This window comes from Phocoena phocoena, chromosome 6, assembly GCF_963924675.1.
Source record: "Phocoena phocoena chromosome 6, mPhoPho1.1, whole genome shotgun sequence".
Classification (NCBI taxonomy): domain Eukaryota; kingdom Metazoa; phylum Chordata; class Mammalia; order Artiodactyla; family Phocoenidae; genus Phocoena; species Phocoena phocoena.
The window spans coordinates 109005167-109144013 of NC_089224.1; the positions used below are offsets into that span (position 1 = coordinate 109005167).

The 138847-nt window shown below is 55.5% G+C and overlaps 5 protein-coding genes across 6 annotated transcripts; 2 read left to right on the plus strand and 3 right to left on the minus strand.

Annotated features, from left to right (window-relative positions):
* Positions 1-22726: 22726 nt before the first annotated feature.
* C6H9orf50 (chromosome 6 C9orf50 homolog) lies at positions 22727-30120 on the minus strand. Its single transcript, XM_065879961.1, is given in 12 exon segments — positions 22727-22771; positions 23455-23509; positions 24377-24463; positions 24617-24782; positions 25118-25136; positions 26298-26436; positions 29031-29165; positions 29269-29350; positions 29603-29633; positions 29635-29764; positions 29766-29840; positions 29921-30120. Coding segments are annotated over 12 exon segments (1164 nt in total).
* A 9126-nt stretch (positions 30121-39246) lies between these two features.
* On the plus strand, positions 39247-41751 carry NTMT1 (N-terminal Xaa-Pro-Lys N-methyltransferase 1). Its single transcript, XM_065879315.1, has 3 exons — positions 39247-39459; positions 40273-40525; positions 41364-41751. The coding sequence occupies exons 1-3, from the start codon at positions 39298-39300 to the stop codon at positions 41618-41620; spliced, it is 672 nt and encodes a 223-aa protein (XP_065735387.1). The 5' UTR covers positions 39247-39297; the 3' UTR covers positions 41621-41751.
* A 1158-nt stretch (positions 41752-42909) lies between these two features.
* On the minus strand, positions 42910-47806 carry ASB6 (ankyrin repeat and SOCS box containing 6). 2 transcript variants are annotated; one of them, XM_065879130.1, is made up of 6 exons: positions 47557-47806; positions 46334-46515; positions 45194-45300; positions 44985-45093; positions 44175-44261; positions 42910-44071 (listed from the first exon to the last, which is right to left on the minus strand). In XM_065879130.1, the coding sequence occupies exons 1-6, from the start codon at positions 47667-47669 to the stop codon at positions 43404-43406; spliced, it is 1266 nt and encodes a 421-aa protein (XP_065735202.1). In that variant the 5' UTR covers positions 47670-47806; the 3' UTR covers positions 42910-43403. The 2 variants fall into 2 exon arrangements, with proteins under 2 accessions (XP_065735202.1, XP_065735203.1); XM_065879131.1 differs by lacking the exon at positions 44175-44261 and having other exon boundaries at positions 43404-44071; positions 47557-47669.
* Positions 47807-65414: 17608 nt separating this feature from the next.
* On the plus strand, positions 65415-114500 carry PRRX2 (paired related homeobox 2). Its single transcript, XM_065879674.1, has 4 exons — positions 65415-65706; positions 112153-112340; positions 113190-113368; positions 114365-114500. The coding sequence occupies exons 1-4, from the start codon at positions 65415-65417 to the stop codon at positions 114498-114500; spliced, it is 795 nt and encodes a 264-aa protein (XP_065735746.1).
* A 12122-nt stretch (positions 114501-126622) lies between these two features.
* PTGES (prostaglandin E synthase) lies at positions 126623-137231 on the minus strand. Its single transcript, XM_065879432.1, has 3 exons — positions 137103-137231; positions 133645-133727; positions 126623-126986 (listed from the first exon to the last, which is right to left on the minus strand). Exons 1-3 carry the CDS (start codon positions 137229-137231, stop codon positions 126737-126739), a joined length of 462 nt encoding a protein of 153 aa, XP_065735504.1. The 3' UTR covers positions 126623-126736.
* Positions 137232-138847: the final 1616 nt, after the last annotated feature.

A 138847-nucleotide genomic window follows, 5' to 3' on the forward strand; every position in this document is an offset into this window, starting at 1 on the left:
GTCGTCGGTGCGCAGGGCTGTAGATGGGTGTGCGCAAGTGCGTGCCCCATAAATGGCGGTGGTCATTAGAGAGTGGACGAAATCTTCACTCACTCACTGAGCACCTACTGTGCGCCAGGTACTGTTCTGGGCTGGAGGACAGAGCAGTGATGAAGCAGACAAAAGTCCCTGCCCTCGTGGAACTGACCTTCTAACGAGGGCATGAACGATAAACATGTAAGTGAAGTAACTAGTGAGAAGACGAGAAAAGCCATGGAGAAAAGTAAACTAGGGCGTGTGGCATAGGGTGTGAGGAGGGGTTGCAAGGGCAGTGCAGCCCCCCAGGACCAACTGAGCAGGGCTTCATTGCCAGAGGCCCCTTTGCAAAGCTCCCAGCCTGCTGTCTGCTCAAGGTCAGGGAAAGCTGCAGACTTGGCATTCTCTGAGAAGGGTGGGCAGGAGGAAGGAGAGCAGAGCGGGGAGAAGGTGAGATAGGAGGGTGTCTAGAGAGAAGGGGGGTGTACAGACAGAGGGAGAAGGGAGGACAGGGCTCCAATGGCCAGGAAGCCTGGAAGGTCAAGGTCAGACGGGACTCAGGTAGCCAGCCGCCCCAGCTGGGCCACGGAGGCTCAGAGAGGGGCAGAGGCCTACCCAAGGCCACAGTACATGTGGGGGTCAGAGGTGGGCTCCTGGGTCTTGGCTCCAGACCCTGCAGAAGGGTGAGAAGGGCCAGAGAAGAAGAGAGAAGAGAGGAGAGACTCACGAGGGTAGGGAGGGGTGCGGGCAGCCCAGAGGCTGGGTCAGAGGGGGGCTGGGAGCTTCCTTGGAGCAACATGGGTTGTATTAGGACATCTTCGGGAGGACTGGGAATGACTCGGAATGACTCAGGGAACCCAATCTGCTGACCAGACTCCCTCCGCCCCACCTCCCCTCCAAACCAGTTACCCAAATCTGACAGAGGAGTCCTAAGGCTTCTGCATGATGGTGAGTGAGCCAGGCAGGGGGCGGGGCCCTTGGCTTCTGGGGTGGTGGGCTGTTCTGGGGCTGAACAAACCTCAGGACATTCCCCTGCCTCAGTTTCCTCATCTCGAAAATGGAGTTAGTGGTGAAGTTCTAAGGTTCTGTCTGTCTCCTTCCCTCCGGATTCCTGGCACACCCAGCCCCATCACGGGGTTGAGAGCAGTGACTCGGCAGAAATGAAAGCTCGAGACTGCTAGCAACCGAATGAGGTTAGCAGGGGAGGGAAGGGCTGGACTGGGTGGCTGGGATTTGGAACAAACGGAGCTAGGCCACACCCACCTGTTTGTCCATCCATCCACCCAGTCATTCAGTCATTCAACACACAGTAAGCACCTACTATGTGCGGGGCAGTATGGAGGGGAGTGGGCATAAGGTCCTGCCTCTCCCATCCTCTCCCTCCCCCCATGACCCCCACGCTTTCTCTCGAGGAGTGGTCGAAGGAGCATTGGACTGGGAGTCAATGTAGGACTGATGTCCCCTGGGTGCCCCTCTGTGCCTCGGCTGGACTAACAACAGCCACGTCAAGGGTCTGGCTCCCAGCATCATGTCAGTACCTCAGTTCCCCTAAGGCCAGACGAGGGATCGGAGACCAGGACCCACCCAGGGTCCCGTGGCCAGGAGGCTGTGCTTGACCCAGTGCCCTGTCCGCCTGTCCCGAGCCTGGGAGGAACGATTGCCTATCAGGAAGGATTTGAGGATCCCAGGCAGAAACCAGGCTACAGCGTTCAGAGTCCCCTTGTCCTGTCTCTCAACTGGTGGCTTTGTCCGCCAGTCATCTCAGAAAGGGCCTGTGTGGGTCAGCCTAGTAGCTGCCCCTTTGCCCACACCCAATGGTGGCTGATGCCCTGGGAGGCCATCCAGGGCAACTTCAGCCTCCACAGTGAGACCAAGCCTCCCTTTTCAGAGAGATGTATATTCAGTCCGTCCCATCTCTCAGAGCACCATGGCAGATGACATCCAAGGCCTTACAGAATTCTTGATCTGGAGACATGGGATCCCGTCCCCCTGGGCCTTGGACCAAGGGCCCTACTTTATGGCAAGGAAAGAGCACAGTGGGTGTGCGAGCACGGTAGCCACTGGTCTGACCCTGGAGCAATGGGCCTGGCAGAACGCTGGGGCAGCCAGCCCGTGCGACACCCTGTGTCCAGAACCCACAGCTAATCAATGGTGCTGTGACCCCAAAAACTAGGACACACTGTCCAGGAACAAGCTGTGGAAATGGGATTGTGCCCGCCTCCATCACTCCAGTGCCTCACTTGTAGATTTGTACTTCTCCTCCCTGCAGCCTGAGATTTTGTCAGAGAAGAGGTACCGGTTCCCTGGGACTGGGTGGGGGTGGGGGGGGAGAGCTGGAGGGAGGGAACAGGAAGTGGAGGGAGGGAACAGGAAGTGGAGGGAGGGCTCCACCCGGCACAGAATGGGTCCCGCTGAACTCAAAGCTGTGACTGCCATCTGACCACTTTGGAGGCCTCACGCCAGGGACCAGCAGGCCGAGAAAGGAGTTACTGTTCAGGGGTGGGTCATCTACCCCAGATCCAGCTGCGGGGGCAATAGTTTGCTTCAGTAACAGGCTTGTGTCAAGTCTTTGCAGGGACTGTGGATGGCCAGCTCCTTTAAGGGGACTCTAATGGGCCGGGCCCAGTGCAGGGCAGGGGCAGAGCTGAGTCCTGCAATGGGTGGACTGTATTGAATACCTTTCCTGCGCTACTTCCAACGTCTTGGCTTTGCCTCTTCATCCAGGCCCAGTGGCGGTGAATAAACAGCCCCTGCAGGGTCTGGCCAGACAACTGCAGGCCAACAGTGCCTCACCCTGAGCTGCATCTCTCTTCCTGCCCTGGGAGTTCACTGATGCCCCATATGGGATGTCCCTCTCCCCATCAGGAACCCGCTCAGAGATCAGCTGTAACACCATTCAGGCCAACCCTTGATCCGAGGGAGACGGAGCTATGGGGTGCCTCCCCCTTTCTTCCCCAGGCAGATGGTCCCAAGATGCATTTCATAAGGAATCCCGGACAACCCTGGGGGCCTGGGCACCCAGGTTGCTTTAATGGTGAACTCAGGAATGCACATTTGTATTGGTTCTCTTTCCTCTCCTGTTTCCCTCTCCCCTCTCCCCATCCCTCACTCTTTCCCCTGCAACTGTACTCCCAAACAAACTACTCGTACCTCAGCCTTTATTTTAGCCTGCTTTCAGGAAGCCCAGACCAAACAAGTGTTATGGGCAGAATTATGTCCCTAACCCCTCCCCGCCGAATTAGTAGGTTGAAGTCCTAACTCCCAGTACCTTAGATGTGACTATATTTGGACACAGGGTCTTTAAAGAGGTAATTAAGTTAAAATGAGGTCATCAGGATGGGCCCTAATCCAATATGACTGGTGTCCTTCTAAGAAGAGGAGGTTGGGACACAGACACGCACAGAGGAAGGATCACATGGAGACACAGCAAGAAGATGGCCGTCTACAAGCCAAGGAGGGAGAAGAAACCAGCTCTGCCTATACCTTGGTCATGGGTTTCCAGCCTCCAGGCTGGAAGAAAATAAATTTCTGTTGTTTAAGCCATCCGGTCTGTGGCACTTTGTTATGTCAGCCCTGGGAAACCAATACACAGGTATATTCTATTATCGTCCCATCTTACAACCAAAGAAACAGAGGCTTTGAGAGGCAAAGGACTCGCCCAGGGTCACACAGCTGGTGAGTAGCAGAGCCCAAATGCAAACAGGGGTCTTTGGGCGGCAGAGTGCAAGCCCTCCACGCTAGGGATACTAGGAACCCAGCAAGTCTTCAAACCCGCCCTGGCCCAGTCTCCCCTCCCACGTCTGGGAAGCCCCTCCCTCTATCCAGACCCACCCCTCCTTCTCCAGCCTTGACTGTATTGGCCTTGGGAAGCTCCCTCCAGCTCCCCGCCTCTGGGCCTCTGGCTCTGCTGTTGCTGCAGCGCTAAGCTTTGCCAGCTCATTCCCTCCTGCCTCTCCTCTGAAGTCTGTTCTCCAGCAGCGTTACACACACACACACACACACACACACACACACTCACGGGCGCTCTGAGCTCACCTAAGCACTCAGGCTCTTTCTACCACCTTCCCTCATGCCTGCTGCAGACCAGCCACAGAGTGGCTTTGGGGGTGCCCCCTGAAGACCACACCTGCCTTACTCCCTGTGTCCCAGTTCTGCAGTGAGCACCCTCCTGTCCTAGCTGGGCACTGTGCACAGAGCACCTCACTAACTCCTACCCCCTGCAGCAGGGACTACTATTGTCTCCATTTTCTATATGAGGAACTGAGGCCCAGAGAGGGATAGGGCTCTGCCTAACGGTGCACAGCAATGAGAGGTGGGGCTGGGATTCATCCCAAGTCTCAGGACCGAGCTCTCTCCAGCAGAGGCCAAACTCAAAGAATGGGATTAATTCCAAAATGTGTGGCTACGACATGGGACTTTCCCTGAGAGCAGGTTATGATGCAGGGCAGAGGGCAGGGACTGGGCATGTGCGCCTGGAGGTCATGCCCCTCCCTGCCACTGCCCTGATCCTCCCCCTGTGGGTGTTCCACTCCCCCAAGGACAAGCATGAACCTCCACCCTGCCCACACTCATTATCATGGGGCCGCCTGACGCTCGGCCGTGAGGGTGCTATGCAGAGACCCTCAGAGACTCCCCCTCGGGGGGTGGCGGGGGATGCTGGCAGTGGCCAACCGTTATCAAGCACCTCCTGTGTGCCAGGCTCTTAGCTGTGTTGTAGCAATGGAAGGGAGAGGCCGACCAGGGCTGACCTCCAAGAGCACGTGGTCTAGTGGGGAAAACACACACAACGAACTTTCTGATCAGAACAGATGCTGGGAGAGAAAGGCAGTCAGTAATGGGGTGGTTTGACCCAGTCTCAGGAGAGGTTAGGGAGGGCTTCCCAGAGTGTGGGGCCCTAGAGTGGAGATCTGAAGACTGAGTGGCAGTCACCTAGCTAAAGAGGGAGGGAACGGCATGGCAGCTTGAGGGAACAGCATGTGTTGTTCAAAGGACCTGTGCAGGGAGGGCCGCAGGGAGGGCCACGGGGAGAAGGGGCAGAGAGAAGCCCTGTGGAGTGGAGCTGGTGGAGGCTTCAGATGAGGCTGGAAAAACTCCCAAGGGCTGGGACATGTGGGGCCCTGTGAGCACGTTAGACTCTTGTCTTTCTCTGGCAGACATCTGTGTTTTGAGACCCCTGCACCAGCTCTCCATGATGGAGAATGGGGTCAAGGCAGGTCGGCAGTGTGTCCAGGGGAGGGGGCCTGGGGATGTGTTAGCTGGCATGAATATTAAAAAAAAAAAAAAAAAAAAAAAGACGCAAAACTCAGCACAATAATATCCAGTCCTCACCTGAAATTGACACCACATTTTAAATTAACTAAACCCCGATAAAAATGAAAAACAAAATCCAGTCCTGATTTCAAGCTGGGAGGGACCTCAGAGATTCTTAGTTTGTGGACACACAGTTTTACACACGAGGATACTGAGGCCTGGAGAGAGGAAGTGCTTTAAATCCACATGAGTCTGCTGGTTCATTCATTTAACATACATTTTTTGAGCAACTGCTCGGTGCCAGACACTGTGCAAGAGGCTGGGGACAAAAGTAAGAGCAAGACAGAGCCCTCTTACGGTCCCGGGGTGCGCTGACGCCAAATCTGCGCGGTTCTCAGGGCAGGATGGCTACTGGGGAAGAGGTGGGGTGATGACGATATTGACAAAGTTATACTCACGAGGGCTTCCCTGGTGGCGCAGTGGTCGAGAGTCCGCCTGCCGATGCAGGGGACGCGGGTTCGTGCCCCGGTCCAGGAAGATCCCACATGCCGCGGAGCGGCTGGGCCCGTGGGCCATGGCCGCTGAGCCTGCGCGTCCGGAGCCTGTTGGGGAGAGGCCACAACAGTGAGAGGCCCGCGTACCGCAAAAAAAAAAAAAAAATTATACTCACAAGCATTCTCCATCCCCAGACACTGTGTCAAACCTTCTGTAAACATGATCTCATTAATTGCTACAACACTGCAAGGGAGTGCTGTGGTGCCATTTTACAGATGACAGGATTAAAAGTCAGAGAGGTGGCATGACCTGCCTCACCCACGGATGAGGGAGGGACCAGGCAGGCTGTCTGGGCTAAGGGGCCACCGCACCCCAGCTTGCCCCCCTCCTGGCCTGATCAGGTCCTCCGCAGGACCCAGGACCCAGGACCCAGGACCCCGGCCAGAGCTGGGGGGATGCGGGGGGGGCGGCTGCCTGGAGAAGTAGTGCCTGGCTTGGTGTCCCCTGCGGACACTGGGAGGTCTCTGCCCCTTCCCCCATTCAGTGGAGGAGCCCAGGCTGGGGGATGGAGGTCATGGGGAGGTCAGGGAGGAAGGAAGGAGCAGAACGTGTCAGCTGCTGAAGGCTGCAGGCATCCTCCTTCCTTCTCCCACTCTCTCCTCCCCCTCCGACAGTAAAGCAGCCTCCCTGAGTCCACGGTCTGTGCAGGGGAGAGGGGACCGGAGTGGGGAGTGGAGCGCTCTGGCCTCCCCCTGCTCCAGCCGCCCTCCAGGGCACAGTCTTGACTCCACCACTGTCCCCCATCACTACCTGCAGGAACATACGGACTGCATACCCCTCCAGCATCGAGCAAGCACACACGTGCACACGAGTGTGATCGCAGCCTCCTCGCTCATGTACCCACACCTGTGCATTCACTCGTTCATTCATTCATTCCACAAAGTTCTGAGCACCTGCTCTGGGCTAGACCCCATGCTGGGTGCTGGTGACAGGGGAGAACAAGGCAGTCTAGGTTTCTGCCCTCAGAACAGGACCTCAGAAGGAGGAAGGATGCTCACAAGCGATTATCCTACCCTGTGGTTAGTGCTGAGACCAGGGGAGCACATGGGAGGGAGTTGCTGTGAGGTCAAAGGGTAATCATCCCAGTGGGGGTAGCAGTCAGGGAAGGCTACCTGGAGGAGGTAACCTTTCCAAGACCCAAAGACTGAGTAGGAGCTAGTCAGTGAGGAGGAAAAGGGAAAAGTGTTCCAGACAGAGGGAATAGCATGGGCGAAGGCCTGGACTCCCACAGGAACGTGACCCACCTAAGGAACGGAGTGGAAGCAGGCGGGGCTGGATCTTAGGGTGCGAGCTGGGCCGTTGGGGAGGTGGAGAGGTTGCAGGTGCTAGACGGTGCTGGGTCCTGGAGGCCATGGTGAAGAGGTGAACTTCTCCCTGGGCCAACAGCGGGCTGTGAGCCGGGCAGTGACAGGTCAAAGGTGAATTTCAGAATACTCATCCAGACTGCATATGTACCTGCACACAGGTCCTGGCACACGCAGACCTGCACGTGCACACCTGTCCACAAGCACCTGTACACACATGCCTGCCCACCCGGACACACGCAGGGATACACCTGTGTGCCTGGCCCTGTGCTGAGCTCTTCACACACGTGGCATCCAGTTGGGCCCTACAGCTAAGTCCTACCAATTGTCTGCATTTTACCGAAGAGAAAACTGAGGCTCGGAGAGGTGGGGGAACCTGTCCAGAGACTCAGGTGACAGCTCAGCACAGCGGAGAAGCAGCGCCCGGGCTCCGGTCTCCAGGCTAAGCTTGTGACCCCTGGGCCCTGAGGCCTCCTGGTGAAGGGAGGCAGCGGCCGACAGCAGCCCAGAGGGGCGCCACAGCTCTGCTTCGGAAGCACATTCTCCTGTTTCTCCTACTCACCTCTCAGGCTCCCCAGCAGCCCCAGGCTCGGCAGTCAAACGGGCTAGTTTTGTTTCCTGGAGGAAATACAGATGGAAAGTCCCAGACAAGGACTCCTCTGTGACCCCATGACCTCAGAAAGCTCCCACCTCTGCCCCTTAATCATTTGCATCACTGCATATTACTTCTTTTCTTTCTGGAACAGCAGGACTGGCTAAGACCTGGGAGAAGAGCTGGTGCAACACCCCCGTATGGGTTTAGTGGCTTAACCCAAATGTATTCTCTTATGGTCTGGGGGTCAGAAGCCCAAAGTCCAGATGTCAGTAGGGCTGTGTTCCTTCTGTGGGTCTAGGGGAGAATTTTGCTTTTTCCAGCTTCTAGAGGCTGCCCACTTTCCTTGGCTGTGGCCCCATCCTCCTTCAAAGCCAGCAGCACAGCACCTTCCAATCTCTCTGACTCTGAGCTTCTTGCCTCTCGTGATTACCATGGGCCCACCCGCCTAGCCTGACTGTAAGCCCCTGGAGGGCTCGGCAGTGCTTCTCCCACGTCCTCCTCCCCCAGCCTTTACACACTGCCCGGGATAGGCACGGGGCCCACCACTGCTGCCTAGAAGACAGGGAGCGCCTTCCAGGCTTCCTGGGAAGCAGTCAAGATGCTCCTGAGGTCTTCGGCTCTTTGGCTCCAAACTTGAGGCCTGCCTCTCCCTTGCCAGAGGTAAGAGCTGGCCAAGGAGGAGTTGAAGTTTGAGCCGCTGGGGACCCGTAAGTCCTGTATGAATTCCCCTAGGCCTGATTGGCATCTCCCAGTTTGGGGAAACAATGCCAGCAGCCAGTGAGCTGGGCCCCACCAGGCTCTGGACCTCTCCCGGGGGCAAAGGGGAGGGGGGGCTCCAGGACCTGGAACCAAGGGCACTCCAGGGAGCTTGGAGCAGGGAGTCCTTACTCTGCCATGTCCCTGGTGGGCCACCCATGGGGAGTCTCACCCCCTTTCTGAGCCCCACGGGCCCATTGGGAAGATGGAGATAATCGTGGAGCCCTCTTCCTGGGTTGTGTGGGGATTCAGGGCAACTGGTTGAGCATGTACTGCGTATTAAGAACAGTTCAAACCTGCAAAGTAGGCAGGGACCCTGGCTTACCACGAAAACAGCTATGTCTCCACCTGGATCCTGGAGAGAAGGTGACACACAGCGGAGCTGCTGCCCTCCTGCGCTCAGCTGACCTCTGCCGTGAGCCAGAAGGAAGAGCTTTGCGGAATCTGGCAGGAGGCCCAGCAGATGGGCGACTGGTGTCCAGGTGGGGCTGGGTGGAGAGACAACGGGGCTCTCTGGTCGTCTGGGCCTCTCTCCCTGAGGGATGGAGCCTCAAGGCTGGAGACTGGCCTTTCCAGGCCTCCTCTCTCTGCACCACACCCAGATGGATTAAGTAGGAAGATGTCCCCAGGAAGAGCTCCTTGGCAAGACACCCCACGGGGAGGCAGCCACCACCCAAGGGAGGCGTTGGAGAAACGCTGGTGAGACAACATCCCCAGGCTCCTACCCACCCCCAGGCTCACCTGCGTGCTCCCCCAGAATCAGGACACCCCAGGAGCCAGAAGCTGGGGCAGGGCCACCCCAGCGTCCACACTGCCCTGGAAAGATCTTTTCACACTGATCCAGTCCCAGTTTGTGAAGGAGGCCAGGGGCTGCCTCCACGTCGCCCCTCCCCCTTGGCTCTCTGGAACCCTCCATCACAGCTGCCCTGCCCCTCCGTCCCCTCCAAGTGGTAAACCCCCCTGCCCTGTCCAGGAGCTGGCCTCGCTGAGCCCCCTTGCATCAGGCCAGGCTCAGTCCTGGAGGCCACAGCCCAGACCCTGAGCCAGCCCAAGGGGGGATCCCACACTGAGGGGGTGCCCAGTGCATTTATGGGGCACATGGAGATGAGCAAATTCAGTCAGGTCAGTAGTTCATTGTGCAGCTATTTATCAGGCGCTGCAGAGAAGCAGAGACATACCAGCTCTAGAGCTAGAAGGCCCTAGGTTCGCAGCCCAGCTCCACCACTTACCAGCCAGGTGGCCTTGGGCAGGTGATTTGACTAATGCTGTTCCTCAGTTTCCCTACCTTGAGGGTTATTGTGAGGATTAAATGAACGACTGCAAAGTAACGTAATAAATACACGTCAGCTGGTATTATTATCATTATTATTATTGCTATAAGCCAGGAGATGAGAACTGTTGACACAGGCTGCTAGGTCTCTTTTCTCTTCAACCATAAGAATAGCACTCCTGGGCTTCGCTGGTGGCGCAGTGGTTAAGAATCCGCCTGCCAATGCAGGGGACACGGGTTCGAGCCCTGGTCCGGGAAGATCCCACATGCCACGGAGCAATTAAGCCCGTGCGCCACAACTACTGAGCCTGCGCTCTAGAGCCCGCAAGCCACAACTACTGAGCCCGCGTGCCGCAACTACTGAAGCCCACGCGCCTAGAGCCCATGCTCCGCAACAAGAGAAGCCACCGCAATGAGAAGCCCACGCACCACAACGAAGAGTAGCCCCCGCTCGATGCAACTAGAGAAAGCCCGTGCGCAGCAATGAAGACCCAACGCAGCCAAAAATAAAATAAATTAAAAAAACAAACAAACAAAAAACCGAATAGCACCCCTCATTCTTAGCTAGACATAGAACTGCCTGGCCTAGAGACTACATTTCCCACCTTCCCTTGCAGCTAGATGTGGCCATGTGACCAAGTTCTGACCAATGGGATGTTGGCAGAAGTGCTGGGGCTCACTCCCTTGGAGCCTCCTTAAAGGACAGGGGGGACACCTTCTCCCTTTTTTCTCTTTTCTGGGATTAGATTGTGAGCATGGAAGCTGAAGCTGGAGCAGCCATTGTGCACCGCGAGGCTGCAGCTGTGTGTCGAGGACGGCAGGGCAACAAGACAGTAGGAGCCCGGGTCCCCAGTGGCCATGGACTCTCATACCAGCCCTGACTGCTTGTATTTATTTCAGCAAAGAATAGAAACTTTTCTTGCTTAAACCACTACTATTTGAAGTCTGCCCTGTGTGAAGCACAACCAAATCCTTTTTTTTTTTTTTTTTTTTTTTTGCGGTACGCGGGCCTCTCACTGTTGTGGCCTCTCCCGTTGCAGAGCACAGGCTCCGGACGCGCAGGCTCAGCGGCCATGGCTCACGGGCCCAGCCGCTCCGCGGCATGTGGGATCTTCCCGTACCGGGGCACGAACCCGTGTCCCCTGCATCGGCAGGCGGACTCTCAACTACTGTGCCACCAGGGAAGCCCACAACCAAATCCTTTTTAACACAGAGGTGCAGCAGTGAGGAAGACATACAGTCCCTGCCTCGTGGGGACTTCAGTTGACTTGAGACTTGTGGCGGATCCATAACCATGTAAACAAAGAAGGAAATAATTGCAGTTGTGACAAGAGCTGTGAAGGAAATGAAACGAGGGAATGGAGAACAGCATGGGGGGTGGAAGAGGCACTGACTGACTCGGAGGACAGTCCACGGAGGGCCTCGGGAGGAGGGAACAGCTGAGCTGAGATCTGAGGTGGGAGGAGAGGAGAGGTAAAGGGATGAAGATGGACCCCACCCTTCGAGGAGCACAAGCCTGGGGTGGAGTCTGGTGGTCCTGGGCCCCTAGACTGGTCCTGCCTCTTCCCAGCTGTGGCACCCAGGCGAGCTATTTCTCTCTCTGAGTCAAAGCGTTCAGCAAGTACCTGACACATAGTAGGGGTCCAATGAAAGATGGCCGTTTTAGAACACATGGTTGAACCGTGCATGAAATCATAGAGGGGACAGAGGCAGAGGGTGGAGGTGTGTTCTGGAAGTCTTCACAGTAGAGGGAACATTTAGATTGAGTCCTGAGGGGGGACTTCCCTGGTGGTCCAGTGGTAAAGAATCCATCTTCCAATGCAGGGGACTCGGGTTCGATCCTTGGTTGGGGAACTAAGACCCCATATGCCGCAGGGCAACTAAGCCCACACGCCACAACTACTGAGCTTGTGCGCCACAGCTACTGAACTTGCACCTGTCAACCAGACAGCCCGCAGGCCTCAACCAGAGAGCCCGCAGGCCGCAAACTAAAGAGCCCACACGCCACAGTACGAAGAGCCCACGTGCCTAGGGGAAGAAAAAGTCTTCTAGGAGCGTGGATCACACGCCCTTTCTACTTGCCATGCACTTTGGAGCCAGCCCCACCCATCATACCTCCTCAGAGCCTAGCTTCTGGTTTCTCCATTGGCCAGTCCATTCTAGGTGGGGTCTGAAATACAGGCTGGGATTGTCTTCTAACCCCAATTTAATCCCTCCTGCTTCTTTTGGTCACACCCATTGCGTTCCCTCAACCGGGCAGTGAGGACCTTCTGGGCTGGATTCTGTGGGTTCCCAGGTCCGGCAAGGCCCTGCTGAACCAGGACCCTGCCCAGACCCCTTGCTGTCCCCTGGCCTCTGCCACACCTCCCTGCTCTTCCCTCCTGCCGTGAGTCCCCTCTCTCACACTCACAAAATCCAGCCCACCCACCCACTCTGCCTTCTGCCATTGCCACCACTTACTCTCACCTGCCCTGGCCTTTGCTTTCAATTCATCCTTGCCACTTCCTGCAGGAAGCCTTCCTGATGTCTGGAGTAGAGCCTTTTCTCTGAACCGTCTGTAGTTCTACCATCATAGCCTGTATTTGTGGATCTATTTGATTCGCGTCTGTTCCCCCCACTAAATGATGAATCGATCCTGTCCACAGAGGCATGACAGCACTTAGCACAGGGCTGGCACAGAGTAAGTGCTCAGCAAACACTCATTAAAGGGAGGAAGTAGGAGAATTAGTCCAAACTTCCAGGAAAGATGAGAAAACAGGCTGAGAGGCTTGGCCCAGGCGGGAGTCAGGTCTCCTGCCCCCGGAGTGAGCCCTCCATTCTCTCTCCCTTCTCCCCGCTGCCAGCTTAACCCAGGAGACAGCAGACGGTGGGATGGGGGTGGGAGGAGCGGGAGGGGTGGGGGGAGCTGCAGACAGAATACCCAGTCCCCTGGGGAGGCAGAAAGCTGGAGCTGGAGGGGAGGCTGAAGCTCGCATCTGGTTTGGCCCACCTAGGCCTCACATCCACCTCTACACCCCGCCTAACCCCGCCCCCCCCCCGCCCCGGGGAAGCACCGAGGGCCCTTCCAGACCTGCCCTTGGATTTGTGTGTACATACGGCCAGTTATATGGTGCCGTGCAGCATCTAAACAGCAGTTCCTGAGACGGAACACCGAAACCTGGCTTGAGGCTTGCAGCCAGTTTGTTCCTGTATTTAGTATATGAAAGCCCCGGCCCCACTCCACAAAAGGATGGTGCCTGGACCCAGGAGGCCTTGGTTGAATGGACTCTTAGGTTTGAATCTAGCCTGAGGGGCTCCCTCTCTTTCCTGAGGCCTAGCACTGCCAGCTCTGTCCCCCAAGCTCTGGGACCTGACCCTTTTGTGGGCCTCAGTGTCCCCATCTGCAACTTGGAACCAGAACTCTGTCCCCAGCCTGCCACTCTGGGGCGCTGGGACAGGCGCGGGAAGTCAGCTGGGCGGGCAGAGGAGAGGGTTCAAGGAGGCATCATGGGACACTGGAGCAGGGAGTCAGGAGGCTGGGGCTTTCTGGAAGCTGTCCGTGGTTGAGCCCCTCTGCAGTGAGGGCAAGGCCCGGGCTGGAGGTGGGGAGAAAGGCCACACAGCTTTGTAATTGGAGGATACGGTGTACCGGGAACCTGGCATTCTCTCAGCGCCCTCCACCTGCCCCCACCAGACGGGCTGCCCCTAAGACTTATTATTATGGCTGCTGTTACTGAAAGATTCCTTTTCCCTGTTTCCCAAGTGCGAACCCACAGCTGATCAGGATGTGGAGGGGGGGCGGTTACCAGAGCGTGGGCTGCCGCGGGGGGCGCTGCGGCAGCGGACCGGGAGGAGGGCACCTGGCAGGGCTGGGGAGCGGTTCCGAGGAAGGCTCACAAGAAGAGATAAAGCCCCAACCCAAGAGCTGACACTGAGGCCTGGAAGGAAAAGGTGGGAAGGACTTTTCAGGCAGGAGGAACAGCATACGCTAGGGCCCGAGATAGGGCAATATCTGGGAACCACAGTTATTGTCTGGCCCAGGGGCTTAGTGGGAGCATCACGACGGGTGGCGCTGGCATGGTACCCGCCGGCGGGGCCTTGAACGCCGAGGACAACCCTCTTCTTAGCTCCATGGGCGGGGCTTGGACGTTCCACACCCTCTCTCCCGCCTCATCCCCTCCCCCGGGAGGTCCGGGAAGGCTGGACCCACCGCTGCCCTTTCAAGTCGGCCTCCCGGAGGCTCCAAGCTGGCCGGACGCTGGGGCCGCTGCGACTCCGCCGACATCAAAGCCCGCCGCCCCGGCCTGATCCGGTGGCGGGAGTGGCGGGCGAGCCGGGAGGGAGGCAGGTTTGGGCGGATTCCCCTTTCATCCCGCGGCTTGGCCGGCGCGCCCTCCGCGAGGCCCTGCACGTCCCTGCAGGGCATGTCCCTACAGGGCTTGGCACTCAGGGAAGGTAGGGGCTGCGGGGGCCGCGAGGCTGCACTGCTGGGCCCAGCGGGGACAGAGCCTCCATCCTGGTCGGGCTGTGTGACCTCGGGCCTGTCGCTGCCTTCTCTGTGCTTCGGCTTCCACAGTTACCCTCCTCCCTGCCCAGGAAGCCCTAGCACCGGGAAGATTCTGGGCAGATTCCCTAATGTCTGGATTACTGAGATCCGAGCAGGGAGCTAGGGCTCACCTTGGTCAGCAGCCACCCTAAGAGGCAGCTATACTTATCATCCCCCATTTTACAGATGGGAAAACCTTGGCATTAGGAGGTCACACAGCCGGCTAAGTAGCAGAGCTGGGTATTGACCTGGGTTTGCTTGTTTGTTTGTTGTGTGGTTTTGTTTTTTTCTCCAGAGACTTGAAGCTTAGCTGCTGCCTCCGGGATGAGAAGGGCAGGGCTCCCCAGAGCCCAGGCAGGGAACCGTCTCAGTCAACACGAGAACCCCAGCTGGAGGTACTGTTATTATGCCCATTATATAGCTAAGGGACTGAGGCACAGAGGAGTGAAGGGTGGGCCTCAGTCTCACGGGAAATGACCAAGTCAAAATTTGAACCCATACTGAGCCGCGGTACCTGATTTGATAGCTTTGGCCACAGACAGCAGTGGTGTCACCACCACCATCCCCCACCTCGCGGGTCAAACAATACAGTTACAGAGCCTGGAAGTGCTTCTCTGTGCAGGGTCTTATCTGCCAAGAGAGGGCGGTTTTAATGGGCCTCCCCAGGATGTCAGGTGCACTCAGTCTGGGGGGATGGGATGGGTGCCCGGGTATCGGGCAGATGCCACCCCAACCCAGAGATTTAGAATTCCTCCCTGGAAAATCAGATAATCAAGGAAGTCACATGCTGTGAAATGAGTGTGATCCTTGCCAGAAACTCACAGGGAGCACCAGAGAATCATCACACAGCACCTTACAGGCAGGGAAACTGAGGCGCAGGGCACAGCAGGGAGCCCCCTCGCCCAGCATTTATTGAGGGCCTCCTGTGTGGTAGGGTCTGGGCTGGGGACCTGTTCAGTCCCTGTGCTCCTAGAACTCCGTGTCCGCTGAGAGTGGCCCTCTGTGCACCAGTCATGTAACCATTGCTCGGTTCTGATCCAGGAGGGCTTCCCTGAGGAGGAGACATCTAAGCTGAGGCCTGATGTTTAACAGAAGTCAGTGAAGCTAGTGGGAAGAGCATGTCAGGCCGAGGGGAAAGCATGTGCAAAGGCCCTGGGGGCGTGAAGGGGTCTGGCCTGCTGCAGAAGAGGGGAGAAGCCACGGAGAAGGCGGAGGGGCAGGACCTCGCGGCTTGGAAAAGCCTGCGTGGGCCAGGTCAGTGCCTGGTGGCAGGATAAGAGGCAAGGTGGGGGGAGGGGAGAGTGAAGGCCGGCAACCACGTCGGTGACACCCCAGGACTTCAGGTCTCCTTGGGAGATCCCTGGCTGGGAGCAGGATTGAGGTGGGAGCTGTCTCCAGCCCTGTCCTAAACCCAACACTGTTGAGCTACTAAAAGAAGAAGGAAGGAGATCAAAAGGGAAAATTCACAAGTTCGATTTACCCGCGACTCTATTAAACCACCAAAAGCTGTTGGAAAATAGTATTAGGGTCTTAACTCCACAAACGGTGAAAATCCCAGCCTCGAAGGCCCGTGGAGGCCCGGCCCTGTCCACCCTGCACTGGGGCAGGAGGGAGGGGCCAACTGGATTGGGCAGCCTGGCCTGGTCTGAGGGCTCAGCCCACATGCAAACTGGGTAGACCTGGTGGCTCCCCAGGACGGGGTCTGGGCTTCTCACAAGTGTGGGTAGAGCTGTTTCCACCCTGGTCTTTGCCTTGTTTGTGGAGGGGGGAGGGGGGCTATGGGGGAGGGAGGGAGGATGGAATAGGGAGGGAGACAGTAGCAAGGGAAGGAGGGAAGAGGGGCGAGGGAGGGAGAGGAGGAGACCGCCTCGTGCTGGGTGGCAGTCTTCCAGGGGTGTCTGCACTGTGGGACACCCACTTTGGTTCCTTCCCTCAAAATAATATCAGATCCCGGGATGGTGGAGCCCGGACGCTGGCCCTGAGCCTGGGGAATCTCCAGGTGGGTCTCATCTGATCCTCACAAGGACTGGACCCCAGTCGTGAAGCTTGACCAGACTCCCAAGCCTGGGTGCTTGACCTGGGGCTCCCCACGCAGACTCTCCCTGGGGCTAACCCACAGGTGTACTGAGGCACTGTGTGTGTGTGTGTGTGTGTGTGTACCCTCACGCACACGTGTGTGTACCTGCACACACATGTGTATATGTTAGGTTAGGTTAAGAGTTCAGACTGGCTGGACTGGCTGGGCTTAGATCCTGGCGTAGCCCCTTACCAGCTGTGTGACGTTGGGTGAGCGACCCTCAGTCATGGGGCGTATGTGAGTTAATCTGAGAAACCCTGCGGTACAGCCGTTGAAACAGAGTAACTGCTCAATTTTGGCTATTACGATTATTATTCTTTATTATTCCAAAAAGGCTGACTGTGGGATTCCTTTAGGAACACGTTCTAAACTGGAGGGAGGGGGGTCTGTGGATGGGCCTCAGTAAGTCCTAGAAGCTTCTAGAACTGACTGCAAAGCTTCGTGCGTGGGTACATTTTTCTGGACAGATAAGGTCCTTAGCTTTCGTCAGAAGGTTTCATGACCCCTCCCCCCAAAGTTGCGCCTTCCTTCGCCAGCGTCGATGGCACCCCCAGTGCTTGGAGGGCCCAACTTCTGGGGCTGCCTGTTGCCTGGGGTGGCTCGGCAGGGCAGGCGGGTGTCGGGCTGTCCTGCTGACCCACCACTGGCACCCACACTTGGGAGGCCGTGTGTGCCCAGGGATAATGAGCCCCCAACTCAAGGGGAATTATTTTTTAAGGTTGAGACAACGCAGCGCGTTGTATCTAAACCAGCTCCTTTCTCCGGGATGGGGGAGGCTCGAAAACAGATTTCAAAGGCGAGCTTTGAATAAACAAAACACAATAAAAATAACCCTTAGAACCCAAATGCTGAACGGCAGCCCCAGGCATATTCAACCAGCTGATGCCAGCCCTCTCGACAGGCACCTGCCAGGAGCCTCCATGCATCTGGGGCCTAGGGGACAGGCACCCACACCTGCCCCCCCATCCCCCCCCCCCGCCAGCAGGCCACCTGGCTCAGCCCCACCCTCCAGGCCTTGCTGGGACTCCCGCCAGCTCCATCCTGGTGGCTCTGTCAGGCTGGAAGGGTCCTTTGCCCAATTTTCACCTGCTGAAGTCAGGGGCCTCCCCATCTGGCATCAGGGAAGTTGTGAGTATATGGCAAGGGGCAGTGCCCCTCCCCCGCCGGGAAATGTGAACCTGCTCCTGGGAGGTAGTGCAGCTTTGCAGGTTCCAACCTTGGTTCAGCTGTGTGACCCCAAGACGGTGGCCACACCTCTCTGAGCCTCATGTAGAAATGCAGATCATCACAGTACCTCCTTCACGGGATGGAGCTTTGGCTCCCTCCACGGTAGTCCTTGAAATTAGGACAGGAGAGAGGCTGTCAGGGAGGCCTGGGCATATATGAGCGTGTGGAAGGACCATGAGTCTCAGTACGCCAAGGCCAGGAGCCACGCCTGGGCCACCAGAACACCCACACTTGCTGTGACACTCTGGGTCTCAGTTTCTCCATCTCTACAATTCAAAGACCTTGAAAGAGCCTTCTCCGATTTCCCAGTTAGGCTGATGAGTGGGAACACTAAGGGCAGAAAGTGTGTGCAACACAAAAATACACGGGCGCAAGCACTTCCTTGCATGACGCACACTAACTCAGGAAGGTGCCCAGGAAACGTTGTTACCTAGTGGGAGGGACCAGGGCCTCGTGGGGGATGGCTGAGCAGGGCTTTCTTCTCTCTGGTTTCTGGCCTCTGCCTACCGATGCCGGGCATGCGTTGTTTAGTCGATACAGACATACAGGGGTATTTTCAAAGTCCCTTTGGAGATTTACTGGTCCTGACCTCCTGCTTGATGCTGACCCAGCTCCCAGGGAGCCGCCCTGAGGGAGCTGGGGACCCATGAAAGGATTTGGGGTCAGGACAAAGCCTGCTCCTAAGCCCATGTGTTACTGCCACCTCCAGCAAACCTCGTGGGCCCTCCTGCCAGCCCTCCCTGTAGCCCCAGCCCCGCATTCACCACAGTGTAATGTCTGTGTCCAGGACCAGCTATACAGTTTGCAAGGGCCCAGGGCAAAGTGAAAATGTAGGGCTCCTTGCTCAAAATTAATTAAGAATCTCAAGATGACGGCTTGAAACTCAGTGGAGGGTCCTTTTAGGCAAGCCCCTGTGTGGCTGACTGCAGGGGTCACAGACTGTGAGCCCAGCCCCATCTGTACCTGCCTGGCCACCGCGATGTGGGCTCCCTGAGGCAGGAGTGTGTCTGTCTTGTTCACAGAGCCTGGTACACAGTAGATACCCAATAAATGTGTTCTGTGAATGAATACGGGAGAAGGAACCAAACTGAGGCGTGGGCAGAGTTTACCATTGATAGGCAGCCTGTGTATGTTGGCTACAGTCCTGCCCTCCTGGGCCTTTCCCTCTGGGCCAGAGGAAATCTGGGGCTAGTTTTCTGGAGGAGGAAACCCTCACCTCAGAGGAGGCAGCTGCCCTGGGCTCCCCTGCACACCTGCCTGTACATCCCTCATCACAGCACTTCTCACTGACGTCTCATCTGGAGCTCAGCTGTGTGACCCTGAGAAAGTGACTTAACCTCTCTGTGACCCGGTTTTTTCATCAGTAATATGGAGCTAAGGGTGTGCCTACTTCACAGAGCTGCGCCCTCCTTCATGGATCAGTAAGCTCTGAAGCATGGCGGTCTTTGGAGCGATGTCTGTACAAGGACCTGCTCGATAGCCTTTGTCACTGTGCCTCTGTGATCCCCGGTGAACTCTGAGCTCCGTGAGGGCAGGGCCCAGGTCTGTCTTGCTCACGTGGACTCTTGGTTAACATGATGGAATGGCTGTGGGCTGTCAGCAGTTACTCGGGAGCCATCCTGGGGACGCATCGTGCCCTGGAGAATGCACACTAGGGATCCGGGCTGCCTGGGCCAGCAGGTTCCTGGAAGAAGATTCTTTGGGGTTTGCTGTGCCCTGCAGCTGGGGGAGCTGGAAGCCAGCCCAGAGCCCAGATGGGGGCTCCCTGCGAGCTTGCGGGTGTCACTGCAATCCCCAGGGCTGCCAGGTGCAGACAATAAATCCGGAAACCCTGGCGGGTGAGTCATTAAGGGTCCCCAAGGCCTCATGATGGGAGATGGCAGATGAGCTGCCCCTGGCTCTTTGGGTCCAAGTGCCGCCATTCAAGAGGGTTCCAGAACCCAGCGCTGGGTCCAATCTCTGCTGCTGGCTCGGACTCCACCCAGCGTCCGAAGCTGGCTCCGATGGGCCCAAACGGCTCAGTGAACATCACCAGTGTCACCCCCTTTCCTGAGGCTGTTTACAGGGGAATGTTGAGGCTTGTGGAGGTGTCAGCACGCACTGTCTCCATGGAGGGGTTTGATGGGCCCCCGCAGGAGCCCCTGGAAGCTGCAGACCATCTGTCACTTAAGGCATATTTGGGAGGGAAGGACAACAGGACCCCAAAAGGCAGAAATGTCAGGGAAAGGGAGGACATGGCAGGGCAGGGGGTCGCGGGGAGTTAGGATAAATGGCACAGACAAAGGCAGTAGGAATGAGCTGTGCGCAGCCCCACATGGCCGGGGCAGAGTGGGCGTGTGTATGTGTGCCTGTCTTGGCTAGGGGAACTCCGGCCCTTCCTCCTGCGTCATCAACAGCCCTCCTGGGCCCCTTGCCCTACCCTGACCCGTGGTAAGAATCGTGGCACCAGCCTCGCTGTAGGGCCTGCAGCAATCACCTCCCTTCCCGCGCTCTTGGTCTGCTGTCTGGTTCTGACCATGCCTCCATCTCGCTGTCGTCAAAAGGCCCAGGTGTCCACCCCGTGCCCCAAACTGTGGGTTTGGTCCCCCCTCTGTGCCCCCAAAGCCCGGGCCTCCCCTCACAGCACTTGTCACTGTGTCCTGCAATCGCCCATTCGAGTCCGTGTCCCCCACCAGACTGTAGCGTCCTGAGGGCAGGGCTGTGCCTTACCGCGCTCCCAGGGCCCAGCGTGTGTGTGGCAAACAGTAGGTGCTCACCGAACTGCCGGCAGAATGAAAGTGAATGAGCCCCTGGGGCAGCTCATGTCCCCAGAGCTCACCGTGGGACCGGACCGGGACCCGCTCTCTCGGGCTCCATGTCTCCAGTGGCACCTCATTGCTATCCGAGCTGGGGGGCAGGGACCCCTCTGACCACGCCCCTGTCTGGAGGCAGGCTGCCCTCCCACCTCCCCGCGGGTCCAGCCCCACCCTCTGGGCAATTCTTGAGGCTTGCGGCTCACAGGACCCTTTGCTCCTGTCCTTTCGCTTACCAAGTCTCCACATCCTCCGCAAACACCACCTCCAAATGCATCTCCCTCCCTACCCAACCTTGCCCCCGTTCTCCCTGCCTCCAAGGTGCTCTTCATGCAGGAGCAAGGACCCGGGGCAGGAAGGGTCCTCCAGACCCCCCTGCTTGCCCTGGGGCGAGGGAGCCCCAGGATTGTACATCGTCGGCATCTCTTCCTGCTGAATTTGAATCCTGACTCCAACCCTTCAGAACGAAGTGACCTTGAGAAAGAGATGAACCTCTCTGGGTCTCGGTTTCCCAGCGACAAATGGTTGTGAGAGGACACGGGTGTGGGTGGCTGAAGGCTGGGCACTGGCATAGGACACGCGTGGACCTAGTCCCAGCTCGGGCTCCTGCGCTTGGCACGGCCTGGGCAAGACCCCCTAACTTCTCTGGTCCTTGGTTTCCTTATCTGCAAAGGAGCTAAGGAGATGCCCTTGCAGCGGGTGGAGAGGCCCAGTGAGGTGGGGACCGCCGGGAGAAAGGAGCATTTTCCTGCTTCTCCCATCACTTCCTTCTGCCCTGGGTTGGGAGTCATTCCTCCCTCCCCACCACCTCCAAAACTAGACCAGCTCCCACTGCCCCCCAGCCTGGGTTGGTCCCGGTCTTCCCATGGTCCAGGGCCGGGGTGTGGGTGGCAGATGGAATGGGGTGCAGGCTGCTATTGTGATAAGGGCAGACAGGAATTGGAAGAGACCGGTGGGGGGTACGCCTGCCTTGCCCACCCCCAGAGATTCAGGGGGGCTCTGAGCTTGTAGGCAGCAAGAGCTGGGGCACCAGCTCCAGCCACGGCCACTTACCCAGCCTTCCTGCCGCACTGCTCCCAGGAGCCCAGGCAGGATTGGCCACCTGCCAGCCCTGAGTGGAAATGTACCAGCGAAAAGGACCCTGCTGGGGACCCTGGGGAGGGGTCCATCCCCTCCCTGCAGCACTCCCTCCCCTCCACTCCCCCTTCTTGGTCACCCCACATTCAAGTTCAAGCTCTGCCTGCAGAGGGGCAGGGCCATGTTGGAAAGGTCTACAGAGGGCTGGGGTGGAGTTTGCATCTGCGGCCTCCAAGGCAACAAGTGGACTCTGGAATGTCGGGGTGGGGTCGCTGGGAGACCCTAGCTGGGGAGGACGTGCGCGTGTCCTCTGTGAGTATGTGGGGTTTCTAAGTGTCGTGGTGTGAGTCTTTGCATGGGTGTGGGTGTGGAGGTGTTTGTGGTGCCTATCTGTGTGCGTGTGTGACGTGTGTGCGCGACGAGTGTGTGGTGTGCACGTGGGGCGCGTCTTCGGGGGCCTGTCTGCGGCTGTCCCTGTGTGTCCCCGCGTTTCTGCTGGCAGTGGCGGGAGGGGAGGCTCGGGGCTGCCGCTGAAGGTCCTCTTGACACAGAATCCATGTTTGTCGAGGAGGGAAAGAGAGAGCGGAGGGAGGAGAGGGGAGGAGAATGGAGAGAGGGAAGGAAGAAATGGAGGGCTGGGGCGGGGGCGAGGGGGGCGATGCGAGCGGAAGGTAGGCCGGCGAGGCGGGCGGCGGGGAGCAGAGGGGTCCCCGAGAAACCGGGGTGCGGGACCCCGCGTGGCCGCCCGCCGGGTCCCCAGCCCCAGCCCACCGGGCAGGTCCCCGCCGGGAGGCCGCTGTCCGGCCGCCCCGCCTTGGGAGCCCCGAGGCCGCAGGGCCGCCCCCGGCCCCCTTCCCCGCCCCGGTGCGCTGCACGCGGGACTCAATCTTCAGTGCTCGTGGCTGACGGCGCTGATGCAAGCTTAGCAGTATTTTGGTTGAACAACGAAAAGCGAGAAAGAGAAGTTGGGGGTTGGGGAGCCTCCCCTCCCCGCCCCGCGGTCCGGCAGCGAACTCGGGCAGGTGGAAGGAGGCGGCGCGGCGCAGGGCCGGAGACGCGAGCGCCGCGCGAGGGGAAAAGTTTCCGACCCTTTAGCAAGAGGCCGAGAAGTTTCGGCCGCGCCGGGCGGCGCCAAAGCCAGGCCAACACTGCCCCCGCGTGGGCGCGGCGCGACGATGCAGCCGGTGGCCGGTTTGGGGTCCGCCGCGGCTCTGCCGGGGAAACTGAGGCTCGGAGAGGGCGAGGTGGGCTGTGCAAGGCCACGAAGAAAAGGTGCAGTAGAATCAGGCCTCCTCCGGGACCCGCAGGCTCTCCAGGAAATATAAGTACTGGGGGGGGGAGTGGGGGAGGAGTGAAAGTCCAGAAAGTGGGGATGGAGGGGATAGGTCATCCCAGGGATCGAAATCCCACTACACTCCCCAGTGAAGGGGAATGGTAGCACTGCCCCATACCATCCCCACAGTGTTGGTAGATCCATGGCCTTTTCTGGAGCCAGGGCCCTCCTTCGAAACAGTTCTCCCCCATCCACAACCCGTCCTGGCCCTAAAATCCCCACGGCCGGTCCAACCCAAATCCCAGCCTTTGCTATTCAGCACTGCGCCTGGGTGTGGATTCCGTGGCTGTTTCTTCACTGGCCAGGAGGTGGCGATAAAGACCTCGATCCCGGCCATGGCGAGGGGTTGGAGCCGTAGCGCTGCTTCTAGGAGAGAGGGGAGGGGGCCAAACTTTGCCCAGCAGTTGGAACGCAGGTGTGTGGCAGGGCCAAACCCGGCAGACAGGCAAATGGGGGTGGAACTGCTGGGTCAGTGCAGCGGTCGGAAAAGCTCCAGGCAGTTCCTGCCACCTTGTCTTGCGCCACCTCCTGTGTGACCCTGAACACTGACCCCCTAAGTGGGAGAGAAACATCTGACCCCTGCCCACCCAGATGCTTGCCCTCCAGGGATAAGACTCTGGCCTGGGGAACACAGAAGACAAATGTTTGTCCCTTTGGCCACAGTCTGGATGCCCTCACCCCACAGGGGAGGTCGGCAAGCAGCCTTTGGTTCCCGTCCAAGATGGAGGCTGGGCTGGGGGAGGTTGGGGCAGGTGCCTGTTTCAGGTGTGGGCTGATCTAGGTTGACAGAGGCTTGGTCCCAGGTTTGAGATGTGTGGCAGGGTCTCCCACCCCCCAGAAGAGGGGCTCATTTGGAACAAGCCTGACCCCTGAAGATGCCTTGCCCCCCCATCTTCATCCCAGCTGTGACTCTGCCCCAGCCCTCCCCCTGGCCCAGGACCCCCAAAGACCAGCAACTAGGAGAGGTTTGTAAGGTGAGCCCTGACAGCAGATATCAGCCACCGGGGATGTGCGTTTATTTGTGGGTCAGGGAAGGCCTCTCCTCTCCCCTCACCCGTGTCCACACCTGGGCTTGGGGACCAGCAGCCATTCACCTCTGAGCGCGACGTGATGTGGACGGCAGGGGAAGCTGGTGCCCCTTAGGGCAGCCTTGTTTCAGGACCGTGTGTGCAACACCAAGCTGGGCAGGAAGGACTCCTAAGGCAAGAAGGGGGACCAGCTGGGCGTTTTGGGGGCCTCTGGGCAGGAGATGGGGTTCCCTGGGCCCAGGGGGATTCTACACCACAGCCCGAGGGGGCAGGCACTGTGGTCAGCCCCATTTTACAGATGCGGAAACTGACACGAAAAAGACCCCACCGATCGAAAGTTAGGAGCTTGCGATCTGAACCCAGGCAGCCTGGCCTGAGAGCCCACCCCTTAGCCGAGCACATACGGGGGTTTTACCCAGAGCCCTGGTCACCCCACTGGGCACCAACCCCCACCAGGCAGGGGGGCTCCAGGTGGCTGGCTGCCAGCAGTTGCTCACTAGCTTCCGGCTCCAGGAACAGGGTGATTTGCCCACCTGCTCCAGAAAGGTTTTCAGGTGCCCCCGCTCCGCTACCTCTGGGTGGTGGGCCTGGGGATGAAGGGCAGGCTGCTGTTCATAGAGGTGTCCTCAGAGAGGTGGCGCTTCGGCTCCAGGGGGGACCTAAGGGGGACAGGAGCCCATGAACTGTGTGGACCCTGAGTCCCAGGCCCACCCATGGCTGGCAGAGCCCTCAAGGGCCCAGACCACAGCTGGACAGGGAGGTTTACAGGATGAGGAGATGCATGAATCCCATCCCCTTCCACAAAGCCTCACAGGCCAGGGAAGTCCCAGCCGAATGAGTTGGCCATGGTGTCCTCCTTGGCCCTGGTATACAGGGCTTTGGGCAAACTCTCCAGCCATCTCCCGACACTCCCGAACACCTGCTCCGATGCTGCTGACCCGCTGGCTGTCCTGTTCTCGAGGGTGCCCTGCAGGACTGGAGGAGAGAGAGCACGGGTGAGATCTCTACCCAGGCGGGGCACCTATACCCCCCTCTCTCCTCCTCCCTCTGGCAGGCAAGATCTGGCAGAGTCCTGTCTCCATGGCAACCCAAGGCTCCCAGGGCCTTCTGGCTGCCTCCAGGGAAGGCTCTGGTTTTAAAACTATCCCGCATGACTGTTTCTGCCTCTATTACCGAAGCTGTGCCCCCTCCCCCCTCCCCACACCCCCACTCCTGCTTCAGCCCAAAATGGGCCCCATTTCCCACAGTCGGAAGGCCAGTCGTCCCACCATGTAAATCCAAGAGACGATGCTGAGAATCCTATGGGGACGGAGAGTGTTTCCTGTCCCACAGCTCCCCCTCCGGCTGGTCAGGAACCCCGAATTCCTCAGGATGGGAAGGGCTGGGACGCAGCCACTGAGCTCCACTCTGGTGTTCTGGGGTATGACCACGGCCCAGTGGCTGTCAAGGAGGTGTCTCCCGTGCCAGCCAACGGCCATTCCCAAGAAACTTTCTCCAGGTGCTCCCTTTCCTTGGATTCCCAGGGGTGGCCAGGGGGCACTCTGGCATCTCTTTTCAGCTGCTGTGTCATCTGCCCTCAGGGCCTTGGCTGCCCCTTCGAACAACCAGAAGCTGGGCAGAATTGCAGCTTCCACCTCCAACTTCCTGTGACCCTGAGGGGGATGGGTCGGGTTCCTTCTGAATCCGCCAAGGTCCTGGATTTTGAGGGCTTTGCCCCCAGCGAGGCTTTGGGGCAGCCGATCCCTGAAAGCGCACACAGTCGGTGCTTAATAAATAGATGAGGCTGTTGGACTGCTGGATCCTGAGAAGAGAAGGGGCCGGGCAGATGGGGAAAGCAGGCCTTAGGAAAGATCGTACCAGAGCAAAGACGTGTATTCTTCCCACCGCTTGACACCCACTTCAGAAAACACTGGAAACTGTGCCAACACGAGCAAAGCTCTGCCTGGGGGCCTGGGCCTGGTGGTTGGTTCCTAGCTTCTTTGCTGGACCAGGCAGTGCCAGCCTTCCGTGGAGGCGTGACCTTCTAGAACTTTCTGGGCACCTCCCAAGCCAGGCCTCTGAGGTCTGCCTTCAGGGATATGGGAAAAGGATGCTTCGGGTGCCTTTGTTCCTACCTTCTCCAGCCCGTGGAGGCCATGTGCGGGGTCTGCAGGCTGAGGTTGTGGGTTCCGAGGTGGGCAGATACAGCGTGTGGGAACCCTTGGCAGTGAGAAATCCTTCCGTGGTGGCCAGGCCTGGACAGCCACTGTTTCCTGGGCCACAGCTGCAGCCTTGGGACATCTCTGCTGGACCTCAGACCCTCTACTTGGTCCTTGAAGGTCACCCTAACAGCCTCCGGAGAGGCCAGTTCAAGGGCCTCCTCCACAGGATCAATGGTCTCTTGGGCTTTTTGGCCGGCCCCTAACTCCCAGGACCCAGGGCCACAGCCTCTGCTCTTCAGGTTTCAGGCTGGAACTTTCTGGAGTCCTGGAGCTCCCCTTCCTGTCTGCTCACCTGCATAGCTGTGTCCCGTAGCGTCTCATCTGCAAACTGCATGCGGAAAGGGCAACACCGCCTGCGGTGCCCTGAGCCTCCCCCCGAGGAGCTGTGGGTGAGCACGGCCTTGAGCTTGGGGGCCTCTGTAGTGTGGGGCCTGGTGAGAGAGATGAGAAGGGCAGGGGAGGACCAGGGCCTGAGCCCCCAGCCCCTCATGCCACCCTGACAACACACATCCAGCAGGCCGGAGCTCCCTGTGGGATCCTGACAACCACAGCTGGCCTCTCCAGCCCACCAGCCCACCAGGCATCAGCCCACCAAACCCACACAACTCTGTGAAACACGATTATTATTCCCATTTTACAGATGAGGAAACTGAGGCACAGAGCGTTTTTGTTTTTCGTTTTTTGCAACTTGCCCAAGATCGCACAGCTGGTTCGGGGTGGAGCTGAGATCTGAATTCTGGTTCCAGAGCCAGTTCTCTTATATATCAAGCAATTCGGCAGAGAAAATGAGGAGATGAACTCCGGAGTCAGGCAGTCCTGGGTTTCAGTTCTGACTCTGTTGAGCCTGAGTCCCTTTGTCTGTAAAATTGGGATCATTGTTGTGCCCACCATACAGGGTTGTGAAGAGATGACAGAGATTGCAAAGCACCGTCCCCCGCACCACCACCCAGGCCAGGGTCTGCAGGGCCAAGGGTAAGCACCTCTAACTGAGAACTGTTCTTACGATCGTCAATTTCAATTATGCCCCTTCCCAGTCCTGTGACATGGGGCAGACTGCCCTCAAGTCTCCATTTTACAGTTTTCCCTTTTAAATTATGTACTATGTATTGTAGACACGATAAGAGCATCCTTAAAAGAGTCTGGTGAGTATCAAATAACTTACGTGAGGCATCTGGTACAGGGCCTGGCAAGGGGCCTGTGCTCAACAAAGGGGATCTGTTATGGGTACATTTATTAATTTCAGCCTCCAGAGCAAGGCTGCAGGAGGGCTTGCTGGATTCATCCACAGCTCTGTTATTCAGAAATGCCACATTTGACCTTACGTACAATGCTTATTGATATATCTGACTCCAGGTATCTGTCCACATCTTTATGTCCGTTTGGACACAGAGGGGACGCTTTTCATAAGCCCATTGAAGAGCCAGACATCCGGGAGATGGCCAAGACAGTGTCGGCTACAGGCATTGGGACCTAGTTATGCAACAGCTGTTTGCTTATCCATGCCTGCTTGGTGCTGGCCTCAGGACCAGCCAAAGGCTTGCCCCAGCTGTGCCCACTGGTCTGAAATCTCAGCGTCTCCTCTCAAATGCTGCTGGAGCGTAGCTGTCCCCAGCAGGGCCTACTAGGGAACCCCACACACCTTAAAGTGCTCAAGAATTAGCTCCTGAATGGGAAACACTGTGAAGGTATCCATCCCTGTTGTTGCTTACATTCAAGATAATGAGTTCCACACTCTTATTTATTACATCTTATGAGAAGTAGTGTGTTTATTTGGTCCGATTGATTTAAAGTTCCTGGGTTGGCAAATGTGTTTCATTTCTGGCACCTGCTCTGATCCACTGGTGGTGTCTGCCTGGAGCACTGTGTCAGGAAGGGTTCTGAGGCTCAATGGGGGAAAAGTGCTGTGATCAGTTAGTACTGTCTGCCATGGGTCCAGGATGAGAAGGAATGGCAGGTCTAGTGTATTTCCTCTCCCTGGTCTTTAAACTCATGGGCGATGCTCTTCACCTTTCATCCATGTTTAAGCCTGTTTAAGCAGGAGGAATTATTTCTGTATTCTTTCCCCCCTCCATTAGAGCTACAGCATCTAGGCCCAGTTAAGCTCTAATGCCCAGGCTCTTCCTACCCCCATCCCTTATTTTACTTCCCCCGATATGTGACATATAGTAAAAGCTAATAAAGATTAGAGGAAGAAATGGATGAATGAATGGGGGGTTGTGTGAAAGGATGGAAGACTGGGTAGCTGGGTAGGTGGGTGGACAGATAGATGAATTAATGAAAAGGTCTTTTTTGGTTTTTTTGACCGCACCACGTGGCTTGCAGGATCTTAGTTCCTCGACCAGGGGTTGAACCTGGGCCACAGCAGTGAAAGCACCAAGTCCTAACCACTGGACCACCAGGGAATTCTCGAAGAGGTCTTAATACAAGGATTGGATCTTAGGAGGATGGGCACACGTATGGATGCATAGGTGGGTGAATGATTGTGTAGATGAGTGTGTAGACTTGTACATGGCTTCAAGACTAAAAATGGATAGCATCCTGGATTTACAGGTGGATGGAAGGATTGGTAGATGATCAGTCACTGGATTTATGGGTAGATGGATAGAATTGTGGGAATTTGGAAATAGCTGGCTGGCTGGCTGGCTGGCTGGCTGGATACGTGGATTAATGGATCAACAGGAGACCTGATTCATGGGTGGATGGATGGATGGAGAGATTCACGAATAGGTTTTAAAAGACCTGGTTCACAGATAAGATGTATGCAAGGGTGAATGGGTGAATGGGAGAATGGATATATGAATGGATTCATCAATGAATTATGAAGGTGTTGGTAGAAGACCTGATTAATGGGTGGATGGATGGATTCACAGATGTTGATGGATGATCCTTGAACAGGTTAGGAGAAGACCTGATTCATGGATGGACACACAGATGGATGAATAGGTGGACAGATGGATGCATTCATGGGTGAAAGGCAGAGGAAAGAAAGGAAGGAAAGAAATGCCCTTTCTCCCCACTCCCCTACCCCATCCTCCCAGAACGCAGATTGGTCTTCTCGACCGTGGTGAATTGTGAGTGATCTCTCCTGAAGGGCCCCAGAGCAGGTATCTGATGGAGCAAAATCTTCTTAAGACTATTCTTGAAGTACAATGACTGGCCCCTTGAAGACAAATAGGCCACACCTGGCATGAGTGATCCAGGGTCCCCCATAGTCAGAGCATTGATGACAACCCTGTCCCCACCGGCAGGTCACTGACACTTACCCCAGGTCTGGGAGGAAGGAGTAGCGGGGACACTGCGGAGAATGTTCTGACACACCCCTTTGATGCTGTGATGGTGAGGATGCTGGGAGCCAGGAGGAGGTGGAAATAGTTCTGAGTCTTCTCTTGGGGACAATCCTTACCAGGCTCTTCCTGGTTGCATGGCCTTGGGCCTCAGTTTACTCATCTGTACAATAGGGGCAGTGGTACACCCGCCCTCAAGGGGTGGTTGCCATCGCCAGGCATACTCTGCTAACACTGCCATTATTCTACGCCAGGTGGTGGGACCCCCACCGGAAATGACTCAGCCCCCCCGTGGGGGCCGTAGGGGCCTCACTCGGTGGTCGCGGCTGCTTCGCAGACTCAGGCCCTGAGCTGGCGCAGGAACTGCCGGGACCGGCCAGGGAGGAACTCTCCTAGGAGGTCGCCCATAGAGTCGGGGTTCTCCCTGGCCGAGCCCCCGCGGGGGTCCTCGCACTGTCCAGGCCCGGGGCGCCGGTTCCCGGGGCTCGCCGGCCAAGAGCATGGGCGGCGGCAGCAGCGACCTCAGCCCTTGTCCGGCTCCGGGCCGCCCGCTGGGCCACGGTGGGCAGGACGAGCAGGCGCGACCGGGGGCGCCTGACGCCCACCCCGGGATCCGTGGGGGAGGACTCACACGCGGAGGCCTCCCACCACTCGGCGCCGTCCTCCGAAGCCCTGGAGCCCCCGGAGGCCCCCGCGCCAGAGGCTGCTCGGAGCTCGGGCAGCAGCAGCCTCGGCAGCAGCCGGTCTCTCTCTCCGTCTGCGGTCGCCACCGCCGGGGAGCCCCTCGGGCGCCACCTGCTGGGCACAGGAGCTGGGCCGACGCCGGGGCATGTCTGGCCCTGCGCTCAGCCCAGGGCATCCTCAAGCCAGTGGGGGCGGTGCCGTGTGAAGTGGAGAGGAGGGCGTAGACCAGCCTCCAGGCCGTAGCGCCCGGAGCGGGACAGCGTGGTTCGGGGCTACTACCACTGGCTCGCCAGACAGTAAGTGGCTTCAGGCTAGAGCGTCCCGATCCTCTGTCTCCTCACCTCACGGAAAAACGGTGACGGTGAGAGTACGCACTTTTTGAGTTACTGTGACATTTAAATGGCTTAGAATAATGACAGGCACGTTGTACGTGCACAAGGAAGCCTAGCTGCTGTTGTTATTATATTTTAAAATTATTATTTAGGATTTAGTCTCAGTTCCACTACTTATTAGCTGTACCCTTGGGCAAGCCAATTAATTAACTGCTCTCAGTGCCCTCATCTGCAGAATGGGGATAACCCAGCGCCTGCTCCTTTGTGAGAATGAAACAGCACCACATGGTAGAGAGCACTTAGCATCTGGAGTGTTCAACGTGCTGTTACTGTTATTAGCGCTGAGGTGGGAATTGGGAAACCTGGAACCAGCTTGAAAGGGTGACCTGCCCTGCAGCTGCCCATTCCTTCTGGAGCCCCAGAGTCCCTTGGGTGGGAGCTTAGTGAAAATACAGATGCCCCAGATTCCGATTCAGAGGTCTGGGGTGGGGCAAGACATATTTTTAACAAATTCTCCCTTTGGGAGACAGAGCCCCAGCCCCGCCCCCCATTTCTTTCTTTCTTTCTTTTTTTTTTTTGTGGTACGCGGGTCTCTCACTGTTGTGGCCTCTCCCGTTGCGGAGCACAGGCTCCGGACGCGCAGGCTCAGCGGCCATGGCTCATGGGCCCAGCCGCTCCGCGGCATATGGGATCCTCCCGGACCGGGGCACGAACCCGTGTCCCCTGTATCGGCAGGCGGACTCTCAACCACTGCGCCACCAGGGAAGCCCCCCGCCCCCCATTTCTGATCTTGGCATCTCAGATCCTGCTTCCTCCCTACCACACCCCACTCCCAGATTGTTGTCAGCTCTGAGCTGGTTTCTAGTGTCACATTCACCCTAGTGGGGCTTTGGGGCGGGGCCGGAGACGGTCCCCTGAAGTTAGAGCCCCCTACCAGGTGGGCTGCTCCTTGGAAGAGCCCGTCTTCCCGGCTTGATCCCTCTGCTGGCCCCTCCCTGCTGCCTCCATGGCCTCTTCAGGGTCATTATGATCCGCCCCTCACCCAAGGTGAAGTGGGCACTGAGGCTGGGGGGCAGAGGGCGGGGCTGTTGTGCGCAAGATGCCAAGGCTGCAGTCACAAGGGAGCGTGGGACTCCTGGCCAGGGCAGCCAGGCCCAAGCCAGGGATGGAGGGCCCTGGGTTCAGCTACCCTCTCTGGATCTGGGAGGCTCAGGTGGGTCATGTTTGGGCTGGGTGGCTTTGGAGGTGGAACTTCCACTAGAAGCCTGGGTAGTAAGAATGCGGTGGGCCTGGAAACTACGAGGAACCAGTTGTGAGTCCATGCTCTGTTCCTGCTTGCTGTGTGGTGTTGGATAAATCTCTCCTTTCTCAGGGCTCCATGGTAAAATGGATTGTTGGGCTCCACCTGTGACTCTTGGCTGGGACGGGGCAGGGGAAAATCTTGTACTGTAAAACTTGAGTGGGGGACGAGTGTAGTTTGGACCAGTAATTTCACTGGCCTGGTAGGATTTTACAATTTGAAAATGAATAAAATGACTTTGGAATTCAAATTACAAGATGTCTGCCTGGAGGAGGCATCCCAGACAATGTAATACATTTCCGAAAATACTCCTCAACCAGGGATGGAAGGGCATACCTCCTTGGGAAGACAGAATATTGAGTGGGGAAGGTGAGAAATTTTTATATTTGTTCTAAGGGTTTGTGAGTTTTTAAAAAATGGATGAGGAACACCAGACTACCTAGATGATTTCTAAGGAGGCCTCCAGCCCTTACATGCTGCAAACATTTATTGAGCATCTACTATGTGCGAGGCTTGGGAATTCAGAGATGCAAGAGGCTTTGAGGTTAGTGGACTGGCCAGACCTGGAAAGACCTTGGAGTCCAGGTGTAGAGAAGGGAGTTTGTCTTCCATTGACAGGAAAAAAAGGTAGGGGTGGATTTTTAGGCACCCCTAAAAAAGCTAGGCTCAGAGCTGCCCCCCAAAGATTATAGAACCCTCCAGATTGAGATTGCCCAAGATTTATCCCCTTGCCATAGTGACATGGAAAATGAAGCTTGGGAGAGGAGCCCAGGCCAGGGGAACCAAGTCTGACCTGCAGTGCCCTAGCGAGGATGCCACATAATATGGACAGATTTGGAGGACTCAAAAGCAGGTGGGGCTTTTCAGGGCACCCCCCCCATAGCTTTCTCTTCATTAGAGCAAACACATTTTAAGCCCCTCCTTTGTGCAACGCCCAGAGGAAGGCACTGTAAATCTAAGCCAGGATGTCAGTTTAGGAAAAAGAAACTCATGGTGAATATACTGTGAGTATTATGACATAGATGACTATTACGATGAATATTATGAATCAGCTTTTATTTACTGAGGGCTGGCTCCAAGCACAGGGCTGAAGTCTTGACGCATAACATCCCACAAATTTAACCCTCAGAGCATTCCATCTATCTGGCAGAAGTGGAGACTGAGGCTTGGAAAGGTTCACAAGGTCTACCTACCTGCAAACTCTCATTTCCATCAAGGCTGCTTCAGGGAGCGCGCCAGAAATTCTGTGTATGGCAGGAGCCTAGGGGAGGGCAACCTTTTGGGAACAGAAATTTCATGGATTTGCTCTGCTTATTTGGAGTGGCAACCCCTTGGCACTGTCAAGGGTATTTTTCTTCCTTTTTTTTTTCTTTTTGATCTGTATATTTTAAGATATTAATTGTCATGGGTGGGATTAAGGCTTGCATAAGGCTCCCCCTCCCCTTTTTACCCAGTGGAAACTCCACAGAACGCTCGTTTTTAAAAGTCCAGCCTTGCCGCCTCCTAATGAGCTGCAAGCCGGAGGCGGGACAGGGTCGGCGAGGCGGCTTTCTAGAGCTGGGGAGCTCTTCCCGGGACAGTACTCGAGTTAGGTCCGGAGCCCACGGGGCGGAGCCCGATGCGGCCCCGCCCCCGGGAGCCCGGAAGTGACGTAAGCGGACAAAGGCGGCGCGCGCCGCGAGGTGTAGCGTCTGGTAGAGGTTAGGTGGAGCTGCTTGGGGGCTGCTGGGGTTTTCGCCGCCGCCGCCGCCGCCGCCGCCTCCGCCCTCCCTTCCTTTTCCCCGTCCTCTTCTCCCGGGTCCTAGGAGCCCCCGCGTGGGGTGAGTAGCGCGAGGCGGAGCGGGGGACGGCGGCCGCCGGGAGAGGGGAGGCCCCGGCCCCCAACGGCCTGGGCGCCCTGAGGCCCCGGCTCCTCACGTGACCGGGGCGCGAGCCGGCAGGGCCCCACGTGCGCACTCCGGGGAGGTCCGCCGGCAGGCCGGCCGGCCCTGGGCCCCAGGTGGGGTGGGAGGAGGTAGGCCGAGGCCCCCCAAGCCTGATCAGGGCACTCCCCCACGCCGGCCCCCGCCGCAGCAAGTTCTTTTCCCTCTCTGAGCCTCAGTTTCCCCTGTGAGAAACGGGTAAGGAGAGCACCCACTAGGAGGGTGGGTGTGAGGATTCAGTAAAATGCTCAGATTAGAGTCGGGCACAGGGCAGTTCCCGGTTACATAGGCGTTGCTATCATATTTCACCTTGGACCCGACCCCAGTTAGGGGTCAACATAGATGCCGCTCAAAAGACAGCCCGCCGCGAGGAGCCCTTGGAGCCAAGGTCAGCCTGTTGGCAGAGAGGCTGCCATATCAGAAGGCCCAGACTTTGCTGCCCATCAACTGTGTGATCTCTCTCTGGACCGTGGTTTCTCTGTGCAACAAGGGATAGAACCAGCTGGTGTCAGAGTTTTTGCGGGTGGGGCTGGGCAGTATTGCACATGGTCTGGATGTATGGAATCTGCCCAGTGAGATGGGATGAACCCCTGGGAGAACTAGGGCCTTGACCCAGTAAGAAGTCTGGATTCCGTCCTTATTCTATTCCTGGTTTTCTGTGTGTGTACAGCACTCCATGAGTGGAATGGTTTTTCTCTCTGTGAACTAGGGACTGTGGGAGGGTTGGAATACATGTAGAATGCTTTGGTGGAGACTAGAAGCCGTAGAATCACAAAGACAGAGTCACCAAATCCAGCAGCGTTTCCGTGCTGCCGTGGATGGGAAGCTCACTCCCCTCTGCGGATTGGCAGAGCTGAGTCACTGGAACGACCACCCGGCAGTAACAGTCATGATCCCTTAGGTGTGGCCAGTACTCTGGTTTAGAGGGCCTTTCAGCACATTTTCTCATTAGGGCTTCACACTTGGCAGAGAGAATTGATGAGAATCTCATCTGACAGAGATTTTGGGGATTAATGCATGCCCAGCAGTGTATGGATCACTTTATGCTTGTATATCCACGTTTAATCATCACAGCCTTCCTATAAAGTCAGTGTTGCTGTTCCCATTTTATAGATGAAGACACTTAACTGAGGTTGTGTCTTATCTGCGCTTACACAGCCAGTGAGAAGCAGAGCCAGGATTCACACCTGGTTCATTCAACTCCATCAGAGCCTTTGTTTTTAAATCCCGCTCCCCCCCCCCCCCCCCCGTTTTTTTTTTTGGTCTTCTTTACTCCCTCCCTCCCTTTCTTTTTCATAGAACACCCTGCCATTCTCAGAAGTCCAACGGCTGTCCACACAGAGCCAGGGAGAACAGGCCCTGTCCACGAGGGTGTGGGAAGGAAGAGGTAACATCAGGCAGGCTCGTGCCTCCCGATGCTTCCAGGCTTTTCCTTAGAGACTGGTAAATGAGGATGAGATGAGCCTGCAGAGCCTGACGGTGACAGTTCCAACCCCATTCTCTTCCATGGATCCTGGGAAAAGAGTAATAGCTGGGGCGGCTGGCCGGGGTGGCCCTGAACACCTTGGAGGGGGGCGTGGGTGGGTGGCCAGATGATCATGAAGGATTCACAGACACATTCCACTTGCTGAGGAGCCGAAGTTCCCTAGGAGCAAAGGGTCTCACTTCCCCTCCAAGCTAGCCCGGAGCGCACGAAGCCAGACCGCCCAGGCCCCTCCCCTGTCCCTGGGGCCCTGTGGCTCCTTCCTTGCCGTGATCCCAGCAGGGCAGAGTGCAGGAGGACCTCCTGCGGGTTGACTGACAGCCCCGCCCTTCCCTCTGACTCCTAGGGACCTCCTGCCCACCTCAGTCTGGACGCTGGGAGGCAAAGTGTAGACAGGGCCCCAGAAGTCATGTTTACTAATGAATCTAAGCTGTTAGGACAAATGTCAGGGTTATACTTGCCATTTCCCGGCCTAGATGTGCCTCCCCTGGCTTGTTCCTAGAATGTACCCGTAAGTGGAATTCTTGTAAATTGGGTTATTCGGGGGACCTTGACATTTAAAGGAATCATGTTGTAAGCCTTTTGGTAAAGCAAAAAATTGTATCGTCAGTAAAGGGCTTCAGTGATATCAGGTTTGAATGATTCGATTTTTGTCTGTAGGATTTTCTTAAAAGTGGAGAATGACTGGCCGCACAAAGGTCCTTCTGTGATTCATTCAGCAAAACCAGTTAGTAAACACCCACCTCGCAGCAGGTGTCAGGCTAATGGTGTAGACTTAGCGTCCCTGGGCCTCCTGGGAGGGAGGGCAGACAGATAGGCAGAGAGAGTACAGCCAGGGAAGCGTCTGGCCCCGGATTTGTTCTGTTCATCTGATCGGAAGGGAACTTTGTTGAATACCTATGAGCTACATGAGACGCAGGAGAAATACAGTGACACGTCTCAGGGTGTCGCCACTGCTTTCTAAGGAGTTCCCAGTCCAGTGGGGTGACAGACGCGAATACAAAACCGGAAGTTTGTGTGAGGGGGACAGGGCCGAACTCGCCGTGCTCGTCCGAGTGGGAGCACTGCTGTGTGGCCGGCTTTGGTGCTGTCCTTCCTGGATGACAGCGGAGGGGCTGGGAAAGAGTTGCCGTGGTGCCTATCGGCGGGGGCTGGGGAGCCCACTTGGCCTTTCAGACCACGTCCGCATAAGCAGCCCCCAAGCCCAGGAAAGTGAATGGTAACATTCAAGCTGGTGGCTCCCTTTCCTGTCAGTTCTCAGGGAGCTACGGTGACACTTACTGTGCCACATCTGCATTCTCGGGGACTGGCAGGTCTCCACGTGCTTTTGCTTGTCACGTTCCTCGAGGGTGGAACGAGAGTTCATTGTCACAAGCAGCCGCTTCCTCCTGTGGGCTGGGGCGCGGGTGTGGGACACGGCCGTGAGCCAGGGCTGGGGGCAGTATTTAGAACTGAGGCCCCCCCAGCCTGTTACCCCAAAGGGCTCTTGGGGTGGTGCCATAACTGGAACCGTCCTCATTGGAGTCCCAAGCCCTGTACCTGAACAGGGAAGGGAGGGGATCCGTCTGAGAGCTGATTCGAGAACCTGAAGGGGGGGTGGGGAGCCAGGGGTCTCTGGGGGCACAGTGGAAGGGGTCTACGGAGGGTGGAAACAGTGGCAGAGTCCAGGTCTAAGGGCGACCCTGGTGGGGCCTGTGGATGCTGTCGGCTCCCTCCTGTTCCGCAGAAGGCCCGTGTGTGACCCCTGTCCCCGGGGAACGCCCGGGTCCACGGAAGGAGCCGGGTCCGGGGACGAGGCGGCGGCCCCCTTCCCATCTGTTCCCAGCAGCCAGGCCAGGCCCTCCCCCGGTGCCCCCACTGGCTGGCTGGCGTCTCCAGAAAGGGCTGGCCGTGGCAGAAGTGGAATTGCATCAGGGAGCAGCATTTCTGAGTTGTTTGGCTGGGGTGGTCCTGCTGCTTCTGGAAGGTTCCTTGTCTTCCAGGACAAGTTCAGAGTGCAGGTGTATGTTGGAGGCTAACTACAGACATGGCAGTGAAGATCTTCAGCGTTTCTTATGTTTTGTTCCCCTTCGCTTCTGGTCTCTAAGTTATGTGTCGAAGGCCCGTGCTTGTCCTCGGGGCACTTTTCTGTTACTTCTCTTGAAGCTCTTAAAGCACTTCTCGGTCTTACGGGGGTTTCAGCTGGTTTTGAGGACCATACCGGGAGGTCAGTGACTTAACTACAGCCCCGTGGAGTGCTGTAAAGGGGGCGGAGTGAGCCCCCGGGAGCACAGACTTGCACAGCTTTCCTGGGGGACTGGGGGGCTTTCACCCCTGTACTGAGGGACTCCTGTGGCTCGGTGCCGGGATGCAGTGGGGAAAAGGCAAGGGCCTACCTCGGGGGCTTCCATTCTAGTGGAGGCCAGATGGTCAGTAAACTGTCATTTCAGCTAGAAATACGCACTCTGAAGGCAGGAACCACGGGGATCGGGTAAGCGTGTTGGAGGAAGGCACCTTAGACTGGTCAGGGAAGGCCTCTTTGAGGTGACATGTAAGTGAAACCCTGTGTTGAAAATCAGCTGCTCACGGGGGAAGGCCCAGGGCTCGGCAAACGCACGGGCCCCTTGACCTTGGGTAGGATGCCACCGTGTGCATCGCCTCCCTCCTCTACAGGGGGCTCGTGGGGTGCCTGGGTCGCGGTGAGTCGTGAGGGTCCAGTGGCCAGCGAAGAGTGCGCAATGCGTGTGGGCAGAGGATGGGTGGCTGCTACCCCCGTTGTCTCCTGGCACGGCCCTGCCGTTCCTGCACCGTCGCCACTCAGCCCCCGCAGGCTGGGTCCCCGCACACCCCTGCCCTTCAGAAACTCAGCTGATCAGTTTCCCGTTGTTGACAGACTGGACCCATGGCCCCAGGCTGCACTCAGGGCGCTGTACTCCAGGCCCTGTCTGCCAGGACGGGCTCACCTCCCACACTCTTTTCTCTGTCCACACTGCAGCCAGCCCGGCCGTCCGCAGCCCTGTGTGTGGCACGCGTGCCGTGCCACCTCTGCTCTGTCCCTGTCCCCTTCCAGAGCATTCCTTGTCCTCCGGGCCCGGCCTTCTCTTGGCCGCTGCCCCGCCTGCCACTCGGAAGGGACTCCTCTATCCGTCAAGTTCCCATAGCACTTTCTGTCTCAACGAGAGTCCTCATTTTTTCTGCCTTGTGTTCTCGTTGGTTCCATTTCTTCCCTGTCTCCCCTGCTGTAAGCCTCTGGGTGTTGAGCTTTATCTGGACAAGCCTCACAGCAGCTGGAACAGCCCTGCGCACGGTGAGCATCTGTAGATGAACGCGGTGCCTCGGGAGAGGTGTGACCCTCCATCCCCTACGTGGTGTGGCCCAGCTGGCTGAATGTGGCGCTCGCGGTGGGCCTCCGCTCTGCCATCAGGGCCCGGCCGTCTGCTTTCACTCTCCCCTGTAGCCCATGCAGCTGCCAACGCAGCCTTTCAGAGGCACACATGTCAGGCCACTCCCTGCTTAACCTAGAGTAGTTCCGGCTCGCTGTTCTTTGCTGTGAAGTCGGAACTAGTAAACATGACCCTTAGGACCCCGAGTTTCCCGTTGGAAGGGCAACGCACGCGCCTGTCTTCCTGGAACAGTCTTCTTGGTTGCTGAGCGAACGCTTCCTCATCCTTGATGTTAGCTGGTGTGTCACTTCTCCTGACACCTGTGCTCTGCCAGCACCTTGTACCTCTCCGCAGCCCTCACACATGCCTGATCGTGTGTATCCGCCTGGCCGTCTCCCTGTTCACAGACAGCACCTGGCACAGAGTCAGGCTCATGGGTAACCGTGGACTGGACCCCCAAGTGAGCTTGTTTCTGCGCTCGCGACGGAGGAAGGGAGGCGTGGGGCTCCTCGGGCCCTGCTGGGATCACCCGGAATGTCCGCTGTAGGAGGCTTGGGTTCCTTGCTTTGTTTTCATTTCTCTTAAGTGTAGATCGGGGTTCTCTGTACCTCGGGTTCAGAAGCCGCTGAGTCAGGTGTCGCGTAGGGTAAGGAAAGAACTAGAAGCCAGGACTCTGGATGTCCTGCTCTGACATGAAGATAGCTTTGCAAAATGACTGGAATGCAAGAGACGGGGGGCAGTGCCCTCTAATGGGTGGAAGCGGGTTGTGGGACACTGGCCACTCCTCTGCGTCAGGCAGGATCGTGTGACCAGCAGAGGCATGCGGGGAGCCCGGGGCCCTCAACCTGGCTGCCTCCCTCCTTTTTGTATTCAGGGACACCGCTGCTGAGTCTGGTGCCTGAGCAAAGACGTGGCTGGTGACAGCATGACGAGCGAGGTGATAGAGGACGAGAAACAATTCTATTCCAAGGCCAAGACGTACTGGAAGGAGGTCCCAGCCACCGTGGACGGCATGCTCGGGGGGTATGGCCACATCTCCAGCATCGACATCACCAGCTCCCGGAAGTTCCTGCAGAGGTTTCTGAGGGTAGGCAGGGCTGCTGTGCTCTCCAGGAGGAGAGGCGGTGGCGCCGGTGGCACTGCCTGCTCTGCGTGGGGCGCCACCTTCCCACTCGCCGCCACAGGGTCACCCCAGTGTGTCCACGACCCAGGCCTTGAAGAGCGGGTGGGGCGGGGTGACTCACAGGCTTTGCCCCCAGGTCACCCGACAGGAGGCAGCTGTTACGCTGGGGCCTCTCGGTGCTGGAACGGAGCAGTCTCCTCACAAACTGTTCTATTTTTCCAGAGGCAAAACCTTTGCTCTCCTGCCGTGTTTGCAAGCATCTGGGCTGTGGGTGTTGGCCGTTCGGCCAGCACTGGCTTCTCATTCCTCGCCCCGCCACCCTCCTCTGTGCCAGGCTGGCATCGCCGTGGCCGGAGCCTCCCTGCCTGTCCCTCAGCAAACACCGAGGCTGCTGCTTGCCCCCTGCTCCACCCACGTTCCATCTTCCCAGATTTGTTCACTGAGTGCCCTCTTCCATCCTTTCACTGCTTGAATTCTTTATTCTCTCTCTGCTGCTGTCCTTTTAGTGGGGTCTCAGGAGTGACAGGAGATGAACGCACCTATTTGAGTTAACACCTTTAAGTGGAGGTTGGCTTTCACGTTAGGAACATGTGGCCCAGAAAAAGGCTGTGCTGTGCTTATGCCCACTGCTGGCCCCACCGGTGCCAGCTGCCGGCCTGTGCCCAGGCCTGATCTGAGTAGTTCCAGGGGCTCGTGAGGAAAGGCCCCTTCGCAGTGACAGGGTCCCTGTGGCTTTCTAACCCTTCCTTACAGTCTGTGCCTTCTCTGCTTTTTCAGGAAGGCCCAAACAAGACGGGAACCTCGTGTGCCCTGGACTGCGGAGCCGGCATCGGCAGGGTCACCAAGACGCTGCTCTTGCCCCTCTTCGGAGTGGTGGACATGGTGGACGTGACAGAGGACTTTCTGGTCAAGGCCAAGACCTACCTGGGTGAGGAAGGCAAGAGAGTGAGGAACTTCTTCTGCTGCGGCCTCCAGGACTTCAGCCCGGAGCCGCTCTCTTACGACGTCATCTGGATCCAGTGGGTGATAGGTGAGCATCCCGCACCCCTTCTCCACCTGCCTGCACATCTCTCACCGCAGAGGCCGGGCTTCCCGAGGCCGTGGAGCTGAGGCTCTGGCGCTGCTGCAGAGGGCGGCCAGCGGGCGTTCCTCGAATCCTCCCTGCACTCGCCAGGACTACAAGGTTCACTTGCTTCCATGTTTTGTTTCAACTCAGTACCTGCTGTGACCCATTTGGGGGCAGATTTTGTGGTCGAAAAGTTTTAATTGTCAGTAACTTGCTGCATTCAAAGAATGTGGAAATGAGTTTTCATAAGAAGGGGCTTTCAGTAAGAGGAGAAGTTGAAGCCCTGGCTGCCCCTCTGCTGTTCGCGGTGAGCGAGCCGTTTTATCACGCGGTCCTGCACCCACTTGGCCTGACGGCGTACCCAGGGTGCTCTCCTCGGCTGCCGACCTAGCAGCAGGCCACCTCCCCCAGGTGGGCGGCCCAGGCCTGCTGGGAACACGCTGGATTCGCCCTGTATTTTGTGGTCCTCAAAAGCCTGTTAGGAGTCGTGATGTAGGGAAGGAACTCTGTTTGGTACACTCCGCTGATCCAGGCCTAGGAGGGGCGGGTGGAGTGTAGGTGCTGGGCACGGCCTGGAAGTCACCCAGTCAGGGTGAAATCCCAGCAGCATACATTGTGATTGCCCTTGGGTAGGTGACTTCTGAGCCCGTTTCCTCTTAAAATGGGCTTTGGTAAACCCCTCCGGGCCGTTGAAAGCCAGTGGCCCTGTGTGTTCAGCACTGAGTAAGTGCTCAGCAAGTGGACACGCAGTGGCATGGAGGGGCTGGCATCCTTCCCTCGTGACGGCCTCTGCCTCCCCCAGGCCACCTGACCGATCAGCACCTGGCCGAGTTCCTGCGGCGCTGCAAGCGGGGCCTCCGCCCCAACGGCATCATCGTCATCAAAGACAACATGGCCCAGGAGGGCGTGATCCTGGACGATGTGGACAGCAGCGTGTGCCGGGACCTCGACGTGGTCCACAGGATCGTCCGCAGCGCGGGCCTCAGCCTCCTGGCCCAGGAGCGGCAGGAGAACCTTCCAGACGAGATCTACCACGTGTACAGCTTAGCCCTGAGATGAGCGGGGCTGGCAGGAGAGAGGGACCAGTGTGGGTGGGGAAGGACTGACAGCTGCACGCGGTCCACACGCTCAACCTCGATGGTTCGGGGGTGCTGAGCGGGGCCGCGAAATATACCTGTCTGCCGTCCACTCACTATACAGACTCTTATTAAAAAGGCATAAGGGGACCCAGTCGGGAGGGGTGCCACTGAATGGGGCAGCGAGGCCGGAGTGAGCGGCGGGGACTGGGCCCTGTGGGCCCATGCGACCCCTGGGCCTCCAGTGCTCGCCTTGTGGGAATCCGGCGGTCCCATCAGAAGTGAGACTCCCTGCTCTCCAGTAACACCACCTGGCCTTCCTGCCACAGGCCTGGCTGGCTTAAGAGGAAGAGAGTAACCACTAAAGCGGTTGCCGAGGACTTTATGCCTGCAGAGGGGAGGGGAGCGGAGCTGGGCCCGTGGAGCCTGTGGCTCTCGGCACCCTCCCGCCTGCGCTGAGCCTACATGGTGCCTGCCGAGTGGTGCAGTTGATGGGATGTCCACGTGCCGGGTGCTATTTGGAGATGGGGCCCTGGGGCCCTTAACGTGATTGTCACCACAGCCTGCAGGGAGGGGAGAGGCCTGGAGCTTCCCTCTCGGCTGTGCCTTGTGGCTCCTCCTTAGGGGGCATTTTCAGTCAAAAATAAAAGGGTGACCCCCTGTACTGGAAAGGCCTTCGCCAGTCTGGAGTGGTGCTTTTCTTTACTGGGACAACAGTGCTGTGCTGCTTGGAAACTCCTCTCCTGAGCTGGCCATCTCCTCGTGCCTCTGCCCACCTCTTCTTCGGCTGCCGTGGATCCTTTACCCTGAACTCGGGAAAGGGCGGTTGGGGGGGGGGGGGGGGGGGCGGGGGCGGGGGCGGGGCCGAAGTGTTATATACAAGGACCTTTAAGGCCAAGGGAAATCAGTTTAATTTTATAATATATCATTTGGTCGTCTCAGCTCATCTCCCAGGCGTTTACACAATTCACAGTGACCACCTGTGTGACTCGCAGACAGCCTGGTGAGGGCTCAGCCCAGGGCGGAGGCTGGCTTTCAGTCTCGCTGGCTTCCTCCGTCAGATGATCCCCCACAAAGCGAGACACTTTGGAAGGACAGCCCCTGGCCACGCATGATTGCTTTGTAGAAGGCATGGTCCCCAGAACCCCAGGTTTGGCACCAACAGCTGCCGCCAGAGCAGAGCCCTGCACCCCGGTGGGCGGCCCGGGCCCAGAGCTGCAGGTGCCGCAGCAGTCGGCTCAGCTTCCTCCCTGCCTGCCCAGAAGCACGCACTTTCTGACGCACTCTGGAGTGGAGGCGCGTGTAAAGGGTCTCGGCTGGGCTGTACCCCGCGGGCCCCTCCCGCCTTCTCCGGCCTCAGCCGCGTCTCCATGCAGAGCAGGCCAGCTTCCTGCAGCCCGCAGGAGGGCCCGGTCTCGGAGCTACCCTGCTTGTCTAAATGCCTGGCGCTTCCCTCAGGTTAAGAGGGTACAAACGTGTCCCAAATCTAAACCCGGTCCCTTGTTCCACTGTGGGCTGAGACTTGGGGGTGCTGCCAGAGGGAAGCGGGGGCGGTCTGCCTGGAAGACGGAAGCCTTTCCCCACCGGAGTGCTTGCAGCTGCCGGGTTCCACCGGGCTTTCTCTGTCCTCAGTAAGGATCCAGTCTCACCTCCAACATGCACCTTCTGACAGACGGGGCTGAAGGTTCCCCCCTAAGGCCGCCACAGGTACTTAAATCCACCAACAGGTTGAGCTGCCCAGACCCTGTTCCCTGCAGTCGCAGCTGTCAGATGTCGTCTTCGACGGTGCCACTGTGCTCACTGAGGAGGTACCACTTGAGCCTGTCGGGCAGAGGTAGGGCCTTGACCTTCGCGTCCACAGGCCACGGCTGAAGGTAGAGCCGGATGTAAACGCGACACAGGTGCTTGAGGGGTGGGGGGTAGCTCTCCAGCTGCCTCAAGGAGAAGTGAAGGGCCCGGATCTTGTCTGCCAGGCTGCCCACGGGATGGATATCGAAGTTTTCAGGCAGCTGGAGTTTACGGGAATTAGTCACCATGAGATCCAGGACGGTCTCAGCTTTGCGCAGCAGGTCCACGTGACTCTCGTCCTCCGCGCAGCCTGGGTGGGAGCAGAGCCTCTCGAAGATGATGTGGAAGCCGGACCAGCAGGACGCGCCGTGGAGGGAACAGTTATAGGCGGCCCCGGACTCCAGCAGGAAGCGCAGGAGAGGGAAATGCAGCTCAAAGCTCTTGAGGCAGATGTGCGTGAGGGACTCGTGGGCCGGGCACTCGCTGGGGTCGGCGCCGTGAGCCAGCAGCAGCTGCGTTACTTGGAAGCAGAAGCGGTTGATCAACTGGGCCTCCGCTTTGTCACCTCCCACCGTCTCGCCCAGCAGAAAGATGATGCAGGTGAACACGGTGTCCCCGTCTTTGGTGGTAGCCTTGACATCCGCCCCTAGAAGAACCAGGAGGGAGAAGAGACGGTGGGAGGAGGCCTTAAACCCTGGCAAAGCAATGCTTTGTGTTCCAGGGGGGCAGCGTGGAAGGACAAGGCTCACCTCCTTCCAGCAAGAGGCGGATGTTCTCAGTGTTGTGGATTTGCACCCCGTCACTGCTGGCCAGAGCATGGAGCAGAGCAGTCTTTCCTAGGGAGGGAGAGTGAGTGGGGGGCAGTGGGAGGCCAGGAAGCCGAGGTCAGGCCAATCCCAGAGGTGGAAGGGAAACACAGACCCTCGGGATCAGAAAACGAACTTCAAAAATGACTGACCTCTCTCAGCTAGGGCTGAGGGTGACAGGTTTCTTTTTTTTGAATTTTTTTTATTTTTTGAATTTATTTATTTTTTATATAGCAGGTTCCCACTAGCTGTCTGTTTTACACATGGTAGTGTATACATGTCAATCCCAATCTCCCAATTCATCGCACCACCAGCCCCCCTGCCACTTTCCCCCCTTGGTGTCCATACGTTTGTTCTCTACATCTGTGTCTCTACTTCTGCGTGGAAGATGACAGGTTTCTGGCCATTCTCTCTCCACTCACACAAAAATGGGAACAGAAGGGCCAGGGAAAGCAGGACTTTTCTAGACCCTGAGATGCTACCTGACATCTCCCGACAGGGAGCCCCGTCCCTCAGAAGCTGAGCACACAGGTACCCCATTTCCTCCTACAGATGCCCTTACGGGACCGACGATGCACTGCCTCTCAAGCCTCGGCGAGTCAGCAAAATGCACCAGTGTGCGCCCGGCCGTGCTGTGCCATCAGAGGGACTGCCTCCAGCCTGCCTGCCAAGCCATCGCCCCAGGTTACCCCGGGTAACCTCACAAGGCAATTCGGCCCAGGCCCACCCTGCTTCTCTACAGGAGGCACCCACCATGCTTGTCGGCCGCATTGACATCTGCTCCAAGGTCCAGGAGGCGCTGCAGGCAGGGCAGGCGCTCCGGCTCCTCGCTGGCCAGGTCCAAGGGGCTGCTCTCGTGGATCTGAGTCAAGAAAGCACAGCCACGTTGGCCCGGGGGCCTGTGAGCCGCTCAGGGCCCCGACCACATCCCCCCTTCAGAGCAGGCCGGGCCTGGCTCTTACCCGGTCCCTGCGGTTAATGTCGGCCCCGTGGCGCACCAGCAGCTCCACCATGTCAGGCTGGTTTCGCAGGACGGCGATGTGCAAGGCCGTGTAGTAGGTGACCGGGTCTGAGGGCACAGACACAGCTTACGTCAGCCCTGCCTGTCGGCACACTCTCGCAGGGTCCCAGGACCAGCCTGGCAGCCCAGCCGCAGTGCTCCGACCTAAGGGCTCCCAGCACCACGAGGGGTCAGGACACACTGTCTTCGTCGGGCAGTGCATGGAGTCAGGCCTAGGTTTGGGTCCTGGGGGTGTTCTGATTAATGGACATCGTACTTAATCCGGGTTTTGGTTCCTTCTGTAAAATGGGACCTAAACAGGGCTGTTGGGAGGAATACGCAGAGTGACAGCTCCGTAAGTCTTGCAATAAAAGGCAAGTTCTCACAGCTGGGTCTCCCAGTGGCTGACTTCACAACGCCCCCCCCACCTCTCTCAGCTCTGTGACCCTCCAGGAGCCTAGAAGCCTCTGAGCCTGTCCTCAAATGGGGAGGGGAGACACGCCTGGCCACATCCTGTGTCAGCACAAAACCCCCAAGTCGGCCCCAAGTCAGCCCTGCATGTCTCCTGGCCGACTCTGCCTGCCCTCCCAGGGTGAAAGCGAAGAGGGAAGGAATAATGGCTCCATCACCACCCCCAGCACACAAGCTAGAAGCCAACACCGTCCTGCTGTCATTTATGCCCAGTGAGTCTTATCTGTTTTCCCCTCTCCCTGTGGCAGGAACAAGAATGCAAGGTAGCACAGAATGAGTGTCAGGAAATTACATTCCCTGAGCTCTGGGCACAGCGCCAGCAGCCACATTTTCACATTAATGGAAGCAGGGATTTAGCTGGGAGCTGGGGGAAAGTTTGCTAAAGCAATCACATGGTAGAAGCAGTGGCAAACTCGCTCTTGATCAGAGGTGGTTAAGGGCCATTTGAAAGCCCGCAGGGGGATGGGAGGCCACCCAATGTGGGTTTCCTTAGTCATCACCCATGACATAAATGAGGGAAGTATCTCCCAAGAGAACAGTAAAAGCAGAGCCTGAAGGCTTGGCCGCCCACCCAAAGCAGGGCCACACTTAAGCCACCTACCCACCCCGGCCCCTCTGGGCTCCAGCTGACCTTCGAAGTTGAGGTTGGCCCCATTCCGCAGGAGAACATCAGCTGCACGCGTCAGTCCCAGCTCGGCCATCTTCAGCAGGGCGTTGCTCACGCCTTCCTGGTAAAATGGAGAGTGGGCTTTTCTCTCCAGCAGCTCAGTGAGAACAAGGATCCGGCTCTCCTCGCTGGCAACGTAACTGGGCCTGGGGCAGGAGAGAGGCAGACCAGTTGAGGGTGGGAACAGCAGTGGGACCAGCCGGCTGGGTACCCTGTGGGCAGGTGGCCTTTAGTCTCCTGCTGTCACACACAGGCAGGGCCCTGGCTCCGTGGGGCTGAAAGTCTCTTTAGGAAAGGTCGGTGGTAGAGAGGGCCAAGCTGGATCTGCTCACTGGAGCAGACCCCTCGGGTTTGCTGAGAAAGGATTGGGGCTGTCTTCAGCCTCCCTCCAAGCGGCCCAGAGAATCTAGCCCCTGGCTTGGGTACAAAGCCTCATACACCTGGACTGTTGGCACTGAAGGGAACTCTTGTGGCCAAGATCAAGTACCAGACACTGACACCCTCCCACCGCAGACACTGACTGTCCCTGAGTGGCAGAGGACGCCAGACCAGCCCAGGCAACCCCACAGCCAGGGCAGTCAGCAGACCTCCTCCCTCGCTCACACCCAGGGACGTCCGGTGTTCCGAAGGCTGAGCGCACACAAAGTCCCAACCCACCTACCTCCCTCGCCAAATCCAACGGGTCCCCAAAACGCACACCTGATCCCCCTTTCCTCTGCTCTTTTCTCTGTTCCACCTAATACACTATTTACTTAAGTTCACTTATGACTGTCGGTCTCTCTCCTCTGGAGCACAAGCATCATGAAGGCTGGGGGTTTAGCTCACTGACGTAGCCCTGAACGATGCGCTTTCTAACACCGTTCCCACCGGTTCACGGACAGACCCGCGCCTGTGCAAACTCGGCTATGGAAAAGCGCATTTCGCACTGCTCACAGATTCCACCCTGCTCCTCTGCAACTCCAGGTGGAGGGCACAGGACAGGCAGGGCGCAGGGTGGGGCCCTGAGGCGGAGGCCCTACCGACACCCCACCCTCCGGCCCTGCCTGCGCTAGCTGGGAGCCCTCACCACCGCCGTCTGTCTTATCTGTCAGGTGGGGACACCGCCCGCCTCGCCTCGCCCCGCCATGTTTGTAGTGACAATGAAAGGGATGCAGCTCCGGGTCGGAGGCGGGAAGGGAGCGAGTTACCCGTCCAGGGGCTCCTGCCGCTCGGGGTCCTGGATGCCCAAGGAGCCCAGAATCGCATCCACTAGCGGCTGGTACTCGAAGATAATCCTCCGGAAGCCGTGCAGGAACGGCATTGCGGCGGCCGCACCTTCCGTCGAGGCCGAGACGCCGATTGGGCACGTTCCGGGGGCCGCGGTCTCGGCCAGGCTTAGCCACTGCTGGTCCAGTGCCCTCGCCGGCCAACTGCACCGCCCAACCAACTGCTCCGCGCCGGAAGTAACACTGGAACTTCCGGCCCGCTCCGGCCCGGGAAAGAGAGCGGGGGACGACAGCGCCCTCTGTGGGCTGGGAGGACCGCGGCGCGACTGGGCGCGCCAGCTTGGGGGTGTCTCGGGGGGCGGCCCTGGGGGACTGGAGGGTGCGGACCTGCAGCCCAGCCGGATCCCAGCCCTTGGAGGGCCCGTCCCTTGCCTGCCCGGCCCGGCTCCGCCCTGCGATCCCGCCCGCGGCCGCTGGGCGTCGTCCGAGCTCCGCCCATTGAGCGAGCACACCGGCTTGACCCCTGTCCAACTCCCTCCCGCGGTGGAGGTGACTCGAACCCCCGGCGCCCGCGAGCCGCCATGGACTCGGGTCGGACCACGGCTGGGCCTGGCTCTCGCCTCGCCCCACGCTGACTGGACCACACCCAGCCCGACGGGCGATGGGGATGATTCCTGAGTCTCTGTCCCCTGGAGCTCCTGGCCCCACAGGCTGCCGTCTCCTTCCACTTTCCGCCTTGATGGACTCAATGAACTTCAATTTCTTCATCTGTATAATGGGGATAATCAAACGCACGCGAGAACCTGGATCAAGAGCTCTGTCACTGTGGGTGGAAGTGGAGTCTAGCAGGAAGGAGCCCAAGCCTGGGGCCACTTTTCTGGGGTGTAGGCATCCGGCCCTGGGCCTCGCATTTGAACCTCCACAACCTTGAGGCCCACAGTGGAGCCCTGATGTCTTCGTGATTCTGGAAAGTCCGTTATGAAGAGGTGCGCCAGTCCCAGCTGTGCCCGTGGCAGCCCTGGTCTCCCATCCACCCCCACTTCCACCACATGGGCGTGGGAGCTCTCCCGCCTGGCACCTGTCAGAGGCAAGCGTTGTTGAGCGAAGTAGAAAACGTTTAGAGATGAATTTAAAGACAACCCCGTGTGTCTATGATTAAATGTAAAGAGATAGATAGAATAAGGCTCCCCTGCCAAGAGCAAAAACAGTCTTAGCAAGAAAACCCAGTCCAAGGTATTCCAGGTCCAGCTATGGGGACCCAGCAGTGTGGAGTACACAGCAGGGGCTGGATAATTGCTCACTGTTATTATTGTTCAGTTTACAAGGTTGTTGTGCATATCAAGTGATGAGCTATTAAAATCCCCATCGGGCCTCAGAAGGCCTCATTTTGCCTGCTCCTCCGTTGCCTAAAGGAGCAAGAAAGAGGGGTGGGGTTTAAGCCCTGTTAGGACGGGCCAGCTTAGGGTTGCCAGAAGGGGCTCCAGACCAAAGGGTCCCTGGTTCCCAGCACACATCTGCCTTGGTTCTCACTCCAGGAAGAAGTATCTTCTCCTTAAGTGAAATTGGGACATTTTTTTTTGCTCACATAGCCAATTTCCAGCTTGTCTGGTAAAATCAAAAGATCGGGCACCTGGGCCCAAATTCCTATCTGGCAACAAGGCGCATCTGGATGGGGGTTTGCTCTGAAGTGCCTCAGTCTCCCCAGACGTTACCCTGGGGGTTTGGGAATGTCTGCCCCTGTCTGAAGGATCCACACCCCACCCCTCAATTGGTCCCCAGGCCCTGAATGGTGCAGCAGCGCCCAGGTTTCACAGCCCTATTTGATCCCGGGTCACTTGCTCCATGGCGCAGGTGAGAGCCCTGAGGGGCCTGGAGAAGGCTAGAGCACGTGGAGGTAACTGGAGGAGGCCCACCTAGAATGGGGTCCAGGGCAGAACAGGGAGTGGTGGGCACAGCCCGGTCTGAGGCCAGCTTCTGCCCTGGCTTCATAAGGCCGTGGTAACAAAGCACCACAAACTGGATGGCTTCAAACAACAGAAATGTATTCTCTCGCAGTTCTGGGGGCCGGAAATCTGACGTCAAAGTGTAGGCAGGGCCATGCTCCCTCTGTAGACACTAGGGAAGGTTCTGGCAGCCCCGGGCATGGCTTGGCTTGTGGCAGCGTCACCCCAATCCCTGCCTACCTTTGTGTTCACGTGGCCTTCTTCCCTGTGTCTGTCTCTCTGTCCAAATCTCCCTGTCCTTCCTAAATGGCACCAGTCACTGGATTTATGGCCCACCCTAATCCAATATGAATTCATTTTAACTTGATTACCTTTGCAAAAACCTTATTTCCAAATAGGATCACTGTCATAGTTTCCACAGGGTTAGGACTTGAAAATATCTCTTTGGAGGACACAATTAAAGGTGCTCCAATGGATGACCCCAGGCATGGCCCTTCTGGTCTCTGGGCCTCAGTTTCCCCACCTGTAACCTGAAGGCCCTTCAGCTCTGACAGTGTTGGCGCCAATGAAGAGGTCCTTGATGTCACCGATGGGCTCTACCACCAAGAAAACTATAACTGTCTTGTGATTAGGATGGTGACGATCACGAATTACCTTTTTTTTTTTTTTTGGCTGCCTTGGGTCTTCGTGGCTGTGCGCGGGCTTTCTCTAGTTGCAGTGAGTGGGGTCTACTCTTCGTTGTGGTGCATGGGCTTCTTATTGTGGTGGCTTCTCTTGTTGCGGAGCACGGACTATAGGCACGTGGGCTTCAGTAGTTGCAGCACATGGGCTCAGTAGTTGTGGCGCACGGGCTTAGTTGCTCCGCGGCATGTAGGATCTTCCCAGACCAGGGATCAAACCTGTGTCCCCTGCATTGGCAGGCAGATTCTTAACCACTGAGCCACCAGGGAAGTCCCAATCACAAGTTAACTTTTATTTACTGAGCCCTTTTGATGTGCCAGGCACTGTGCTAAACGCTTGACCTACTAATATTAATACACACCCCCTAAGTAGGTGATGGTATTAAACCCGTTTTCAACAAGGAAACTGAGGCTCAGAGAGGTTTGGATGCTTGCCCGATGTTAAACAGCTAGGTTGGGACTTTAACCCAAGTTTGGGGGGGCTCTTCGATATACCTGGCCTCAGGTGCCCTGCAGTTCCTCTGGTTCTGGGCCTGAGAGGGTCTGGATATGCTGGAGGGAGGGGCTGAGCCCTGCTCTGTCACAGTCCTTGGGCACCACACCATGGAGCAGGCCCTGTCGCCTGCCCGTCTCCCAGGCTCCTTTCTTTAGAAATCTCCGTGACCCATGACCTCCTTCCTATCGGCAAGGGCAACCCTGTTTCCTCCATCTGCCTCCTATTAAGGCTCTGTCGCTCAGAGCCTCTCATTTCAGCTCTGAACCTTCTCTTTATTCCCTGCCACTGCCTCTCACTGCCCTGTCAGCCGAGCCGCTTCCTGATGCCCAACTCCAGGGTTCTTAGCAGGCTGGGGTGTGGGGGCTGGGGCCAAGCACCCAGTGCTCAGACCCTGGCAGCGTCTCTCCCTGCCTCCTTCTCCTGGGGCAGTTTGGGAGTCACTCTGACTATCCAATGCACAGAGGGGGATAACCTTCATATATAAAGAACTGTTAAAATCAACAAGAAGAAGGCAAAAACACTAAGAGAAAAATGGGCAAAGGACATACACAGGCAAGTCAGAAAGGATGAAAAACTACTGTCAACAAACATAAGGAGAGAAGTTTGGCCTCTCTAGCCCAACACCAACAGTGATAATAGCTGACATATAAGACTTACCATGTGCTTGACTCTTCCCTATAGCAGCTCAGCAAAGCAAGTTACAGAACAGTAGGTACTCTCTGATCCCACTTAGGAAAAAGTGGTGTGTGTGTGTGTGTGCGCGGGCATGTGTGTGTATGCATTCGCTCGTGGGCAGGAGTAATTCTTGACGACCCTGTGCTGAGATATGAGTGGTGGTTGTTTCTGGGTGCTGGGATCTGGAGAACTTTGATCTTCTTTGTGCTTCTCTGTGTCTTCTACCTTCTTACCAATGAATGTGTCTTACTTGAGACTGAATCAGCCAGAGGCAGGGGATCAGGCCCTGCACACTTTTACACCTGGGGTTGAAGGTAAGGCCGTGAACACCAGGGCAAGGTCCATCCACAAAACCTTTTCTCCTCCCAACTCCACCTTCCCAGCACACAGGGCTTCCTGAATCCCCCACCCCTGGGCACCCCCCCACACTGCCCTCCCAAGTCCTTGGGTACCTCAGGGCCCAGTCTGATCGTATGAATGATACATTGATGACAGCAGCAGCCTTTGGTGGAGTGCGTCCTGTGCCTTGTGAATCAGATTAGAAGCTCAGCACGGATGTCTCATCAACTGGTCATAACGCTCCAGGAAGGAAGTGACAGCAGGATTCCCGTGTCATAGTCTGGGAGACCGAGGCTCAGAGAGAGAACTGACCAGCTCCAGGGCAGCTGGCTAGCGAGGGGCCTCCGGGACTCGATCCCGAGCCTAGCCCTTAAGGGCTCCCTGGACCCCGGCTCAGGACACCTGGCCCTGCCCGGCCACGGTCCCCTGCTTCCCTCCCTCACCGGTTCACACACTCACACAGATTCTCACACACCCACATGAGCTTGTGACACCGCATTCACACTCAGAAGACATTCTCACACGCAAACACTCACTTGCTCACACAATCATGCACACTCATTCATACACACACACGCTCAGGGCAGGGGCTGCAGGAGGGGTGGTGTCACGGCCCCGGCCCGGCACCCCGCCTTCCTGGTGCCCCCTGTCCAGGAGGGGCAGTTGGCAGCAAGGTCTGTCCCTTATAAGGCCCTGGAGAGAGAAATTGAGTAAAAGGCCCCCCCTTTTATTTCTCTCTCTCTTTTTTTTTGATTTGGTAGAGTTTCCATAAAGTGAGATATTTGGAAAACGCAGCAATCTGCCGCAAGGAATATGCTTCCCCCGCTCCTCGGTGGAGCCTCCAGCTTCAGGCCTGGCAGCGGGAGCAGCAGGCGGCCTGGGCGGACTCCTCCAGTGCCGTCTTGGGGCCACCGCCCTGGGCTTCCTTCTGTCTGAGCCCCTCCTCCTCAGGCTGGCCTCCCTCCCTCTCCTTCCCCCTCCCCCACACCTGACCCCACCCTGACCCCTGACCCTCAAGACCCCAGGAGGCCTGGCCTGCTTGGCCCTGTTTGGCCACCGTCCCCATGCTGAAGGGCCTGGCCCTCTGTGGGCTCAGGGAGGAGCTGAGGGACCAGGGGACCGGGATCCGGAGTGGGTGGCAGGGCCTCAGCTGGGCCAGGGAAAGACTTTCCTGTCCCCTCCCTCATTCCATTTGCTCTCCAGCACCCAGGAGCATTTTGGAGACCCTGACACCCAGGGACATCTCTGCTCCCAGTGGCCTGCCCTGCTCCTCCCCTGCCACCTGCGCCCTCCAGGAAACCTGGCCCTGCTGGCCAGAGTCCCCTGCTCCAAGGGCAGCCTCCTCCCTGACTTATCCCCCCACCCCATTCCACACCCAGACACTGCCAGGTGGTCCCGACGCTTGGCCAGGTGTGGGGCCTGTGAGAGCCAGTTATGGGCTGGGTCAGGCCCTGGTGAAGCCTCAGGTGGGCAGCCCAGAGCCTCAGAGGGGAAGATGAGGGATCCTCCCTTTCTCTGCCATCCTTGTGTGCCCACATCAGAGGCCCCACCTGACCCCCATCCTCTTCCAGATGAGGTGGGTCCTTAGGGATTCACCCAGGAGAACAGGGTGAGAAGGTGCTTACAGCCTGTCTTAGTCAGCTCGGGCTGCCGTACAAAGTACTGTAGATTAGGTGGCTTCAACAACAGATATTTATTTCTCACAGTTCTGGAGGCTGGGAAATTCAAGATCAAGATGCCAGTAAGGTAGGTTTCATTCCAAAACCTCTTCCCTGGGCTTGCAGGTGGCCACCATCTCCCCATGCACTCACATGACCACATCCTGGTCTTATAAGGGCACTAATCCCATCACGGGTGCTCCACCCTCATGACCTCATCTAACCTAACTCCTTTCAGTGGGCCCACCTCCTAATACCATCACATTGGCGGTTAGGGCTTCAACATATGAATTTGCAGGTTGGGGAACACAAACATTCAATTCACACAGAGGCCCTCAGGCCCCTCGCCTCAAGACAGGAGGGAGTCTGGGGCCTGGGCTCTGGCCTGGCCCTCTCTCAGCCTCACTGCCTCACTGGCACAGGAAGGTGGTGATTGCAAGGCTCACCTAGATCCCTCCCCACTCCAGAAGTCAGGGAGGGGTCCTACTGAGAGTGACGCTTAGCTTCACGTGGGGGAACCATCCCAGGTCTCTCCCTGGCACAGCCTCTCCACCTAAATACTGATCAGCCTGCCTATGCCTTTCCCATCCCTGGCAAGCAGGTTTGTGTGATCTTGGACCCGGCCTTGCCCTCTCTGAGTCTTGGTCTATCTCACTGCCAGATGGGTTCGGAAGGGTGCCCAGGAGGTCCAAGCCTGCCCCATCTCTGGCTGGTCTGTGAGCCCAGAGTACTGATCCCAGACTCCCCATCTGACCCCTGCTGGCACCCACGTGGCATCAGTCCCCAGCAGGCCGGCCCAGAGGCAGAGCTCATGGGAGGGGACCACTGGGCCCCCTCCAGCCACTGCAGCTTGGCCCAGGCAGGCTCTGCCAAGGATAGGCTCGGGGGTGGGGGTCGGGGTGGGGGGGCAAGGCTCAGAGCCCTTGGGGATGGAGGGGGGCAGAGGTGGGCGCAGGACGGGTCCTTTGTGCTCTGGGGAAGCCCCCTATTCCACCCCCCCGGCCCTGCTTGGCAAAGCTGACGGCAGGAAGAATCCCGTCGGCCATCCGTCAGGGAGACAGAGTGGGCCCGTTCAAGGAGGGGAGCCGGGAAATTTGATCATTAAGAAACCCTCCTGGCTGTCTGGGGGAATTTAATTAAATTGCTGGAGAGGGCTGTGAGAGAGAGCCACATCTGGAACCAATATGTAGGCTTTGATTTTTTTTTCCTCCTCTCTCTCTCTTTCTCTCTCATTCCCTCCCTCCCTCTTCCCATCTCACCGCTGTAAAAGGGAACACAGGAGAGCCCTAGAGTACTGGTTCCTCTGGGACACGATTCCTGGCAGACAGAGACAGAGGGAAACCAGAGGCAATGAAACCATGGTGGAGGCCCAGACAGAGGCAGGAGAGGAGCTGGCTGAACGCTGAGACAGAGGCAGGGACGGGAGAGCCAGGAAAGAAGAGGTGGGGTGGGTGGCCGGGTGGTGCCCTGGGATTTGGCCTCAGAAGCGTCAGCAGTGACAGGAGGTAAAGGCTCCTTGTCTTCACAGGCTTGTCTTCACAGACCAAGACAGTAAGTCCCAGAAAATCCCAGAAAACAACATGCCAGGCCAAGGGTCCCTCAGGTAGCCAGCACTTATCAAGCCCCCGCCCTGCTTGAAACACATTGTGGCTGAATCCTCCCGACACCCCTGAGGTGTAGGTACAGATGAGAGGGAAGTGACTTCCCCAAGGTCACAGAGCACATGAGTGGCGGTGCCGTGGTTTGATCCCAGGCCTGTCTGATACTGTCTAGATGTGCTGCCTGGGTCACTGTGATGGTAATCGCTTCGCTGGGCAGTCAGTGCTGGGCCCAGGTCTAGGCTCTAGGGAGAAACAGTCAGTCTCTCTGGGCCTGAGTTGGCTAAGAGAGGAGGTATAGACAGAGGCCTTGGGGTCTCTCTCTTGCCCCTGTGGAACAGGACCCTCCAGAACCCAGGCTGCAGCCTGGAGCTGGGTCAGAGCGGGTGCTCATGGGCACGGGGACGGGTGGGCGGCTTCCCAGCCTTGAGCCCCATGGCTGAGCCATCTGACGCTGGCCTAGTCCCCTTTAAGCCAGACTCCTGCATGTTAGCAATCCTGCCCCTGGTCTCCAAGCTTACTGCCCCCCACCTCCCCCAGGTCCCAGAGTCCCCAGGCCCCAAAAGGCCCCCAAGGCTCCTGCCAGCCAGGGCTGTAGGGGAGGAAAAGGGTCTCCACTCTGGGGTGACCACTTCTGGGCTAATTCCCTTCCTCCCCTAAAACCCAACACCTGCCCTGCAGCCTGTGCAGCCTGGGGGCCCTTCTCTGATCCCTCTTCCCCCGCCCGCCCCCCCGCCACCCCCCAAGATGGCTGAAGTTTAGCCCCGAGTTCCATATCCATCTTCACTCTTCCTCTGTAGGGCAGGAGCCAGCTCCAACGTGGTCCGCAGCTTAACCCCAGGTCTAGCCCAGAGCAGGCAGAGGAAGGAGCATGGCGCCTATTTGTGGAATGGTTATCTCATGACCTTGGTACCTGCGGAGCAGTTGAAAAATGTAATTCAAGCTCTTGGCTTGGAGAGGAAAGTGAGACACAGGAGAATCAAAGAGGATGCTTGGAACAGGTAAGGTTGGAGGCTCTGGGCATCCTTTGCACATGCTGGGTCTCCTGCCTGGCCACCCCTAGACTCTGTCTCCTGTCACCTGCTAAATCCTGCTCAAGCTTGAAGAGTCAGCTTCCTTAGGGAAGCCCTCCCTGATGCCCCTCCCCCAGCCCTCTCCCCCGTGGAGCCCGGACCTGCTTACTTCTCTGTTGAGATTGGCTTATTGACTTCTCTGCAGGACTGGGCTGTCTGGGTCACCACTCTATCCCCAGTGCCCCAGCCGGCTCCCAGCACTGGAAGGCATTCAATTAAAAAACGTGTTGATAGAGGTACTAAGCCCTGCGTTTGGGTGCACCAGCCTGTGAGCTGGGGTGGGCTGGGGGAGGGGGGACAGGCCAGCTCCTGCCCTCAGGCTCTGCTCTAGGTTTGGGGGAGCAGTAGTGGTGGTGACAGTGGCCGCTGCTCTAAGTGGATGCGCTCTGCGGGCTGGACACCGGGCAGATGCTAGGGAGACCCAGCAGCACCTGCTTGCAGCCGCCAGGTGTGCATGTAATTATCCTCCCATCGAACAGATAAGTAAATGAAGCCTTAGGGAAACTGGGGAGATGGGGGAGGTTGGAAAGTGACCAAGTTGGGACCGGAACTCGGTCCTGTCTGGGGCGGTCACGTCAGTTCTGTCACTGGCATAACCACAGAGCCATCTGTCCTCGTGGGGCAGGGAAAAAAGGACCCCAAGGGGCCAGCACTGAGCAGCAGAGGCAGCTGGGGTGGAGGCGGGACGGGAAAGCCGAGGACCGAGGACCAGAGGCCAAAGGGCTGTACTAAGATCTGGGTGATCAGACGGGGTGAGGGCGCGGGCACACAATGCAGCGATCAAGGCCCCGCTAAGCGGGGGCAGCGGGAAGAGACGGTGGCCGCCAAAGCAGCCGGACTGCAGGGCCATCCACAAGCCCTGCTAATCCGAAACAAACCAAGAGGGAGACTCGGCGTCCGACTTGGAGGCCCTGACAGGGTGATGATGTACAGAGTTTTAAATAAATGTATCTCATTAGGGATGCGTTGTCTGGCAAGAAAACAATGATGCTCTTCCCCCCTCCCTGCCTCCCGTCCCTCCCCCCATAAGAAAAAAAGGAGAAAAAGGAGGAAAAAAAAATCCAACGCTATAGCTAAGAAGGAAATTGCATTAATACAGATTGTTTTATTTAAAAAACCTTGACCTCCACTTCAAAAAAAGTTATTAGACATTCTCCTTCTCAAAGGCCGCCGGAGCGATTACAGGGAGGCCTGTTCATTTCTCAATGACTTACTGTTCCTGGCTGCTTGGGGAAATGTGTGAGGAATGGGGAGTAATTTAAGGCTCCCTGCAGAAAGGTGTGTAAATCTTTGCATGTCTAAAGAAACTTTACCAGACCGCTAAGTCAGAGGAAAAGAAAACTGGAAGAGTCCCCCACCGCCCCTCCTTTTTTTCCGTTTCTTTCCTTTGGAACTCTGATCTCTTTGATCGTAAAAATGGTCATATTTCACCCCCAAAATATCAACAATCAACGAACTAAGGAAGTGGGGGCCCTTGGAGAGTTTCACCGCCGATTAGGCCCTTGGTTTAATTATTTAACGCCTGCCCGGATTGTGCAGGCTGTGAACACACTCTCCTGGCGAGGTTCAAGCACGAGTTATAAATAATAATAACGATTAGATCCCCAATTAAGCCGGTGAGCGGAAAGCCTCAGCCCTGTCCTTCAGCCCCACCTTGTCCTCAGCCACCACGGGGGCCCCATCGTGCACAGGCCCTCACCCCCATGCTGAGTGCCAAGAAGAGCCTCGTGTAGTTCCACTCTGCTCTCTGCAGAATAATCACAGCAAGATGTTTCAGGGCCCGTGAGGGAGTGAGGGCAGGGCCCGAGGGCTCTGGAAGCCTTTGTGAAGGCTGGGGGCTGCCCTAGGCCTAGGCCTGTGCCCCTTGCCCTCGCATCCTTCCCTTGACTCCTGGGGAAGGCAGGGTGGGAGGGGGTAGGGGCAGTTCACCAAAAGAGAATTCTGGAGATCTGTGGGGTAGGGTGCGTCCCAAGTTTGGTCCTTTCCCCTCTGAGCCTCAGTTTGTCCACCTGTAACAGAAAAGAATTCTCCAACAAGGGCCAGCCTGGGAGTCACGTTGGTCCCAAGAGCCCAAAGCTCATGACTTGGAAGATGTCTTTGTTGGAACAGAGTGCCCGGCCCACCGGAGTTGAGCCTGTAGTGCTCCAGCTGCCGAGGTTGGACAGCAGCATGTCCTCGGAGAGTCCCACTAGGTCTATGGCCTGGTGCTCACCCAAAATGCCTCAGTATATAGTAGGTGCTCAATAAATCACTGTGGAATGAGTTGTTCAGGACTGTTTCCCATTGGTCCATCTCCCTGTGAAGCCTACAGCAACCCCCCACCCAGGGCAGCAGAGGGGTTGTCGTGGGTCCAGAGTGTAAGTCACATGGGCACCACGCCGTACCGTACACTGGGAGCCCTGCACACAGTAGGCCCTTAATAGGAGCTTGTCTTTGGCCCCAGACCCAGATCCAGGCCTGTCCCAGCCCTGGGGCATCCTCGGGCCCCCAGAACCGTCTGAATGTCATTGTGGCACTGGCCCAGGCATAGTGCACCGTGCCAGCCAGGTGTGTCCTGGGCTGTAGGGAATCTGACCACCAGCCATTCAACCAGCCGTTCACTTTCGAAATAACCATATATGGAGCCCTACTGTGTGCTGGGTCAGGGCCTGCATCACTTCTCCTTTCTTCTCCTTTGCGAGCTCTGAGGACACAATGGTGAAAAGGATAAAGCAAGCAGTTTACAGACGGGAAGCTGAGGCTCAGAGAGGGAAGTACATGACCCAGAGTCACACAGCAGGTCCACAGCAGGCCAGCCTTGTATCCAGCCAAGTCTTCCCATTTAGGAGAGGTTCTCTCTGCTCTCTTGACTTTATCAAAGCCTTTTCTCACGCTCATAGGTGCTGTTTATTGAATATTTTCCACATGCCGGGCTCGTGCTGGGATTTTTATTTACACAGATCATTTCATTTGATTCTCACAACAGCCCTGTGAGATAGGTGTCGTTGTTACCTGCAATTTACAGATGAGGAAACTAAAACCCTGAGAGGTTAAGTGACCTGATCAATGTCACGCTGCTGGAAAATGTCCAACACAGGGCCACTGCATCAAAAAGATTTAAAATAAAACAGGAAAATGAAAAAGTCACGTGAAAGGAGAGGAAGCGAGGAGTTAATACACTGACTTGCCACCTGGACAGATAGAGTTCTTGTGATTATGTCTTAACGTTAGCCCTGGGGTTCCTGGTGGCCAAGGCAGAAAGGGAAATGCAATGGGCTGTCCAAGTCTCATTATTTGGTCTTTTTTTTTTTTTTTTTTTTTTTTAGGAGAGACCATAATTCTTCAAGAGAAACAAACGACTTCCTAGCCCTAAATTCTCATGGGATAACTTGTTGTGATGGTTAGGAACCTGACGAACTTACCAGGAGACAGCTTAAGCTCTCTGAGTCTCGGTTTCCCCCTCCTCTCACGGTAGTTGTATGGATGCTACAAAACAATATGGTTCGGTACATCACCTGGTTTACAGTAAGCCTCATTGAATATTAGCCCCCGTTATTATGGAGCACATCTTTATCTTCGGATTTGCAGGTAGAGCAGAAACATTTTTCAAAGGGGTATAATATTTCAACCCTTGCCAAGAGCTGAGACCCAGTCACTTCAGCAGGATATCCTGGCTAGGAGGTCCTCAGGAAGGAAACTGAGGCTGGGAAAATTTTGGGCAGTGAGCTGAGGGAGAGAACCAGATGTTCTGCCCCGTTGGGCTTGACTCCACTTCCCACAGGGTGGACCGGGGTCTGGGGTGAGCAGGGAGCCCTGCTGTGATAGCAGCCTGACACAATATTTACAGAACCCTGTGATCTGTCACGGTCACGCCTGGTCACATCTGAGTCACATCGTCCTGCAGTGTTTATGATTCCGCAGACGTGCAGCAGTGAACAGAATTTGGCCTGTGAGCCTCTGTGTGCTGTCCCTGCTAAACCATCTCCTTCAGAAGAGACTCTTGGGTTTGGGGCTAAGGGGGCTGATCAGGTGAACAGAAAAGCTGCAGGATGCCATGTCATCCTTGGTCTTTGTTTTCCCATCCATGAAATGGGCTTGGTCCTTTAGTGACTGACAGTCAAGTGTCTTGCAGAGGTTGTTACAGCAAAAGAATGGCCTGATATGACTCCATAAGAAACAGAACCATTCCACTAGAAAAATGGGTAGTGACTCTAAACAGACATTTTGCAAATAAGAAATACTAGTAGCCCTCAAAGTAATAACCTATACGGGAAAAGAATCTGAAAAAGAATGGATATGTATATGTATAACTGAATCACTTTGCCGTACACCTGAAGCTAACATAACAGTGTAAATCAACTATGCTCCAATTTAAAATAAAAATTAAATTTTAAAAACTTAAAAATAAGTAAGCATTAAATATTTCCATTCAGTGATTAATTCAAGGTATGCAGATTAAAAGAAGGAAATTCCTTTAGAAATTGAAAATAAGTTATTATTATTAACCCTCTTCTGCTGTCTGAGGGCAGTATGATGCTAAGGAGAAAATGGGCAGAAACCCAGAGACATTGACAACAGGATACAGAGAAGACTCAAGGGCCTGTTCTTGATGCCCAGCAGTGGTGATGGGAGCAGCAAGGAAATGAGTACACGCTACCCAGTGGCTTCCTGAAGTTCCCGGTCCAGGGCATCGAGGAGCTGGAAGTAACAGTGTTGCTGATGTGCGACAGATCGTACCGCGCTGAGTGTTCAGTGTTTCCTCCAACCACTACAGAGCTGTCCCGGAAGGGAAAGCCAGCTGGCCATCAGAGTCACCCATCCCAGCATGAGGCCGTGCAGCAAGGAAAGTGAAGAGACAGCTCACGTGCACATTTTATTCATGTTAAATCAAACCATAAAGACTGTGCCGTCAATAAAGAAAATCAATCAAATAGCTCATGCACTTCCGGGGTAGAAATTGATACAACTTTTTGGGAGGCTACATAGCAATATTATCAAAAGTCTTAAATCTTTCTCAGTATCTTTGACTCAGTCCGTTAGTTGTCTATTTGCTGCTGTAACAAATGATCACAAACGTAGTGTTTGTAACAGTACAAAGGCATCACCTTACCTTTGCGGAGAACAGAAGTCCCGGGCTAAAATCAAGATTCTGCAGGGCTGCATTTCTTTCTGGAGGCTCTAGGGAAGAATCTGTTTTCTTGCCTTTTCCAACGTCTAGAGGCTACACACATTCCTTAGTTCATGGCTGCTTTCCTCCACTTTCAAAGACAGCACTGCCCAGTCAAGTCTCTTATATTGCGTTACTCCAGCACTGACCTTCCCATCTCTCTTCCAATTTGAAGAACCCTTGTGATTACATTGGGTCACTCAGATAATCTAAAATGTTCTCCCCGGGACTTCCCTGGTGGTCCAGTGGTAAAGAATCCGCCTCCCAATGCAGGGGACTCAGGTTGGATCTCTGGTCGGGGAACTAAGATCCCACATGCCGTGGGGCAACTAAGCCCACGCGCCACAACTACTGAGCTCACGCGCCTAAACCAGAGAGCCCTAGCGCCACAAACTACAGAGCCCACGCGCTCTGGAACCCTTGCGCCACAACTGGAGAAGAGAAAACCCGCACGCCACAGCTAGAGAGAAGCCCATGGGCAGCAGCGAAGTCCCGACGGAGCCAAAACTAATAAATAAAATAAATGTCTAAAAAAATGTTCTCCCTATTTTAAGGTCACCTGATAGGTAACCTTATTCCATCTGCTACCTTAATTCCACTTTGCCATATCCACAAGTTCCAGGGATTATAATATGAACCTCTTTGGGAGGTTATTATCTGCCTACCACATCCAGATATCCTATTTCTAGGTATTTATTATCAAGAAAATAACTATGGGGAATTCCCTGGCAGGCCAGTGGTTAGGACTTGGTGCTTTCACTGCCGGTGCCCTGGTTCGATCCCCAGTTGGGGAACTAAGATCCCACAAGCTGTGTGGCATGGCTGAAAAAAAAAAAGAAAGAAAGAAAGAAAAGAAAATGACTATGGAGATATATTAATAGGGAATAATGTATCACTAGGCTTTCATTAAAAATAGTGGTGGGGCTTCCCTGGTGGCGCAGTGGTTGAGAGTCCACCTGCCGGTGCAGGGGACACGGGTTTGTGCCCCGGTCCAGGAAGATCCCACATGCCGCGGAGCGGCTGGGCCCGTGAGCCATGGCCGCTGAGCCTGCGCGTCCGGAGCCTGTCCTCCGCAACGGGAGAGGCCACGACAGTGAGAGGCCCGCGTAACGCATAAAAAAAAAAAAAAAAAAAAAAAAGTTAGTACAACATAGTTTGACTTTTATAACACATATAACTATCTCTCTCTATCTAGAATATAGATAAAAGCTAGAGAGATATACTCTAAATTTATTTTTTGCTCACTCTTTTTTCTTGTCTTATTGCTTCTTCTAGGTCTTCAATTCAATATTGAATAAATAGGATGATTATCATCAATCTCTTTCATTAAACCAACATATATATATATATAATACCTACTGTGTCTCAGAAATCTCTGGGAGTGGGATATATGTGTTTTTATTTTATTAATTTTATTTATGTTTTCTAAAATCTCCTAAGTATATTACTTCTGTAATAAGGGAAGTTAACTTTTTTTTTTTTTCCTTCAAGCATGCAAGTTTTTGAGACTGGGGCAAATATGCAGTTTTACTCGTGGTCAGGCCCAGGATCCAACCTCCAACAGAGGCACCAATTAAGGATCAGCTACTTCCTCATGGACTCCTCTTTGGAGAGCAGGGGCCTTCTCTGTTCCCTTCCCCTCCTCCCCAGCCCCACTGCCTAGAGCAGGGCCTGGCTCAATAACCACTCATTGAACAGAGAAGTTCCAAGGGATCCTATGCTCCCTTCATTCCTTGCTCTGGGTTAGCATTGTAGGATTTATCTAAATCACCATGGAAGTTATTTATTGTTTAGCTGTATCCCTTTCAGGTAATGAGTTCCATCCTTCCCAGGTTAACTGGAGTTTCCTTGGGTGCGTTTCCAGGCTGCGTCAGTCCTGGAGCCCTTGCTCAAGGGCTGAGCTTTGGAACAGCAGTCTACTCCTCTTGGCCCACCCTGCCATCCCCGTACCACCCCGGCCACCAGCCCCAGGACTGGCAAGGGTAGTAACAACCTGACAACAACAGAATTGATATTGCCGAGTTCACAAGGATCCTTTTGAATTGGCCCTTTTATTATACAGATGATGGATCAGACTCAGAGAGGACCAGCACGTGACCTCTTCAAGGCCACACAGCTAGTAAATGGCAGTGAACAGATTCAAATTCATGTGTCCCCCGCCCACTCCCCCAGCTCTAGAGTCTGAGTTTGCCATCACTGCCCTCCACTGCTTCTTGGAATAAATGTTTTAAAAATGGTAACTGTTAACACCAATTGAGTGCTCGCCAGGTATCAGGTGCCCCCCATATATCAACCTACGCAATCCTCCTAAGAGCCCATTTTACAGTTGAGGCAACTGAGAGGCAAGTAGATTGCTAAGGTCCACAGCTAGGAAGTGCAGGGTCTGCATTTGAACCCAGATGATGTCCAGGCCCTTCCCAGCTCTGCAAGCTGATGCCAACAGTGTTCTGTGTTCTAGGCCACAGGCCCAGGATTTCACCTGTGATGGAATCCCCATAGTGCCCAGGAGGTAGGTACTTCATTAGACCCCTTCTACAAGGGAGGAGCTGGGGCTCAGAAAGGGAAGGTGACAGGTTTGAGGTCACACAGCAGTGTATGGCAGACCGGACCTGGCACATGGTCCTCGACACCAATGCTGTTCTGAACGCTGGGCTGTGTTTTTCCTGGGATAAGTACCCCCACCCTTGGCTGGCTGGGTGCTCCAGCAGCGGGGAGGCCCTTCTAGACAGTTCCTAGAGCCCAGTCACTGCCCCACCCTGATCAGTCCCTTAGAAAGTCATTCAGCCACTATATTGTGGGCAGTGCTGGGAACCCCCTGGTGCCACCTCCTTTGCCAATCTTTCTCACTGGACACTCGTTGGGGCAACTTTCCGAAGAAGAAGGACCTCATCATCTCATCACCTCCAAATCCTCAACCTACCCACGCATGTGCCTCTCTGGATTGCTGTGGCTAATGCCACCTTGGGAGACACTCAGCCTCATCTTGGGGGTGATTCCTTTCTGGGAAGAACTCTCACTCATGCAGAACCTGGGCTGCTGGTCTGCAGGTTTTCAGGGGGGGTGTGCAGGGTGCGTTTGCTGTGCGTGAGTGGGGAACGGAGATTCTGAAGGCCTTCGTCCTGTGGGCTTATCTTTGTTGCTATAACATTATGGCTTTACAATGGTGGCAGGGACTTCAGAGGGCCAGGCCTCCAAGCAGCCTTCCTGGGGAAAGAACTGTAGCATCTGGAGGGCTTACAGTCTCAGCTTCACCACCGGGGGCATCTTTTCTGTGCTTTCCTTGCAAAACAAAAACAAGAGCAGAGACTCAGGCTGTCCTCTGTCTTTCCCTGTCACCCATCTGTCAGTCTGGCTGTCAGTCTGGCTGTCTATCTACACTCTGGGTGTAAACTAGGAATTCTGGGGGGAAACTCTTTCCTCCCGGTTTGGTTTTCCTTGGGGAGGGCCTGGGGCATTCTGGAGGTGGGCTCCGAGGTGTATGTGTTGGTGGGGGGAATGCATACACCCCAGAAGCTTGAGGACGTGCTGCTTTCTGGGGGAGAGTACCTGGGGCCAGGTGGAGTGAACAAGGCGGACCCAGGACTCTCCTCCGTTAAATCAGGGACGGCGTTGGGGTGCATGGGGGGTGAGAATGGAGTTGGGAGTTCCAGACCTTCCCTGGCAACTGTCTCAGAGTCGCTCCCCCCTCCTCTGCGGAGGAATTTGTAAATGGAAGCGGGGCTGCTAATCCCTCCACTATCACCTCCCCAGAAACTTGTTGGGGGATTAAAAAAAAAGACACACACACCCAAACACTGAACTTTCCCATTCCTCAAAATATGGGTGGGGAGGGTGAAAGGAGGACACCCCTTGTTCTCCCCCTCCCCGCCGCCAGCCTCCAGCCTGGCTCAGGCGGGACCCCCTCCCTCCCCGCAGCCGGAGCGATGGGGGCGGGCGAGGCGAGGAGGAGGGAGGCAGGGGGCGAGGTCTGCTTCAAGAAGGGGCGTGTGGCCGGAGGAGCTCCCGTTTGAGCAACTTGGGAGCGCGAGGCGGCAGAGGAGGGGAGGGAAGAAAGTTGGTTTCCCCCGACGTCAGCGCCGGGCGGGCCGCGGCGGCCGCGGAGCCAGGAGGCGGCCGGGAGCGGGGCCGAGCGCGGGGCGGCCGGGGCGCGCTCGCTCCGACCCGCGCCTGCCACCCCCGCCTCGGACCCGCGCCCGCCACCGCCGCCGGCGACCCCGGGGCGGCCCGCGGGCATGGACAGCGCGGCCGGCGCCGCTTTCGCCCCGGACAAGCCGGCGCTGGGCCCGGGGCCGCCGCCGCCGCCGCCGCCGCCGCCGCCGCCGCCGCCGCCGCCGCCAGCGCTGGGCCCCGGCGACTGCGCCCAGGCGCGCAAGAACTTCACGGTCAGCCACCTCCTGGACCTGGAAGAGGTGGCGGCGGCCGGGCGGCTAGCGCCGCGCCCCGCGGCCAGGGCAGAGGCGCGGGAGGGCGCGGCGCGCGAGCCGTCCGGGGGCAGCAGCGGCAGCGAAGCGGCGCCGCAGGACGGTGAGTGCGCGGGGCCGGGCCGGGGGTTCGGGCGGGGCTGCCAAGGGCCGTGGGAACTGAAATACGGGGGTGCGGGGGCTGGAGGGATGCGAGGCCAGAGGTTCGTGGGTCCAAAGGGGCGAGCACGGGGCAGGCGACGGATGCGGGACGCTGGCTCAGCCGCACCCCAGCCTGGGAAGGAGGCGCCGCGGCAGGATCTCCGGGGGTGCGGGCGCCGGGCACTGCAGCCCGAGTGATGGCTTGGCCCGCCGCCGCCGCCGCAGCCCTCGTTGAGGCTGTATGTCGCGATGGGGCGGGCTGCGGGACGGGAGCTCTCGACTGGCGGAGGGCACTGCCTTTTGGCCAGAGCCATCTCCAGTCGTTGGAAGCACGGGGAGCTGTGTGCCGTGTGTCCTACCCCGGAGGCAGCCCTGGAGGCCCCACTCCCAAAGAGCCTGAGACGCGGGTGCGATTACTGCTGGGGAAACCGAGGCTTCCGAGGGGCAAAGTGACCTGGTCGCACAGCTGAGTTTCAAACTCTGCCCCCTTCTCTAGCTCCAGCATACCAATCCAGCGACTACTAGGCTTTTGTAAGATGGACTTCCTGGCTGGGGTACCGATGCCTGCCTCCCCTCTACCTCCAGTTTGCCCCACTAGCAGCTCCCTAGGGGGAATGGCCCAGCCCTGAAGAGCTAGCTAGGCCTCTCTTCCCCTGCCGAGGTTAAAGGTCATCAGGAAAGGGCTTTAAAAACAAACAACCCACCCAAGTGGCTTTTTTCAAAAAGTCACAGAGGATTGCTGGGCCCTGAGCCCTTGGTAGGAAGGGGGGTGTGGCTAGGGCAGGAGAAGATGAAGATAAAGCAAAGATCCCGGCCCTGGAGAGTTTCCTGGAGGGAGCGGAGGACGGGAGTCCCCATAGCTCACTCAAGCCCTGAAAAGGACGTGGGGTCGTCGGAGACCACTGCCGGCTTGCTCCCCTAGCTCTGGGGAGCAGGCTGCCCTGCTGGAGGCTCTGGGCCCCTAAGAGTCACCCACCTGATTCCAGCAGCCTTCCCACCTGTCCCCAGGGACCCCGCCCCCCACTTCCCGCACCAGCCCCTGGGTCTCAGGGGAGCTCTGGATGGCTGCGTGCCCGGCTTTTCAGATGAGAGGAGGTGCAGGGAAAACGGAGGTGACGGCATCCTCATTGGAAAGCTTGTCCGGGAGCCTGTGCGGTCGTGAGGGACACCTGACACACACCTGACTTTCATAGTGCACCTCAGAGAGCGCCCAGCTGGTGCCATCTTTCCCAGTGGCATCCGCCTCCCTCCAGCCACAGTGGCTGGCATCTGTTCACCTGCCCAGGTGATCAGGAAGTGGGTAGACCCACTCCTGGGAGTTGGGGTTTCCCTAGTGGAAAAGTGGAAGGAAGGTCTCTGGTTTGGCCCAAGGGTAAAGTGGGGTGCCCTCTGGTGAGGGGGCGGGGCCGGCCAGCCTGGGTTCGTGTGAGCACCTCGGGTCTCTGCTGGCTCTGAGCTGGCCTCCCCACAGGGCAGAGGAGAGGTCTTTGGTTTTGCCTTGATGAATGAGGGGCCCTGAGGGTTGGGGAGAGAAGGAAGGAGGCAGGGCGTTTTGTACTCAAGTGCCGGCTGGGGTGGGTGCCCGCTCCGGTCCTAGCGCCTGGCCGTGGGGACGGACCGGGGGGAGGTCTTGCTTCTCCTGGACACAGCATAAAAGGGCTCTGAATGGCGGGTTCTCCTGGGGAGTCCCAGAACAGCGGGGGTCACAAGTACCTGGACAGGGCCACTGGCAGTCCCCAGACAGCTGAGTGGGCAGCAGGCCTCTGCAGCAGCCCCCTGGGGTCAGGCCACCCTCACTGAGAGCCCAGGAGCCCTTTCTCTGAGGAGGGGCTTCTGCACATGGGGAATTCCCAGGTACTGAGGACAGAGGACACCTTGGGTGTGGCATCAGGTGGGACGGGGTTGGGGGCCCCTGATGCCCTCAATTGGTCTGCTTCCAGAGGTGGGGATCGCCTTTCTCATCTGTGAGGGACAAGGGGCCGTAGGCAGAATTGGGGCCAGGCTCAAGGGACGCCCCCACCCCCAAGCTTCTGGCCCTGAGCCCTTTGGGCGATTTGCTCCAGGCCTCTGCAAATGGAAGGCAACGTGGACAATATGGAGAGTTCCTGAAGCTCTAAAATCCAGCTTAAAGGAGTCTCTTGTTTGGGATTATATCTTTCCTACTCATTTTTGGTGTTAAAACACCCTTTCTTTTATGAAAAAGGGGTAATAGCTGGAGATTGTTTTATTTTAATGTCCTTACTTGGCAAAATTAAAAGGAGGTAACCCTATACTCATTCCTCAGACTGAAAACAAATCACTAGGCCATGAAATCCAAATGTTTTATGTCGAGTCAAGCAGCTCCGCAAGGCCAACTGGGCTCATTCCAGGGGTGCCCGCTGCCAGGAGGTGGGGGGCAGGGGTGGGGGCACTCTGAGGCAGCCCCCGTGCCTGGGAGAATCCCTTGACTTGCTTGCTAGGTCTCGGCCTGCAGACAGAAAGTGGATGGAGGAGAGGACTGTGTCCCACTCTCCTTCCTTCCTTCCCTCCTCCCTCAAGCAGGTCCCCCCACCACTGCCGCTGGATTCCCAAGTCCTGAAGTCTCCAAAGCCGGGGGAGAGGGGACCTGTCGTCCCCACATCCTGGTGAGCCCCGCCTGCATCACTGGACCCCTTTACAAAGCCGGCAACCAAACCTCGGGGTGCTGGGACTCTGGACCCCAGGCTGGCAGGCTTGGGTCCTGGGCTGTGGCTTCGTCCTCCAGTCCTGGACCCACAGGGAACCCTGGCCCCTCAGTGAAGATTCGGACATACTCAGAAGTGGCTTTTCCTGTGGCTTCTGGAGCTATTTCCAGGTCCAAAGAAAGCGACTGACACCAAACAGAGATGGGGTGCGCCTTGTTAGAAAAATGAAGGTTAATGGGGAAACTGAGGAGTTGGAAAATTGATATATTTTCAACGTGCCCGGATAGCAGTCTCAAAGTTTTTTGAATATATTTTTCCATCTTTTGTTTTCACCAAGTCATCAGTAGATGTAGCCTATTTTTGCCAATGATTCCCCAGGACCAGACTCCCCCTGGAACTGACCGGGAAGACTGTGGCTTCGCCGGTGACTCAGAGCAAATCGGGGTCTCGGGTTCCTCCCAAATCAAACGCTGAGGTCTGGGCCGGGGCACTGAGCTATGCCAAGCACGTTAGGAAAATAAACTCTCATTTGCTGCCTTTGCACTGACTTACAACAAAAGAAACCGCATTAATAACTGAGATTTTCTTTAAAGCATTCCCTCCTGTGGGCAGGGCAGAAACAGGGATGTGGACACACTGAAAATAAACGAAACCCCTGGAGCCGGGCAGGGGTGAGGCCCCCAGCCTGGGGAGGCTGCCTGGCCCGGGTTCGGCTGGGACGTGTTACAGAAAATGCCAGGACCAAGTGGGTCCACTTCCCGGAGATTCAGGACAGTGGGGCGCTTGGAGCCTGAGGGCACAAGGCTGAGCCGGGGTGGGCTGGGACCCCGGCCAGGGGGCTTGCGCTCCCCTCGCGGAGCTGGTCCCTGAGCCACACCTGTTGATGGGTGACAGGAGGCCAAGGATGAGCCTGGTTTGGGTGGGGACCTCTACCTCCCCCTTGCCAGTGGTGGAAGGCAGGGCTGAGTGGGGGGCCTGAAGGGGCCACTGAGTCTGAGAGATGGGCCGAATGGCTTTCAATTTTTGGATTTTTCTTGTGGTCAAATACTCCTAACATATGATTTACCATTCTAACCATTTTGTAAGTGCACAGTTCAGTGGTGTTAAGTGCATCCACGTCACCGTATGACCGTCCCCACCATCCATCTCCCAAATTTTTTCATCTTCCCCAACTGAAACTTTGCCCCCATTAAACCCTAACTCCCTGTTTTCCCTCCCCCAGCCCTTGGCAATCACCATTCTGTTATCTGTCTCTATGCATTTGACTCCTCTGGGGACCTCATATACGTGGGATCACACAGTACTTACCCTTCCGTGTCTGGCTTATTTCACGTAGCATATAATGTTCTCAAGATTCGTCCATGTCATAGAAGGTGTTAGAATGTCCTTCCTTTTTAAGGTTGAGTAATATTTACTGTGTTGAACAATGTCCCACATTCTGTTTACCCGTTCGTCTGTCGGTGGACACTTGGGTTGCTTCTGCCATTTGGTGGTTGTGGGTAATACTGCTAGGGGCATGGGTGTGCAAAATATCTCTTCAGGTCCCTGCTTTCAGTTCTTTGGGGCATATATACAGGAGTGGAATTGCTGGGTCGCATGGTAATTCTATGTTGAATTTTTTGAGAACTGCCATACTGTTTTCCGTATCTGACTTTAATAAAATATATATATATATATATATAATTTATTTATTTGGCTGCATCAGGTCTTAGCTGCAGCACGCGGGGTCTTTCGTTGCAGCGTGCAGGCTTCTCTCGAGTTGTGGTACGCGGGCTCCAGAGCGCGCGGCTCAGTAGTTGCGGCGCACGGGCTTAGTCGCCCCGCGTCATGTAGGATCTTAGGCCCCCGACCAGGGATTGAACCTGTATCCCCTGCATTGGAAGGCAGATTCTCAAACACTGGACCACCAGGGAGGTCCCCCATATCTGACTTTTTAACTGGCCTCCTTCTAACTGGCTCCGAAAGGTGGCAGCGGCAGCCTCTGGGGCCTTGGAGGAAGGAGACGGAGGGGGCCGGCCTGTGAAACAGGAGCAGGGCTGGTGAGGGATAAAGACAAAAGGGTTTCTTCAGAACCAGGCCTTTTAAAGATAAGCCTGCTTTCCTTCCCTCCTCCCTTCTCCCCTCCCCTCCTTTCCCTCCATCCATTTCCTTGGGGGAGGGGTGGCGAGGGGGGACAGAGCCATCTGCTGTGAATGAGCCTTGGATGGGGGGGTCAGGACACCCAGCATCGGGTCCTGGCTTTTGCTGCCATCTCCGTGTGTGACCTCGGGCCTGTCACATCCCTTCTCTGGGCCTCGGTTCCCCACCTGGACAATGGGAGGGGACACACAGATGTCTGTGGGGCTGCCCCTGTCTCTCATCTTGATGTCATTCGGGCTGAGAAATTGCCCCGCGATGGGCCCGTCTCCCCAGGAAGGCGGAGTCTCTGAGGACTGGGTCCTGGCTGGGCCTGGACCCCCAGACAGGTGAGGGATCCCACAGCACATGCCCAGGAGCAGGGAGACAGGAGTGGTGAGAGCTGAGGAACCAGGCCTAGAAGCTGAGAGCCCAGGGGGTTCAGTCTGAGCATGGCTGGGTTTACCAGGGTAGCTGGTGGGAGTGGGGGCAACGGTCTACATCTCTGGCTTTTTGTCAGAGGGAGCGCTCTTGCTATTTCGTTCATTGTCTGTGGTTGCAGGGTGGTCTTGCTCCTCTATAGATCATCTAGGTGGCGCTTGGGGGCCTGGCACAGGGGCCTCAGACCAGCTGGCACCCCCATGAGGGCCCTTCCCTGTGAGCAGGAGCTCAACAGGGCAGGAGCTGTCACTGTTCCCTTCCAGAAGACTCCAGAAAAGTGACTTTGGAGCAGAAGTGATAATGCCTGCTGGCACGCCACCCTTGAGGCCTAGAAAGTACCCTGAGGCTCAGTGTTGCCATCTGTGAAATGGGAATGCTGGACAGCAATGTCCCTTACAGGGTGGACCCTCAGTGGCTGTGGGAGACCATGTCTGGCACATAGTAGGTGCTAAATAAAGGGCCTCCATGGAGATGCTCACAGCAGCCCTGTGAGTCAGGCAGGGCTAGTGATTGCCAGTCCTATTTTGGGGAGGCCCAGAGAGGCAAATCAACCTGCCTACCTGCCTAAGGTCTCCCACCTGGGACCGGAGGGGTGGGATTTGTTTTTGGATTGCAAGTCCAAGCTTCTGTCTCCTGCAGAGCTCAGCATTTGGGCTGGAGAAATGGGAGAGGGGCAGCCCCATCTAGCTGCTGGGGAGACGCAAGCTAAGGTTTGTTTGGGGATCTAACGGGGGCAGGGAGGCCTTGAGGGCTGGCACAGAGTGGGGCTATTGGGATGGACTCAGTGCCGTGTTAGGTTTCTAAGTGGATAGAGACAGGAAGGAAGGGTTTTCAGTGGCTTGTCCTGGGCAGGGATGCGAGGTCAACCTGGACGAGGCAAAACTTGGGAGGCCTTCCTGGTTTGCCAGACCCAAAGGACAGTGGCTAACCTCAAGTGGAAGAGAACCTTGGGAGTGATTTAAGGGGGAGCCAGTGCGTCCCTGAACACAGCCTCCAAATGGGGCATCAGTGTTGGAACCCAACCAGGGTACTGCCTACTGCCCTGGGGTTAGAGACCATGGGAGTGGAGTTGAAGGGATGAGCCATTGATGGGACGTGGTGAGAGTGACCAGTTGCTTCCTCTTTGCTGGCCGGGGCCCCATACCCCTTACACCACATCGTCTTCACACCAAATGTGGAAGTGGGTCCTTTTATTATCCCCATCTTTTTTTTTTTTCTTTTGCGGTACGCGGGCCTCTCACTGTTGTGGCCTCTCCTGTTGCGGAGCACAGACTCCGGATGCGCAGGCCCAGCAGCCATGGCTCACGGGCCCAGCCGCTCCGCGGCATGTGGGATCTTCCCAGACCGGGGCACGAACCTGCGTCCCCTGCATCGGCAGGCGGACCCTCAACCACTGCGCCACCAGGGAAGCCCTATTATCCCCATCCTATGGAGAGGGAAGGTGAGGCTCAGAGAAGCTGAGCAGTTGCCAAGTTCACACGAATGAATACGGGCTTCCAGCCCAGGCCTGTCCCGAAGCCCCCACCCTCTACCGCTGGCTGAAGCCATCCCCGGAGCCCCCAGAATGCTGGGTGGTCTGGCCAGGGATGCCCACTCCCAGGCTGGTGTGGGCTGCATTCAGGGGGCCGTGAGGCAGCCAAGGCAGCCACGTCCTCAGCAGCCTGGCCTGGGTCACAGGTGTATGGGAGACGGATCAGGCCTGGCAGCGTGGGGACTGTCTGGCTTGGGAGGTTTGGGAAGGAGTGAGAACAAGTGGAGGTCTTCTACCCGCTCCTGCCTAGAAACGTCCAGAATGGCCTCCTGGACACGGGAGAGCTGCGGAGGGTCCCTGACTCTGAGGAACAGCCATAGGACAGGCCCCCTTTCCCAGTCCACCCCTGGCTTCCATATGCATTCATTCATTCACTTATTCACTCATTCATTCAACAGTCATTTTCTGAGCACCAAATATGTGTCAGGACTTGACCTCCAACCACCTGCCCAGACTTTCAGATTTCAAGCCCCAGTGAAAATTTCCAGGCACTTCGAAGAACTGGCATAGAGTGGGCAGTTTTAAAAGTTGCCAAGAAAAGCCGTTTACTCACAACAACTACCATCTTGTTGCCCCTATCCGTTTATCCAAGAAAGAACCTTTCAGCATCTTTGTTTTTCTTTCATCTTTTTTTAACAATACACTTGTTTATTTAATTTATGTATTATTTTTGGCTGCGTTGGATCTTCGTTGCTGTGCGCGGGCTTTCTCTAGTTGCAGCAAGCAGGGCTTCTCTAGTTGCGGAGCACGGGGTCTAGGCGTGCAGGCTTCAGTAGTTGTGGCACGCGTGCTCAGTAGTTGTGGTGCACGGGCTTACTTGCTGCAAGGCATGTGGGATCTTCCCGGAGCAGGGCTCGAACCCGTGTCCCCTGCATTGGCAGGCGGATTCTTAACCACTGTGACACCAGGGAAGCCCAAAAGAACCTTTCAGCATCTTAATCTCGGAGTAAAGAATGTTCCTCAAAACGGACTTAATTTGGCTTAACAAAAAAACTTGCGAATTGCCCCTATTTTTCTCATTTTGCGGTAGGTCGGTGAAAACTCTGTCATGGGCTGGCATTTGGGAACCACATGGTGGACTGGCTTTCCCAGGCTCACAGACACGGAGACATGCACAGCCCCCCCCATCCCCCCATCCCCCCCCCCCCCACCACCAATACACACGATCCCCGCCCCACCGTACACAAAGCTGCTCACTCACACACAAACCTACCCTCACACCCCGGCCTGAGGGCTCCAGCCTGGCCCAAATGATCAGGTCCAGGCTGTTAATGGCCAGCATGGCCTCAGGCCGCCGGTGGATAGATGAGCAGCCTGAGCGCACCGGGATGGGCCAAGGGTTAAGTGCCTTTTGCGAGGTGGTGAGTAGGAAAGTGCCGTGGGAGCTTCCTGTTTAGACAGAGTTGGGGAAAGTTATCTCGGCAAACGCCCATGCTGAGCCGACACAGGGAGACAGGGTGCCGGGCAGCCCCCAGGGGCCGGAGGCATGTGGCAGGGCACTCCCCGCCCTCCCCGCCCGGAGGGAGCAGAGTGGCTGCCAGGAAGAGGCTGTGCCTCCCTGGGATTTGGGGCGTCTCCAGACGTCCTGGGAATGAAGGTCGCTACCTCAATGACCCTGATGCTCGCGCTGCCCCCGCCAGTCAGGCCCCCTCGCCCTGTGTCCCTTCCACATCTGGGAAGCTGCTTGCTCCCAGCCTGGCTCCAAGGGGCCACCGTGATGACAGGATGCTGTCCACATGGGGCCCTTTACGGCTAATGATATCTTTTATTGCGTCCTAAAAATGAAGCAGGTTCTGGAAGACATTACTTTCGGTCGTTCTTTGTGATCCCTTCTGCTTTCCTGTGTGTGGGAGGGGCAGCCGGGACCTTCTGGTTTGGGGGGCAGTGGAGACTTTAGAAGGACGCTGGGTGACGAGTTAGAGAGAAGCCAAGAAGCTGGGACCTGGTGGCCCGAGAGGTGGACAGGGGCTGCTGGGGGGATTGTGGTCTTTGGAGAAGGTCCTGGGATGGGGGGCAGTGAGATCAGGAGGCCCAGAGGCTGCAAGACCTGGAAGCTTCTACAGAGGCCTTTCCTCCCAGAGCTGAGCAAACACCTCTGTGCTTAAGAACTGACAAGGGAAGATGTGTCACCTCCTGTGACATCGCTGCCCAGAAGGCACTAGGGCCCTGGACAAGGAGTTAGGACACTGGGGCTTGCCCAGCCCTACAGCTCGGGACACGCCCTGACCCTGGTCTGTGCCTTAGCGTCCCCATCTGAGGGGGTCGGACCATCTGTTTGTCAACAAACAGTGGTCCCAGGAATCACTGCATTCGAATCACCGTGGGAGCTGGTTAAATGCATGTTCCCAGGACCCAGCCCATGGAATGACACCCTCTGGAGCCCGGGCCTGGACCTCTGCATTTAGCAGGGCCCCAAGCGATTTTTATGTGCATTAAAACGTGAGCACTGCCGTGCTCTCAGAGGCTCCTTCCAGGGCTAACGCTGCCCCTCTGTCGTCTTCCTCAGTTTGCCTGAGTGGAAAATGGTCCTCTTGTGGGAGGATGGAGAGGCCAGGTGGAGCTGCCAGGGAAGCCGGGAATCATTTGGAAGCACCTGGAAGGGTGCAGTATGTGGGGGGAGGGTGCTGTTCCCCAGAGCGTCCCCAGAGACCAGATTACGCTGGAAGCCGCACTGCTGGGTCTAGGAGAGCACAGTCACTGTTGACGGTCTGCCAGCACTCATCGGGCACCTACTGGGTACCAGCCCAAGACCACCCAAAGAGCTGGCATTGCCACGGGGGAAGATCTGTCTCTCTCTCTCTCAAGCATCCTGACTCCCTCTAGCTGCCAGGGTGACAGGGTGAGGTGGGGTGGTCAGAAGCCTCACTGCTGAGCTGGGGGTCTCTGTCACTCATCACTGGAAAAGCCCCCTCCCATTGTCCTGCCTGCCTCCTACTCTTTCCTCCTCTCCACTCACCCTGCCTCTCACAACCCTGAAGGCTCCCCTAGCAGTGGTCCCCTGGGGTAGGACATCCACAGCCCCAGGAGGGCGGCCACCTTGCCCCAGGTTTTGTCCACAGTCCCCGATCCCGCCTCCTTGCCTGTCCTCCCCGACCAGTGGCCTCCCGCTCCTGGCCGCCCCTGTTGCCCCGGGCGCAGCCGTTTACACACCAGAGATGGCGTTATTAAAAATGACATTTAACCAGAGCTGGAATTACCACGCGGATGGCTGCAAACCTCGGAATCAAAGCCGGAGCCGCCAGGCGCGCCTGGCAGGGGCCTCGCGGCCTCCTTTCGCCGCCAGAGCTCTGCGCCGGCCTCCCATATAAAGCCCCTGCAGAATGCCAAGGTCTTGAAAGCCCGTGCACCTCCTTTCATTAGACTAACAAATAACACGTAACAGAAAACATCTGTGAACAGCAGCCCCTAATGCTCTCAAGATGGTGCCGCGGGCAGCCGGTCCAGCCAGTGGGCAGCCGGGCCGCCCGGGGTTCAGGTTCTGGCCGCCCCCACCCGAGACGGTGAGGACCCTCGGGAGAGCCTGGCACCCCTCCCCTTCTCTCCCGCACCTCCCCCTGGCACCCTGTGGACCTGGGGGCCTCCTTCTCCACCTCTCCATCTTCCTCCAGCTCAGTCTTCAGCCCTCTCTTCTTGCGGATGAGAACCAGTAATCCGAGGGTCTGTTTGCATGGAGACAGTGCCCTGGACAGGGCATCACAGCCGTCCACTCGACGGAGGGGGAGGGGGGGCCTTGACCAGTCGTGTGACCTTGGCAAGTGTCTTCTTTTTTCTGAGCACCTCGTTTGTCATATGAGGAGAAGAATCGTGCCTCCTTGCAGGGTGGTTTTAAGAATTTAGGGGAGGGACTTCCCTGGTGGCGCAGTGGTTAGGAGTCCCCCTGCCAATGCAGGGGACACGGGTTTGATCCATGGTCTGGGAGGATCCCACATGGGGCGGAGCAACTAGGCCCGTGCGCCACAACTACTGAGCCTGTGCTCTAGAGCCCACAAGCCACAGCTACTGAGCCCGCGAGCCACAACTCCTGAGCCCGCACACCTAGAGCCCGTGCTCCGCAACAAGAGAAGCCGCCGCAATGAGAAGCCCGCGCACCAGCAACGAAGAGTAGCCCTGGCTTGCTGCAACTAGAGAAAGCCAGCGCGCAGCAACGAAGACCCAATGCAGCCAAAAAATAAATGAAAAACAAACAAACAAAAAAACCCAAAACAAACAAACAAAAAGAATTTAGGGGAGTGATGGAAGCTGAGTAGCTAATCACATAAGAAGCTCAGAAAATGTGCCCGCTATCATGATTATAGTTGGGAAACTGAGGCTCAGAGCAGTTACGTGACCCGCCCATGGTTCCACAGTGGGTGGAGAAGCGAGGTTTGGAGCCTCGGAGTTTACACCCTTTACACGGCCCCGTGAAACACGGAGTGAGGAGCCAGTTGTCGTGCTGAGTGAGGCGGACGTTCAGAAATGCACCTGCCACGGCCCCTGCCCTCAGCGAATGTCCAGTCGACAGCTGATGGCAGAGGATGAACTCACCTTTGAGAGAGAGCAGGTTGGCCCTGTCCTCACTGAGGCCAGGCGCCCCCGCCCCAGCACTCCTGCCACTAACCCCGTGGGCTAGGAAGCCACAGGGGCCTCCAGATGTGACATCCTCCCTGCGTGGCAGGAGACTGGATGCCTCCCCAGGATCTAAAGCACCATCCCCACAGCCCAAACCGGGAGGAGGAAGGACTGCATCCCAGACTAGGGAGGAAAGTCCAGGAAAACATCCCAGAAGTGGGAGAAAAGACAAACTGGCCCTTTGTTCCCTGTTTCCCTCATGAAGAAGCTAGAGAAAACAGGCCTTTTCCCCTTCCCCCAAGAGACTGTATGTGAAACACCATGCCTCCCTGTGCCCCTCCGAGAGATGCCTTGCTACTTGGTTCCATCCATTAATTCACCCGTTCACTTGTCCATTCATTCATTCCTTCATTTGGTGCACATGCATGCTGTTTGAGGCATCAGTGGGCAGGCAAGACGTGGTCCCTAACCAGGGAGCAGAGCACGGAGGCAGCTCCCTGACGCCCAGCTCTTCACCTCTGTCTGGCCCCGAGCTCAGTGCTTCACAAGCAGCCTCACGCTGAGTCCTCTCAGCAGCCTTTTGAGGCAGGTGCAGTATCATCCCCATCTTACGGATGAGGAAACTGAGGCTCAGAAAGGCAAAGTGACTTGCCCAAGGTCACCCAGGAAATACACTATGATCCCCAGAGCCCAGGTACAGCGCTGGCCACCCCATGCTGGGCTCCCAGATGGCCAAGCAGCCGCAGTGTCCTCTTGCTGGAAGCATCCCAGGCCCTGCCAAGGAGGGACTGTGCCACCCATCTCCTTGGTTCTCACCCCAAACCTCCATAGTGCCTGAGCAAGGTGCCACTCTTCCAGGGACACCGCTGTGCAGAGCCTGACCCATAGCTGACCCAGGCGGGAGGGCTCTGGGCTGTGCTGTGACTCGGGGGCTGGGGCTGGGGAGGGACCCCAGCCTTTGGGAATCTCGTATTTCCGAGAGACATCATGTTCTTATTGGAAGGCCAGCCTCTCCTGCAGAGCTGGCTGCCCTGCCACCTCACCCCGAGGCGAGGAGAGTGTCAGGGCTCGAAGTGGGAAATTGCTGGAGACAAGAAGTAAAAACGAGCTACTCTGGTTTCACTGGGAAGGAAAAAAGAAAAGGCAAAGATCTAAAGTGGCTGAAAGTGGGACCGTTATTTGAAGAAGATGGTTGCTGTTGCAGAGGATTCAAGGTGGGGGCAGATCAGAGCTCCAAGGGGGGAAAATGGGGAAGGCTTCCCTCCATCCTTCTTTCCACAAATATTTGTTGAGCATCTACTCCGTACCAGACCAAGGGCTGGATCCTGGGGTCCCATCAGGAAATAAGGGGGTGTGGTCTCCCTACCATGAAGGAGGTAGGGACAGATAATGGGGCCCCCTATCTGGCCTGGAGGTTCAGGGGAGGCTTCCTGGAGGAAGTGGATTTTCAGAAGGGACCCAAAGGGATGAGTGAAGTTAGCCAGAAGAAGAGGTTGGGAAGGATGCTCCAGGTGGAGGGAACAGCAGGTGCAGAGGCTCAGAGGTGAGGAGATTGGCTGTTCCAGGAGCAGAGGGGGTGGGAGGGAGCCCGGTGGAGAAGACCAACGAGCAAGGCCTACTTCAAGATTTGCAATTTTGGGGCTTCCCTGGTGGCGCAGTGGTTGAGAGTCCGCCTGCCGATGCAGGGGACACGGGTTCGTGCCCCGGTCCGGGAGGATCCCACATGCCGCGGAGCGGCTGGGCCCGTGAGCCATGGCCGCTGAGCCTGCGCGTCCGGAGCCTGTGCTCCGCAACGGGAGAGGCCACAACAGTGAGACGCCCGTGTACCGCAAAAAAAAAAAAACAGAAAAAGAAAAATTCTTGCAATTTTTGTGTTAGGCGGGGTGGGAATGCTTTCTGTGCGCCTGTGGGCGTTTGGAATGCCCAGGGCACCCAGGCCCTCCCCGGTAGCACTCTTACTGAGTGGGTGTTCTGTGTCCTGTGGGAAGTGAATGGCTGACTTGGGAACAGCTCTTGTGTCCTGGCTGCTCAGAGCCTCCTGGGTGCCCCATCTCCAAAGGAGCAGATCAAAAGCCTGAACTGTCTGCTCCCGCCCAGCTGCTGTGAGATCTGACATCCCAAGTCAGAGAGGGGTGGGTCCAGGAGCCGTGCAGAACCCGACGCGGGGCGGGTCCCCATGCCCAACATGGGGCTCGCAGATCCGTCTGTGGGATGGCTCTACCCAAGACATGGACCCAACACTAGGGCTTTGCGCCATAGGTGCACAACGACTCTGACATGGCAGTTTCCTTAGCAGACCCATTAGCGAGATGAAGAAGGTCGCCCCGGCTGTCTGACGGCAAATCCTGCCTCCCAGGGGGAGTGGAGGGAGTTTGGGGTGCTTGTGGCTGAGTCGAGGGCTGGGTGACCGGGCTGTGCTGAGTGGTATTGGGGTGTGTTCATCTTCATCACTGTCGTCATCCCCGAGATCCCAACAGTCAGGACCATCTATTGTGCACCTACTACGTGCTCAACCCTCTGTGTAAATCGTCTCATTAATTCCTCCCAGATACTCTAGGAGGTAGGCAGTCTTACGGCCCCATTTTCCAGATGAGGAAGCTGAGGCCCAGAAGGGTGGGCTATGTATGGAGGACACGGGGGCTCCAGGCCTTAGGCCCTTGTTTTTGGCGTGTTCCCCACCCCTGCTGGCCCGGAGCCCCTGGCTGTGCTCACTCTGACCTCGCCCAGCCTCTCCGGGTTTGTTTAGAAAGGGATGGGTGAGAGAGGTGATAACGTGGGGCACAGGGTTGCTGGACAGAAACCAGAGCTGCTCCTTGACCCAGGCAGGCAGGCCAGGACCCTGGGACAGGGACGGCCCCCATTTTTCCCATGCAGCTCGATGGTGACACAGGCATAGAAGTGGAGAGCTGGTTCCAGAGTCCCAGTGGGTCCCCCGCCTTCTCAGGGGCAGGATGTGCTGCTTGTGGGGACCCAGCTTAGCTGTGAGATTCCAGCTCCATCCACACCGCCACTTCCTGGATGATCTTGAGAAAGTGTCTTGTTTCTCTGAGCCTCAAATTTCTCATCTGCAAAATGGGCACATCGCTAGTACCTGAGGCCTGGGTCGTTCAGAAGAGTTGATAAAGTCAAGCAGGTAGGGCTCAGCTCTAGGCCCACCTGGCCTCAGGTAGGTACACAGTAAACACCAATCTGTTTTCTCTTTCACTCTCCCTGACACTTGGGAGGAGGAGGCAGATGCCCGGTTTGGACTGTCAAGCCCCTTTCACAGATGGAAAAAACTGAGGAGGGAAAGGTTTCCCATGGTCCCACAGGAAGAGGAGCTGAGATTAGGAACAGAGTTCTTGGCCCCGGAAGCTGACCCCAGTGGCCTTTGCTTGTTCCTAACTATGCTTTCCAGAAAGGAGCCAAGTTATCCGACACACACACAGGACCAAGACCCCTCTGCCCCTGCCCAGCCCTGCCTGGTGACCGAGGGTGCCCTCTGTGGAAGGATGGTGAGTTTGCTGCAGCCCCAGCCTGGCTGGAACTGACCCCTGCTCCCGTGTGGCATGAGCATCTTGCTTTATTTTGCACGGCATAAATTTAACCATGTATAATTTCATGACAAATACCGTCTATAAAACACAACACAACTATTTTTATGATGTGGCGTTTGAGGTTAAAAATTCAAATTAGAGATTAATTGCAACTTCTAGAAGGTCTGTGGATAAGATGGCTTGGGGAAGAAGGCTGAGATATTCAGATATGCTCCCTCAGGCAGATGGGTTCTCATCACATGTCTAGAACACGCACACACACACACACGCACACACGCACACACGCACGGTTGCACTCAACTGATCTCTGGCTTGAGCAAAGCTGGTTTAGACACGGTGTTTGCACTCGTAGGAAAGCTGGTCTCGATGCTGGCTCCTTTCTCGGCCCAGGACTCTGATGTCCCAAGTGTCCATCAGAAGCAGGTTACATGATAATCAAACAGCCCTGGGGTTTGTGGAGGCGGATGGCAGGGGGAAACTGACAGAACTTGGGGCGCCAAGAAAAGAAGCGAATGTATCGGGTTGACCTCCACTGGGTGCCAGCTCTCAGATTCTCCCTAAACCCTCCCCTTCCTCCACCCCGTAAAACCAAAACCAGATGGAAATCTCAGTGAATAGTGGGTCTGCGGACAGGGCAGACAGCGTGGGATGGAGCCCTGATCAGAGAGGAGGGAGGCAAGCTGGGTGAGCCCCATTCCAAGGAGGCCAGGGGCAGGGTGTGTCCCCTTTGGCACCCACGGGCCAGATCTCAGCCTGCACAGAAGAACGTCGGGGCTCTGGAGAGCTCCGAGGCAGCTTCTTGGGCTCCGTGGGGATGGTGGCAAATGTTCGCTGCTTTCTTAAAACCAGAACAGCAGAGGTTGGGAGAGTGGGGCTGCCCTCTGCACTGCAGATTTTCCTCTCCCCACCTTCCCATGGGTCCTGACAGAGGGGCAGCAGCTCCAGGGAGTCGGTAGCCAAGGGTGGGAGTCCAGTGGCCCACTAATGCTCCCAAGGGCCCCAGGGAGAGGGGGGCCAGAGTGAGGCCAGCGAGTCCGACCGACCCCAGCTGGCTCCCTGGGGCCAGGGGCTTCCCCCTTCTGAGCCTCAGTTTCTTCATCTGTAAAGTGGGGATAATGGCGAGTGAACTGTGAGGGTGCAGACAGGCAGCAGTACTTTCACATAGTAGTGGCACAGGGCCAGCCGCTGCTGTTATCATTACCGCCATTGCTATTATTAGCAACTCACAGGTGGGTCCCTGCGAGAGGGCAGGCCGAGGACCCAGGCACACCTCTGGCAGCTGCTGGTCCCCAGGGTCCGTCATCTCCCCAGCATGAGGATGGGAACTGTCCCCACCCACACTAGCTCTCCTGCTGCCTCCACCCCCAGCCCCACCCTGGGGCGGGCAGTGTGAGTGGGGCTTGTTTATTCCCGTTGTCTGTTGGCATGTTCAGGGTGAGATGGAGGGGAGGGGTGCAGACAGTGTCTCCACCCCTCTCGCAGCAGCAGCTGTATCCATCCTGGAGGACTGCTCGGGTGTCTTCAGCGCTACCCAGTCTTGGGCACAGCAGACGAAGAGAAGGCTCTGTCACTAGAGCAGGGTCAGGAACAGCCCAGGGGAGGGGCTTCCAGCTCCGTCGTGGAGGCCTCAGACCATTGCCTCCCTCCCTCCCCACCGCTCCCCCCGCTGTCCCGGTGCCTGCCGTGCCACCTTTATTGTCACTTCTTTGGTTGAAGTCACTGTCCACAGGGAGCCCTTGCCGGGACCCCCTTCATAGCAGTAACACATCATTTCACTGAAGAGGCCCCCACTAATCCCAGGGTGTACATGCTAACCCCTCATCTTTACAAAAGGCTATCAAAATGTCCATTTTGGGGACTTCCCTGGCAGTCCAGTGGTTAAGACTCCCCGCTTCCCCTGCAGGGAGCACAGGTTTGATCCCTGGTCGGGGAACTAAGATCCTGCATGCCACGTGATGGGACCAAAAAAAAAAATCTTACGGGTGAGAAACAGAGGCTCCTCCACTCCACATGTATTTCCTGAGCTCATACTATGTGCGGGCACTGGGCAGACATCCACCCATCACCCCTTAGGAGCTTCCAAGTAACAGGAGACAGGCAATTAACTGATAATTGCAGTACTGGTAAATTCCAAGTTGAGAAGCACAGGGCCTCTGGGGCTCAGAGACACGAGTCACCATCCCAAGGCTGCACAGCCGTCAGCACCTGGCAGAGGTGGGATCAAACCCCAGAGCCCTTCCATCCTAACTGTCCCCACGACGACACAATGCTGTGGCTAATGGGAGCCCCTCTGAACAGGCTGCAAAGACCTTCATCCCAAATCATTTGGGAGAGGGACCCACGACCAGCCCAAGTGGCAGGGGCGAGGCTGGGAGCAGAGGAGAGATTATACACATCCCTCTGGTGCTGTATTCTCCGCAAACTTGGGGGTAGGGATTCCCCGAGTCGGGGGCACAGTACTCTAGTTCTGCCAGAGTCCGTGTATACGTGCGGCTTGGGCAGTGTTCTAGTCGGGCTTGTTACCTACGACGGATAGAAAACCGGCCCCAAGTGGCTTAAGCAGAACTAAGATAATGTGTGCGAAACTAAAACATCCAGGGTGGGACTTCAGGCGCCGCTCGATCCAGGGCTTAAACAATCGAGCAGCCCAAGTCTCTCTACCGGAATCTTGCCGTACCACATCGGGTCCCTGCCCACCTCTGAGCCAATCACAGCGGCCGCAGAGCAGCTCCGTGCTGATTGGCCAGAAGTGGACTGTGTGTTGCGGGGGGGGGGGGGTGCGGTGCTTCACTCGAATCCCCTTGGACCAGAAATGGAGGGAGGTTGCCTCCGAAGCGCTGCTTCTGGACACAGCAGAGCTCACATTTATAAGGAAGAGTTCCCTAAACAGGGCTAGCCCTGCTTTATGTCCTGCGCATGTATTATCCACTGAATGTCTTGCTGCCCCCCATTAAGTAGCAGTGTCCCTCTCCCATTCCGTCAAACACTCCATGGCTGATACACTTTATCCACAGCCAAGAGCGTGGAGGACTTTCGGTGTCCAGTTGACGTGCCATCATGTGCGGTCAACATGTCGTTACCCTTCTGCTCGTAGTTTGGAGGCAATAAGAAATTGTATTTCAGGTGTCCCAAAGGTCAGCCTTTGAAAAGCTCCTGGGCCTTAGGCAATAGGGGCCTAGAGGCTAAACTGAGCTGGGCTGTGAGTCATTCATTCGTTCATCCAGTGCCGGGCACCACTATCAACACAGAGAACCCTGGAGAGGGATGGAGGGAAACAGGCTGGTGCGGTCCAAGTGAGTTTAGTTCATGACAGTGAAGCAGCTGGGGAGGCAGATGAGCCCCTGAGCCTTGCTGGGGCTGTGAGGGGAGAGTTCCTTACAGGGTGTGGTGCCTAAGGTGAGAGGTGAAGAGTAGGTTGGGCTTCGTGACAAGGTGGGAAAAGTATTCCAGCCAGAGGGAACAGCACGTGCAAAGACAGAAATGACAGAGTGCGGCTGGTGCGACATTTGTGGTGGGGTAGGGGACCCAGCTGAGCCCAGGGGAGGGGCAGTGGATCCTAAGTCTGGGATCTAGACTCCAGTCCAGCGTGTTGGCCCTTCTCTGGGTCAGGACTAGGGTGAAGGGGATGAGGCACTAAGGGTGCAAACCGTAAGGAAGTGCTCACTGCTGGGGCCGTGCAAGTGCTGGGGGGCATCTGAGACCGCGCCTCCCTCCCTTTGGCTCCCTCGATGGCAGGGCCACCTCAGAAAGCGGTCTCTACTCATCAGGGGCCTTGGAATTTGTCTTCACAATCAGCTGCCCCTCCTCCACCCTGGGCCCCCTCCCCTCCCCTCTGAAAAAACTCCACCTTCCTGATTTTTTAAGTAGGGGGATTGGTGGGTCTGGTTGGGGGCCAGCGGTGGGGGGCCAGGGCAGGATACTAATGAAATCAGAGGCACCCAGGTGGGGGCCAGGCCCCGGGTAGAGGAGAATTAAGCGAATACACCCAGCCTGCTGCAGGCTTTTTACCATATTTGATTGGTGCCGGCTGAGGGACAGCCCCCTGCGGTGCAGCCCCCGCCCGCCGTAGAGCGGGATGGGAGGATGTAATGGGGAGTGGGAGAGGGGTTGCTCGTTCAGTCCTTGGAGCCTGAGACATGGGCTACATTTGGCCTTCAGGGATGCTTCATGGAAGGGAAGGGGCAAAGATGGCTGGCAGGAGCTTGGCCTGTACAGCCCGTCCCCTCCCGCTAGGCGAGGTGTACAGAGGCCGAACGAGTGCATGTCAGCCGCAGCGACACTTGTGGGTTCTCTGCCTTGACCGCTTTCCAGGTATCACCCCGTGGAATCCCCACACAATCCATGAGTGAAGTGCTATACAGACAGGGAAACTGAGGCACGAAGCAGCACAGTGACTTGCCAGGGTCACAGAATCAGCAGCCTGACTCACAGCCCCTTTTGGTCACTGTACCTGAGTCCACGCAGTCATGATAAGAACCCGGTGGGGATGGCTACTCTCATTAAGCGCACATGAGATTTGGGGAGCGGAAAGGTAGCATGGCCCAGGAACCAGGAAGTAAGAGCAGATAGTCACACTCTAGCTCAGATCCCAGCTGGGCAAAGCTTGGGCAAGGGCACCAAACCCTCTGCACCTGTTTCTCCTTCTGTAAAGCAAGTTAATGACAGAATCCCCTGTGCGTGGATGAGAAAGGCTTTGAGGACTGGAAGTGTCCCATGATGTGAAAGGGGGTTGTCTGAAGAGCCACCCTGTACCCAGACTTTGTGGTATCGGCACTGACCATGAGCTGCCCACCTCAGTGTCTGTCCCTGTCTCTGGAGCTTCCTCCCCCCTCCCCAAACACGTTTAATAGCACGTCCATCTCACATTTTCTCCAAGAAGCACCATCAATGTCAGGACAAGGTCTATTTGATTCTGAAGGGGAAAGGCCAGGAGGATTCCCTGGGTCCACATTTCTGTCACTCTTTCTACCTCTGTTCAGTTATACTACGTCCAAAGAGGCACCTGGGAGCTCATGGCCTAGTAGGGCTTGAGATAGAGGACCAAGCCCAGAAGCCAGTGTGAGGAGGTGGAATCAGACATGTGCACAAGGGGTTCTGGGCATCAGGGGAGGGCTTTTCAAGTGGGGTTTTGTAGGATGAGTAGGGGTCCATTGTTTACCAGCTTATGCCACCCCACCCCACTGCCTGTGTGACTTTGGGCCTAGCATCCCTATCTTCTCATTCATAGGATGGAATGGAAAGTGCCTACTGTGCTAAGACTTCCCATAAGTTACGGGTAAGTAGGGTTGCAGAGGAAAGAGGTGAAGGATGCATGAGGCCAGGAATGCTCCGTGTGTTGGTTTTTAAGATGCCCCTGGCTTAGGCGTGCTGGTCGCGTGGCACAAGGAGACACTCCTGTGCTCCTTAACACACTCCCATCTCCTTTCCAAAGCCCTCCTCTTTCCAGCTTTCCTGCCATCTCCGCCCCCGCCCCGCCACTCTTCTCTGAGCACCCAAGGCACTCACGTGCTGAGTAACGAGCCTGCCCCCCAGCTTGCTGGAGGAGCTCGGGCAAGTCCTCCTCCCTGACGCTTGGCTCCATCTGTAAAAGAGGTGTAAACAGTAGTGCTTGTTGCCGGGGTGACGCATCCGGCTCAATGCCCTGCGCACAGGCATCACTCAGCACGTGCTTGCAGGATCCATCATTATTTCCCGTTCTCCCTCCTTGTACAATTCACTGTGCTTGGTTACCTGAGTTATCACCTGTGACAACCCTGGAGGTAGACCTCCATTTTGCAGATGAAGAAACTCCTTTTGGCTCATTTTGGCTAAGTGGCCTGTTGCTGGGACTTGACTCTAGGCCTGTCTAATAAGCAAATATCACGCACTCGGCATTGTCAGTGGTTCTCAACCCTGACTACAGGGCAGCATGACCTGGAGAGCAGTCAGTGAATGTGATGTCCAGGCCCCACCCAAAACCTGTTGAGTCAGACTCTGGAACATGGAAGGGTGGAGCTTGGCATTCTATTTTTAAAAGCTCCACCTACCCCCCCACCCCCACCCAGTGATTGCACTGAGCAGCTAGGGCTGAGGACCCAGGTTCCACCTTGCCACCTCCATCCCTCCCACCTTAGTCCCCATCCTCGGGGGGTGGGAGGTGAGGCGGGGTGGGGGGGCTGCTAATGACCATCACCACAATACTGGTTTCCAGATCCAAAACAGGCTGTACACCATGATGCCAGCTCTGACAAAAGACGCCTGCACATGGTTAAGGACGGGAGGAAATAGGCAAAACTGAGACCACTTCTGAGAATTTCCTGGTGGTCCAGTGGTTAGGACTCGGCACTTTCACGGAAGGGTCTTGGGTTCATTCCCTGGTTGGGGAACTAAGATCCCGCAAGCTGGGCTTCCCTGGTGTCGCAGTGGTTAAGAATCCGCCTGCCAATTCAGGGGACACGGGTTCGAGCCCTGGTCCGGGAAGAGCCCACGTGCTGCGGAGCAACTAAGCCCGTGCGCCACAAGTACTGAGGCTGCGTGCCACAACTACTGAAGCCCGCGCACCTAGAGCCCGCGCTCTGCAACAAGAGAAGGTGGAATGCTTCTCATTCCAACGCAATGAGAAGTCCGCGCACCAATTAGAGAAAGCCCGCGTGCAGCAACGAAGACCCAACGCAGCCAAGAATAAATAAATAAATTAAAAAAAAAAGAAGAAGATCCTACAAGCTGTGTGGCACGGCCAAAACAAAACAAAAAAACAAAAACAGACCATTTCCCTTAGATGGGCTAGAAATCATAGTAGTGTTCTAGCACCGGCTGGTGCTGGCTCATGAGAACCAACTGTTAAATTTCCAGAATTTTTTAAAAAAATTTATTTATTTTTGGCTGCGTTGTGTCTTCGTTGCTGCATGCGGGCTTCTCTAGTTGCGGTGAGTGGGGCTACTCTTCGTTGCGGTGTGCGGGCTTCTCATTGCGGTGGCTTCTCTCATTGTGGAGCACGGGCTTCAATAGTTGTGGCACGAGGGCTTAGTTGCTCTGCGGCATGTGGAATCTTCCCGGACCAGGGCTCGAACCCATGTCCCCTGCGCTGGCAGGCAGATTCTTAACCACTGCGCCACTAGGGAAGCCCTCAATTTCCAGAATTTTGGAAGCTGGCTGTCAAATGCAGATGCTAGCAAAGTTAAATTATATCAAGTTACAATTACACAAATTATATTTAAAACAAAGGCAATATATACTCCAAACTTACCTCTCTCTAGTGATTTTACTACATTTTACTATTACTTATGTTCTTGGGATTATATGTATCTGGATAGTGGAAACACTATATACTGGTGTGCCTCTGCACACCCTAACTGATGTCACAGCGTAGCTAGAAATTGACCATGGTGGAAGTATCTATACCCCAGAAATTGGCAAACACTATAAATTAGGGTCCCCTTTCCCAGAGGTCCAGTTGTTAAAACATTTACTAGAACACCATAGGCTATATATTAATTTTTTATTTTCTCTTTTTCCCTTTTAAGTAGATCTTATTTTTTTTTTTTTTTTTTTTTTTCGGTACGCGGGCCTCTCACTGTTGTGGCCTCTCCCATTGCGGAGCACAGGCTCCGGACGCGCAGGCTCAGCGGCCATGGCTCTGCGGCATGTGGGATCTTCCTGGACCGGGTCACGAACCCGTGTCCCCTGCATCAGCAGGCGGACTCTCAATCACTGCGCCACCAGGGAAGCCCCAGATTTTATTTTTAAGGGCAATTTCAAGTTCATACAATATTGAGCAGGAAGTACAGAGAGTTTCCACGTACCCCTTGCCCCCATCATACATACACACCCTCCCCACTATCAACATTCCCCCGCCAGAGTGGTCTGTTTGTTACAATCCATGAACCTAAATCGACACGTCATTATCACCCAAAATCCATAGGGTTTGGACAAATAGATAATGACAGATATTCACCATTATAGTATCACGCAGAAAAGTTTCACTGCCCTAATAATCTTCTGTGCTCTACCCATTCATCCCTCCCCACCCCCCGTGCCCCCAACTCCTGGCAACCACTTATCTTTTCACTGTCTGCATAGTTTTGCCTTTTCCACAATCATACAGTACGGAGCCTTCGGAGACTGGCTTCTTTCACTTAGTAATATGCATTTAACCTTCCTTCATATCTTCTCATGGCTTTACAGTTCATTTCTTTTTATCGTTGAATAACATTCCATCGTCTGGATGTGTCACTGTTTACGTGCCCGTTCACCTACTGAAGGTGAATGGTTGCTTCCAAGTTTTGGCAATTATGAATAAAGCTGCTGTAAACATCTATGTGTAGCTTTTTGTGTGGACGTTAAGTTTTCAACTCCTTTAGGCAAATACCAAGAAGTATGCTTGCTGGATTGTATGGGAAGAGTTGGTTTCGTTTCGTAAGAAACCGCTGAACCGTTTTCTTACAGTGTACGTATCATTTTGCATTCCCACCAGCAACGAATAAGAGTTCCTGTTGCTCCACGTCCTTGCCAGAACTAGATATTGTCAGTCTTCTAGATTTTGGCTATTTTAGTAGGTGTGTAATGGTATCTCACTGTTGCTTTCATTTGCATTTTCCCTAATGACCTGTCATGTGGAGCATCTTTTCATATGCTTATTTGCCATCTGTATATCTTCTTTGGTGAGGTGTCTGTTAAGATCTCTAGCCAATTTTTTAATCGGGTTGTTTATAATTTAATTTTGCAAAAGAGCTTTGTCACGGTAGATAGTCTTTAAAAAAATGTCCCCTTGGGCTTCCCTGGTGGCGCAGTGGTTGAGAGTCCACCTGCCGATGCGGGGGGCGCGGGTTCGTGCCCCGATCCGGGAGGATCCCACATGCCATGCCGCGGAGCGGCTGGGCCCGTGAGCCATGGCCGCTGAGCCTGCGCGTCCGGAGCCTCTGTTCTGCAACGGGAGAGGCCACAACAGTGAGAGGCCCGCGTACCGCAAAGAAAAAAAAAAAAGTTCCCTTGTGGCAAAACCTAGCAATGTGGTATTTCCGTGCAGGAGGTAGAATATTGTCCCTATTTTTTCTTTCTAGTTTTATTGAGATATAATTGACATGCAGCACTGCATAAGTTTAAGGTGTACAGCATAATGGTTTGACTTACATATATCATGAAACGATTATCCCAGTAAGTTTAATGAACATCCATCATCTCATATAGATGCAAAATTAAAGAAATGGAAGAATAATTTTTTCTTGTGATGAGAACTCTTAGAATTTACTCTCTCAACTTTCATATATAACATACAGCAGTGGGTTTTTTTTTGGGGGGGGTTTTTTTTTTTGCGGTACGCGGGCCTCTCACTGCTGTGGCCTCTCCCATTGCGGAGCACAGGCTCCGGACGCGCAGGCTCAGTGGCCATGGCTCACGGGCCCAGCTGCCCTGCGGCATGTGGGATCCTCCCAGACCGGGGCATGAACCCGTGTCCCCTGCATCGGCAGGCGGACTCTCAACCACTGAGCCACCAGGGAAGCCCCCAGCAGTGTTTTTAAATGTTGAAGGAGGCTGGATAATTCTTCCTGCACCACCAAGTCCCTGGACAAGGGTTTGCCTCTTGGCAACACCAGATTGCTACTCATTAATTTCCTTAAAGAGGCAGAACTAACTTAGGTCTCTTCAGATGTACTCTCGTGACCTATGTGGAGCTTCCCAAAATGAACATGTTGGGGACAAGGGGTGGTGAGATGGTGGCACATGTGACGCTGTTTGCTGTGTCCCTTAAGGTGGAAAGAGCCCTGATCAGTGAGTGAAGCCCACGTCCCCTACCTGGCTCTAGCCAGAACTCTCTCTGTGCCCTTGAACAAGTCACGCCTCCTCTCTGGGCTCCATCTTCCAGATGTGTAGAATGAGCACATCGGAACCAGGGGCAGGATTGGCAAATAGTTGCCTCCTTGTCAGAATCCCCTTCCTGAGCCCCTGGCAGACAATACTAATCAACCGGCGCCCCTCAGAATCCTCCTTAACACAGTGTTCCAAGCAGCTATTACCAGGCTATTATTCTGAGTGATGGGGGGGATGGAGTGGGGGGGGGGGGAATGATGCTGTGAGCCAGCCGTGGTCTAAGCACTCTCTAAAGTCCCTTGCGACTCTGACCCTGTGCTGGGTGCTGCCTGGGAGGAGGTGAGCACAGACTTACCCATGCTTGGCAGAGAACTTCCCAACAGGAGGTAGTATGTTTCAGTAGTTAGGAGCTCAGGTGCTGCAATCTGGTGCATCCGGTTGTGGGTGAGTCCCAGTTCCTCCGCCAGTAGGATGTGTGACCTTAGAGAAGTTACTAGACCTCTCAGATCCTGTGTCTTCCTCTGTCTGGTGGGTTGATGATACCTGCTTCCTAAGGTTGCAGGTGTGAGGATTCCACAAAGTCACGCGTGTAAAGTGCCTGGCCCATAGGGGGCTCCGTGGAGGGCAGCTGCGGGAGCCCCTTTCAGATCTTGATAACCCTTGTGGTGTCTGCACGGGGCTGGGCCAGGCCTTTGGCCTGGAAGCTTCAGTGTCTCATGGGCCTCATGGAGATCAGGGCTGCTCTAGAAGTTCCAGGATTCCCTCCCCCACCGCCAGCCCTGGAGTGTGGACAGAGTGCCTGCAATCAGCACTCCCTGCAGAAGTTTCTGACTCAGGGGGAGCGAGGGGGAAGGAAAGACAAGGAGACTGAGTTGTGTGCCCAGAAATTGCCACAAGCCCTCTCTAGGAACTGAAGAAACTGTCTCTGTAGGGAGAAGGGATGCAGAAGTGACAGCTGCCTTGTAGAACCGGCTTCCCTTCAAATTCAGTCACTTGCTCCAGGCTCCGCTTGAGCAGTGTGCTTCTTTGGTTTAGTTTTCACACATCAGAGCCAGTGTCAGTCCTGGCCAGTGGCCTGGCCTTCACCCCCTCCCGAGCCCGCCGGGGGAAGGGGCCGGTCTCACTATGATCGGGGGCTGAGAGCTGGGAGCTGGGTCAGGAGCCCCCAGTTTGCTTGAGCCGCCCCTTCCTGCACCGTGCTGCTCTTCCCCAGACCCCCACCTCCCAGTCGGCAACCTTTACTGTGCGACTTGGCTGGTAAGTAAAAATACTCCTTTCCCCGTTGGTTTCCAGTGCCTGGGCATGTCCATAGAGGCCATTACAGAGCTTATTACCTTCGGCCTGGGAATTTTAAAAGTGTGGTTTTGTTCTAAAACCCAGGATTCCTGACAGCCCGAGTTAATAAGCCCCCCAGGTGAATTCAGAGGGTATGAATGGGAAGGTTCTGAACAGGACTCCTCCGCTGTAATATAAGCATCTCAGAAGAAGCCTCTTCTTTCGGTTTAAGGCTGAGTGTGGCACTTGTGATGTGGGCCCCTGTCCTTATGAAGTCCCCTCCGAGGAGGGGTAGGCTAAAACTTAACCCGGACCCGACACAGTCCTTGCAATTTGCAAGTACACATGCTTAGCCCTTAGGGGCTAAAGGCTGTGGTTAAAATAAACAAACAAAGAAAGTAACAAAGAAAGAAAGAAAGTAACAAGAAAGACAAAACCCACCTGGGCTCACCAACCCACTTTAGCTCCCTCAGACCAATAACCCTTTATTCTGGTATGCGGACTGTTCCTAAAGATCATAGCCCCCTTTAGAAGTAGAGCACGTCGTACAGCCTTGAATAATAAAAAGGAGTTTCTACCACAGAGCAGCTCTCTCTGGATCAAGAGTAAACCTGGGGCTTCCCTGGTGGCGCAGTGGTTGAGAGTCCGCCTGCCGATGCAGGGGACACGGGTTCGTGCCCCGGTCCGGGAAGATCCCACATGCCGCGGAGCGGCTGCGCCCGTGAGCCATGGCCGCTGAGCCTGCGCGTCCGGAGCCTGTGCTCCGCAGCGGGAGAGGCCACAATACTGAGAGGCCCGCGTACCGCAAAAAAAAAAAAAAGAGTAGGCCTGGAGTTTACCCTCTAGATTCAGGGTTTGATGTGGGGTGCGATTGGGAATCAGCAGCCATCTTGGAACCTTTGGAAGGGAAAGCATCCGCCCAGATTCCTGGGAGTCCCTTGGAAGCCTCACTGCCCCCAAGTGCCTGGGTCGGAGGACCTCAGCTAAGGGGACCAGGGGTGCAGATGAGGAGAGGTTCTCCGAGAAAAGGAGGGGAGGGGCGCCCCAGACGAAGGCGTGTGTTGCTGTCAGCTTTGGGAGGCCTTGGGTCCCAGGTGTGTGGATCTGCCTGGGGGCTGGGGTCCAACAGTGCAACTGAACGCCAGCTCTGCTGTTGCCTTCTCGCTGTGCGATCTTGGGCGAGGGACCCCTGCAGCCTCAGTTTCCCCGAGTGTGAAATGGGAACCGGAGTTGCTAGCAGCCATCGCATAGGGTACCTGTCGCATAGGGTTATTATGCGGAGACGCGCCGGGCAGTGCCCAGCCCAACCCTGAGCCAGTGGTACGCGCCGGGTAAACAGGAACTACCTCTGTTACTAACTGGCGTTGGATTTCCTAGAACTTGGCTTCCCAGTTTGGGAAAGGCCAGTGCTAGCTCCAGCGCGGGACCTAGCGGAGCCTGGGGGAGGGGTGGGCTGGGGAAGGAGGCAGCTGGAAGGCGGAATGGAGGGTGGGCACTGCGCCCCCGCCTCCACCCGCCGCGCGCCCACCCCTCCGACCGCGCCCACCCTCCCGCGCGGGCGGCCGCCTCTCACTCGCGCTGAGCGGCTTGGCGGCGGCGGGCGCGGGCCGCGCGGGGCTGGGCGCGCCGATCTATTAACGTCTGTGTGTCTGGGCCGCGGGTCTGCGGCGAGGCAGGCGCCAGAGGCTCGCCTGGAACCAGATGTGCCGCGGCGCCGCTCTGGCCGCCACCGGCGCGGCGCGCTCGCACGCACGGGCTGGAGCGCACATGGCCAGGCGGGGCGGGCGGCGGCTGGCGCGCCGCGCCGGGCACCCCCGGGGTTCCGGGGCCGACCCCAGACCCGCGGGTGCGGAAAAGCGCCCACCCCCGCCCACTAGCCAGCGCCGACAGTGCCCCGCCAGTATGGGAAAGTGGCCCCGGCACGCTGGGCTCCCGCGGGTGGGGTCCCCCGAGGGCAGGATCCCTCTCGGAAAGCCCAGCCCCTCCACGCCCCCTACAAGGGCCGGGGACTCTTCCAGCCTCGCCCCCGAGTTTGTTTTCTTAAGTTTGTGTGTAAGATTTTTTGAAGTTCTGAGTCAGAGCTTCCCCTAAGATGAGGAGCTCGGGCCATACCGAGAAATGCCAGAATGGGGGGAGGGGAGCAGGAAATAGGGCAAAGGAAAAGTAGGGGTTGGCCGCTTTTTAACGCCTGGGTTCGGAAGGGGGCTTTTCACCCACGGCGGGTGAAATACAAGGATTTCATTGAGGCTTGTCCCAGCCTGGCCCCAGATCTGCGTCAACCACGGGATGGTCCCCAGCCCTGGTTGTGGGGCAGCCGCTTGCCCCACCTCACGCCGCGGCAGCCTTGGGGTGCTCTGCTTTCCCCTCTGGGCCTCCCCCGGGGTCCTGTAAAGGGAGCAACGGGAGCTGGGCCCCCAGAGCTCCCCGGTCTCAGTGCCTGGACTCTCAGCAGGAGAGGTTAGGAAGAAGGGGGGTGGGGGCATGGAAAGGGGACGGTTTAGTACCACTAGATGGAGGCGGAATTGAGAGCAGAAGGAAGGCAGAGGGCAGGGCGGTGCTGTCAGGCTGGGCCAGCCCTTTCTGGCTGCAGCGGAGGGGGCCTCACGCAGGGCCTTTGCGTTGGGGGCGGTTCCCTGGGTTTGCAGCTCTGCCCCGTGTTTTCTAGAAGAGTGTCTCATAGAAAACTTCTGAAGATTTGTGGAAAGACTGGGTTTTCCCAGCCCTGCCAGCCTTCCTTGTTCTGGAAATGAGGAGCTGAGATGCTGAGTGGGGGGAGAGGAGGTCAGCCTCGTAAACATCAGACACTGAAAGACTAGTCTCCCCTAGACGCCTGCGCCGTCCCCAGGGGCTCAGGATGGAGAGGGCTCAGCCCTGGGCGGCCAGAGCTCTGGCCTTTTGTCAGTGCTGCGATGGATGCACCCTCTGACATCGCTGGCATCCTATGGGGACCATCACCCGCCCTCTTGAGGAGGAAACTGAGGCCCAGAGAGGAGCAGTGACAGGCTCGAGGTCACAGGGCTGGCAAGTGGAGGAGGTGGGATTCCAACCCAGGCTGTTGGGCTCTGGAGACAAAACTGGGCTTGGGATCAAATTCCCTCAGCGTTTGGGGGCTCAAGGAAGAGGGAGGGTGGTGGCCCCAGTTGGAGAGGGGATCAGGGTAGCCTGGCGCCTGCCCCTCCAGTCCAGTCCAGCCATCCATTTCCTTCCAAGCAGTCTCAGCGGTTGTGGCTCCAGCCCAGGCTGCCCCCCCTCCCCTCCCCCTCCCCCACCCGCCTCTCCCCTTCCTCCCCCCCCAGGGGTAGAATGATGCCCCCATTCCTCTGGCCTTGAGCACCAGGCTGAAGCCTTTCCCTTCCAGAGGGGATTTCTCTGGCTCATGTTCTGACCCCTAAATTAAAAAAAAAAAAAAAAAAAAAGTAAGTAAATATATTTCTGCAGATAAGAGGGTCAGGGAAGTGGGAAAGCTTGTAACAGTTCACCCAGTCTATAGTGCATGGAGGTCTTCACATGTTTGGATGGACAGAGAATTGAAATTACCTCCCCATTGGGACCCAAGTTCCGTTCAGTCAACCATATATTTATTTGTTCAGTATTTATTGAACACCTACTATGTGCCAGGCACTGATACTAAAGAGGCGAGTTCAGTCTGTGACTGTGGCAGGGCTTCCTGCCTGATCCAGCCCAGCTTCTCCAGAAGCATCCGTGAAGGACGGATTCCTCGGGTACATTCGGGACAGCTCTGGGGAAAAAGTGTCCTACAAGCTGTTGTTTAGGAGCAAGGCTTCAGTGCATCCTTGATCCTCTTAATAGTCAGAGTGTCCGCTCAACAGATACAAACATGAGGTTTAGAGAGGTTAAGGAACTTGCCAGTAGGTGGCACAGCCACTATATGGCAAGTCTGGGACTCAAACCTAGACCCATCTGACTCCAAGTAAATGTACCAGTGGCTAAGGTGGTACAGCACTTACCGTGTCCCAGTCACTCTTTTAAGAACCTTACATATGGTAACTCATTTAATCCCCACAAAAACCCTATAAGGGAGATATCATGAGCTCCATTTTCTAGATGGGAAAACAGAAGCACAGAAAAGGAGTAACTTTCTCAAGATCACACAGCAGTGACACTGGGCTACGAACCCGGGAAAGTTAACTCCGGAGTCTGGTGTGTAACACTGTGCTGGGTGAATCACCTCTTATGCTTTTGTTGGGGAGCCTGTTCTGACTGACCTGGTGCTGAGAAAGAACCCAGAACGTCCTGGCACGGGGGGTGTGTGTGTGTGTGGCTGTAAGACCTTCCACTGAAGCAGCTGGGGTTTGGGTGGAGGTTAAGTGAGCATCCACCACACGCTCAGCCCTGGTCCATGCCACCCACAGCAAGAAACACTTTATCTGAACTGTCACATTGAATCTGCTCCGTGAAGTGGTGAGATAATACCGGTCCCCCACATAATAGCTAATGTTACTTGAGCACTTACTAGGTGCCAGACATTGTCTAAGCACTTTAGGTACTGCCAGCCCCATTTGCAGTGAGGAAACCCAGTCTCGGAAAGGTGAAGCCACTTGTCCAGAGAGCTCATGTAGCTGGTGTGTGGTGAAGCCAGGACTTGAATGCGGCTATTTCCAGGAAAGAGAGGTACAATTGAGCAGGTTATCCACTGCATAGCTATAGGGGGCACCAGTCACACTGTAGTCTATAGGGATGCTGCCATGGAATTGTGCAGTGCGCAACCTGCTCAACCAAACATGCTGTCCCTGGGTGTGTCTGATCTTAATGGTGGCCTCTTAATGCCGCATCCAAAAAAGGAAATGATATTCGTGCACACTGCAAGTGGACTCATGTGTGAACTGCATACATGTGGACATGGGTCCAAAAGTCTGCCAAAAATTTAATAGATATGCTGGCATGGTGGGGTTTAGGGATGATTTTTCTCCTTTCAAATGTCCTTCAGTAAGTCAGACAGAGAAAAACAAATATCGTATATTTAACGCATATATGTGGAATCTAGAAAGATGGTACAGATGAACCGGTTTGCAAGGCAGAAATAGAGACGCAGTTGTAGAGGTCAAACGTATAGACACCAAGGGGGGAAAGAGGGGGGTGGTGGTGGCGGGATGAATTGGGCGATTGGGATGACATGTATCCACTAAATTGTATAAAATGGATAACTAATGAGAACCTGCTTCTTAAAAAAAATAATAAATAAAAATTTTAAAAAGTCCTTCAGTGCTGGGCTTTGTTGTTCTTCCCCGTCCTTTAAAAGGAAAAAGAAGAAGAAAAATTAGAATATCTAGAGCAGCTCTATCTGATACAACTTTCTGTAATGAGGAAGATACTCCCTATCTGTGCTTTTCGGTCTGGCAGCCACTGGCCACAGTGGCTATTACTGAGTCCTTGAAGTGTGCCTGGTGTGACCAAGGAACAGGATTTATGTTTTTGTTTCACTTTAATCAATGTAAATTTGACTTTAGACAGCTGCATGGACCAGTGTAGAGCTAGCTGGTGGATCGGCACTTTTCGTGTCGAGTCATGACATCCTCTGTTTGCTGCACTGAAGCCTGTGGTTCCTAACCTTGCAGACTCTCAGCTGACCCTGGGCCTGCTGGATCGGAATCCCTGGAGGTGGGATGGGAACGTCCCCTTTTTTTTTTTTTTTTTTAGTGGCCGCACTGCGTGGGATGTGGGATCTTAGCTCCTGACCGGGGATCGAACCCGCGCCCCCTGCAGTGGAAGTACGGAGTACCAACCACCGGACCGCCAGGAAAGTCCCACAATGTCCCTTTTTAATGAGCTTCCCAGGGAGTCTTGAAGCAAAGGGTCAGTGGTCACCCTTTGAGAAATCTGGAAGATCTGGTATCAGCCCCTCCCCTGGAGGCCACTGGAGTGGTGAGGGGACAGGGCAGGCTCCCAAAATCATAGGAGAGGCATTGGAAAAGCTGCCTTCAAACATTAGCAAGGTGGCCCTGGGGAAGAGTCCCTTGTGCTGTCCCTCGCTTGGAGCATAAACCGGGGGACCCACAGGGAAAGGGATTATGACTCGTTGCAATAGAGAATTTTCTGGAGTCAGGGTTGACTGTCGTCTGAGGGTGTGACTGGAACCAGTTAGAGATGTCACAGATGGCTCTGTGCCCAGGCTCTGGGTGCACCCTGCCGGTGAGGCTGGTGGGGGCCGGGAACACAGACAGGCGCCCACCCCGCTGACACACAGCAGGGGATAGTCAGCCTTGAAGGCACCAGGGTCCATGAGCCTGTGGGGGTGGGTGGGCAGAACACTCAGATTTGCTCAAGTAGAACAGAGGGGCCAGCTAAGCCACAGGAAATTGGAGTGGTCTCTGCACCCAGTCACCAGCCCTCATCCTGACTCCCAGCAAGTGCTGGTTGTGGGCTGTGAGAGGTCCGGAGCTCTTAAATGGAAGAAAGAAAACCCACAGTGGGTCCTTAGCAGCAACTTCATCCTGGTCTGGAAATGATTAATGAGGGCAGCTTCCACTGCCAGATGCCAGCCTCTTAGGGGACAGACAGACTGGACATAAGCTCCCGCTTCATCACTGCCTGGCTGTGTGACCTGAGTCAGCTACTTCACCTCTCTGAACCTCACTGGCCCCGACTGAGAGCAAGGCTTACCAACAGCGCCTTCTGCATTGGAGAAGGCAGGGCTTTGTAACCCAGTGCCAGGCACACAATAAAAGTTCAGTAAATGGAAGCCAAAAAAAAGGGTGGGAAGTGGGGGTCCTGTCCTCACCACATGCCCACACTGTGGTGAGCAGGGCAGCAGAAACACTAAGACAGCCTGGAGCTTCTCTGAGCTGAACCTCAAACTCACATCTTCCAGCGTGCCTGGAACTCAGATGGGTCATAAAAACCTGCGGTGATGCTTTAAAGGTCAGCCTCTCTGGGAGTTACAGCATCAACCCAGAGCTGGGGTCAGGGGAGGTCCCGCCAACCTCGGAAGAGGGGCCGATGGGCACTGCCTTTATCTCAGCTGCTATCTGTGGGGAGCTGTGCAAGGGACCCCAAGGTGAAACAGGGGCAAAGGGACAGGTTCTCCTGGGGCACAAAAGCTGACTCTCCATCAAACTGACTTTTTAGTGTGGCAGTCTGTGCACACGATTCAGAAAGTCTGTGAACCACCGCCCCCCCCCCCCCCCCCCAGCCAACAAAGTTACATGCAGACTTCTGTGTGCACCTGTGTTTTTCTGGGGAAGGGTCCATAGCGTTCCTCAGATTCCTCAAGGGGTTCGTGACTGAAATGGAGGGAGAACCAATGAGTCACGGCCTAGGTTTCATTTTGGAAAAGTAATAGTGAGGGGACTTCCCTGGCGGTCCAGTGGTTAAGACTCCACACTTCCACTGCAAGGGGCACGGGCTTGATCCCTGGTCGGGGAACTAAGATCCCGCATGCCGTGCAGTGTGGCCACAAAAAAAAAGAAAGAAAAGTAATAGGGTAGTGGGCATCTGTGCGGCCCACCGCGTTTAACGTGTTCTTGGGAAAGCCCTGGACTGTTCCATCCTCTGTGTCAGCTTGAGAGGGAGGCATAGATACTGTACTTGCCCCAGTGCACAGATGGTGAAACCGAGGGCCCAAGAAGGGAACTCTCTTGACTGAGGACACACAGGGTAACGTTTTCCTCAAGCTCAGGTGCCCAGGAGAGGCAACCATTGGCTCTCTTGCTGGGCTGCTGGTTTGCCCCGCCCCCTGCCAACCGTGCCCAATTGCTGGGTCAGGGATGCGCTCCTGCACGCCCCTCCCCAGGGAACCCTGAAACAGAGAGAGAGCAGGAAGGAGAAAAATGTGTGTTCTCAGGGGGTTGGACGTCAGTGGACAGAACTTGGGGTCCCACTGCCTTGCTGGGAGCCCTTGGCTAAGCCGCTGCCGCTCCTCATGGCTCAGTTTCCCCATCGGCAAAAATGAGGGGCTTTGGGGACTTCCCTGGTGGTCCAGTGGTTAAGACTCTGAACTTCCACTGCAGGGGGCACGGCTCGATCCTTGGTTGGGGAAGTAAGATCCCCGCATGCCACGCAGCGCGGCCAAAAATAATAATAGTAATAAAAAAATTTTTTGTTTTTAAGTGAGGGTCTTTGACAGATAATCTGTAAGGATCCTTCAGGACTGAGTCCTGGGAAGACAAGCATAAGAGGCTTGAGATCCCCAGAGCCATCTGCAGCTTTGTTTCAGAACCAAGCCACACGAAATCGGACCTTCTCTGCGCCCGACCCCCAGCCCTCGCCCTGACTCCCAGCAGGTGCTGGCGGTGGGCTTGGAGAGGCCCAGGAGCTCAGAGCTGGGAGAGGAAACCCCACACTGAGCCCTGAGCAGCAACTTCACCCTGGTCTGGAAATGGTTAATGAACTTTCCTCCAGATACCAGCCCCTTATTAAAATGTAGGTTTTACAATAAATCTGGCATTTGGCCACCAACCTTAGATTAAAACCAGACGGGACAGACACTAGCCCCCTTCTTAGGCCAAATTTTAAGCAAAGGGCTGCTCTTCCTCCAGATTGGTTCCCAGGCTCCCAATCCCCTGTACCCCCATTCCAGCCCTGTGCCCCCACCTTCTGGAGCTCGGTTTGCGGGTGTCGGGAACAGAGAAGACAGGGCTGACCACAGATGTGAACTTCTGGGTCCTGGAATGCTGAGGTGGGAGGTGATCAGGCCCCGGACCCAGAGGTTTTGGGGGCAGCAGGGGAGGTTCCGGGGACTCCAGAGCCTTTGAGATGGTCAGGGGTATCTGGCTTTTGACCTCCCACCCTTCTCTGTGCCTAAGAATAGGACACACATGTTCTCTGCCTGGTAGCTTCATCCCTTTTTCCCTGCTTGGGCCCAATGATCACATTTTTCAAAGGCTCCTGGGTCTCTGAAGAAGTTTTGGCCTCATGCATCCCCTTGTGGCGGCCCCCACGTGGAGATATTCTGTCCGGAGAACCGCCCCCCCCTTGTGGCAGCTGTCTTACTGAGCATTTCCCCAAAGACCCTGACCCAGAGTGGCTTTGGGGCTTCCCAGGCAGCACTGAGCCACTATCTGGGCCTTAGAGACTCTGTCCTCCCCACTCCCGGTCACATCCCCACCAAGCGTTCCGGGGATCTCCTTTCCTTGCTCTTCTCAGCCAATCCCAGTATTTCTCTCTACCCCCTCCCTTTTTTTCTGTGTTCTTCTTGTATGACGACTTTATTGAGATTTCATTCACATAACATACAATTCACCCATTGAAAGCATACAATCCAGTGATTTCTAGTGTGTTCCAGTTGTACGACCATCACCACAATCGATTTTAGAACATTTTCATCACCCCAGAAGTAAACCCTGCACCCTTTAGTCCTCACCCCCTCACCCCACCCCCATCACCCTCCCCCGGTCCCTGGCAACCACTAATCTACTTTCTGTCTCTATAGATTTGCCTATTCCGGACAGTTCATATGAGTGGAATTGCACATCAGGTGCCCTTTTGTCAATGGCGCCGTCTTCTTTCACTCAGCGTAATGTTTTCAGGGGTCATCCATGGTGTGGCATGGATTAGGGCTTCGTTCCTGTTTGCAGTCGAATAATATTCCATTGTATGGATATTTGGGGTACCCACTCATCAGCTGACGGGCATTTGGGTTGTTTCGACTTCTGGGTTCTTATGAGTGTTGCTGCTCTGAGCATTCATTCGTATCCAAGTTTTTGTGTGGACATATGTTTTCATTTCTCTTGAGTATACAACTGGGAGTGGAATTGCTGGGTCACATGCTAACTCTATTTTTAACATTTTGAGGAACTGCCAGGCTGTTTTCCAAAGTGGCTGCATCACTTTTCGTTCCTATCAGCAGTGCCTGGGGGTTCTGATCTCTCCACATTCTTTCCACCACTTGTTATTATTTGCCTTTTGATTCTAGACATCCTAGTAGGTGTGAAGTTGTATCTCGCAGTGATTTTGCTTTGCATCTCCCTGATGGCTAATAATGATTGAGCATCTTTTCATATGCTTGTTGGTCATTTGTATATCTTCTTTGGAGAAATGTCTATTCAGATCATTTGCTCATTTTTAAATTGGACTGTTTGTCTTTTTATTGTTGAGTTACAAGAGTTCTTGACATTTTCTAAATACAAGTCTCTTATCAAATATATGATTTGTAAATAGTTTTTCCCATTCTGCGGGCTGTCTTTTTACTTTCTTGATGGTGTTCACAAAAGTTTTAAATCTGAAGAAGTCCGATTTCTCTTTTTTTTTGTTGTTTAATTGTTTGTGCTTTTTCTGTCATATCCAAGAAACCATTGTCTGGCCCTTTTGAGGGTAAAGGGAACTGGCTTTGGAAGTTGAGACTTTCATCCCTTTTTTGGAATGAGGGCTTCCTTCATCTATATAGTCATTCATTCAGAAATATTTCTGAAAACAAACTACTTGCCCAGTCCTGGGGATACAGCAGTGACAAGGCAAACCCAGCCCCCACCTTCCTAGAGCTTAGAATGGAATGGAAGAGACAAGCATGAAGCAGAAAACCAAAGCAGAAGAATGACTTAATTACAGATGTACTGGGGAGGGAGGAGGGCCCGGGAGCCTGTAACAAGGAGATCTGTCCTGGTCTGAGGGCTGGGAAAGACCCCTCCAGGACAGGGCATTTAGTCTGAGATTAAAGGCCGGGAAACATTAGCCAGGCAAAAGGGGTGCAGTGCTCTAAACCAGGAACAGCATGTGCAAAGGCCCTGAGGTGGCAGGAACTCTTGCTCTCCGGTAAGGCAAATCACCTTGGCACACTGGCCCCTCCACTGAGGTCTCTTGGGGGGGTCCAGTGGCCTGAGGGAAGTGTGTGCAGCATGCCACGTCCTTAGTGCGTGTACGGAAGAGGTTCTAGACCCCAGAGAGACCCAGATGCATTGCGGCTCCCTCCAGGACCCTGCTGAGGGTTCGAGAGGACATGCAGGGGCCTCCTCTGGCCTCCTCCAGACTCCAGGGTTAGCCCAAGCCTGCAGAGGCCTCCTCATAGCCATGCTGGTTACTGGCCTCGGGCTGGGAGGGCGTGGGGGACGCAGCAGTCCCAGGCTGAGGTGGCCCGTGACCCTGGGTTGTTACGTGCTGTCTGAGGCCTGTGAGATCATGGGGACATGGATAGGGCCCCAGGGGACCCTCTCTGACTCCCTGGGCCCCGCTGTGTCTTCCTTCCTCACCTTCCTTCCTGAGACATTTTCTCCTTCTCTAGACTGGTAGCTATGAAAATGTATCAGCACCTTGGGTTTTTGTTCAAAATGAGTGAGATGAAACATCCTTGGAGGGGCAGCTGGACAGTGGGTGTTGGTGGCTGACTCCCCTCCCGCACTGCCCCAAGCCCCTCCCTCCTACCCTGTGACACATGCTGTCATGACTCAGCCCTGGCCAGGTCGCTATGGCTCCATAAGGAAGAACCTGGACCCTGGAGACAGGCTGGGACGGGGGCAGACTCTGAAGTCTTCCCGCGCTCTTTCAGGGCCTCCTCATTTGTCTGTTCACCTCTTCATTCATTCACTCGCTCAACAAATATTTGTGGAGAGTTTACCCTGGGCCAGGCCCTGTGACAGGTCCCAGAGAGACAGAAAGCAGTGAGTTCCAGTCCCTGCCAGACAAATGACCCTACATATACGCTGCAACGTGACAGAGCTATGATGGGGGGTCTGGGATGGCTTCCTGGAGGAGGCGGCATTCTGCTGAGACCTGAAGGTGAGCTAGGGAGGCAGAGAGAAGTCGCAAGCCCACGAACGGAGCGGGCAGAGGTCCTCAGGGGAGAGGATGTGCATGTCCAATGTAAATCCTGACCTCAGGGAGGCTGCGAACCTGGGACAGCAGCTCTGAGACCACCCCAGCCCCCCTGACCTGCCACTGCCCACCCAGGGGGCCTGAGGGGCCCCATCCAGTGGACAGAGCCCCAAAACCCTCAAGACAAAGACCCCATCCTTCTGTCATGTTCACCGTCAGTTTGTCCAGGGCAGGGCTGGAGGCTGGGGCTATCTCCTCCCTCGGTTCTCTCTGCCAAGTGGGGAGAGAAGAAAGGACCTGGGGTTGGCAGGGGGAGGATTCTCACTCGCTGTGTGACCCTGGGTAGGTCCTAGCCCCTCTCTGGGCCTCTCTCCCTCTTCTCCTCTGTGAGGCAGAGGCATCCCTGCCGCCCATCTTGAGGTTGCTGGGGCCTCCAGGGAGGTGATACTGGGAAGTCCACCTGTGTGATCTCACCCCACTTTGTGCCTTAGCCCTGGTCCCTGAGTGTCCTGGACTGAGGCCGGCCTGTCCAAACATGAAAGCAGCTCTTAGCTCCTTGTTTGAGTTTCCGGCTGGGGCGGAGCTGGCCTCCTGGGGAAGCTCCCCGGAAGCCCAGGCGCCCTTCTCCAGATGGCTGCAGGCTCCATGCTGCTTCTCCTTCCTCCTCCCTTCTGTCCAGCCTTCCTTTCTTCCTTCCAATGTGGGTGACGCACTTGGTGCCAGGTGTGACCCTGGCTCTGCCCTCACGGGTCTCACATGCCCCACCCCCTCGACGCTACCCGACCCTGCATGCTGTTGACAGACCCCTGCCCTGTGTGCCGGGGACTCCAGCACAGATCCCAGCTCTAGAGACGCTCCTTAAGCCCCCCTCTTCTTGGCTGATCCATTCACCCTAAGCCCCTGGAGAGACCCCCAGAATCTCACTGCATGAAGACCTGGGGGTACTCTTAGGGCTGGCCGCCCATGCCAAACTGGTTAAAAGCCTGGGCTCCATGCCAATCCGCAGGTTTAAGTCCCAGCTCCAGCCTTGACTGGCCACGTGGATTTGGCAGGTTGCTTAACCCCGTGCCTCAGTTTCCTCGTCTGTAAAATCAGGCTAGGAGCACGCAGGTCTGACGGTTGTGAAGGTTCGATGAGGTGGTTCCTGTTACTTCCATTTCTCAGTGCAATTCCTGAGGCTGGGACAGAATAAAGCCTTCATCCACCGCCACGCTGCTGGTGCGCCAGGGCCAACCTAAGGTCCTAAACCAGGACCCCCGGCTCCTTTACCGCCTGTACTGCCTCTCACTTCCTGTCTGAGGAGGTGAGATTCTCCCCTAAGTCTCTCCTGGTGGCATTTGAGCCAGGGATGCTGCCTCGCAGAAGCTAGGGACACCGTTTCCAGAATTCCTGTCGGAGCCCTTCTCTCAGGGGTCTTTCAAAGGAACCCAAGTCTCTACCAAGAGACCCGGGTGTTTGGGGAGGGGGGCAGCCTCTCTGTGCCCCCCACCTCCACTTCCTTCCTCAGACTTTTCTGGCTGTAAATACTTCTGCAGCTTCGAAGCTCCTTTGACCAAGGCCCAGTGTTAATTTGTTAAATCCACGTCAAGGTCCTGGGGACGCGTTGTTTATTTTTGTGAACGTGTTGGCAGAGATCACATTTGGGGTGGGGGGAGGCTGCTTATTCGGTCAGAATAAATGCTAATTAATAAAAGTTATTTATTTGGGTTGGAACTTGCCGTGGCCCCAGGGTCAGGCACAAACTGACTATTTGAAGCAAAAACAAACAGAGAGTGTCTCTCAACAGCTTGAGAAAGGCAGAAACGAAGAGGCCGGATTTATTTGTCTTAGGAAGAATTTGCAGTTAATTCCCTCCAGACTATTTAGACCCTTAAATTACACGGAATAAGAAAAACCATGGGTGCAGGAGAGGGAGCCAGGAACACTTGATCATTTGGCCGAGAGCAGAGTTTTTAAATGTCTTTGGCCTGAAGTCAGCCAAGTAAATTGTATGTGTGAAATAATTTAATGGCAGAAAACTGTGCGCCAGTCACTTCTTTTTCACTGTAATGTAATACGGGAGAGAGCATGGCTGGCCTCCCCTACGTGAGGCTGTTTTGCTCTACCCTGATCCCCGCCCCTCACAATAGCCGCTAAACAGCCCACGTAAATGGAGGTGGTTTCAGGCTTTATTTTCAATCCCAGAGGAAAGCAGAACTTTTACGGAACAAAAGGAAACTTTGGGCACAGCCCTGACTTGGACGGAGCTGGTCCCAGTACTCGCTGGCCTGAGGCTTCAAGAGTATTTATTTTCCAAACGCTTTAAGCTCAAGCGTGGAACCCCCAGAGGACACACGCCTACCACAATCCACTTCTCAGGGGGGTGATTCAGGAACTCATGGTAATGAGTATCCAGCACATCTGCTGGGAAGCAGAGTCCAGCCTGAGAGCCCTGGCTGAGTCCAAGCTGTGGGTTCGAGTCCTGGGTCACCTCCAAGACGCTGCGTGAATCTTCCTGAACCTCGGCTGCCTCTCCTCAGCCTCTGCCCACAGCAGGGACTGGAACCATCTTTCTACTGTGGGCGGGGCTGAGGGAGAAAGATCTTTGTCTTCAGGCGGGAAGAGGGTTGCACACAAGGAAGAATGCCAAGAGCGGCGAACATATATCAAGCGATTACTACGCTCTTGGCACTGAGTTAAATTCAGCTCCTCCAGGAACTTTGTGTGACCTTGGGCAAGCTGCTGTCCCTCAGGGCTCCCAGAGGTGAGGTCTTCCTCCCGGGGGCTATAGGGTGGAGACTCGGGGGCATTTCCGCACCAGTGAGATGACATGATCCATGGTGTCTCCCAGGGCTGGGGCGGAGAGTGTGACAGACCCCCGCATCACCTTCCCTGGGAACCGCGGGAGGCGGCCCCCTCGGAGGCTGGCTCACAACCCGGGCCGCCTGAGCCTTCCCACAGACACGGACTCCGGTCCCCGCTGTGTGATCTTGGGTGAACCTCTCAGTTTCCCAGTGTGTGAAATGGGCCAGTGCCTCATAGGGCAGATGCCAGGATCCAGTGGATGGAAGCAGACAGAGCGCTTGGCATCCCTCCTGCCCAAACCAACTTCTTCTTTGTTTTTTTTTTTTGCGGCATGCGGGCCTCTCACTGTTGTGGCCTCTCCCGTTGTGGAGCACAGGCTCCGGACGCGCAGGCTCAGCGGCCATGGCTCACGGGGCCAGCCGCTCCGCGGCATGTGGGATCTTCCCGGACCGGGGCACGAACCCGTGTCCCCTGCATCGGCAGGCGGACTCTCAACCACTGCGCCACCGGGGAAGCCCTTTTTTTTTTTTTAAAGATTTAATTTTAATTTTAATTTTTGGCTGCATTGGGTCTTCACTGCTGCGCATGGGCCTTCTTTGGTCGAGCAGGGGCTTCTGTTGCGGAGCAACAGGCTCCAGGCGTGTGGGCTCAGTAGTTGTGGCACGCAGGCTCAGCAGTTGTGGCATGCAGCCTATAGAGCGCAGGCTCAGGAGTTGTGGCGTGCGGTCCCAGTTTCTCCGTGGCACGTGGGATCTTCCCGGACCAGGGATCAAACCCGTGTCCCCTGCGTTGGCAGGCAGACTTCTATCCACTGCGCCACCAGGGAAGCCCCCAAACCAACTTTTGTTGAGCGCATCCCATCATAGCTGCCTTGATGGGAACCCCCAGGGAGATGTGACTCCAGACCAGTGGAGACTAGCTGGTATCAGGGGTGGCGAGAGTCTGGGGTTGTTGGGAGGGGTGTTAAGCGCCCTTGTGTGAGGGTTTCAGCTCCAAGGCACCACGCAGTTTGGCCAAAGAGCAGAGTTGTTCCTTCCGGTGCCCGCTTGGAGGGGGCTGAGGCTGCAAAGTGATTTTCATTTCAACACCCTCAGTTTTGAATTGCTAAATTTCCTGAAAAATTCTCCTTTTTTGGCTGAAATGCCTCCTGCATTGGGTTTGTGCCCAAGAAGCGTTGCCTGAAGGGGGGCGGAAATCGGCTCGCAATGGCTGGTGTTCCAGAAGCTTCTGTCCGCTCTCAGGCTCTTGACCACACAGGTTTTCAGCGCTCAGCCCTTGTTATTTCAGTTTAAGGTTTCTTCCAGCTCAAGGGGGTGGGGAGCCGGGGGTGGAGAGACGTTCACCGGCACCAGACATTCTCATCCATCTTCACCTTTTCTTGGAGGAAAGGGGTGAGGAGTGAAGACTGAAGCGGGTCCAGGAGAAGAGGCCAGCTCGCCCGGGGCCGCTCCGTGTTCCCTGCCATTGCCTAGCCCACCCCCAGATGTGTCCCACGTTTGCAGTACTTCCCAAAGGGGAAACGTACTGGCCCTCCCTCCAAACCAGGGCCTCCCTCTCTCTCAGCACCATGGACACGGTGAACCAGAGAATTCCCTGACGCGGGGCCTTCCTTGTGCATCGAAGCGTACTCAGCAGCGTCCCCAGCCTCTGCCTCGATCCTAGGAGCACCCCCTCTCCCAGTCCATCAGAACCGTCTCCGGACATTGCCAGATGTCCCCTGGAGGCTACATTGCCCTCTGTTGAGAACCACTGGTCCAAACCAAGTAAGGTCATTTTTTTCCCGGCATCCTGCCTGATTCCTGCCTGACAACCCCCCACCCTACCCCCGATGCAATTACTTACCAGGCTCATGGAACAATTTAGCCTCCGATCAAATCAGCCGGTTGCTCAAGAGTCAATAAACCCTGCTAAGCTGGGAGCTCATTCAAAAGCCAGGATTGAGTGCTATCCGTGGCTGGGCCTGGAATGTGCTAGATGCTCAGCTGAACGACTCCTCCGCATCGTGTGAAGAACGTAGCACGTATAAAGGGAATGTGTAACTGGGGAAGCAAAAACACAAGGTGTGGCCCCAAATCCAAAAGGTTCACAATGCATCCTGTTGGCCCAGCTGTGGGCAAAACTGACCTTCCTATCCACCGCTGCCGGGAAGCGTTATGGTGGATTTGGCCACTTCTAGCATTTTACTCACTGGCCAAGCAATCCCACTTCTAGGAATCTGTCCCAAATATTCACTGGCAAAAATAGAAAATCATGTTTGCACGAGGTTATTAATTGTGGCATTCTTTAATTGCAAAAGATTGGAAACACACTACGTGCCCATCCACAGGGCTCTGGTTTTAGTTGACTAAACCACGGTACATTCGCACAGCCGAGTGGTACAGAGCTGTGAGAAGGTGCATGCAGGACTTCTCTGCACTGGATGGAGGAATCCCTGGGATGTATTGCTCAGTGGGGAAAAAGGGAGATACACAACGGTACATGGTCTGCTATCTTTCAATAGAAGAGGGGGAGAAAATATTATACTTGAAAAAAATATTTGCAAAAAGCAATGCTGGGGAATTCCCTCATGATCCAGTGAGTAAGACTCCACACTCCCAGTGCTGGGGGCCTGGGTTCGATCCCTGCTCTGGGAACTAGACCGCGCATGCATGCCACAGCTAAGAGTCCACACGCTGCAACCTAGAAGTCCACATGCCATAACCAAAGATCCCGCATGCAGCAGCTAAGACCCGGCACAGCCAATATAAATAATAAATAAATAAATAAAAAGTATATTTTTCTAAAAAGCAATGCTGGAAGGATAGAGCAAAGGCTAATTTAAAAATTGTTCTGATATGCGGAGGGAGAGAACAAGAGGGAAAATATAATATGGAAATTAATGCAAATAAAGAGGGCTGGGTTTGTTGGGCCAGGTGGAGTGATCTCTGGAGCAAATTAAATAGGAAGAGGCAAGCTTCAGTTTGGGGACTTCCCTGGTGGTCCAGTGGGTAAGAATGCAAGCTCCCAATGCAGGGGGCTTGGGTTCAATCCCTGGTCGGGGAACTAGATCCCGCACGCACACAGCAACTAAGACCTGGTACAGCCTAAATAAATAAATAAATATTTTTAAAAAAGAGAGAGAGAGAGAGAGAGAGACAAGCTGCAGCACCAGTGTATTCAGCGTGGTCTCATGCTTGTAAATTTTTTTAAATACACATTTGTAACTTTGTAAATCTTGGGGAGCAGAGTCGGGAGAAGGGAGTAGTTTGTTTTACTTTGTGCTTGAATCTGTTACTGCGACAAGCAGTGACGTTATTTGGTTATTAAAATATACTTTTTTTTCCTTACATGAAATCTCCAGATTTTTAAAAAATTAAAATTAATATTTATTTATGTTTCTCTCTTACTTTTGAATTTTGAGGTAAAGTGTGCATACAATAGTGTAGAAATCTTAAGTGGACCCTTCACTGAGGGTTTTTTTCTTCTTCATTTTTTTTGTTTTCTTTTTTTTTTATACAGCAGGTTCTTATTAGTTATCTATTTTATACATATTAGTGTATATATGTCAATCCCAATTTCCCAATTCATCCCGCCACCCCCCGCCCCACTTTCCCCCCTTGGTGTCCATACGTTTGTTCTCTACATCTGTGTCTCTGTTTCTGCCCTGCAAACCGGTTCATCTGTACCATTTTTCTAGGTTCCACATATATGTGTTAATATACAATACTTGTTTTTCTCTTTCTGACTTACTTTACTCTGTATGACAGTCTCTAGGTCCATCCACATCTCTACAAGTGACCCAATTTAGTTCCTTTTTATGGCCGAGTAGTATTCCATTGTATATATGTATCACATCTTTTTTATCCATTTGTCTGTCAGTGGACATTTAGGTTGCTTCCATCACCTGGATATTGTAAACAGTGCTGCAGTGAACATTGGGGTGCGTGTGTCTTTCTGAATTACGGTTTTCTCTGGGTATATGCCCAGTAGTGGGATTGCTGGGTCATATGGTAATTTTATTTTTAGTTTTTTAAGGAACCTCCATACTGTTCTCCATAGTGGCTGTATCAACTTACATTCCTACCAACAGTGCAAGAGGGCTCCCTTTTCTCCACACCATCTCCAGCCATTGTTGTTTGTAGATTTTCTGATGATGCCCATTCTAACCCATGTGAGGTGACACCTCATTGATGTTTTGATTTGCATTTCTCTAATAATTAGTGATGTTGAGCAGCTTTTCATGTGTCTCTTGGTCATCTGTATGTCTTCTTTGGAGAGATGCCTATTTAGGTTTTCTGCCCATTTTTTGATTGTGTTGTTTGTTTTTATAATATTGAGCTGCATGAGCTGTTTATATATTTTGGAGATTAATCCTTTGTCCGTTGATTCATTTGCAAATATTTTCTCCCATTTGGAAACAACAAACAAGTCTTTTCGTCTTGTTTGTAGTTTCCTTTGCTTTGCAAAAGCTTTTAAGTTTCATTAGGTCCCATTTGTTTATTTTTGTTTTTATTTCCATTACTCTGGGAGGTGGATCAAAAAAGATCTTGCTGTGATTTATGTCAAAGAGTGTTCTTCCTATGTTTTCCTCTAAGAGTTTTATAGTGTCTGGTCTTACATTTAGGTCTTTAATCCATTTTGAGTTTATTTTTGTGTGTGGTGTTAGGGAGTGTTCTAATTTCATTCTTTTACATGTAGCTGTCCAGTTTTCCCAGCACCACTTATTGAAGAGACTGTCTTGTCTTCATTGTATATCCTTGCCTCCTTTGTCATAGATTAGTTGACCATAGGTGCGTGGGTTTACCTCTGGGCTTTCTATCCTGTTCCATTGATCTATATTTCTGTTTTTGTGCCAGTACCATATTGTCTTGATTATTGTAGCTTTGTATTATAATCTGAAGTCAGGGAGTCTGATTCCTCCAGCTCCGTTTTTTTCCCTCAAGACTGCTTTGGCTATTCAGGGTCTATTGTGTCTCCGTACAAATTTTAAGGATCCAGACTTTTTAATGTTTGATTAAATATTCTTTTTTTTTTTTGAAGTATAGTTGATTTACAATGTTGTGTTAATTTCTGGTGCACAGCAAAGTGATTCAGTTAAATATATATATATTCTTTTTCATATTCTTTTCCATTATTGTTTATTACAAGATATTGAATATAGTTCCCTGTGCTATATAGTAAGACCTTGCTATTTATCCATAAAATATACATTTTTTATTAAGGTACACCAGACCCTGAACTGGACACGGTTGGTCCTAAGTGCTGGGTGAGTGCAGTGGAGGAGAGGGGATTCCATGTGGACTCAGGTGGTCAGGGAGGGCTCCCTGGAGGAGTGAACAATGAGCTAGACCCTGCAGGAGGAAGGGTCAGCAGTTCAGCCCTTGGGTAAAATTGAAATGTGGAAATAAATAGGAGCTGAACATCCCCCCTCCCTTCTCCCTCTGTAAATAGGGCATGAAGAGCACCTGTCTATAGGATTCCTGTGAGCATCCATTGACCTGTGGGTGCCTGCAGTGGACCCTTGGAACTGTGACTCTCACTGCTCATTTTTAATATATTAATATAATTCAACAACAAATACCCATGGAGGGTTTACCATGCCCCAGAGCCTGAGCTAGGAGCCGAGGACACGTAGATATCTCCAGCGGCCCCGCCCCCCCCCCAACCAGGTCAGTTGTCCCTCATCGCGTGGGTGCTTGTCCCCGGGCTCCACAGGATGGGGACCTGGCTGCTTTTGTTCACCATTATGTCCCCAGGGCCCTAACCCTGTGCCTGCCACCCAGTAGGTACTCAGTAAATGTGTTGCAGAATGGATGGATGGATGGATGGATGGATGAAGGAATGGATGAAGGAGTGAATTAAAGGGAGCTGCTCCTGTTCTCGGGCTGCACCATCCATCAGCAGAGGGAGACACAGGTAAAAGGTTCAGAGCACATCGCTGAGCTGGTGCCTGAGTCGTGATCATCACGGCAGCTCCGGGCTGGGGGCCCTGCGGGCACTCACTGTGCGCTGTCCGCCGCCCCGCTGACCCTCGGGCCCCTCCGCAGGTGAGTGTCCCAGCCCCGGGCGCGGCGGCGCCGCCAAGCGGAAGAAGAAGCAGCGGCGGAACCGCACCACGTTCAACAGCAGCCAGCTGCAGGCGCTGGAGCGCGTGTTCGAGCGCACGCACTACCCCGACGCCTTCGTGCGGGAGGAGCTAGCCCGGCGCGTCAACCTCAGCGAGGCGCGTGTCCAGGTGAGTGCTGCCCATCCGTGGGCCCCCCGGGGGAGCGTGCAGCCACCACTCACCCAGGGTTAAGGAGTTGCCAAGGTGAGGTGTTTCAGAGCAGGACCATCTGAGGTCAGGAGGGCTGAGGTTCAAATCCAAGCCCTGCCACTGACCAGCTGTGTGACCTTGAGCAAGTTACTCAGCCTCTCTGTGCCTTAGGTACTTCCCTGTAAAATGAGGATCACGTGGGTCTGTTTTATAGGGTTCTTACGAGAATGAAAGAAGTTGATATCTTTGTAGCTTAGAGCAGTGCCTGGCACATGGGGTTTGGATAAATAAAAGTCGTTTTAAAGTGTTCAGTGCTGGGCTTCCCTGGTGGCGCAGTGGTTGAGAGTCCGCCTGCCGATGCAGGGGACACGGGTTTGTGCCCCGGTCCGGGAAGATCCCACATGCCGCGGAGCAGCTGGGCCCGTGAGCCATGGCCGCTGAGCCTGCGCATCCGGAGCCTGTGCTCCGCAACGGGAGAGGCCACAGCAGTGAGAGGCCCGCGTACGACAAAAAAAAAAAAAAAAAAGTGTTCAGTGCTTGTTCCGTGCCAGCCCTGAGCTGAGTGCCCAGCGTGCACCTCTCGCATTACAACCTCACAGCAGCTAAATGCTCATCTATTCATTCTTTCATTCATCCACTTGCACATTCTCCAACACATACTTACCCAGCGGCAGGCACCATTTATCACCCCCATTTTACAGATGAGAAAATTGAGGCTCAGAGGGGTGAAGCTGCCAGTGCAGGGTGGGTGGCAGAACAGGCACATACTAGGTGCAAAAGGACTTGGGTCCCCTCAGCAGCCCGCTCACCCCTCCTTCCTGCCCCCAGGTCTGGTTTCAGAACCGCCGGGCCAAGTTCCGCCGAAACGAGCGGGCCATGCTGGCCAACCGCTCAGCTTCGCTGCTCAAGTCCTACAGCCAGGAAGCCGCCATCGAGCAGCCTGTGGCTCCCCGGCCCACTGCCCTGAGCCCCGATTATCTCTCCTGGACAGCTTCATCCCCCTACAGGTGAGAGCGGGAACCCTTTTGGGTCGGGAGGGCGCGAGCAACCAGGGGACCCCGTGGGGTGTTTTAGGGCCCAGACTCCTTTGAGGATCTGAAGAGAGCTGAGAAAGTTGCCCAGGTGCCCCGTGGACCTGGGGGGCACCAAGGGGTATGTGGGCAAGCGTGTGAGTGTGTGGAGGGGCGAGACAATGAGGCCTGTTTGGAAGAAGTGGAGAAGCCACGTCATCCTGAGGGAGCTGAAATCCTGCGGATTCCTAGGCTGGCACAAGCGCCCCAGCACCCTTCCATCACCCAACCATCCCGGAGAGAGGCCGGGGGGCCGAGGGAGTGGTTCCTGTCCCAGGGGCCTGGCTGGGCCCCAGAGTCAAAGTCTGGGGCAGTTTTGTCCCGGTCAAAGCTGGGGAAAGGTGGCAGGGCAGGAAGGGAGAGGAAGGAGGTGCTGGCAAGTTGGGTTTCTGCACCCCACAACTCCAGGGAGTGCCATCCACCCCTGAGTCTGTGCGAGCAGCTCTGCTGGAGCCGTGGTCTCATGAGAGGCAAGAGCCGGTGGGTCGTGGGATCTGAGTCCTAGCGATGCCCACGCTAGCCTCACAGCTCTCCCAGCTCCCCGCCTGCCATGCTCTTACCTGGGGCGGGCGAACCTCCAAGAGGCCTCCTTCCATAGAGGTGTGAGTTCATCCCAGCCTCATCCTGCTGTGTGCCAGGCCTAGGGCAGGCGCTAGGGGTGAACAGGAGCTTCCGCTCTCAGGAAGCTCCTGGTCCAGCGAGGAAGGACCACAAGCCTATGGGGGCGGCTCCATGTCCTTGGGCTGACTGTGGGCACTTCTGCCTCTTCCCCCCAGTCTTGTAACCCCAGGGGAAGGCTTCCCAGCCAAGTGAGCTGAGGAGGGGAGGCAGGAGGACCAGAGGCTGGGGTCCAAGACTGGCCACCAGAGGTGGCCAGCCCCCGGCGGTCTTCCAGCCACAGCAATATGTCCTTGTGTCTTATGTCACCCCCAGCACGGTGCCGCCATACAGCCCAGGAGGCTCAGGCCCTGCGACCCCAGGGGTCAACATGGCCAACAGCATCGCCAGCCTCCGTCTCAAGGCCAAGGAGTTCAGCCTGCATCACAGCCAGGTGCCCACGGTGAACTGACAGCCAGCCCCACCCGGACCCCGCTGCCTCCCCGGCTGCCTCCCCGGCTGCCTCCCCGGGCAGGCTGGGTGGGCTCTCCTGGCCCCTCTTCAGCCCGGACTTCTGAGCCCAAGAGGCTGCTGAGATGCCCAGAGCCTGGCTCAGCCCTTCATCCACGGCCGCTGGAGACTGCGGCCCCTGACCCTGGAGGTGTTGGGCTGGAAGGTTGGAGCAGCGGCTCACCAAGGACCTCACTTACTTTGTGTATTAAAGCCAAAAAGCTGTTGTCTTTAAGAAATAAAAAAAAAATTTTTAAGCCCCAAAAGACTGCGGGAGGGCGGACAAGGGCAGCAAACCAATGAAGGGACCAGCTGCCCTCGTCTGTGTGCCTCTTTCTGCAGGAAGTCCTCCATCACCCTGTAGAGCCCCAGGGGTGGGGAGCCGGGTAGGAAGACAGAGACCTGCCCTGGAACCCCTGACACCCGGGTGTTTGGGAGAAACCCTGATGTGTGACCCTGGCCAGGACCCGAACCCTCTCTGTGCAGGGAGTGTCTCCCCCGCCCGATGGCAGGAGCAGAGGGTGTGTGGAGGCAGACGCTAGAATTAAATCCCTTGCTGCTGGGCATGCAGAAGCTGGGGGTCCCCTGGGCATTTGACTGTGGGGGACCCGAGCAGATGGCCCAGAATGTCGGGGTGCAGAGTGGAGGACCCAGGTGGGCTCACAGGACAGGCGGGTGGTCCTAACAGACAGGGCCACCAGAGACCTTCTTCCAAGTCCTCCAACCTGCCGTTTCAGAGATGGTCACTGGGGGTGACAGAGGACACGTGTGCCACCAGCACTGACATCACTTATGAGGAGTGTGCGGAAAACTGGGGGGTGAGGGGAATGGTCTGAAGCCAGCCCTCTCCACCTGGCCCCGTGCCGCGCCTGCTGATGGGCGCACCCTCCAGGGAAGTTAAGAGATAATTTCTGGGAATTCCCTGGTGATCCATCCGGTGGTTAGGACTCGCTGCTTTCACTGCCAGGGCCCGAATTCCATCCCTGGTTGGGGAACTAATATCCCAAAAGCCATGCGGCCGGAAAAAATAAAATATAATAAAGCGATCATTTCTGCAACCAGCCCCCAGGACGTAAGACAACACTTCCTGACCCCCAGAGGGCGCAAAGATGCTAGGCCCCTCCGGCGGGGCGGCCCTCACAGTGACACAGCCATCACACCTCTGGACTCCATGGACGGACCCCGTTTCTCTAGTCTGCCCCACCCACACCACATCAAAGCCCCCCAAAGGGCCAGCGTCCCCCCCCCACCAGCCACAGGCTGCATCTTCTGGGTGACCTTGAATAGGTCAAAGCCACGTGACAATCCTAACATGAGGGATGGTCCCCATTTTTGTTTTAGAAGGTGTAACTAACCCCTGAGTGAGGTGAGGACCCTCCCCATCTGTCCCAATTTACCCCCAGAGATTCTTCCCCATCCTCCATCGGGAATTCCACCGTGAAAACACAGTTCTGGGCTTCCCTGGTGGCGCAGTGGTTAAGAATCCACCCGCCAATGCAGGGGACACGGGTTCGAGCCCTGGTCCGGGAAGATCCCACATGCCGCGGAGCAACTAAGCCCGTGCGCCACAACTACTGAGCCTGAGCTCTAGAGCCCGCAAGCCACAACTACTGAGCCCGTGTGCTGCAACTTCTGAAGCCCGCGCACCTAGAGCCCGCGCCCCGCAACAAGAGAAGCCACCGCAATGAGAAGCCCACGCACCGCAACGAAGAGTAGCCCCGGCTCGCTGCAACTAGAGAAAGCCCGCGTGCAGCAACGAAGACCCAATGCAGCCAATAAACAAATAAATAAGAAAACAAAACAAACAAGAAAACACGGTTCTTGTGGGGTGAGCTTTGTCCCCTTCAGATGGGCCAACAGGCCCTGGGGACCATCGCCGTGTGACTTCCCTGTGGCTGGGCAGTTGGGACTCTGGTCCTTGGGGTGGGGGGGAATGAAGAGGTGAGGCACAGGCTCCAGGTGAAGGCGTGGGGAGGCGGCATTCTGCTGATATGTGGAGCTGGCTCTGCCGGCCTGACTACAGCGGCCAGAGCAAAGGGTTGGCCTGTGCCCTGTACTGTGTGTGTGTATGGCGGGGGAAGGGGGAAGGGGTGGGTACAGCCAGAGCTGTGTTTTCTTGCTCAGTTTGGCCTCTGCCTTGGGTAAGTGATTTCTGGGCTTCTGTTTGCCATTCATTCACTGAACAAATATTATGAAATACTATATGTGTGCAGGGCCCTACACTGGGCCCTGAGGAGAAAGCAGAGAATTGACACGGGGTCCCTGGCTTCAGAGGCCACACCAAGCCCAAGGAGCCCCAAACCTAGTCTAAGGCATCCAGGCAGGCTTCCTGGAGGAAGTGTCCTGGAAGGATGAAGAGTCCACCAGACAAAGAGGGGAGCGAGAACAGTGTTTCTGGCTAAGGGAACAGCATGTGTAAAGGCCCTGGGGTAGGCCAGAAGCTGCCTCTTTGGGCCAGTGGGGACAGTTCTGGGCCTGGATCTCCTGCAGGATGAAGATGGAGAGAAGCAGGGACAGCTCACGTGGGGCTTGTGTGGCCAGATCTAAAGTCTGGATGTCGGGACTTCCCTGGTGGTCCAGTGGTTGGGACTCTATGCTTCCACTGCAGGGGACATGGGTTCTATCCCTGGTCGGGGAACTAAGATTCCACGTGCTGCATGGCACAGCCAAAAAAATTGTTTCTTAAATTAAAAAATAAAGTTTGGATGTCACCCTGGCAGTGAGGAGCCATGGAGGGGATTTGCTTGGTGGAGGGACCCGCCCCTTGGACCCTGTTGGAAGCAGAGAGACCCCTGCGGAGGCTGGGCTGGATGTCCAGGCAGGAGAAGTGGCAGCCTAGACCAGATGGGGACAGAGTGGGCAATCTGGGAGGCGTCCCAGACACAGCAGGGACAGGGGTTGATGACTAGGTGTTGGGCTGGGGAACAAGGGGTTGCCCAGGGGGCCAGGACTTGGCTTAAGCACGTGGATGCCTGGGAGGAAGAGACCCTGGCAATAGGACCCACCTGGTAGAAGGGTTGGGAAGATGCTGGCCTGCCCTTCCACCCAGACAAGCACTGGGGCCGTCCTGGTCTGAGCAGGGTCCTCCCTCACAAGGAGCTGACACGCACCCCAAGGATTTGCACCAGCGAAGGGCCAGCCCACAGGGCCCAGAGCTGTGCCCTCACGGGCAGCCGGGAAGAGCGGCCTTTTTGTGAGCACGTGGACAAGCCCAGCCAGGCCCTGGGCAGTGCCCCAGAACCCAGATGGAGGTGCATCTGGTCTTTCTATTTTCAGTCCAGAGGGAGGGGCCGTGAAGCATCGCCAGGTTGGGGCTGCCTGCAGCAGAGATGGGGTCACACTGGCCGGGGGCTCCCACTAGGGCCTGGAAGGTGGGTCCCAAGAACACCAGCTTCAGAAAAAGCCATGGGCCCGGTTCCCATAGAGGCGCTGGCCCCGCCATCGGGCCACAAGGATGTCAATGTCACTTCCTCTCAAGCGCTCAAGAAAAAACAGACTGGCCTAATCATTTACACATGCTGCTCTGGGGAGCTGAGGGAGGGGCCACAGCGGCCCTCCTTGTGAAAGAAAATATATTCCAACATTGCTGTCACGACTGTAGCCCTAATTGCAGGGCTGTGTAGGCAGCTTCCTGGGCACCCTTCCCAGGATATAATTTTCCATGAGGATAAGGTACCCGAGGCCCCGTCCCAAGCTGGGAGAACTTGGAATCCTTCTCCTTCTGATTCTCTTTCCCCTTTTGGCCAAGCAAGCATGGGACAGGGCACTGAATGTATCTGCTTCTGTTTTTTTGTTTGAAATAAAGAAACTTGAGTCAAGAGAAAGAGAGAGAAATTGAAGGAAAGGCAGTCTGGCTCTTGCAAAACCCAAAACCTGAGAAATTAAGACCAGAGTTTTACCTTGGGCAAGGTACTTCTCCGGGCCTCAGTTTTCTCCTCTGTAACATGGGGTGATAACAGAAGCCACCTCACAGGGTTGTTGGCAGAGTTACTCTCCGTAAATGAGCGCTGTGGTGTATACGGTGGAAAAACACAGAGCAAGCGGTGGAGTTTAGGGAATTCAAAATACTCCCTGTTCTGGGGTGAAATTGCACATTCCCTCCTCAGAGAACCTGGCTCCTCCCCTTGTCCCTTCCAAGCCCACACTCCTTGGGCACCAGCTGGGGACAAAAGCTCCTGCACCTCTGCTGCCTGCCACTGGAGGGCGCTGTGGGGCCCCCGCCAGACACAGAGCTGGGAGAACAAGGGCCCTCTCCCACACAGATCGCCAGAGACGGCCGCAGGTTCCTGAGCCAAAGACAAAGAAACAAGCAAATCCCAAATCACCAGCAGGGGTCACAGCATAAAAATCAGCACAAGCCTTTTGGGAAATGTACCAACAGCCACGACAACGTTGCATGCTTTCACCCAGTAATTCTACCTCTAAGCCACACTTCAAAAAATAATCCACAGTGGGGTGGGGGGTGGAAACAACGTGTGCCAGGATGGATGTTTATCATATATTTTCATAGATGCAGTGTAAAAATTCTGGGAAGACCCAAAGCAAGTTGTAAATACTTTAAATTTAATAATGGCTCACAATCCGCTTGTCTCTATGTTTTCTGTAATGAGACTAATAACCTCCTAGGGAAGCAGAACAAGCAGGCCCATGTGATCATCTCAGCTACAAGAGAAGCTCTTTGAAATGAAAAAAACGTGCTTTCTTCCCTTTTATGTCCCCCTTGGTGCCTCAGTGAGAGCTGGACTTGTCTTTTCCATACCTATTGGTAAGTGAGTCCCCCATCCAAAGCTCTCCTCTCTGCTCCTGTTATCCCACCATTAGTCCTTCAGGTCTTGAAGCTTTGTGGTCGTCAGGAATTCCCTTCTCTATTGCAAGGGCTGGAAAGAGCATGTTTGAGAACTTCTTAAGCTCTTAGTTCACACCTTAGAAGAAGTGGGAATGGATCAAGCTTGGGATATGAGGAGTCAGGAGTGGGCACCTTGAAACTGGAAGGTGCACTTGATAAAGTGGTGTGGATGACGTAATTCTAAGATGGTCCCATGATTCCCCCCCCCCAGGGAGACACGCACTTTGTAATCCCCTCTCCTCGGGTAGGGGTGGAACCTCTGACTTGCTTCTAACCAATAGCATATGGTGAGGATGAAGGGATTTAGCAGATGTGATTAAGGTCCCTAATCAGTGGACTTTGACTAATCCGAAGGGAGATTATCCTTGGTGGGCCTAACTTAACCAGGTGAAACCTTTAAAAGAGAGTCCAGGTCTTCCCTGAAAGAGATCCGGAGCAGAGAGATGCATTCCCACCAGCCTTGAGAAACAAACAGCTGTGCTGTGACCTGCCTGTGGAGGAGGTGGCCCCCAGCAGCCAAGGGCCTCATTCTTACCACCACCAAAAGGAACCCAATCCTGCCTGCAATCTGAATGAGCTCAGAATAGGATACTGAGCTCCAGATGAGACATCAGCTGAGGACTCCTTGACTGCAGCCTGTGAGACCCTGAGCAGAGAACCCAGTTAAGCTGTACCCAGACTCCTGACCTATAGAAACCGTAAGACCATAAATAGGTGTTGTTTTCTCTCTTCCTTTTTTTCTTTTTTGGCTGCACCGAGCAGCTTGCAGGATCTTAGTCCCCTGACCAGAAAACCAGGGATGGAACCCATGCCACCTGATGTAGAAGCACAGAGTCCTAACCACTGGACCGCCAGGGAATTCCCTGGGTGTTGTTTTCCGCTGCTACGTTCGTGGCAACTTGTTATCCAGTGTAGAAAACCAATGCAGATGGAGATGGAGCTTGGAAGTCCTCTTGAGCTTGGCCCCCCTCTTGCCCACAGCACACCCAAAGAACCTCGGGACCCATGACGGAGACTTGACGCCTCTGCTCAAACTATCTGCCATCTTATCACTTTCCAGGCCATTCTGCATAAGCCAACAGATTAGTTGCCCTAAAACGCAGCTTTGGGACTTCCATGGTGGCGCTGTGGTTAAGAATCTGCCTGTCAATGCAGGGGAGACAGGTTCGAGCCCTGGTCTGGGAAGATCCCACATGCTGCGGAGCAACTAAGCCAGTGCGCCACAACTACTGAGCCTGCGCTCTAGAGCCCACGAGCCACAACTACTGAGCCTGTGTGCCACAGCTACTGAAGCCCATGTGCCTAGAGCCCGTGCTCTGCAACAAGAAAAGCCACTGCAATGAGAAGCCCGCACACCGCAACGAAGAGCGGCCCCCTCTCGCCACAACTAGAGAAAGCCCGTGCGCAGCAACGAAGGCCCAAGGCAGCCAAAAATAAAAATAAATTAAAAAAACAAACAAAAAAACACAGCCTTGATCATGTCCCTCTCCTGCCTAAAGCCTTCTGGGGCTCCCCAAGGCCCTCCCAACAAAGTACCATCACCCAGGCCAGGTGTTTGAGGTCCTAGCATCCACCCCTTAAACCCGCCTTGTCCCCGACTCCAGATTATTCAGACAATCCTGACAACTCAGTCCCCTCGTCCTACTGTCCCCCGGCAGCAACATCCTGCCCACCCAGTCCCGCTCTGCCAGTGAAAATGTATTCCCCAGAGGGTTACAATGTAGTGTCAACTTTTTTAAAAAAGCAAGTTAAATTCTAGACAGAAGATGCATTGGCATGTCTGGGGAGATGTGTGTTGCTTGAAAAAGCAACGTTGTAATTTTATATTTGGAAAATGAAAAGAAAAACCCTATTATTTTCATAATTCAAACTTTAAAAAGTGAAGCTACTCAACATGTTCTTGGCGGGCACACATGCCAAGAGAAGCAACCACTGTCTCATGAGTGGTCACACGGCAGGATCTCCAGGGAGGAGAGGTAATATATAAAATATAAATATTATATATTTAATATGCATAGATATATACATATTATGTATATTGCATATAATTTGTATGTGTATTTAATATGCATAGTTTAAAAATCTGGAAAGTCATAAACCATAGCGTGAACAGTTATTTTCTCAGGAACGTGGGATTGTGGGTGGTCTCGATTCTTTATATACACACTTGTAAATTTCCCTACTTGGGTTCTAAAAATTGACAAAACTTTTTAGAACTCTATCCAAATTGGAACCATCTTTTTGGAGAACAGTATATACCACAAGTCTTAAAAACAGGCATGCCTTTTGGACCAGTAATTTTACTTCTAGTAACGTACCTGAAAATAATAGATCTGCACTGAGATTTATGTACAAAGGTGCCCATGAAAGCATTGTTTTTGCTGATGCAGACTGGAAAATTAATTATCCAACAATAAGGGCAGATTAAATAAATGATGAGGGTATCTGGGATGATGGAGTGCCAGGGAGCAGTTAAAATTCATGGTATTGACCATCAAAAGCCCTGGGAGGAAGTGCAGATATATTATTAGGGAAAATCTCAAGTGATGATAAAAAGGCCAGGCTGTGAGACCCTGAGCGCAGATGCCACCCACATCTGTGACACACCGACGACATCTCCCCAAAGACTCGATCCATATTTTTTGTTGTGGAATTCCATCCTGGATAAAAACAGTTCGGAATCCCTATCTCTACACTATGTGTACACACACACACACACACACACACACACACACATACATTTTACACATCATTCATTCACTTAATAGAAACGCCTTAGAAGCCAGGTGCTCTTCCAAGACCTGGGGACACAGGCACGGCAAGAATAACACAGACCCAAATCCCTGTCCCCCTGGAGTGCACATTCTAGAGGGAGAGATGGAGAGTGAAGAAGGTGCGGGAAGATGGCGCGGTGAAGAAGGTGCGGGAAGATGGCACGGGGCCTTGCCAGCCTCGACTGGGTAGGGGGAAGCCACCGGAGGACTGGCACACAGAAGCCTCTGGCCCTGGGTGGGGAGTAGACGGTGGGGGCCAAGGGTGGATGGTGGATGCAGGTATCCAGTTGGGAGCTGTTGCAATGACCTGGAGCGTGACCAGGACAACTGCATGGTGAGGATACAGGAAGCTTTTATTTTCTTCTTTGAGCTTTTCTATAGTTTCTAATCCTCTGATAGTGACCATTACTTGTGGGTACCTGTAATTAACAGTTTAAAATCTCATCCACCTTTCAGCTTCCAACTCAAAGGATGCCTCTCCAGGGAATCCTGCCTGGGTTCCCAGCCACCCGGACACACACCCCTGTTCTGTGACTGCCCAAGGCCCAGCACACCTGGAATAAGAAGGGGTCCATCTTTCCGCCCTAGCCAGCCTGGAAGCCCATTCCTGAGGCCAATGGCCTCCCAGGGACACACACAGAAACCCCAGGAGCCCTTAATTCTGTGGGAATTAAGGGGGTCCCCAGGTTCTGTCCCCGCCTCCAGGACTAAAACCAGGCCCCTTTGTCCTCTCATCTTTGCCTGTTCCTCCAAGTCTGTCACATACCAGGGAGGCTCTTGGAAGCCTGGAGACAAGGAATCCATTAAACGAGGGAGCCCCAGTGGTTCCCCAGAGGGGCCCTCATAGGAGACTGGGGAGCCCAGGTGGACAGGGCACACCAGCCATCACCTGTCTTGGCCTTCCTCCTTAGAAGTGTGTGTACTCAGGACTTCCCTGATGGTGCAGTGGTTAAGAATCCACCTGCCAATGCAGTGGACAGGGGTTCGAGCCCTGGTCCGGGAAGATCCCACGTGCTGTGGAGCAACTAACCCCGTGCGCCACAGCTACTGAGCCTGTGCTCTAGAGCCCACGTGCCACAACTACTGAGCCCGCGTGACACAACTACTGAAGCCCGCGCACCTAGAGCCCGTGCTCCGCAAAAAGAGAAGCCACCGCAATGAGAAGCCCGCGCACCACAACGAAGAATAGCTCCCACTCGCCGCAACTAGAGAAAGCCCGCGTGTAGCAACGAAGACCCCACGCAGCCAAAAATAAAGTTTATTAAAAAAAAAAAAAAAAAAAAAAAAAAAAGGCTTCCCTGGTGGCGCAGTGGTTGAGAGTCCGCCTGCCGATGCAGGGGACACGGGTTCGTGCCCCAGTCCGGGAGGATCCCACGTGCCGCGGAGCGGCTGGGCCCGTGAGCCATGGCCGCTGAGCCTGTGCGTCCGGAACCTGTGCTCCACAACGGGAGAGGCCACAGCAGGGAGAGGCCAGCGCACAGCAAAAAAAAAAAAAAAAAGTTTAAAAAAAAAAAGAAGTGTGTGTACCCGGGTGGGGGTGAAAGGTTCTATAGCATTAGGACCAAACTGGCAACATTTTGAGGAGAGGGCCCCTAACTCACAGACCAGGGTCCTGACCCTGGGGTCTGTGTGATACCCCAGGCTGGCTCTGGGCTTTCCTGATCACTCAGAGCCCAGAAGAAGTTGCCCCCAGCCGCCAGGCTCCAGTCAGGGGCAGCTCCGGTTTCCCAAGCCTGGGCTGGGCCTCAAAGTCCTTGCCTGCCCCCAGGGCTGTGGTTCCGGAGCCCCCAGGCTGCTGCTCAGCACTGCCCTGCCCCCCAGCACTGCCCACACTTCGCACCACCCACAGCCCAGGGTCAGGAGGAGGCAGCCCAAGAGGGCGCCCCGCATCTGGGTGGGGTGCGATCGAGGCGAAGTCAGAGGAACTCACCGGCGCCCAGGATGGCCTGGGGCGGGGTGTGGGTGGGGCTTCTGGCCAGGCCAGCCCACCCGCATCGTCTCACCTGCCGTGCTCACTTTGCCGCTGCCCAAGAAAGGGGCGCTGTGGTTCAGCCCCAGGAGCAGCTGCTCCGGGAAGCCGCCCCCAGCCCTTCCCCATCCTGGAGGGTTCCGGGTCTACCCTGGAAACATCGCCCGGCTCCTGCCCGCTGCCCCTCCCTGCCGTCAGGCTGCGCCTGCGTCTTCCCGGCCCCTCCAGAAACTGGAGGGACAGCTGGGCACTGTCTGCGTCAGTTTGGGAACAAGAGCCAGTGCCCAGCTGTCAGCCTCACCATGCTGCCTTCCATGTGGCTTCTCGGAAGTCCTCTTGGGACACAGACCCACGTCACTAACCCCTCGCCCACTTCTCCTCACCCTGGCTCTGAACCCACCCCACAAGGCCCCGAGGCCTTGAATGAGCCCCTTTCCGCCCACCCCGCCTCCCACACGCCCCCCGCCACTTCCCAGGCACAAGACCCCAGGGGGCTGAGCTCTGCTCATCTTTCCTCAGCTGGATTGAACACGCCCCCAAAGCCGCTCTGACTTACGCCCATGGCAGGCGAGCTGTCACGTCGCCTAGGAAGCCCCGCCCCAGCAGGGGTTAGAGGCCCTCCTCGTGCTCCCACTGCCCACCCCCCCTTAGGGCACTGAGTACTTGGAGTTGTCACTGTCTGATGTCCTGCCGTCCCCCCAACCTGTTTGCGGCTCAGCGTCTGAGGGGTCCCGGGGGCCGGGGCAGGGAGTGAATGAGGGGCCGGTGCACAAGGGGCTGCTGTCTCTGCAGTTCCGAGGAGCTGCCCCTACTCCCTCGGTCCCAGGGTCACATGGTCCCTGTGGGTATCGGATGCCCTCCTCACCCGGGTCTGAGCTGGGCACTTTGCCCTCTCGGTCCCTCTTTCCCTGGTCCGGGAAGAGCCCACGGTCCGGGAAGGGAAAGTATTAAGACACAAGCACACACCCTGGGTCTACTCCTCTTTTATCGCATCCCAGCTCAGGGATGTTGGGCAAGTTACAGCTCCTTCCTGAGCCTTACTTTCCTCATCAAAAAGCAGAAGTACCTCCTTCCTGGGGTGGAGGATCAAGTGGAAAAAAACTGTGAACGCCGTGCCCAGCCGATTCTTAGCAAACAGCGGACACTGAATACAGGGACATGCGCTTTCTGTTTCCAGATGTGCAGCTGCCGCCCCAGAACAGAGGCTCATCTCACCACCAGGAAGCAATGCTACCCATCCCACCTCCTAGCACAGCCGGGCAGGGGGGCCGACTCGGATTTCTAGTGAGGCCTGGGGAACCCTGGGTCCCCAGTGAGGCCCCCACTAGGCAGACCCATCAGTCCGCGGGGGCAGAAGCTCGGGGGCTGCAGGGCTGTGAGAGGAGGCCATGCCCTGGTGCGAGGGGGGCTTCCCTAGATCCTGGAGGAAAGGGGCAGCGCTGGGGAGGGGGTCTGGGGAAAGGCAGGACCGCACAATGGTTAGAGCAGTTTGGGGGAGTCAGACAGGCGGGGTTCAGAGCTGATCCCACACTGCAGGGAGTCCACCTTGAGCCTCGGTTTCCTCATGGGTAAAAATGGGCTTGACTGACCGTCTTACTGGCCCACGGCAGGAGGCGGGAGGGTGTCTCCCAGCAGCCTGCTTGCTTTCTGCGTGATTCAGCACCCCCGTCTGGGTGGGTTTGTGTGTTTGCCAGAGACTGTGTCTTGTCAGTTTCGCCCCAGACACAGACCCGCAAGAGTGTCGGGAGAGCTGGGTCCCCAGCCAGCCTGGGCGGTGGTGGATGCCAGGAACCAGCCGCCAGGGGGCCAAGCTGGTCAGACACTTCATTAATGACTAAAGCTACATGCTCTTAACAGCAAGAGTCCAGGAGAGACACATGACTCCCGGCAGGGATGCACATTTGCGGTTTGCAAGCCTCGCAAATACCGAAGGAGTCAAAATTTCCTTTTAGCGGTTGGCCCTTCAAAGCCCGTTGTCCTTGAATGACAGCCCTTCGGAGCAACTAAAGCCTCGGGAAGAGAAGGCCGACCCTACTGTGGGCCCTTCCCATCGGCACCTGTGCCCAAGACAGAAGGATGCAGCAAAGGAATGCGGCACAGGGAAGCGTCAACAGGGCACTTCTCCCACCGGGAGAGAAACTCCCACCCTGCCGGTCCTGGGCCCTCCCCTAGAGGGAACTGGCAGTGGGCCCCAGGCCCGGCCATTGCTGGGACTCACAGAAACTTTCTAAAAACGCAGATGCCCAGGCTCCCCTCTAGACCAGCTAAATCAGCATCTCTGGGGTGGAGGTGAGAAGTCCTTATTTATTACAGCCCTGGATTCAGAGGGTCGTCAGGTTCAGAAAGCTGAACTGAGTCTCTGCTCACCCTTCCCAGACTTGGGGAGGAAGAGGGAGGGATACTTTTCATGCTCTGTTCTTTAAGTGGAAGGATCTTCTATCAGTCGTGACAACCGGTCTCTAAACAGTTCCACTCGGTGGCTTCACCCAGGAATCCAGCTGGTTGCCAGGATACCAGGCCCCGGGGCCTATCACAATCTCAGAGGGGCACCTGGTCTCCCGGTGGCTCGTGGCCAGGGGTCTGGCGGCCGAGGAAGTGTCAGCGGCTGGTCACAGGTGGCGAGCTGCTTCCCAGACGATCTGCAGGGCCATGGAGGCGCAGGGAAGCTGGGCCAGGGTGTAGGCCAGAGAGCGGGTGGGCGCCCGCAGCTTCCCCAGGTAGGCCACGGTGTGCACCATGCGGCCCAGGAAGACGACCAGGAAGTGCACCCAGGCAACGAAGGGGTCAGGCCCCAAGAAGGAGTAGACGAAGCCCAGGAACAGGAAGGGGTAGATGGTCTCCATGTCATTCCGGTGGGCTCTGGGAAGGCAAGGGGGTGCAGTCAGCCAGGAGTCGGCTTTGAGAATGTCCTGGAAGCTGAGATCCTCTGCCCCGAAAGGCCCCACACCCCTGGGGACCATCTCGGGGGTGCCAGACTCACGTCCGTCATGGCCAAGACAAGGAGATACCCCAGAGGCAGGGGCGACGGTGACTCCAAGCTTGTGCCGGTGAGCAGCTCAGAAAGTGAACCCTGTTAGCAGACCGGGAGCCACGAAGGGCTGCTGCCTGGTTTTCTTACCAACCCCAGGGCTCGCCAAGACGCAGCCCCTGCCATGGTCTCCCCTATGTTCCCCTCTGGCCTTGGACACCAGGCAGGAACAGTGGGGCTCAGTGGGGTTGAGTGAAAGCTGGGGAGGAGCCTAGGTCTGCCTCCAGCCCCTGCTCTTTTATTTATTCTTTTTAAATTTTGGCCACGCCGCGCAGCTTGCAGGATCTCAGTTCCCTGACCAGGAATTGAACCCGGGCCACAGTAGTGAAAGCACCAAGTCTTAACCACTAGACGGCCAGGAAGCTCCCCAGCCCGTGCTCTTTACCACCAAGGCAGGGCTTTTCTGAGGCCGTCCTCCTTCCAAATGCAGGTTCCTGGGCCCTCCCCAGCGGGATGGGCTGAGAACACGCATCTGAAATCCACACCTGGCTCTGTCTTCTTCTGCCCCTAAATCTAAGCAAACCCTTCCTCCTCTCAGGGATAATAAGGACAACTTGCACTCACTGGAGCCAGCCAATCGCCGGACAGCGGCGAAGCTGTTTCATCCGCCCTATCCTGTTTCTTCCTTTGTTTAAAATATCAAGTGTGTGCGGGCTTCCCTGGTGGCGCAGTGGTTGAGAGTCCGCCTGCCGATGCAGGGGACACGGGTTCGTGCCCCGGTCTGGGAAGATCCCACATGCCGTGGAGCGGCTGGGCCCGTGAGCCATGACCGCTGAGCCTGCGCATCCGGAGCGTGTGCTCCGCAACGGGAGAGGCCACAACGGTGAGAGGCCCGCGTACCGCAAAAAAAAAAAAAAAAAAAAAAAATCAAGTGTGTGAGTATATGGGGGGGGAGGGGCGGCTGTGTATAACCCTGACATAAGGCCCTGAGGTGGGAATGAGCATTGCGTGTTCAAGGCTCAGAAAAGTGACCCAAGTGGCTGGAGTGTGGCACGTAAGAGGGAGGGGGACAGGATAAGAGGGGGAGAGGGGCCTCATGAAGCAGGGTAAGGGGTCTGGAATTCAATCTGAGTGTACAAAAGCTCCCATATACCCAGCAGGGCCTGGATCTTAGGTCAAACTCAGGACACAGCAGTTGGTGTCTCTGTCCCCATATCCTGGAGCCAACATGAGTCTTCCTTCTCCTTTACTCCCAAAGCTTGACCTTGGGACACAGCCCCAGGGAAAGCAAGTCTACAGCAGGGCAGGTCTCACCAGCTGGGGGAAATACTGCTGGATGCCCACGTGAGAGAAGCAGGCCGTGGCCGGATCTTGGTTACAGCGATGAAGAGGGGGAAGCTGAGGACTGGGGCCATTTCAATTCCTCGATCGAGCAAGTCCCTTACCTTACTGGGGAAGAGGCAGCAACTGTTGCTCTTCTAAGTCATGCTATTAATCCCCATGCTATGGAGATACATCTGTGTACACCAACATCCCCTAACATGCTATGAGACAGACACCTCGGAAAACCTATTTTACGTTAAGTCAGGGTGTCCTAGAAGGTGGTCTTCCTCCCACAGGTTGACTCATGAGATGGTACCAGTTGGGAGTATTTTTGTCATGTTGTACATTTCTCGGCAAGTTTCAGGAAAAGCGTAACTAGCGCCTGAAGCCCATTCAATGAGACACTTCTCCTTAAAGTATGTATTTATATTCTAAGAGTGAGTCACTTTTTAGAAAGCTGTTAAGAGGATCGTCGGCCAAACCCCACAGCACAGGTGAGGGAAAGAAGTCGGGGGACACCAGGCAGAGAAGAGGAATAAAGATGGGAGGGGCAGCCCTCCCTCCAGGCTCCAGCAACTGGGACTAGAGGATTCAGAGGTCACCTTTGAGGGAGGAGAGGTGGCTGGGAGCTGAGAAAGCCCCTCAGCCCCTGGGGTGCCCAGTCCCCACGGAAACTGCCATGGGGCCCCCACAAAGCCACAAGTGGTGCCGAGGACAGGCGTGATGCCAAGAAAACTCATTCCTCTCCTCCCCGCCACCCCTACCCCAGCATCCGAATTGAGAGACATGGAGGGAGTCACGTACCAGAGAGATGCTTGGGCAAAATGTGTCATTCCACTAATGACCAGTTTTTTAAGGTAAAAACCACTCAGAGCAAATTCCCGCTAGACTGGACTTGCATGACTCCCTGCAGCATCAGGCCTGCCTCTCCCGTGAACAGACACTGCAACAGCGGCTGCCTTTTATTGCATCAGATGACAGGACTGCGGAGAGAGCCCTACAGTTCCCCCCAGGCCTCCTGGGCAGGGACAGCTGCTGGCAGCCCCGCTAGCTCTCTCCTCTTCCCTCCCCAGGCTCTCCATCTGCACAGGTGATTTCCTTGAATTCAGGTTTGATATGAGGTGAAGCCTGCTTGGCTTTAAAGGCAGGTTATAAAATAGAGTTAAACCGCCTTCTTGAAAGGAGAGCAGAGCCCATATCGATGGCCTGGGCTCAGTGGCAGCTTACCCGTCACGAGCGATGCGGCCTTGGCAAACCCGCTTCTTCCTCTATAGATGCTAGTACCGCCCTTGGAAGCCTACTGGGAGGCAGAGCGGGTCGGTTCCTATAAAGTGCTTAAAACACTGCCTGGCACGGAGTAGTTTTGCCCCAACTTAGCTGCCATCTTCTTTGTCATTGTCACCATCACCACCAGCCCTGTCCCGGGCATGATTGCTAAAGTTAATTTCAGCTCTTGGTTTTGCCAGAATCCCAGCGCCCTCAGACGCCCAGACCAAATTAATAAACGTTTTACGGTGCGAGGCTAGCAGCCTCGCACCTCCCCAAGGGTGCTCGTTAGACCCCTGGCCTCGGGCAAGTCTCTGTCTCTGGACCTCTGTTCACCATCCACAAAATAATGTGTTGGGATGGGGTCTTAAAGGACTTCTAGGGCTGAGATTGTGTGACCCCATCTCCTGACAAACCAGTTCACTCAGATTAAGTCTCCACACCACACTCCAAATAATCAGAAATATCTCAGAGTTTGGGTCAAGTGTTCGTCTTCCTTCCTCGGGACCACGCAGAGACACACGTCCCCGCCGGCCCCAGTGAAGGTGCGTGTTCCCATAAACTCAGAATCTGGCCCAAACCTACGTTGCCGGGAGACTTCGACAGGAATCACTAAAAGGACGTGGCTGGGTTTCATCATCTTCCTTGAGACCTGGTTCCTGACCCTCTCCCAGAGCTGGTCTCACGTTTGGGCCCCAGCCTGTTCTAATCTGCAAGGCAGATCTGTGCTCCAAGAACTGAGACCAAAGTGCTTTCCTGTTTGTGCAGAAGGCGGCCCTGGTTGCACTAAAACCTCTGGTCTAATATTTAACTCACTTTTGCTTCCAGGGCGTCTCCTGTCAGGTTCCAGCCAGTTCTCCGGTAGCGGATGGCAGGATGTGTGATTCTCTGCACCCCCGAGGTTCCATGATGTTATGTAAAGCGAGCAGGAGCCCGGGGGCCCCAGGAACCCCCAGGTCCGGCATAGTAAGCCCCAGTAAATGACAGTACATGGAAGGTCATCAACAACACTCACCAAATGAATATGACATTATTAGCTAAGAGGTGCTCAAAGGGTGCTGAACTGGGCACTATTTACACGAGCCAGGTGATGGAAGCAACCTAAATGCCCATCGACAGACGAATGGCTAAAGAAGATGTGGCACATATATACAATGGAATATTACTCAGCCATAAAAAGGAATGAAACTGGGTCATTTGTAGAGACGTGGATGGATCTAGAGACTGTCATACAGAGTGAAGTAAGTCAGAAAGAGAAAAACAAATATCGTGTATTAACGCATATAGGTGGAACCTAGAAAAATGGTACAGATGAACCGGTTGGCAAGGCAGAAATAGAGACACAGATGTAGAGAACAAACGTATGGGCACCAAGGGGGGGAAAGCGGCAGGGGGGTGGGGGTGGTGGATGAATTGGGTGATAGAGATTGACATGTATACACTAATATGTATAAAATGGGTAACTAACAAGAACCTGCTGTATAAAAAATAAATAAAATAGGGCTTCCCTGGTGGCGCAGTGGTCGAGAGTCCGCCTGCCGATGCAGGGGACGCAGGTTCGTGCACTGGTCCGGGAGGATCCCACATGCCGCGGAGCGGCTGGGCCCGTGAGCCATGGCTGCTGAGCCTGCGCGTCCGGAGCCTGTGCTCCGCAACGGGAGAGGCCACAACAGTGAGAGGCCTGCATACCACAAAAATAAATAAATAAATAAAATTCAGGGACTTCCCTGGTGGCAGAGTGGTTAAGAATCTGCCTGCCAATGCGGGGACACGGGTTTGAGCCCTGGTCCGAGAAGATCCCACATGCTGCGGAGCAGCTAAGCCTGTGTGCCACAACTAGTGAGCCCACGCGCCTAGAGCCCGTGCTCTGCAACAAGAGAAGCCACCGCAATGAGAAGCCCGCGCACCGCATCGAAGAGTAGCCCCCTCTCGCTGCAACTAGAGAAAGCCCGCGCGCAGCAATGAAGACCCAACGCAGCCGTAAATAAATAAATAGATAGATAGATAGAATCCGCCTGCCAATGCAGGGGACACAGGTTCGAGCCCTGGTCCAGGAAGATTCCACATGCCGCGGAGCAGCTAAGCCCGCGTGCCTAAAGCCCGTGCTCCGCCACAAGAGAAGCCACTGCGATGAGAAGCCCGCGCACCGCAAGGAAGAGTAGCGCCCGCTCACCGCAACTAGAGAAAGCCCGCGCGCAGCAACGAGGACCCAACACAGCCAAAAATAATAATAATAATAAATAAATTAATTTAAAAAATAAAAGAAAAGTGTTGAATTGGGGAATTCCCTGGTGTTCCCACCCATTTCTACCGGTGATCCATGGGAATGTGACAAGAACTAGGTGAGGGCTTGTGTCTGTCTCACTCCTGTCCAGCTACCCATCCTCCCCACACCCATCCCACGCCTGCTGACAACCCCCATCCCCTGGGAGTGCTTCCTCCTGGCTCTCCAGCCCACTAGTGTAAAACTGCAGAGAGGAAACTGCTAAAATACCCACCACTGAGACTGGCTACGTGAAATTAACCTTTAGTCTCTGACGGAATCTTACACAGCCTTTATTTATTTATGTATTTATGGCCCCACATGTGGCTTGTGGATCTCAGTTCCCTCTGATGAGGGATTGAACCTGGGCCACGTCAGTGAAAGCTCTGAGTCCCAGGCACTGCACCGCCAGGGAACTCCCTCTGCATCCCTTTTGTAAGAATCACTTTTCGAGTAGTATTTACTGACATGGAAAGTGCTCATGAAATAATTAACTGAAAAAAAATCAGAACGCCCAGTTGGGTGTACCATGCACACCTAGTGTTATGAAAAATATTTAGACGACAAAGAGGAGATAGATGAACATGTTAACAGTGACAAGAATTGTGAGTGGTTTTCCCCTTTTTGCTCTATGTATTTTCAGTATTAACCAAATTGTTTGCAATGAATAGTTCTGAGTTTTATAATAAGAAAAATTGCTTTAGATTGACTGGGGGATGCTAAGCATATGAAAAAATGTTCAACTTCACTCAGAAATGCGAAGTAGGGAATTCCCTGGCAGTCCAGTGGTTTGGACTCCGTGCTCTCACTGCTGAGGGCCTGAGTTCGATCCCCGGTCAGGGAACTAAAATCCCATAAGGCGCACAGCACAGCCAAAAAAAAAAAAAAAAAAAAAATGCAAAGTAAAATTGAAATGTGATGTACATTTTCACCCCTCATGTTGGCAAGGATCCACCCAAAAGCGGATACAGAGTTAGCAGGGTCGGAGACGCATCTCACGCACCAGTTGCGGGACTAGATTTGTGTACCATTCGACGGTATTTCTTACCATTTGATTGCAGCCTGCAGTTTTGCTCACACTGACGCACAAAGGAAAATGAAAGAAGTTTTGATGCACTCTGTTTATAACACAGAAAGACTTAGAACAGCCTAAGTGCCGTCGGAGGGAAAGTGGTTGGATCAGCTACAGACCATCTATTTAATAGAGAAATGGTGTAACTGCTACAGTACCGATGTAACGAACGAGGCCCCTCTGTGGGCTGATATGAAACAATTTCTGTTATGTGAAAAAAGGACAGTATAAATCAGTGGGTAAAGAGTGATCCTTTGGGGGTAAAAGGGAAAAAGCATAGCGTGTGTGTAGTAAATGCAGGAAAAGTGTCTCGGAGAAGATGTGTAAGACATTGGTAACAGCACTGGCCCCTGGTGAGCAGATCTGGGCAGGACCTGCAGGTCAGAGGGGGGAGAGAGACTGAAATTGCACTGAATATCCTTTTCTAACTTTGTCGTCCTGAGCCACGAGCACATATTACTTTTCCACGAGTAACTAGAACTTAAATTAATGAATAAATGAAAACAGTCTAAGAGGATCTGGAAGGCAGAAGACCTAGGCCCCCTGGGCATCCTCCAAGCCCCCGTGTTCAGAAGAGGGCCCGAAAGGACAGGCCATGATCAGGCTGAGGGCCAGTGGTACTTGCCTGAGACAACGTTCCACATCTGGGTCGCTCCGGCAATACTGGAGGCCTCCGTGTCTCTGAGCATCCTCGGGGTTGGCAAAAGCCTGGAATACATCAGCAGAGAATTACTGTTCATGAGATGGACGGCCCAGTCGACTAGGTCCACGGCGATGCAGGCAGGCACATACGTGTCCATTCACCAGCATCCATGAACTCTTACTGCGTGCGAAGTGCTGGAGACTCACCGTGAACAAGGCTGCTGTGGACTAAATGTTTCTGTCCCTGCAAATTTCCTATGTTGAAGCCTAACCCCCAGTGTGATGCCTTTAAGGAGGCAGTTATGTCATAAGGGTGGGGCTCTCTTGAATGAGATTAGCACTCTTATAAGAGACCCCAGAGAGCTGCCTCACCCCTTTGCCAAGTGAGGACACAGCAAGAAGATAGCCATCTATGGACCAGAAAATAGGCCCTCATCAGATACCACCTCTGCCGGTTCCTTGACCTCGGACTTCCCAGCTTCCAGAACCGTGAGAAATAAATTTTTGTGGCTGATAAGCCACCCAGTCTCTGGCATTTTGTTGTATAGCAGCCGGAAAAGACTAAGAAAAAGGCCCTCCTATCTCTGCTCTTGTGAAGCCCACAGTGTAATGAGGGAATTGCCAATGAACCAGGGAAGACCAGGTGGTGAGTGCTGAGAAACAGAAGACTGGGTTTGCTTTGAGAATGTTCACAGGAGACCCAACCAAGGCTGGGGATCAGAGAAGGCTTCTCTGAGGCAGTGACAGTAAAGCTGAGGCTTGAAGGATGCATCAACCTTAACCAGAAGAAGGGAGGGTTATAGCAATAGCATACGGAACAGCATGTGCAAAGGCCCTGGGGTCAGAAGAAGAGCATGTATGAAGAATGAAAAACCAGCATGGCTGGAGCATAGACAGCAAGGGACAGAGTTCCAAGATAAAGCTGACCCCTGTCAGCAGGGGTCCTGGAGGCAGGAGCCTAAGAATTTAAACTTTGAACTAAGAGCAATGAGAGGGTCTTGACAGGTCCCGGTGAGAAACTCAGCTCCACACCGACTAACTGCAGGTTTCTGAACTTCCCTGGGTCTCAGCTTCCTCATCTGTGAATTCCAGATCAAAGGAGCTTCATCTACCACAGGAAGAGCAAAGGAGAGAAGTGGAGACGCCCCAGCACAGCACCAGGAGGGCGCTCGCTCGGTGAATTGTCAGTGCAAAAGAGGGACTTGAGGTCACACTCAGGTCATTGGAGGTCACACCCATGGCTCTTGCTGCACTGTCCCCTGCGGGCATCCAGCCAGCCAGCCCCACCAGCCCCACAGCAAACCTGAATCTCTGTAGCACGTTTCCTAAATTGTCTATCCTGATGCTTCTGATTCATGAGCCCTTGAGATATCTGTTCCCAAGTGCTGGGGTTTTTTTTTTGTCCTGCCTGGTGGGTCTGCCCCTGCTCCAGCCCAGAGGTGAATGCAGCGCTTGTCACCATCAGGATTCCCCAACGCCCAGAATTCTTCTCTGCTGGCCCTTAAGTCATGGAATCACCAATTCTGATGGCCCTGCAGAGTCCGTGGGCCCGTGACACCTTTCTCAGGGTCTCGGCATTCAGTGGGCAGCTGTCTTGGGTGTCCACAGTCCATGGGTTTGCTCACCCCGGAAGACAGCATGAATACAAGTTGGCCTGGCCAGGAGCCAGCGGCAGAGCAGACAGGGATAGAGCCCCAGCGTCAGAAGCGTAAGCACTGCCTCTAGCTGGGTCCAGGGTCGGGCCTCGGGATGCGCTCCCACCAAGAGATCTCTGGCCTGTCGTGTCAATTCCAACTGTTAATAAGTAATGAAGACTTAACACTGGTGGGGCATTTGCTCCGAGCCAGGAGCTGTATTCTCCTGGCACTGCTGTGACCATCCTCAGTTGACAAATGAGGAAATCAAGCTCTCAGACTTGCCCATGGTCCCGAGGCTAATGGGTGGAGGAGCCAGAGCCGGCATCCGTCACCTCCACAGGCATCCGTCACCTCCCCACGGTGTGGCTCCCCCAGCTCCTCCCTGACTGACTGAATGAGAGGGAAATTTGTAGTGTAGGGAGAACCGGAGACAGCCCAAGGGGAGGTTTCCTTCTGCCACTCCCTACTGACCCAGTAGACAGGCACCCCAACAGGTTTGCCTCTTCCTTCCCTAATTCACATTAAAAGAAAAGCTCTGGGCCCCGCACGGCCCTGGTGAGAACCCCATCCCCGCCATGGCAGGGAGTGGGCTCCGGAGCTGGGCAGCTGGGCTCCAACCCCGCTGTGTGGCCTTCACAAGAGATGTCTCCTCTCTGAGTTCAGGGTCCTCAACTGGATGACAAGCTGAATACGCCCCCACCCCGACTCCCCCCGACCCCCGGGCGGTGGTGGGGATTAAACGCTCCGCGGAAGGACTCAATGGGTGAACGCGGCTGTCCCCGCTTGGTGCCTGTATCTTGCATCCCAGGATGGGCCGGGGCAGGGAGAAGTCAGCACGATCCGTGTGCCTCTGCTTTGGGAGTTCGTTCACCCGGGGAGCTAGGCCTGCCTTCGGTCCTGCCCGTACCTGCTAAGCCCTGCTGCTGAGCAACCTTCCTCTCCCCCGTGTCCACCCCCGGCACGGCACGACGTGGGCGCCGGCCTTGCCTCGCCTCGGAACTGGACGAAGGCGCACGGTCGGAAACAGCTCCTCTCTGAAATACCTGGGGGGATGATCAGAGGTACCCCTGGGCTTCTCTTTGTCTAACAGGACGGCTGCTGCCACTTCCCTGGCCCTGGCTGCCCCGCGGGCTAGCGGCCGCCCTGGAACAGGTCCACCCGCCCCCTTGCTCCCCCCCCCCCACGCCCCGCCCGCCCCCACCGGCTCAGATCTTGGCGTCTTTATTGCTGTTTTGGCTCCAGGATTCGGATTGGCGGATCGGTGGGGGAAATTCCTCCCCGAGAACTTCAGCGCAGCCTGGCTGAGACCTGGCCTCTGGAGGGAGGCTGCGGTGGGTTTGGGAGCGACCTTGCCGGGCGAGTTGGGAATTTCCACTTAAAGGCTTCTCTGGCCTCCTGTTCTGCCGGTTCCCACCCCACCCAAACATCAGATCTCCGGTGCGGGAAGCCGCCAGGTCGGACGGAGGCTGAACGCTGCCTCACTCCACCCTCTGGGACCTGCTTCTCTCTGAGCCGCCGGCCTAGCTCAGTGGGACTCGTGGAGTCCTGCTGTGCCGAGAACTCACCTGGCGGCACAGCAAATGGTAAATGCTCTTAAAACAGAGGAAAAGGAGGTGCGGGCCCCGCTGAAACCAAGGGCCGCAGAGAAGCCATCCCAAAGGGCTGGGAGAGGTACCTGGTCCCGAGCCCGCTCGCTCAAACTCTGGCCCCGAAAACATCTGGGCCAAGGGTCCCGTCCCCAACCTTCCCGGCGGTGGGAGAAGGGAGCGCACGCGGGGCTGGGGTCCCCGAGGGCGGCACGTACCTTCTTCCGAAGCCTCACTTGGCCCGTGATGATGGCCACCACGTACATCTTGATGACCAGCAGCGTGCTGCAGAGCAGGAAGGCCGGGAGCACCCGGCCGCTCATCAGCTCCAGGCCGGGGGGAGGCATCTCGGCGGTGGCAGCAGCGGCGGCAGCTCCGGGAGAGACAGCGAGCGGCTGCGAGCTCGGGCGCGTGGCTCTGTCTCCGAGAGCAGGGAGGGGCGGGGAGAGCACGCGGGAGGCTTGTCTGCACTCGGCACCCGCCCACCTCCCAGCAGCCTGCGACTTCTGCCCCCAGATGCTGGGAGAAGCAGAGAGCCGGGGGGGCTCCCGATCGGGCCCCCGGCCCCGCCCCACCCCTCCCTGGCAAATCCTTAAACACTTTCTAATCCGTTTCCTCAATCTGTCAAGTAGGGGGTGGATGGCAGTGCCTGTCTTCAGGGCATGCAGCAAAGCCAGGAGCCTGGCAGGACTTCCACAGGTGACAGAGTCACTGATCTGTGGCCACCGCCCTGAGGGTCAGGGTGTGAGAACCAAGCTATCTGTCCCCACGTTCAGCCTGGACGCTTGAGCCACAGCCAGACCTACAATGGCGTGACTTTGCTGAATTGTGCTCCTCCTACCCCCGCCCTTAAAGATGTCCACATCCCGGTCTCCAGAGCCTGTGAATATGTTACAGAACGTGGCACAGGGCCTTTGCAAGGGCTGAGTAAATGTCTTAAAATGGAGAGATTATCCTGGATTCTCTGTGAATGCCGTTGAATCAGAAGGGTCCTCCTAAGAGAGAGGCGGTAGAATTAGGGGGAGAAAAGATGTGAAGACAGCAGAGGTCAGAGAGGAGAGAAGATGCTACACTGCTAGCCTTGAAGGTGAAAGGAAGGTGCACCATAAAACACAGGTGGCCTCTAGGAGCCGGACAAGACAAGGAGACAAATTCTCCTCCGGAACCAGCCTTGTGGACACCTCGACTTTAGCCACCGAAATCGATTTTGGACTTCTGGCCTCCAGAGCTGTGAGATGGCAGATGTGTGTTCATTTGTTACAGCAACTGTGGGAAACTAGCACGGTGGTCTACTGTCTTTTTCAAGGCAAATGGTTTCATTGTTCATCACAGGAACTTCCCAAAAGAGCCAGTTCTTCGATAGAAAGCATCAACAGCTTGTGACCCCTGTGAATCCCCTGCTTCAAAATCCTCACCCTGTTGTGCCCTCCCCTCCCCTTGGCCCCCTTCCCCACGTTTGGGGTGGGACCTCGGTAGAGGCAGGGATCTTATCCCTTTCGTTTTGCCAACACCGCTTGCTCCTCCTGCTTGTGGGGGCACCCTGGGGAAGCGGGGAAGAGGGAAAACTCGGCTTCCGGTGCCCACTCCAAACTTGGACCTGCCCGGAGGGACAGCAGTGTCAGTCTTGTTACCTGAAAACTGGGTTCGAGCCGAAAGACACACGAGCCACAGATGGGGAGAAAGAAGGATTTATTACTCGCAGCAAGTAAGGCGGACACCGGGGAGCTTTCCCAAAGCAGTGTCTGTTAACAGCAAAAGCGGGGAAGTTTTAAGCTAAGGGTATATGCGTATTCACAGAGGGGCTCGAGCAGAGGAGAATTCAGCGCAGAATTGGGGCAGAGGTCAACCGCATCCAAGCTTTAGGTGATTGAAGTCAGGAGGGTCAGAAAATGTTAGAGTCACCGTCCCCTAGGTTTCAGTAGATCTGGTGGTCGGCGCCTGAGGGGGGTGTTTAAATTCTGCA

Coding starts and splice junctions, on each gene's coding strand:
- PRRX2 (XM_065879674.1), top strand. CDS start 65,415: ATGGACAGCGCGGCCGGCGCCGCTTTCGCCCCGGACAAGCCGGCGCTG. Junction 112,341..113,189: donor TCAGCGAGGCGCGTGTCCAG/GTGAGTGCTGCC, acceptor TCCTGCCCCCAG/GTCTGGTTTCAGAACCGCCG. Junction 113,369..114,364: donor ACAGCTTCATCCCCCTACAG/GTGAGAGCGGGA, acceptor TGTCACCCCCAG/CACGGTGCCGCCATACAGCC.
- ASB6 (XM_065879130.1), bottom strand. CDS start 47,669: ATGCCGTTCCTGCACGGCTTCCGGAGGATTATCTTCGAGTACCAGCCG. Junction 45,301..46,333: donor GGCCAACCTCAACTTCGAAG/GTCAGCTGGAGC, acceptor CTGTGCCCTCAG/ACCCGGTCACCTACTACACG. Junction 45,094..45,193: donor ACATTAACCGCAGGGACCGG/GTAAGAGCCAGG, acceptor TTCTTGACTCAG/ATCCACGAGAGCAGCCCCTT.
- PTGES (XM_065879432.1), bottom strand. CDS start 137,231: ATGCCTCCCCCCGGCCTGGAGCTGATGAGCGGCCGGGTGCTCCCGGCC. Junction 133,728..137,102: donor AAGTGAGGCTTCGGAAGAAG/GTACGTGCCGCC, acceptor GATGTATTCCAG/GCTTTTGCCAACCCCGAGGA. Junction 126,987..133,644: donor GATGTGGAACGTTGTCTCAG/GCAAGTACCACT, acceptor TTGCCTTCCCAG/AGCCCACCGGAATGACATGG.
- NTMT1 (XM_065879315.1), top strand. CDS start 39,298: ATGACGAGCGAGGTGATAGAGGACGAGAAACAATTCTATTCCAAGGCC. Junction 39,460..40,272: donor TCCTGCAGAGGTTTCTGAGG/GTAGGCAGGGCT, acceptor CTGCTTTTTCAG/GAAGGCCCAAACAAGACGGG. Junction 40,526..41,363: donor CTGGATCCAGTGGGTGATAG/GTGAGCATCCCG, acceptor TGCCTCCCCCAG/GCCACCTGACCGATCAGCAC.